General features: G+C 33.1%; 6 protein-coding genes and 1 long non-coding RNA gene across 10 annotated transcripts; 5 read left to right on the plus strand and 2 right to left on the minus strand.

The window, feature by feature from the left end:
* The first annotated feature begins 12,792 nt into the window (after window positions 1-12,792).
* On the plus strand, window positions 12,793-87,842 carry LOC143202557 (uncharacterized). Its single transcript, XR_013007187.1, has 2 exons — window positions 12,793-12,909; window positions 87,797-87,842. It is a non-coding gene; the product is annotated as an uncharacterized LOC143202557 (long non-coding RNA).
* On the plus strand, window positions 14,759-42,413 carry LOC143202555 (uncharacterized). Its single transcript, XM_076414158.1, has 7 exons — window positions 14,759-14,918; window positions 14,973-15,048; window positions 15,110-15,162; window positions 41,920-41,955; window positions 42,018-42,129; window positions 42,187-42,257; window positions 42,316-42,413. The coding sequence occupies exons 1-7, from the start codon at window positions 14,853-14,855 to the stop codon at window positions 42,331-42,333; spliced, it is 432 nt and encodes a 143-aa protein (XP_076270273.1). The 5' UTR covers window positions 14,759-14,852; the 3' UTR covers window positions 42,334-42,413.
* LOC143202553 (glutamate receptor ionotropic, kainate 2) lies at window positions 50,028-61,926 on the plus strand. Of its 2 annotated transcripts, none has more exons than XR_013007185.1 (14): window positions 50,028-50,206; window positions 53,011-53,345; window positions 53,414-53,583; window positions 53,642-53,786; window positions 53,840-54,133; window positions 56,215-56,432; window positions 57,217-57,388; window positions 57,444-57,670; window positions 57,717-57,854; window positions 58,278-58,438; window positions 58,489-58,758; window positions 58,812-58,934; window positions 61,271-61,414; window positions 61,469-61,926. XR_013007185.1 is itself a non-coding variant. In XM_076414156.1 (14 exons), exons 1-14 carry the CDS (start codon window positions 50,122-50,124, stop codon window positions 61,739-61,741), a joined length of 2,751 nt encoding a protein of 916 aa, XP_076270271.1. In that variant the 5' UTR covers window positions 50,031-50,121; the 3' UTR covers window positions 61,742-61,926. The 2 variants fall into 2 exon arrangements, 1 of the variants encoding a protein (XP_076270271.1); XM_076414156.1 differs by having other exon boundaries at window positions 50,031-50,206; window positions 58,812-58,930.
* On the plus strand, window positions 66,569-75,112 carry LOC143202552 (glutamate receptor ionotropic, kainate 2). Of its 2 annotated transcripts, none has more exons than XM_076414154.1 (16): window positions 66,569-66,839; window positions 66,893-67,033; window positions 67,405-67,598; window positions 67,651-67,965; window positions 68,020-68,157; window positions 68,213-68,374; window positions 68,423-68,640; window positions 71,409-71,586; window positions 71,809-71,893; window positions 72,485-72,626; window positions 72,684-72,821; window positions 72,873-73,033; window positions 73,090-73,359; window positions 73,904-74,022; window positions 74,078-74,221; window positions 74,275-75,112. In XM_076414154.1, exons 1-16 carry the CDS (start codon window positions 66,758-66,760, stop codon window positions 74,539-74,541), a joined length of 2,754 nt encoding a protein of 917 aa, XP_076270269.1. In that variant the 5' UTR covers window positions 66,569-66,757; the 3' UTR covers window positions 74,542-75,112. The 2 variants fall into 2 exon arrangements, with proteins under 2 accessions (XP_076270269.1, XP_076270270.1); XM_076414155.1 differs by having other exon boundaries at window positions 66,676-66,835.
* A 1,110-nt stretch (window positions 87,843-88,952) lies between the features above and the next one.
* On the minus strand, window positions 88,953-92,483 carry LOC143203199 (uncharacterized). The gene is made up of 5 exons (XM_076415337.1): window positions 92,324-92,483; window positions 89,880-89,983; window positions 89,622-89,825; window positions 89,524-89,559; window positions 88,953-89,467 (listed from the first exon to the last, which is right to left on the minus strand). Exons 1-5 carry the CDS (start codon window positions 92,406-92,408, stop codon window positions 89,114-89,116), a joined length of 783 nt encoding a protein of 260 aa, XP_076271452.1. The 5' UTR covers window positions 92,409-92,483; the 3' UTR covers window positions 88,953-89,113.
* Window positions 92,484-113,204: 20,721 nt separating this feature from the next.
* LOC143202015 (ras-related protein Rab-33A-like) lies at window positions 113,205-114,783 on the minus strand. Its single transcript, XM_076413284.1, has 4 exons — window positions 114,680-114,783; window positions 113,852-114,010; window positions 113,596-113,791; window positions 113,205-113,538 (listed from the first exon to the last, which is right to left on the minus strand). The coding sequence occupies exons 1-4, from the start codon at window positions 114,763-114,765 to the stop codon at window positions 113,350-113,352; spliced, it is 630 nt and encodes a 209-aa protein (XP_076269399.1). The 5' UTR covers window positions 114,766-114,783; the 3' UTR covers window positions 113,205-113,349.
* Window positions 114,784-117,621: 2,838 nt separating this feature from the next.
* LOC143203262 (putative Ras-related protein Rab-33) lies at window positions 117,622-119,987 on the plus strand. 2 transcript variants are annotated; one of them, XM_076415433.1, is made up of 5 exons: window positions 117,622-117,746; window positions 119,137-119,295; window positions 119,354-119,549; window positions 119,605-119,786; window positions 119,880-119,987. In XM_076415433.1, the coding sequence occupies exons 1-5, from the start codon at window positions 117,661-117,663 to the stop codon at window positions 119,881-119,883; spliced, it is 627 nt and encodes a 208-aa protein (XP_076271548.1). In that variant the 5' UTR covers window positions 117,622-117,660; the 3' UTR covers window positions 119,884-119,987. The 2 variants fall into 2 exon arrangements, with proteins under 2 accessions (XP_076271548.1, XP_076271546.1); XM_076415431.1 differs by having other exon boundaries at window positions 119,847-119,983.
* Window positions 119,988-144,179: the final 24,192 nt, after the last annotated feature.

Below are 144,179 nucleotides of genomic sequence, written 5' to 3' on the forward strand. Positions count from 1 at the left end.
CTTAATAGTAACTTAATTATATCACTCAATGGATGCCCGATTCCTCAAGCAGAATCAGCTAAATACCTTGGAATCCATCTTGACGGTAGACTAAATTGGAAGCATCACGTTAGACAAAAAGCAAAACATATTAAATCCAAAATAAAACAACGATACTGGTTAGTCGGAAGATACTCTCAACTTGATCTAAAATCAAAGAGGTTGATCTATAATACAAATTATAAAGCAAATTTGGACCAATGGGATGCAAATATGGGGTTACATTAAGAATTAAAATCAACTAGTCATACAACGCTGTCAAAACAAGGTTCTTTGATTGATTACCAATACCTATCGCTATGTAACTAATGAAGAACTGCACGATGACCTGTAAATTAAATGGATTTGCGAAGTTATCCAAGATTTCACCTTGAAACACGAAAGATTACTAAACCATACTAACGTTTAAGTAATACAACTGCTAGACAGCGCGCAGGATGTCAGGAGATTGAAGCGAACAAAACCATACGAACTTATATACATTTGGTATAAACTCTAGCTATAATTTAATAATTAATAAATAACTATAATTTTATAATTGGAGAATACATATTGATGTATTTTCTCGCATTCGTCTTGCTTGTTAATTAATCCAAGTACAAAGGAAAAGTAGTAATAAATTAATTGTAAATTAAGATTGTACTAAGCGTATCTAAAATAAGATGTTATAAAAAAATCTATAACTACTACAAATGATAACGTAATAAAATAATCAAGCCTGGAATGAGCGTTAAATAAAATCCGCCACAGTTCGCATTCCGGAGACGTTTACCTGTTGGAATATCCCAACCCGAACAGAAAGGAATACGGACTCTTAATTCCAAAAATTTCGTAATTAGATCATTTCCGTCCGCGGGCGCGCTTTAGAACGCCAAAATAAAGCAATAACGACACAACAGATCCAACAATAACGTTAACGAGAGTCGCTAGCGACCTTCCGGTAATAAAAGCACCAGGCGGCACTCTCCTATTTTTCACCGACTCAGCTCGATGCGGGAACGACACAGTTCGTCGCTTCGGCTCGACAGTCGCGCGTTTCGCAAAAATAAGGCCGGAGAAACACACGGCCGTGTGTCGGTGGCTCTTTCGATAGCACATTAAAATTTATGCTGACAACTTCGAATATATCGAACAGATATTTTGATTTTCCCTTTTTTCGGCTCGCTCCGGTCTTCTCGGGTGGGTCAGCGGCCGAGCGCCTGCATCGACAGCAGGAAAAAATGCCTCGGCTACGTCCCTTGCTAACGGCCGAACAAATTATAATACATTTTATTTTCTCTAAGGGGTTATACCATTTCGATAACTAAAAAACATTTTTTTTCGAAATGTAATGAAATATTGTAACTTAGGTGGAAGATACAGTAATCTTTACTAATTCCATTCACATTTTTGCTGTTGTAGCTGTGATATGACTGCTTCTCTAATAAAAAAAAGAGACACCATGACTGGGTTTTACACTTATACTTTTAATATAATTTTCAGGGCTGTGGCAATTATATTAATTTAAACATATTTTATATGGTCCTTTTCGCATATCGTACTTACTGAAACTACATCATATTGCTCAATGTTTCATAGTATGTACCATTTTTTGTATTAATCTTAAGAACTTTAACATCTGCCCATGGGCAATAATTATTATTATGTAATGTCCGTTATATAATATAACTATCCTGACATGTAGAAGATTGTTTGAGTAAGTGATCTGCTGTATAACTTTTCTAACTGTGATTTAACACATGTAAAAAGTAGGTAAAGAACAATACTCAAAACACTGCCTTGCGGTACGCCTGTTGTTTCTTTCATTTTGGAGTAAGCATCTTCCTGTTTAACTCTAAACATCCTAGCTGAGATGCAGATGTTCAAGAGTTCAACCAATTGCTTCGATAACATTTTAGGGCATTTACACAGTCCCTATGCCAGAATTACAATTCTGTATATCTGATCGTGTTTTGAATATTTGCTCGTAAACCCAATCTGATATACAGTATTACGTTTTTGCCATCTATAACGATATTCAACTTAATAGCTCCAAATCCATCCACGTTAGATTTGTATTGAGGCGAAATAATAAAAACTTAATTATATCACTCAATGGATGCCCGATTCCTCAAGCAGAATCAGCTAAATACCTTGGAATCCATCTTGACGGTAGATTAAATTGGAAGCATCACGTTAGACAAAAAGTAAAACATATTAAATCCAAAATAAAACAACTATCAACTTGATCTAAAATCAAAGAGGTTGATCTATAATACAAATTATAAAGCAAATTTTGACCTATGGGATGCAAATATGGGATTGCACTAAAAATTCAAATCAACTAGTCATATAACGCTGTCAAAACAAGGTTCTTTGATTGATTATCAATACCTATCGGTATGTAACCAACGTAGAACTGCACGATGACCCGGATATCAAATGGATTTGCGAAGTTATCCAAGATTTCGCCTTGAAACACGAAAGAAGATTACTAAATCATACTAACGTGGAAGCAATACAACTGTTGGACAGCGCGCAGGATGTCAGGATATTGAAGCGAACAAAACCATACGAACTTATATAAACTATATACTTTGTAAAGATAAAGATACAGTAATCTTTACTAATTCCATTCACATTTTCGCTGTTGTAGCTGCGATATGACTGCTTCTCTAATAAAAAAGAGACACCATGAATGGGTTTTACACTTATACTTTTAATATAATTTTCAGGGCTGTCGCAATAATATTAATTTAAACATATTTTATATAGTCCTTTTCGCATATCGTACTTACTGAAACTACATCATATTGCTCAATGTTTCATAGTATTTACCATTTTTTGTATTAATCTTAAGAACTTTAACATCTGCCCATGGGAAATATTTATTATTATGTAATGTCCGTTATATAATATAACTATCCTGACATGTAGAAGATTGTTTGAGTAAGTGATGTGCTGTACAACTTATAATCTATATTTTATTCTAGATACTATTCTAACTTATTTTGAAATCTATCCTAACTTATTCTAAAGACCATTACAATTTCTTCTAGAGATTATTAAATCTCACTCCATGTGTCTATTAATCAGTTCGTATGGTAGTTTGCGTTTGAGCCTATGCACTACACTGTCATCGCGCACATTTAACTGTTTGGCTAATGCTTTGGGATGCACTAACAGTATTTCAGAGTACTTCGCACTAACACTTCGAATTACACTCGTTATGGGTTCTAAGAGGATATCGCGCTGAATCAGTTTGTTGGAGACGGAATATGGGCCATCGACGATATCTCGCAATACTTTATTTACTAGAAATTAACTTATACAGCGAAACTTTGTAGATTTACGCCCTAATAGCCAGTTCATGATTGTTCAATTTTACTGAGGGATAAGTTCTTCTACAAAGGGTGAATGTCATATGGGTAGATTTTGTCTCATTTGCTTTGCCACGTTTTTGTAAGGATGGAGTTGGATGTTTCTTGTGGCTGATATTGGATCCTCGTGTGATGATAAAGCCGCTGTATCGTCAGCATATATTGTAGGTAGGCTATTATTTAACATAAATAAACTTTTGTTCCTTAGCAATCTACAAAATTAATCTTACTAAATTATAACATTTCACCTATAATTCATACTTTGCTCGCGTATTGATTACTGCTCATTTTCTCTGTTAAGTAATAAATAATTAAATGAAATAATTCAGCAATAATGTAAACTTAAAATTAATAAAGAAATATCGCCTAACTACTACTCTCATCTCACTAACGCGCTGGTACAGAAATGACAGGCAACATAGTATAGTAAGACAGGAAATTAGGAAATATTTGAGACTGTGCAAGGCTATGGAGTTGGTGAGAATTACTGTATGCTCTTAGATAGTCAGGTTTTTACTACGTAACTTCTCACTCCTTTCGTTTAGAAAACTCGCTAGAAAAAAACTAAATTAACAACACATATAACGCATATGACTTGAAGTAATACATGATACGTGTCTATTATGTTCAATAATTTCAATATTTAGTAATTTTCAATATAGCCTGTCCAATAAAATACCCCGCCCATGTCATATATTGCCAATTTCATTTTATAAAAATGTTAGATTTGCTTTCATCAATGGTATCTCTAGTTGAAAAGACGTATAATGTTGTGCGACGCGTCGTAACTTGTAATCGCATCAGCTTATAGTTCGAATTGGGTCGGAAGGGTTGGACCATGTTGCCGAACGTCTGCGAAATTCTTCAAAACATTGATGATAATAATTAATTGTTACAAACCGGCAAACATTGTAAACCAAAATCCAAACCGATGAAGATTTTGATGACATAATTCGGGTGTGTTATTGGATGGGCTATATTTACAAATGTAAGAGCGAAGTATCTTTTATCATCCATCTTTTATTTATATTTCTTTTATTAATTGTTCAAAAACACAAAAAAACGTACGCTATACAACGAAACCCATAAATCATTCAAGATCATTCATTAACTCATTATTTTAGATTTTTTCTATTCTGGTGCAGTTATGCTTACTGAGAAAATACAAATGATGATGTTCTTCTTATTTTCCTCCCAGCGACACAGGCAGTTATCATGAATGGCAACATTATTGGGCTATATGATTGTACCAATATTACTAGATGCAGGATTTGTTATGTCCAAAGGTCAGAACGGTTTTATAACAGAACAGTTTTGATTTTGAGCTCGGACTTTTCATATTGCGTTAATTTCTACTGCCAAACATATGATTGAACAGCTTTGCTTATTTATTTACTTGAGATTGGTTTATTGTTATTTATTTATTATGTACTTATTTCATTACTGATATCTGACTTTATTAGTATATGTCATGACAATTACCTATTCTTGTCACATATTACATATGTATTGAAAATTTCACTATTGTCTATGAATGTTTATTTGCTCTCATTTACTTATTATGTTTGTAACTATCTGTTATATCATTCATATTAATCGCTGGTTTTTAAGTTGTTTTTAATTGTTGTACAAATATCCCGTTAGACAGAAGCAGGGCAAATTAACTTGAAACTCACAGAAATGTACTGGTTAATCCAAGGTCTTTCAACTTGACCTAAGAATAAAGGACGGGTTTACTAGTCACTTATAAAGCACTAATTAGCTTATAGTGTTCGAATATAGACTTGCTTTAAAATAAACTAGTAACCTTACTGCGCTAAAATAGATTTATTCGATTAACCAACCAATGATTATCGCTACGTAACCAACGAGGAACTAAATCTCTTACTAAATCACAGTGATATGGATGGAATACAGCTAATGGACAAAGCCCAAGAAATCAGAAGATTGAGCAAAACAAACCACACTTATTTAGTATATAACTTTAGCTTAATTAACATAGTTTAGATTTAGTTTAATTTGGAATAAATGTGATGTATTTATTCTGAACTTGCCTCTTGCTTATATATTGATGCAAATCTAACAGAACAATATTTTTTAAATAAATTCGATAAATAAATATGGTAATAAACATATCTAATATTAAGTTTTACCCTATATATGTTTAATGATACCCACAAATATTTTATACTCATTTAAACTTGACGTGTAGAGTATTCACAGTCACAATTATATTTATTCCTTTTGGAACTCGAAAATTCTAATTTATATTACAACTGTCACATCAACCAAACAAATAGCCAACAAAATATATATCGAAACGGCGAAAAACAGACGTCCCTCGCTCACTCAAGCCTCTCCACCTTCTCCCCTGCCCCCCTCACTCCAAACGTCGCCCAAAACCGAATTGACCTATAACTTGGATCTGAACCTCATTACCAAATGAAACTCGATTTTTTGCATATAGTCGTAAATTTCCCGTCGAACAAATAAAATTCCGATCAGTTCCGACCTGCGGCTCCCCTCGGGCCCCCTTTTCCTATAGCTCCCCGCAGCCCCAACGCGCCAATTCTCGCAAGAGAGTGGGAGAGAGGGGGAGAAAGAGACAGGAACGTCGGTTTGCGGGCGATGGCGAGCGAGAAAGCTTCGAGGGGTCGCCGGGTGTGAGGTGAAGGGTGTAGTGAGGTGGTGTCCTCTCTAACCGTCCTAATTCGGTTAGAGTATTTCGATTGTAAAATTGATTGCTTCTTTCGAGAGAGTATGATTAAATCACATCCGGCGCCATTTTAGTTTTAATCGACCTGTTGGCTGGGCAAATAAAAATATCAGTCGATGAAACTAAAATAATCCAATTAGGACTAAACCTAGCTTAAAATTTTCATTTATAAGATACCAGGAAATTGTTAAACACTTTTTTGGTGTAATAATACAGTTGAAACACAATTTAACTATTTTCTCATCTTTGCAACTTGCAATAATATATCATAAAGATACTATAAGATTTCTTCCTTCTCATAGAGCATTATCATAAAAAATTCAACTCATTATACTAAACATAATTCCATTCAATGAATCTAAATAAACCAAACTTTTCATATACAAATAAATATGAATGATATGATTCCATACAGTAAAAATCGACACACAGTTCCGTTGGAAGGAACAGTTCAAAAAGTGAAAGAATTTCAATTATGCGTACCCAATATGTTGCTGTACAAGCACTACTATATGGACCTATAGAATTCAATTAGGTTTTTTTTATTATTTAATTATTACATTGTTACTAGTCGTTTTCGACTAACCTACAATTTGTCTTTATGATAACTTAAATCTATATATATAACCAGGAGGAACCATCGCCCTACCTTAGTCTCTGGTGAAATAATGCTTCTACATGTCACTGCTGTATTTTTTGTTATATGCACCTCACTACACAACACTACACAAGATCAGATGGTTTGATTCTTTTGAGTCAGTGTTCTGTTCTGACGATATCCAAAAGCTGCAATATTTCAATATCATGTGAATGGAGTCTTTCCTCATGCCCCCTTGCAATTCTCTTGATTTCTTGACTGACCTATAGTCCTATACCATATAGGTGCGCCCACAATATCTCTCAGAACTTTGTTCTGAAAAATTTATATTTTCTTTATGTTACTCTTGGCAGAACATCCTCATAATTGAACTCCGCATGTTCATATAGGTTTCAGTATTTCCTTATATAATAGCAATTTATTAGGTACTGTTAATTGTGATTTTCCTCCAATTAGCCAGTACATTTTCCTATATTTTCAATTGCAGTTATTTTCCTTTCTTCTTTATATGTTCCTTCCGGATAAGTTTTGCATCAAGATTCATTCCGAGATATTTAGCGTTGTGTTCAACTATGTGATAGGTAATATGCACACAATATAAGTATTTCAGAATACAGTCATGATAAGTAAAGTGGATGCAGCCAAATGTTATAGCAGCAATCACATAGGGAAACTATTCCTAAGAAGACATAATGAAATACTCTACTCCCATGTTAATATCGAAGTTCTGTAACTCTGGACAACATTAAACTAGGACGCAGACTCAAGAGAACTAAACCGTGCGAAATACACAGTCGTGTAGTTGTGTAGCGACGTACACTAAATAGTAAAATCACTCAAAAGCATTATTAACTTTTATTTTATTAGAGACCAAGTAAGGACCAATGGATTTTCATATATAAGTACCTAGTTTTAAGTCACTGCAGAAACAAATTAAAAGTCTAGTCCATTTTAGTAAATTTAAAATATCTTTCCATGAACACTCTATTCATATTTATTGTTTCCATTGTATCTCTATCAATGCAGACACTCAAAAGAAACGTTTTTCATATTGCTTTAAATTAACTGAATAAATTCTAGAACTATTTTGAGCGCTGGAAAAAATTCTGGCTCAACTGTATTTTATTCAGGAGGACATACTGTGTCATACCTTTTAATAGTTAAGGAACTCATCTAGTTTCATTTTGAAAATACTAAACATTTTTAGATCACAGATGGACATAACATATTTTGAAGCATTTTCATCCAATAAAAAATCGTTCAGAGTTTTGATTTGTAAATAATATAATCGCTTGAACAAAATATTCAAAAGAATTTCTTACGATAAAATAATTGTCATAAACTTTGGACTCTAAACCGGTGTGTAAACCATCGACCCAGCGTGTTGGTGCAGAAGTAGACACTCCCCTCAAGCTCTTATACACTCCACTCTAAAAGAATTTTAATATACGTAATGTCAGTGAAGTGCGTAGACTAAAACGTATACTACCATATGATCTAAATAATAGACACATGGAATAGTTTTTAGAACAAGATAGAATAATGTTCAAAGTAAGAACAAATAGTTATTCAGTTAATTTATAGAAAGCATTATACAAGAGATCAGTTACTTAGTGAAAATCACAAAACCACTTAATGTCCGTTGGATAGACTGTTGAAATTTATTACAATAAAAATAACATTGGAATGAATCCGTAGCTATATTTTCTTCAAATAATATTTAAAAAAATAAAAGAGGAGAAATGTTTTACAGCAATAAACAATTAGAAAACAAGATTTAAAATTAGTACTTGCTGAGTATCAGTATGACATAGAATGCAGTTAACCTTTTGAGAAATATTTACAGTATCAGATAGGGTGAAAGCAAATATGACTTTATTTTACTGAAATATATAAGGTGGGGCAAAAGTCCTGCTACTATTTTGATTGCGCGCTATTTTCGCTTTAACCATTGTATTGTGTAGACGACCAAATTTTATTGTGGATAAATATACGTCACTAGAGCGAGCAGAAATAATGACAATATTTATTGAAAATAATATTTCCATTATTGCTACTCAGCGGAAATTGCGTCAAAAGTATCCTAATAGTCCAGTGCCTCACAAAACCACAATTTATCGTTTACATAGGAATTCCTGACAGTACGGTACGATACCAGACAGGCCTCATTCTGGAAGGAAACAGACGTCTCGTAACGCTGAAAATGTGGCTCTGGTGCGCGATAGTGTTGCAGAGTCGCCAGAAACAACATTTTGGCGACCTGGTTCCCAGTTACACATTTCTGTTCCCGTACAAAATTTAATTAGTCCAAAAATTGCTACCGAGAGATCCAGGTCAATGAGTTGAGTACAGTAATGCAATCCTAAGGCTCTCTGGTGAAACTGAAGATTTTTCGAATAAATTAATAATGAGCGATGAAGCCCATTTTCTTCTTAGTGGCCACGTCAATAAACAGAACAGTCGTTTTGGTCAATTAATTCATGAAACATCATTGCGTTTACTAAAAGTAACTGTATGGTGTGGTATTCATGCTGGAGTCATTAAGAGAAATGCCTTAAAAAGCACCCAAAGTTGCATGAAATGAAACCAAACTTACTCATATTTTCCTTGAGCAAAGTTATAGGCAATCAAAATGGTAGCGGAACTGTTGCCTCACGTTGTATTAACCGACAAAGGCCCTCTACTAATACCCTCTTCAGGAGCAACTGGCGAAAGGCGAAGGCATCACTAAAGTTTTAATCCAATGTTATGGCTCATGCCTAATTAATTAAATATCTAAATCGAAATTCAAAGATTGACTTTTAACGAACGAGGGACAAAGTTGTTTGTTTTTTTATCTATACTTTTTTGAATGATGGCCATTTGTATCTTTGGTGGTACGACTTGAAGAGTGAAGACATGGCAATGGAAACTAAAGTCTGCCCCTATTGAACGCTTTTCTTGTCAATAATTTTGCATGACTTGGTTATTGTTACAGTCCAATGAAACAGACAAAAAATAACCATCTAATAGGACAAATGTGTGTAAATCCCAACAAATACAAAGGAAAACAATTCTGAATGTATACAGCATGGTCTTTGTTTTCTAGAATTGAACCTCCAGCCCAAAAAAAAAGGAAAATATATAAATATAAAGGGATTCTTGTAGAAAATGACGTATAGCATATTTCGACAATTTTTCCTCCCTATATTATTGACCTTTTTATACCATGAAACTTGGAAATATATCAAAGAAATATAAAATACGGATTCGTAAAAATAAAAAACATCCGTACACGGTCCCGTTTTTCTCTATTTCTTCCTCCTGCCTCGCCCGTCCTCTTCCGATGTCCGTATCCTCTATCCTCATCTTCCCCCTCACCGCGTCGTTCCGTCCCCTTCGTTACGACGATAAAGATAAATTCGGGGTTATAAAAAACAAACAGTCGACGTCGTGTAACGTCACGTACGCCATAAAATAACTGCAAATCCTTTCATTTGTCTTTATGAGCTGGACAAAGGACTTAACTAACCTCGGACCTGGCCGACCCCCGGCTCCGGACGCATCTCCTCGATGGACGAGCCGGATAAAGGCGAACGCCGGATAAATTCGGCTCGAGTGACTCATCGACAGCGACGGGGCTCGACCTGCAGGTCCGTAACCGAGAAGAATCCCGTATGAGGGCGCTGACGCAATAATACTCGGACTTTTAACAATAAATATGGAGAGAAGTATCCCGGATCCGAAATATTATTTTCTATGCGATAGAACAAGCCCCTAAATTGATTCCCATGTAGCATATAGACGTACGACGACTGTGAATTAATTTTAAATGTACCACTATTGGGAAAAAACGACCAAAGAGTTACACAAGTTCACAAATTTGGGTCAACTTTTGGACTCTAGCAGATGATAAAGATTATGGAGAGAACAGAAATGTAATTGGCGTAATGTAAAAAGTAGACCAGAATAAACATCCTAAAGAATCGTCAGCGCCAAAGCCAATTCCACGTACAGACAGTGGATCCAATGCCAATTTGTCCAGGTAAGAGCAAAAAATGTTTTAAATATGTCCATAAAGTAGGCCATTAGCTCCCGCTATACCAAATTCATCTTTACATTATAAAATTGACCTCAAAAGAGGCCTGCGAAAAACACTTGTGATACAAAAGTGACATAACACATTTTAGGCGAATGAATATTTAAAATAGAAATATGTTAGCTGTCTTTGAGATTTTAAATGTTTCTAAGTAACAAAATGTAAGACAACAACAGACAATATTTCTAAAATTAGTTGTTACTGGCTGTGAAATATTTGATGGAATAAATTTGTGGTAAATCCTGTAAGAATCACCGAAAACTCTTTCATTTTCTTTCAGAACGTCTTATCAATAAGACTAAGAATAAAAATCGGTACAAAATTCATGTCAATCAAAGCAAAGAAACTAATAACAAAAGCAATATTGAATGTAACGTTGTTCATTTTAATATCACGAACATTTATTTAATAGTCGCAATCGAAAGTCAGTCAAAAGCAAAGAAATCATCCCCCGTCAGATATGACTCCATTCCGTCACGATTCCCCACCCTCATTTCGATGCCTTCGGGTCAGACATGAAAGCCAAATCAAGAATATTTACTTTATTCGCCAAAAATCTTGTTTAATATTGACTCACGTACCATGGAATTGTGTTAGCAATCGACTGTGCGGGTCTTCGATCTGATTACGTCAGAAATTTTGAGGTGCAGACGGTCAGCAGGAACTCACTGATTGTGTGATTTCTAGATTTTTTTCCGTATTTAATAGTAGTAGGAAACTTTCTGCACCGTCATTAAGTGCGTATGTGCCTTTGTTCTTCTTACATTTAATAGTATAAAAGTTAAAAATAAAGATGTCTAAACTTTATGTACTATTAAGTTCAAAATTATTTTCTTATTCGAAAGAGTGTAATATCGAAGTGGTCTTATTGGAACCAAGTTAGGATATAATAGGGGGAAGAGGGAGAAATCGAGGGAAAACTTCAAGTCTCAGAGATATGTACATTGATTTCACATATTTCTTATCTAAAATAATCAAATATTTGAGTATAATGTTAATGCTGAACTAATGTGACGAAAAATCGGAAGTAGTTCAGTGTAAAAGTCATTCAGTTTGCTTTTTAAGCACCACCCATATCATATGAAGTATCGTAGAAACGTCGCAGGCAACTGTTTTAATGGTGTAATGGTTAAAGCTCACACGCGAAGATTGCGGGTTAGATTCCCAACAGGACAGTATTTTTTTGTTCTAGTTTCATTGGAACATTGGTCAAGTCACCTAGACTAACAGGTCAATTGAAAAGTCTACAACCTACCATAATGAAGCACATTTTTTGGCAAAATTAGTTTTTTTCATTCAACATAATTCCCTTCAAGGGTAATACACTGATTATAGCGACCCTCCAACTTTTCGATACTATTTTTATAGTTCGACTTGTCCTTTGCTTCAAAATAGGCCTTCGTTTGGGCGATCACCTCTTCATTCTACGAAACTTTCTTCCCAGCGAGCATTCTTTTAAGATCTGAGAACAAGAGATAGTCGCTGGGGGCCAGATCTGGAGAATATTGTGGATGAGGAAGCATTTCGTAGTCCAATTCATGGATTTTTGCCATCGTTTTCACTGACTTGTGACACGGTACATCGTCTTGGTGAAGCAGCACTTTCTTTTTATTCAAATACGGTCGTTTTTCGGCGATTTCGTCGTCAGACGGTCCAATAACGCTATGTAATAGTCCTTCCTTTTTCAAGGTAGTCAATGAAAATTATTCCATGCGTATCCCAAAATACAGACGCCATAACCTTACCAGCCAACTGTTGCGTTTTTCCACGCTTTGGAGCGGCTTCATCGTGTGCAGTCCACTCGGATAACTGTCGATTGGACTTCGGAGTGAAATAATGGAGCCATGTTTCATCCATTGTCACATATCGACGCAAAATCTCGGGTTTATTACGCTTGATGATCTTCAAATACTGCTCCGAATCATCAACTCGTCGTTGTTTTTGGTCAAAAGTGGTTGGTCAAATACTCGTGAATGATATGATGCACACGTTCATTTGATATCTTTAGAGTGTCTGCTTTTTCATTCAATTTCAATTCACGGTAATTCAAAATCATTTTGTGGATTTTTTTTATGTTTTTGTCGGTAACAACATCTTTTGGGCGTACACTGCGTTCACCGTCTTCGGTGCTCATTTCACCACGCATAGTTAGCATACCAATCGTTGATGGTTGATTTTCCTGGGGCAGTGCACGGAAACTCGGCATCAAGCCAAGTTTTTCTTCAACTGTATTTTCTCCCTTCAAAAAGCAATATTTTATCAACACGCGTCATTCTTTTTATCCATTTCTAACATCTAACATTAAAAAGCGAAAAATAAAATATTATTAACAAATTGAACCAACCTCAAGAAATAAATAAGAAACTCACTAAAAAGTAAAAAATAATCAAACTTAGATTAGAAAATAAAATATGTAGATAAAAAGCATACTAAATAGAAATAAATAAAAAACTTATTTAACCTATCTACTAAATGTATTTTAAATTCAACTATATACACACAATTTAGCTGTACCTACATATACCTATTTATCTGTTTACAATATTATTTTAACTATTACCAAACTATCAGTTTGAAATCGACGCCGAGTCTAGACAATACTAAAAGAATGATATAATTTTGTGACATATACCCAAAATTAAAATACGAACAAAACGAATATAATTTATGGTTCGGAACTGATTAAGATCATAAACATCAATAATCAAATTCTTATTTTATGTTAGTCTCAGTAATGTGAGATATTGGTAAACCTATCAGATATATTTACTTCTACATCTTAAAATTATCTCTATAAAAATTGTCAAAATGTATGTCATGGATACAATTTTGATATGACTTAGAAATTGTGAGAAACTTGACCTCAATAATACTATTCTCACTGATTCTCATTGACAGTCATCTCACACATTCTCTTTTATATTATTTTGTGTTTCAACCTCAATAATCATAGTTATAATTTCAAACTAAAGGTTCATTTAAATATCTCCCTATACTATAACATTATACATTAATATGCTTGTAATTTGTTAGTATTAATGCCCTAAGCCTGCTAAGAGCATTGATACAGCAACAACATTGTATATAGTCTATTCAAAGTTATTTTGTAGATACGTCATCTAAATTTGTGACGTCGAAACGTCGCAATGTTGCCGCATCAGCTCTGAGTTTTAGTTTAGTTTGGCTTTCATATACAACAAAATTCTAATATAAATAAAATAATTGAACAAACATGTTATCAAATATTATCTAGATTAACATTATACTACATCTAAAAACCACAGTTATATAAAGCAACAATAGTTTATAGGTTAGGGTTCTAACCTCTTACCACTATTGCTTTCAAGAATTTTGCACACGTCCGGTAACCGAACGACTTTGACAGGCTCTTTCGTTTACGCGTTCCAACTAATCTGGCAGCATTTTGTATTAAATAGAATCAAATGAGAAGGAAAATATTGTCTATTTCTGTTTATGAGAGGAATTTACACATTGCGGTAGGCAATACATTAAATATTTGGATGAAGTATGTATAAAAAAAATTTGAATATACTATATTACTTGTTGTTCATTGTCGGTTAATACTAGTAAAAACAAAATATTTACATATATATCTTTCAGCAGTCGTAACACTTCAAACCCTAGCAAAACCTCCTGGAGAAACCCTATTCGTGTAATAACACATTTTAATTAAACCAACTGGAGTCTTCCTTTTCTTTTTCGGTAAAAACTAGAAAATGCATAAGCCGGAAGCCGTTCAAAATTAAACAAACAACATTTGCATGTTCCAGTACATAATTATGCAAGGCATTCTCTAGGTAGAGTATTACTTCGGGCCCCATTTTTTATCTAACGCTTTAATTTAACTAAAAACCCGACAATTTACGGCATTCTCGAGGATGTGTACGTGATAATTAACGTTTGTATTAAACCCTTTCCGTTCCCCAATCTCAGTTATTAGATTTTAATCGCTACCTTCTGCGTTATTTATACCCGAACTAATTGAAACTTTTGTCTTTTCTCGTTCTTTTTTTCACCAACGTCGATAGTGCATGCAAAAAAATGAAAAAATGCGGTGTTATTGTCGTTTTGTGTGTGTTAATTTTGATCAATGACGTTGTAGCTCGGGTAAGTGTTTTGTGACAAGTTTCTGTAGATTTGAGTCGATTTTTTTGGGTACAGATGACAGAGAAACAACTACAGGCAGCAGTTAAGTTGGTGAGGAACATGTGTACGGGAAAAACTAAGGCCACAGCTGGTGAGGATTACATTCTTTTGCGAATATCATAATTTTTAAATAATGTTAATTCTCTTTTTAGATGATATTGATAAAATGCATAAAGGCGACTGGGAGGTAGATCACAACGCAATGGTATGCGTTAAAAACCGTCAAATCAAATTTTAATCGTTAAATTTCGAAATATTTAAACGTATCGCAGTTTTTCCATGCAAATGGTCGGAAATTTTGCGATTTTTTGCCATTTTCAATGTATTTCTTAATAAATAATAAATTGTGTACAATGTGTAGATTCTAACATATATTATAAAAAGTATATTTTCAAATAACTGATGGATCTCGGTTTTTCTTACATATCTTTGAAACGAACAGTTCTAAAGCAATTTAACATGTATTTTCGTTTCTCTCGCCCCAGAATACATATATTCTGAGAGTTTAATCTTTATCCGAGATATTTAAAAATATCGCAATTTTTCCATGCAAATGGTCGGAAAATTTGCGATTTTTTGCCATTTTCAATATTTTTATTCCCATTTCTATTCAAATAAACTTAGGTTAATATAAATTACTAGGTTTATGAAGAATTTTACGCTGAATCGAATGGTGGTATAATAAATTGTGCACAATGTTTAGTTTCAAAAAACAGACGGATCTCGGTTTTTCTTACATATCTTTGAAACGGTCAGTTCTAAAGCAATTTAACATGGATTTTCGTTTTCTTCACCCAAAAACACTTATTTTCTGGGAATTTTATATTTATGCGAGATATTTAAAATTATCGCAATTTTTCCATGCAAATGGTCGGAAAATTTGCGATTTTTTGCCATTTTCAATAATTTTATTCCCATTTCTATTCAAATAAACTTAGGTTAATATAAATTACTAGGTTTATGAAGAATTTTACGCTGAATCGAATGGTGGTATAATAAATTGTGCACAATGTTTAGTTTCTAAGATATATGATAAAAAACAGATGGATCTCGGTTTTTCTTACATATCTTTGAAACGGTCAGTTCAAAAGCAATTTAACATGGATTTTCGTTTCTCTCACCCCAAAATACATATATTTTGAAAGTTTTATCTTTATCCGAGATATTTAAAAATATCGCCGTTTTTCCATGCAAATGGTCGGAAATTTTGGGAGTTTTTGCCATTTTCAATGATTTTGTTCCCATTTCTGATCAAGTAATCTCATGTTAATATAAATTACCAGGTTTATAAAGAATTTTACGCTGAATCGAATGGTGGTATAATAAATTGTGCACAATGTTTAGTTTCTAAGATATATGATAAAAAACCGATGGATCTCGGTTTTCCTTACATATCCTTGAAACGGTCAGTTCAAACGCAATTTAACATGGATTTTCGCTTTCTTCACCCAAAAACACATATATTCTGGGAATTTTATCTTTATCCGAGATATTTAAAATTATCGCAATTTTTCCATGCAAATGGTCGGAAAATTTGCGATTTTTTGCCATTTTCAATATTTTTATTCCCATTTCTATTCAAATAAACTTAGGTTAATATAAATTACTAGGTTTATGAAGAATTTTACGCTGAATCGAATGGTGGTATAATAAATTGTGTACAATGTGTAGATTATAACATATATTATAAAAAGTGTATTTTCAAAAAACTAATGGGTCTCGGTTTTTCTTACATATCTTTGAAACGGTCAGTTCTAAAGCAATTTAACATGGATTTTCGTTTTCTTCACCCAAAAATACTTATTTTCTGGGAATTTAATCATTATCCGAGATATTTAAAAATATCGCAATTTTTCCATGCAAATGGTCGGAAAATTTGCGATTTTTTGCCATTTTCAATATTTTTATTCCCATTTCTATTCAAATAAACTTAGGTTAATATAAATTACTAGGTTTATGAAGAATTTTACGCTGAATCGAATGGTGGTATAATAAATTGTGCACAATGTTTAGTTTCTCAGATATATGATAAAAAACAGATGGATCTCGGTTTTTCTTACATATCTTTGAAACGGTCAGTTCTAAGGCAATTTAACATGGATTTTCGTTTTCTTCACCCAAAAACACTTATTTTCTGGGAATTTTATCTTTATTCGAGATATTTAAAAATATCGCAATTTTTCCATGCAAATGGTCGGAAAATTCGCGATTTTTTGCCATTTTCAATATTTTTATTCCCATTTCTATTCAAATAAACTTAGGTTAATATAAATTACTAGGTTTATGAAGAATTTTACGCTGAATCGAATGGTGGTATAATAAATTGTGCACAATGTTTAGTTTCTAAGATATATGATAAAAAACAGATGGATCTCGGTTTTTCTTACATATCTTTGAAACGGTCAGTTCTAAGGCAATTTAACATGGATTTTCGTTTTCTTCACCCAAAAACACTTATTTTCTGGGAATTTTATCTTTATTCGAGATATTTAAAAATATCGCATTTTTTCCATGCAAATCGTCGGAAAATTCGCGATTTTTTGCCATTTTCAATATTTTTATTCCCATTTCTATTCAAATAAACTTAGGTTAATATAAATTACTAGGTTTATGAAGAATTTTACGCTGAATCGAATGGTGGTATAATAAATTGTGCACAATGTTTAGTTTCTAAGATATATGATAAAAAACAGATGGATCTCGGTTTTTCTTACATATCTTTGAAACTGTCAGTTCTAAAGCAATTTAACATGGATTTTCGCTTTCTTCACCCAAAAACACATATTTTCTGGGAATTTTATATTTATCCGAGATATTTAAAAATATGGCAATTTTTCCATGCAAATGGTCGGAAAATTTGCGATTTTTTGCAATTTTCAATATTTTTATTCCTATTTCTATTCAAATAAACTTAGGTTAATATAAATTACTAGGTTTATGAAGAATTTTACGCTGAATCGAGTGGTGATATAATAAATTGTGCACAATGTTTAGTTTCTAAGATATATGATAAAAAAACAGATGGATCTCGGTTTTTCTTACATATCTTTGAAACGGTCAGTTCAAAAGCAATTTAACATGGATTTTCGTTTCTCTCACTCCAAAATACATATATTTTGAAAGTTTTATCTTTATCCGAGATATTAAAAAATATCGCCGTTTTTCCATGCAAATGGTCGGAAATTTTGGGATTTTTTGCCATTTTCAATTATTTTGTTCCCATTTCTGATCAAGTAATCTCACGTTAATATAAATTACCAGATTTATAAAGAATTTTACGATGAATCGAATGGTGATATAATAAGTTGTGCACAATGTTTAGTTTCTAAGATATATGATAAAAAACCGATGGATCTCGGTTTTCCTTACATATCTTTGAAACGGTCAGTTCAAACGCAATTTAACATGGATTTTCGTTTTCTTCACCCAAAAAACACATATCTTCTGGGAATTTTATCTTTATCCGAGATATTTAAAATTATCGCAATTTTTCCATGCAAATGGTCGGAAAATTTGCGATTTTTTACCATTTTCAATATTTTTATTCCCATTTCTATTCAAATAAACTTAGGTTAATATAAATTACTAGGTTTATGAAGAATTTTACGCTGAATCGAATGGTGGTATAATAAATTGTGCACAATGTTTAGTTTCTAAGATATATGATAAAAAACAGATGGATCTCGGTTTTTCTTACATATCTTTGAAACAGTCAGTTCTAAAGCAATTTAACATGGATTTTCGTTTTCTTCACCCAAAAACACTTATTTTCTGGGAATTTTATCTTTATTCGAGATATTTAAAAATATCGCAATTTTTCCATGCAAATGGTCGGAAAATTCTCGATTTTTTGCCATTTTCAATATTTTTATTCCCATTTCTATTCAAATAAACTTAGGTTAATATAAATTACTAGGTTTATGAAGAATTTTACGCTGAATCCAATGGTGGTATAATAAATTGTGCACAATGTTTAGTTTCTAAGATATATGATAAAAAACAGATGGATCTCGGTTTTTCTTACATATCTTTGAAACGGTCAGTTCTAAAGCAATTTAACATGGATTTTCGCTTTCTTCACCCAAAAACACATATTTTCTGGGAATTTTATCTTTATCCGAGATATTTGAAATATGGCAATTTTTCCATGCAAATGGTCGGAAAATTCGCGATTTTTTGCCATTTTCAATATTTTTATTCCCATTTCTATTCAAATAAACTTAGGTTAATATAAATTACTAGGTTTATGAAGAATTTTACGCTGAATCGAATGGTGGTATAATAAATTGTGCACAATGTTTAGTTTCTAAGATATATGATAAAAAACAGATGGATCTCGGTTTTTCTTACATATCTTTGAAACGGTCAGTTCTAAGGCAATTTAACATGGATTTTCGTTTTCTTCACCCAAAAACACTTATTTTCTGGGAATTTTATCTGTATTCGAGATATTTAAAAATATCGCAATTTTTCCATGCAAATGGTCGGAAAATTCGCGATTTTTTGCCATTTTCAATATTTTTATTCCCATTTCTATTCAAATAAACTTAGGTTAATATAAATTACTAGGTTTATGAAGAATTTTACGCTGAATCGAATGGTGGTATAATAAATTGTGCACAATGTTTAGTTTCTAAGATATATGATAAAAAACAGATGGATCTCGGTTTTTCTTACATATCTTTGAAACGGTCAGTTCTAAAGCAATTTAACATGGATTTTCGTTTTCTTCACCCAAAAACACTTATTTTCTGGGAATTTTATCTTTATCCGAGATATTTAAAAATATCGCAATTTTTCCATGCAAATGGTCGGAAAATTTGCGATTTTTTGCCATTTTCAATATTTTTATTCCCATTTCTATTCAAATAAACTTAGGTTAATATAAATTACTAGGTTTATGAAGAATTTTACGCTGAATCGAATGGTGGTATAATAAATTGTGCACAATGTTTAGTTTCTAAGATATATGATAAAAAACAGATGGATCTCGGTTTTTCTTACATATCTTTGAAACGGTCAGTTCAAAAGCAATTTAACATGGATTTTCGTTTCTCTCACTCCAAAATACATATATTTTGAAAGTTTTATCTTTATCCGAGATATTTAAAAATATCGCCGTTTTTCCATGCAAATGGTCGGAAAATTTGCGATTTTTTGCCATTTTCAATTATTTTGTTCCCATTTCTGATCAAGTAATCTCACGTTAATATAAATTACCAGGTTTATAAAGAATTTTACGATGAATCGAATGGTGGTATAATAAATTGTGCACAATGTTTAGTTTCTAAGATATATGATAAAAAACCGATGGATCTCGGTTTTCCTTACATATCTTTGAAACGGTCAGTTCAAACGCAATTTAACATGGATTTTCGTTTTCTTCACCCAAAAAACACATATCTTCTGGGAATTTTATCTTTATCCGAGATATTTAAAATTATCGCAATTTTTCCATGCAAATGGTCGGAAAATTTGCGATTTTTTACCATTTTCAATATTTTTATTCCCATTTCTATTAAAATAAACTTAGGTTAATATAAATTACTAGGTTTATGAAGAATTTTACGCTGAATCGAATGGTGGTATAATAAATTGTGTACAATGTGTAGATTCTAACATATATTATAAAAAGTGTATTTTCAAAAAACTGATGGATCTTGGTTTTTCTTACATATCTTTGAAACGGTCAGTTCTAAAGCAATTTAACATGGATTTTCGTTTTCTTCACCCAAAAATACTTATTTTCTGGGAATTTAATCATTATCCGAGATATTTAAAAATATGGCAATTTTTCCATGCAAATGGTCGGAAAATTTGCGATTTTTTGCCATTTTCAATATTTTTATTCCCATTTCTATTCAAATAAACTTAGGTTAATATAAATTACTAGGTTTATGAAGAATTTTACGCTGAATCGAATGGTGGTATAATAAATTGTGCACAATGTTTAGTTTCTAAGATATATGATAAAAAACAGATGGATCTCGGTTTTTCTTACATATCTTTGAAACGGTCAGTTCAAAAGCAATTTAACATGGATTTTCGCTTTCTTCACCCAAAAACACATATTTTCTGGGAATTTTATCTTTATCCGAGATATTTAAAAATATGGCAATTTTTCCATGCAAATGGTCGGAAAATTTGCGATTTTTTGCCATTTTCAATATTTTTATTCCCATTTCTATTCAAATAAACTTAGGTTAATATAAATTACTAGGTTTATGAAGAATTTTACGCTGAATCGAATGGTGGTATAATAAATTGTGCACAGTGTTTAGTTTCTAAGATATATGATAAAAAACAGATGGATCTCGGTTTTTCTTACATATCTTTGAAACGGTCAGTTCTAAAGCAATTTAACATGGATTTTCGTTTTCTTCACCCAAAAACACTTATTTTCTGGGAATTTTATCTTTATCCGAGATATTTAAAAATATCGCAATTTTTCCATGCAAATGGTCGGAAAATTCGCGATTTTTTGCCATTTTTAATATTTTTATTCCCATTTCTATTCAAATAAACTTAGCTTAATATAAATTACTAGGTTTATGAAGAATTTTACGCTGAATCGAATGGTGGTATAATAAATTGTGCACAATGTTTAGTTTCTAAGATATATGATAAAAAACAGACGGATCTCGGTTTTTCTTACATATCTTTGAAACGGTCAGTTCTAAAGCAATTTAACATGGATTTTCGTTTTCTTCACCCAAAAACACTTATTTTCTGGGAATTTTATCTTTATCCGAGATATTTAAAAATATGGCAATTTTTCCATGCAAATGGTCGGAAAATTCGCGATTTTTTGCCATTTTCAATATTTTTATTCCCATTTCTATTCAAATAAACTTAGGTTAATATAAATTACTAGGTTTATGAAGAATTTTACGCTGAATCTAATGGTGGTATAATAAATTGTGCACAATGTTTAGTTTCTAAGATATATGATAAAAAACAGACGGATCTCGGTTTTTCTTACATATCTTTGAAACGGTCAGTTCTAAAGCAATTTAACATGGATTTTCGTTTTCTTCACCCAAAAACACTTATTTTCTGGGAATTTTATCTTTATCCGAGATATTTAAAAATATGGCAATTTTTCCATGCAAATGGTCGGAAAATTCGCGATTTTTTGCCATTTTCAATATTTTTATTCCCATTTCTATTCAAATAAACTTAGGTTAATATAAATTACTAGGTTTATGAAGAATTTTACGCTGAATCGAATGGTGGTATAATAAATTGTGCACAATGTTTAGTTTCTAAGATATATGATAAAAAACAGATGGATCTCGGTTTTTCTTACATATCTTTGAAACGGTCAGTTCAAAAGCAATTTAACATGGATTTTCGTTTCTCCCACCCCAAAATACATATATTTTGAAAGTTTTATCTTTATCCGAGATATTTAAAAATATCACCGTTTTTCCATGCAAATGGTCGGAAATTTTGGGATTTTTTGCCATTTTCAATGATTTTGTTCCCATTTCTGATCAAGTAATCTCATGTTAATATAAATTACCAGGTTTATAAAGAATTTTACGGTGAATCGAATGGTGGTATAATAAATTGTGCACAATGTTTAGTTTCTAACATATATGATAAAAAACAGATGGATCTCGGTTTTTCTTATATATATTTGAAACGGTCAGTTCAAAAGCAATTTAACATGGATTTTCGCTTTCTTCACCCAAAAACACATATTTTCTGGGAATTTTATCTTTATCCGAGATATTTAAAAATATGGCAATTTTTCCATGCAAATGGTCGGAAAATTTGCGATTTTTTGCCATTTTCAATATTTTTATTCCCATTTCTATTCAAATAAACTTAGGTTAATATAAATTACTAGGTTTATGAAGAATTTTACGCTGAATCGAATGGTGGTATAATAAATTGTGCACAATGTTTAGTTTCTAAGATATATGATAAAAAACAGATGGATCTCGGTTTTTCTTACATATCTTTGAAACGGTCAGTTCAAAAGCAATTTAACATGGATTTTCGTTTCTCTCACCCCAAAATACATATATTTTGAAAGTTTTATCTTTATCCGAGATATTTAAAAATATCGCCGTTTTTCCATGCAAATGGTCGGAAATTTTGGGATTTTTTGCCATTTTCAATGGTTTTGTTCCCATTTCTGATCAAGTAATCTCATGTTAATATAAATTACCAGGTTTATAAAGAATTTTACGGTGAATCGAATGGTGGTATAATAAATTGTGCACAATGTTTAGTTTCTAAGATATATGATAAAAAACCGATGGATCTCGGTTTTTCTTACATATCTTTGAAGCGGCCAGTTCTAGAGCAATTTAACATGGATTTTCGCTTTCTTCACCCAAAAACACATATTTTCTGGGAATTTTATCTTTATCCGAGATATTTAAAAATATGGCAATTTTTCCATGCAAATGGTCGGAAAATTTGCGATTTTTTGCCATTTTCAATATTTTTATTCCTATTTCTATTCAAATAATCTTAGGTTAATATAAATTACTAGGTCTTTGAAGAATTTTACGCCGAATAGAGTGGCGGTATAATAAATTGTGTACAATGTGCAGTTTCTAGGATATATTATAAAAAGCGTATTTTCAAAAAACTGATAGATCTCGGTTTTTCTTACATATCTTTGAAGCGGCCAGTTCTAGAGCAATCTAACATGGATTTTCGTTTTCTTCACCCAAAAACACATATTTTCTGGGAATTTTATCTTTATCCGAGATTTGTAAAAATATATAAATTTTTCCATGCAAATGGTCGGAAAATTTGCGTTTTTTTGCCATTTTCAATGTTTTTGTCCCCATTTCTATTCAAATAATCTTAGGTTAATATAAATTACTAGGTCTTTGAAGAATTTTACGCCGAATCGAATGGTGGTATAATAAATTGTGTACAATGTACAGTTTCTAGGATATATTATAAAAAGTGTATTTTCAAAAAACTGATAGATCTCGGTTTTTCTTACATATCTTTGAAACGGTCAGATCTAAAGCAATTTAACATGGATTTTCGTTTTTTTTCATCCAAAAACACATATTTTCTGGGAATTTTATCTTTATCCGAGATATTTAAAAATATGGCAATTTTTCCATGCAAATGGTCGGAAAATTTGCGATTTTTTGCCATTTTCAATATTTTTATTCCTATTTCTATTCAAATAAACTTAGGTTAATATAAATTACTAGGTTTATGAAGAATTTTACGCTGAATCGAATGGTGGTATAATAAATTGTGTACAATGTACAGTTTCTAGGATATATTATAAAAAGTGTATTTTCTAAAAACTGATAGATCTCGGTTTTTCTTACATATCTTTGAAACGGTCAGATCTAAAGCAATTTAACATGGATTTTCGTTTTTTTCATCCAAAAACACATATTTTCTGGGAATTTTATCTTTATCCGAGATTTTTAAAAATATATCAATTTTTCCATGCAAATGGTCGAAAATTTGCGATTTTTTGCCATTTTCAATATTTTTATTCCTATTTCTATTCAAATGAACTTAGGTTAATATAAATTATTAGGTTTATGAAGAATTTTACGCTGAATCGAATGGTGGTATAATAAATTGTGTACAATATGCAGTTTCTAGGATATATTATAAAAAGTGTATTTTCAAAAAACTGATAGATCTCGGTTTTTTTACATATCTTTGAAACGGTCAGTTCTAAAGCAATTTAACATGGATTTTCGTTTTCTTCGCCCAAAAACACTTATTTTCTGGGAATTTTATCTTTATCCGAGATATTTAAAATTATGGCAATTTTTCCATGCAAATGGTCGGAAAATTTGCGATTTTTTGCCATTTTCAATATTTTTATTCCCATTTCAATTCAAATAAACTTAGGTTAATATAAATTATTAGGTTTATGAAGAATTTTACGCTGAATCGAAAGGTGGTATAATAAATTGTGTACAACGTGCAGTTTCTAGGATATATTATAAAAAGTGTATTTTCAAAAAACTGATAGATCTCGGTTTTTTTTACATATCTTTGAAACGGTCAGTTCTAAAGCAATTTAACATGGATTTTCGTTTTCTTCACCCAAAAACACATATTTTCTGGGAATTTTATATTTATCCGAGATATTTAAAAATATGGCAATTTTTCCATGCAAATGGTCGGAAAATTTGCGATTTTTTGCCATTTTCAATATTTTTATTCCTATTTCTATTCAAATAAACTTAGGTTAATATAAATTACTAGGTTTATGAAGAATTTTACGCTGAATCGAATGGTGGTATAATAAATTGTGCACAATGTTTAGTTTCTAAGATATATGATAAAAAACAGATGGATCTCGGTTTTCTTACATATCTTTGAAACGGTCAGTTCAAAAGCAATTTAACATGGATTTTCGTTTCTCCCACCCCAAAATACATATATTTTGAAAGTTTTATCTTTATCCGAGATATTAAAAAATATCGCCGTTTTTCCATGCAAATGGTCGGAAATTTTGGGATTTTTTGCCATTTTCAATTATTTTGTTCCCATTTCTGATCAAGTAATCTCACGTTAATATAAATTACCAGATTTATAAAGAATTTTACGATGAATCGAATGGTGATATAATAAGTTGTGCACAATGTTTAGTTTCTAAGATATATGATAAAAAACAGATGGATCTCGGTTTTTCTTACATATCTTTGAAACGGTCAGTTCAAAAGCAATTTAACATGGATTTTCGCTTTCTTCACCCAAAAACACATATTTTCTGGGAATTTTATCTTTATCCGAGATATTTAAAAATATGGCAATTTTTCCATGCCAATGGTCGGAAAATTCGCGATTTTTTGCCATTTTCAATATTTTTATTCCCATTTCTATTCAAATAAACTTAGGTTAATATAAATTACTAGGTTTATGAAGAATTTTACGCTGAATCGAATGGTGGTATAATAAATTGTGCACAATGTTTAGTTTCTAAGATATATGATAAAAAACAGATGGATCTCGGTTTTTCTTACATATCTTTGAAACGGTCAGTTCAAAAGCAATTTAACATGGATTTTCGTTTCTCTCACCCCAAAATACATATATTTTGAAAGTTTTATCTTTATCCGAGATATTTAAAAATATCGCCGTTTTTCCATCCATGCATTTTTCCATGCGGTCGGAAAATTCGCGATTTTTTGCCATTTTCAATATTTTTATTCCCATTTCTATTCAAATAAACTTAGGTTAATATAAATTACTAGGTTTATGAAGAATTTTACGCTGAATCGAATGGTGGTATAATAAATTGTGTACAATGTGCAGTTTCTATGATATATTATAAAAAGTGTATTTTCAAAAAACTGATAGATCTCGGTTTTTCTTACATATCTTTGAAACGGTCAGTTCTAGAGCAATTTAACATGGATTTTCGTTTTCTTCACCCAAAAACACATATTTTCTGGGAATTTTATCTTTATCCGAGATATTTAAAATTATCGCAATTTTTCCATGCAAATGGTCGGAAAATTTGCGATTTTTTGCCATTTTCAATATTTTTATTCCCATTTCAATTCAAATATACTTAGGTTAATATAAATTACTAGGTTTATGAAAAATTTTACGCTGAATCGAATGGTGGTATAATAAATTGTGTACATTGTGCAGTTTCTAGGATATATTATAAAAAGTGTATTTTCAAAAAACTGATAGATCTCGGTTTTTCTTACATATCTTTGAAACGGCCAGTTCTAGAGCAATCTAACATGGATTTTCGTTTTCTTCACCCAAAAACACATATTTTCTGGGAATTTTATCTTTATCCGAGATTTTTAAAAATATATCAATTTTTCCATGCAAATGGTCGAAAATTTGCGATTTTTTGCCATTTTCAATATTTTTATTCCTATTTCTATTCAAATGAACTTAGGTTAATATAAATTATTAGGTTTATGAAGAATTTTACGCTGAATCGAATGGTGGTATAATAAATTGTGTACAATATGCAGTTTCTAGGATATATTATAAAAAGTGTATTTTCAAAAAACTGATAGATCTCGGTTTTTTTACATATCTTTGAAACGGTCAGTTCTAAAGCAATTTAACATAGATTTTCGTTTTCTTCGCCCAAAAACACTTATTTTTTGGGAATTTTATCTTTATCCGAGATATTTAAAATTATCGCAATTTTTCCATGCAAATGGTCGGAAAATTTGCGATTTTTTGCCATTTTCAATATTTTTATTCCCATTTCAATTCAAATAAACTTAGGTTAATATAAATTATTAGGTTTATGAAGAATTTTACGCTGAATCGAATGGTCGTATAATAAATTGTGTACAATGTGCAGTTTCTAGGATATATTATAAAAAGTGTATTTTCAAAAAACTGATAGATCTCGGTTTTTCTTACATATCTTTGAAACGGTCAGTTCTAAAGCAATTTAACATGGATTTTCGTTTTTTTCATCCAAAAACACATATTTTCTGGGAATTTTATCTTTATCCGAGATTTTTAAAAATATATCAATTTTTCCATGCAAATGGTCGAAAATTTGCGATTTTTTGCCATTTTCAATATTTTTATTCCTATTTCTATTCAAATGAACTTAGGTTAATATAAATTATTAGGTTTATGAAGAATTTTACGCTGAATCGAATGGTGGTATAATAAATTGTGCACAATGTTTAGTTTCTAAGATATATGATAAAAAACAGATGGATCTCGGTTTTTCTTACATATCTTTGAAACGGTCAGTTCAAAAGCAATTTAACATGGATTTTCGTTTTCTTCACCCAAAAACGCTTATTTTCTGGGAATTTTATCTTAAAATAAAATTTATGGGAATTTATCTTAAAAATATCGCAATTTTTCCATGCAAATGGTCGGAAAATTCGCGATTTTTTGCCATTTTCAATATTTTTATTCCCATTTATATTCAAATAAACTTAGGTTAATATAAATTACTAGGTTTATGAAGAATTTTACGCTGAATCGAATGGTGGTATAATAAATTGTGCACAATGTTTAGTTTCTAAGATATATGATAAAAAACAGATGGATCTCGGTTTTACTTACATATCTTTGAAACGGTCAGTTCTAAAGCAATTTAACATGGATTTTCGTTTTCTTCACCCAAAAACACTTATTTTCTGGGAATTTTATCTTTATTCGAGATATTTAAAAATATAGCAATTTTTCCATGCAAATGGTCGGAAAATTCGCGATTTTTTGCCATTTTCAATATTTTTATTCCCATTTCTATTCAAATAAACTTAGGTTAATATAAATTACTAGGTTTATGAAGAATTTACGCTGAATCGAATGGTGGTATAATAAATTGTGCACAATGTTTAGTTTCTAAGATATATGATAAAAAACAGATGGATCTCGGTTTTTCTTACATATCTTTGAAACGGTCAGTTCAAAAGCAATTTAACATGGATTTTCGTTTCTCCCACCCCAAAATACATATATTTTGAAAGTTTTATCTTTATCCGAGATATTAAAAAATATCGCCGTTTTTCCATGCAAATGGTCGGAAATTTTGGGATTTTTTGCCATTTTCAATTATTTTGTTCCCATTTCTGATCAAGTAATCTCACGTTAATATAAATTACCAGGTTTATAAAGAATTTTACGGTGAATCGAATGGTGGTATAATAAATTGTGCACAATGTTTAGTTTCTAAGATATATGATAAAAAACAGATGGATCTCGGTTTTTCTTACATATCTTTGAAACGGTCAGTTCAAAAGCAATTTAACATGGATTTTCGCTTTCTTCACCCAAAAACACATATTTTCTGGGAATTTTATATTTATCCGAGATATTTAAAAATATGGCAATTTTTCCATGCAAATGGTCGGAAAATTTGCGATTTTTTGCCATTTTCAATATTTTTATTCCCATTTTTATTCAAATAAACTTAGGTTAATATAAATTACTAGGTTTATGAAGAATTTTACGCTGAATCGAATGGTGGTATAATAAATTGTGCACAATGTTTAGTTTCTAAGATATATGATAAAAAACAGATGGATCTCGGTTTTTCTTACATATCTTTGAAACGGTCAGTTCAAAAGCAATTTAACATGGATTTTCGTTTCTCCCACCCCAAAATACATATATTTTGAAAGTTTTATCTTTATCCGAGATATTTAAAAATATCGCCGTTTTTCCATGCAAATGGTCGGAAATTTTGGGATTTTTTGCCATTTTCAATGATTTTGTTCCCATTTCTGATCAAGTAATCTCATGTTAATATAAATTACCAGGTTTATAAAGAATTTTACGGTGAATCGAATGGTGGTATAATAAATTGTGCACAATGTTTAGTTTCTAACATATATGATAAAAAACAGATGGATCTCGGTTTTTCTTACATATCTTTGAAACAGTCAGTTCAAAAGCAATTTAACATGGATTTTCGTTTCTCTCACCCCAAAATACATATATTTTGAAAGTTTTATCTTTATCCGAAATATTTAAAAATATCGCCGTTTTTCCATGCAAATGGTCGGAAAATTCGCGATTTTTTGCCATTTTCAATATTTTTATTCCCATTTCTATTCAAATAAACTTAGGTTAATATAAATTACTAGGTCTTTGAAGAATTTTACGCCGAATAGAGTGGCGGTATAATAAATTGTGTACAATGTGCAGTTTCTAGGATATATTATAAAAAGTGTATTTTCAAAAAACTGATAGATCTCGGTTTTTCTTACATATCTTTGAAGCGGCCAGTTCTAGAGCAATCTAACATGGATTTTCGTTTTTTTCATCCAAAAACACATATTTTCTGGGAATTTTATCTTTATCCGAGATTTTTAAAAATATATCAATTTTTCCACGCAAATGGTCGAAAATTTGCGATTTTTTGCCATTTTCAATATTTTTATTCCAATTTCTATTCAAATAAACTTAGGTTAATATAAATTACTAGGTTTATGAAGAATTTTACGCTGAATCGAATGGTGGTATAATAAATTGTGTACAATGTGCAGTTTCTAGGATATATTATAAAAAGTGTATTTTCAAAAAACTGATAGATCTCGGTTTTTTTACATATCTTTGAAATGGTCAGTTCTAAAGCAATTTAACATGGATTTTCGTTTTCTTCACCCAAAAACACTTATTTTCTGGGAATTTTATATTTATCCGAGATATTTAAAGATATGGCAATTTTTCCATGCAAATGGTCGGAAAATTTGCGATCTTTTGCCATTTTCAATATTTTTATTCCCATTTCAATTCAAATATACTTAGGTTAATATAAATTACTAGGTTTATGAAAAATTTTACGCTGAATCGAATGGTGGTATAATAAATTGTGTACATTGTGCAGTTTCTAGGATATATTATAAAAAGTGTATTTTCAAAAAACTGATAGATCTCGGTTTTTCTTACATATCTTTGAAACGGCCAGTTCTAGAGCAATCTAACATGGATTTTCGTTTTCTTCACCCAAAAACACATATTTTCTGGGAATTTTATCTTTATCCGAGATATTTAAAATTATCGCAATTTTTCCATGCAAATGGTCGGAAAATTTGCGATTTTTTGCCATTTTCAATATTTTTATTCCCATTTCAATTCAAATATACTTAGGTTAATATAAATTACTAGGTTTATGAAAAATTTTACGCTGAATCGAATGGTGGTATAATAAATTGTGTACATTGTGCAGTTTCTAGGATATATTATAAAAAGTGTATTTTCAAAAAACTGATAGATCTCGGTTTTTCTTACATATCTTTGAAACGGCCAGTTCTAGAGCAATCTAACATGGATTTTCGTTTTCTTCACCCAAAAACACATATTTTCTGGGAATTTTATCTTTATCCGAGATTTTTAAAAATATATCAATTTTTCCATGCAAATGGTCGAAAATTTGCGATTTTTTGCCATTTTCAATATTTTTATTCCTATTTCTATTCAAATGAACTTAGGTTAATATAAATTATTAGGTTTATGAAGAATTTTACGCTGAATCGAATGGTGGTATAATAAATTGTGTACAATATGCAGTTTCTAGGATATATTATAAAAAGTGTATTTTCAAAAAACTGATAGATCTCGGTTTTTTTACATATCTTTGAAACGGTCAGTTCTAAAGCAATTTAACATAGATTTTCGTTTTCTTCGCCCAAAAACACTTATTTTTTGGGAATTTTATCTTTATCCGAGATATTTAAAATTATCGCAATTTTTCCATGCAAATGGTCGGAAAATTTGCGATTTTTTGCCATTTTCAATATTTTTATTCCCATTTCAATTCAAATAAACTTAGGTTAATATAAATTATTAGGTTTATGAAGAATTTTACGCTGAATCGAATGGTCGTATAATAAATTGTGTACAATGTGCAGTTTCTAGGATATATTATAAAAAGTGTATTTTCAAAAAACTGATAGATCTCGGTTTTTCTTACATATCTTTGAAACGGTCAGATCTAAAGCAATTTAACATGGATTTTCGTTTTTTTTCATCCAAAAACACATATTTTCTGGGAATTTTATCTTTATCCGAGATTTTTAAAAATATATCAATTTTTCCATGCAAATGGTCGAAAATTTGCGATTTTTTGCCATTTTCAATATTTTTATTCCTATTTCTATTCAAATGAACTTAGGTTAATATAAATTATTAGGTTTATGAAGAATTTTACGCTGAATCGAATGGTGGTATAATAAATTGTGCACAATGTTTAGTTTCTAAGATATATGATAAAAAACAGATGGATCTCGGTTTTTCTTACATATCTTTGAAACGGTCAGTTCTAAAGCAATTTAACATGGATTTTCGTTTTCTTCACCCAAAAACGCTTATTTTCTGGGAATTTTATCTTAAAATAAAATTTATGGGAATTTATCTTAAAAATATCGCAATTTTTCCATGCAAATGGTCGGAAAATTCGCGATTTTTTGCCATTTTCAATATTTTTATTCCCATTTATATTCAAATAAACTTAGGTTAATATAAATTACTAGGTTTATGAAGAATTTTACGCTGAATCGAATGGTGGTATAATAAATTGTGCACAATGATTAGTTTCTAAGATATATGATAAAAAACAGATGGATCTCGGTTTTACTTACATATCTTTGAAACGGTCAGTTCTAAAGCAATTTAACATGGATTTTCGTTTTCTTCACCCAAAAACACTTATTTTCTGGGAATTTTATCTTTATTCGAGATATTTAAAAATATAGCAATTTTTCCATGCAAATGGTCGGAAAATTCGCGATTTTTTGCCATTTTCAATATTTTTATTCCCATTTCTATTCAAATAAACTTAGGTTAATATAAATTACTAGGTTTATGAAGAATTTACGCTGAATCGAATGGTGGTATAATAAATTGTGCACAATGTTTAGTTTCTAAGATATATGATAAAAAACAGATGGATCTCGGTTTTTCTTACATATCTTTGAAACGGTCAGTTCAAAAGCAATTTAACATGGATTTTCGTTTCTCCCACCCCAAAATACATATATTTTGAAAGTTTTATCTTTATCCGAGATATTTAAAAATATCGCCGTTTTTCCATGCAAATGGTCGGAAATTTTGGGATTTTTTGCCATTTTCAATTATTTTGTTCCCATTTCTGATCAAGTAATCTCACGTTAATATAAATTACCAGGTTTATAAAGAATTTTACGGTGAATCGAATGGTGGTATAATAAATTGTGCACAATGTTTAGTTTCTAAGATATATGATAAAAAACAGATGGATCTCGGTTTTTCTTACATATCTTTGAAACGGTCAGTTCAAAAGCAATTTAACATGGATTTTCGCTTTCTTCACCCAAAAACACATATTTTCTGGGAATTTTATCTTTATCCGAGATATTTAAAAATATGGCAATTTTTCCATGCAAATGGTCGGAAAATTTGCGATTTTTTGCCATTTTCAATATTTTTATTCCTATTTCTATTCAAATAAATTTAGGTTAATATAAATTACTAGGTTTATGAAGAATTTTACGCTGAATCGAATGGTGGTATAATAAATTGTGTACAATGTGCAGTTTCTAGGATATATGATAAAAAACAGATGGATCTCGGTTTTTCTTACATATCTTTGAAACGGTCAGTTCAAAAGCAATTTAACATGGATTTTCGTTTCTCCCACCCCAAAATACATATATTTTGAAAGTTTTATCTTTATCCGAGATATTTAAAAATATCGCCGTTTTTCCATGCAAATGGTCGGAAATTTTGGGATTTTTTGCCATTTTCAATGATTTTGTTCCCATTTCTGATCAAGTAATCTCACGTTAATATAAATTACCAGATTTATAAAGAATTTTACGATGAATCGAATGGTGATATAATAAGTTGTGCACAATGTTTAGTTTCTAACATATATGATAAAAAACAGATGGATCTCGGTTTTTCTTACATATCTTTGAAACAGTCAGTTCAAAAGCAATTTAACATGGATTTTCGTTTCTCTCACCCCAAAATACATATATTTTGAAAGTTTTATCTTTATCCGAAATATTTAAAAATATCGCCGTTTTTCCATGCAAATGGTCGGAAAATTCGCGATTTTTTGCCATTTTCAATATTTTTATTCCCATTTCTATTCAAATAAACTTAGGTTAATATAAATTACTAGGTCTTTGAAGAATTTTACGCCGAATAGAGTGGCGGTATAATAAATTGTGTACAATGTGCAGTTTCTAGGATATATTATAAAAAGTGTATTTTCAAAAAACTGATAGATCTCGGTTTTTCTTACATTTCTTTGAAACGGTCAGATCTAAAGCAATTTAACATGGATTTTCGTTTTTTTCATCCAAAAACACATATTTTCTGGGAATTTTAACTTTATCCAAGATATTTAAAAATATGGCAATTTTTCCATGCAAATGGTCGGAAAATTTGCGATTTTTTGCCATTTTCAATATTTTTATTCCTATTTCTATTCAAATAAACTTAGGTTAATATAAATTATTAGGTTTATGAATAATTTTACGCTGAATCGAATGGTGGTATAATAAATTGTGTACAATGTACAGTTTCTAGGATATATTATAAAAAGTGTATTTTCAAAAAACTGATAGATCTCGGTTTTTCTTACATTTCTTTGAAACGGTCAGATCTAAAGCAATTTAACATGGATTTTCGTTTTTTTCATCCAAAAACACATATTTTCTGGGAATTTTATCTTTATCCGAGATTTGTAAAAATATATCAATTTTTCCATGCAAATGGTCGGAAAATTTGCGTTTTTTTGCCATTTTCAATGTTTTTGTCCCCATTTCTATTCAAATAATCATAGGTTAATATAAATTACTAGGTCTTTGAAGAATTTTACGCCGAATCGAATGGTGGTATAATAAATTGTGTACAATGTACAGTTTCTAGGATATATTATAAAAAGTGTATTTTCAAAAAACTGATAGATCTCGGTTTTTCTTACATTTCTTTGAAACGGTCAGATCTAAAGCAATTTAACATGGATTTTCGTTTTTTTCATCCAAAAACACATATTTTCTGGGAATTTTATCTTTATCCGGGATTTTTAAAAATATGGCAATTTTTCCATGCAAATGGTCGGAAAATTTGCGATTTTTTGCCATTTTCAATATTTTTATTCCTATTTCTATTCAAATAAACTTAGGTTAATATAAATTATTAGGTTTATGAATAATTTTACGCTGAATCGAATGGTGGTATAATAAATTGTGTACAATGTACAGTTTCTAGGATATATTATAAAAAGTGTATTTTCAAAAAACTGATAGATCTCGGTTTTTCTTACATTTCTTTGAAACGGTCAGATCTAAAGCAATTTAACATGGATTTTCGTTTTTTTCATCCAAAAACACATATTTTCTGGGAATTTTATCTTTATCCGAGATATTTAAAAATATGGCAATTTTTCCATGCAAATGGTCGGAAAATTTGCGATTTTTTGCCATTTTCAATATTTTTATTCCTATTTCTATTCAAATAAACTTAGGTTAATATAAATTATTAGGTTTATGAAAAATTTTACGCTGAATCGAATGGTGGTATAATAAATTGTGTACAACGTGCAGTTTCCATGATATATTATAAAAAGTGTATTTTCAAAAAACTAATGGCTCTCGGTTTTTCTTACATATCTTTGAAACGGTCAGTTCTAAAGTAATTTAACATGGATTTTCGTTTTTTTCATCCAAAAACACATATTTTCTGGGAATTTTATCTTTATCCGAGATTTTTAAAAATATATCAATTTTTCCACGCAAATGGTCGAAAATTTGCGATTTTTTGCCATTTTCAATATTTTTATTCCTATTTCTATTCAAATAAACTTAGGTTAATATAAATTACTAGGTTTATGAAGAATTTTACGCTGAATCGAATGGTGGTATAATAAATTGTGTACAACGTGCAGTTTCTAGGATATATTATAAAAAGTGTATTTTCAAAAAACTGATAGATCTCGGTTTTTTTTACATATCTTTGAAACGGTCAGTTCTAAAGCAATTTAACATGGATTTTCGTTTTCTTCGCCCAAAAACACTTATTTTCTGGGAATTTTATCTTTATCCGAGATATTTAAAAATATGGCAATTTTTCCATGCAAATGGTCGGAAAATTTGCGATTTTTTGCCATTTTCAATATTTTTATTCCCATTTCAATTCAAATATACTTAGGTTAATATAAATTACTAGGTTTATGAAAAATTTTACGCTGAATCGAATGGTGGTATAATAAATTGTGTACATTGTGCAGTTTCTAGGATATATTATAAAAAGTGTATTTTCAAAAAACTGATAGATCTCGGTTTTTTTTACATATCTTTGAAACGGTCAGTTCTAAAGCAATTTAACATGGATTTTCGTTTTCTTCACCCAAAAACACATATTTTCTGGGAATTTTATCTTTATCCGAGATATTTAAAATTATGGCAATTTTTCCATGCAAATGGTCGGAAAATTTGCGATTTTTTGCCATTTTCAATATTTTTATTCCCATTTCAATTCAAATATACTTAGGTTAATATAAATTATTAGGTTTATGAAAAATTTTACGCTGAATCGAATGGTGGTATAATAAATTGTGTACAATGTGCAGTTTCTATGATATATTATAAAAAGTGTATTTTCAAAAAACTGATAGATCTCGGTTTTTCTTACATATCTTTGAAACGGTCAGTTCTAAAGCAATTTAACATGGATTTTCGTTTTCTTCACCCAAAAACACATATTTTCTGGGAATTTTATCTTTATCCGAGATATTTAAAATTATCGCAATTTTTCCATGCAAATGGTCGGAAAATTTGCGATTTTTTGCCATTTTCAATATTTTTATTCCCATTTCTATTCAAATAAACTTAGGTTAATATAAATTACTAGGTTTATGAAGAATTTTACGCTGAATCCAATGGTGGTATAATAAATTGTGCACAATGTTTAGTTTCTAAGATATATCATAAAAAACAGATGGATCTCGGTTTTTCTTACATATCTTTGAAACGGTCAGTTCAAAAGCAATTTAACATAGATTTTCGTTTCTTCACCCCAAAATACATATTTTCTGGGAATTTTATATTTATCCGAGATATTTAAAAATATGGCAATTTTTCCATGAAAATGGTCGGAAAATTTGCGATTGTTTGCCATTTTCAATATTTTTATTCCCATTTCTATTCAAATAAACTTAGGTTAATATAAATTACTAGGTTTATGAAGAATTTTACGCTGAATCGAATGGTGGTATAATAAATTGTGTACAATGTGCAGTTTCTATGATATATTATAAAAAGTGTATTTTCAAAAAACTGATAGATCTCGGTTTTCCTTACATATCTTTGAAACGGTCAGTTCTAAAGCAATTTAATATGGATTTTCGTTTTTTTCACCCAAAAACACATATTTTCTGGGAGTTTTATCTTTATCCGAGATATTTAAAAATATCACAATTTTTCCATGCAAATGGTCGGAAAATTTGCGTTTTTTTGCCATTTTCAATGTTTTTGTTCCCATTTCTATTCAAATAATCTTAGGTTAATATAAATTACTAGGTTTATGAAGAATTTTACGCTGAATCGAATGGTGGTATAATAAATTGTGTACAATGTGCAGTTTCTAGGATATATTATAAAAAGTGTATTTTCAAAAAACTGATAGATCTCGGTTTTTCTTACATATCTTTGAAACGGTCAGTTCTAAAGCAATTTAACATGGATTTTCGTTTTCTTCACCCAAAAACACTTATTTTCTAGGAATTTTATCTTTATCCAAGATATTTAAAAATATGGCAATTTTTCCATGCAAATGGTCGGAAAATTTGCGATTTTTTGCCATTTTCAATATTTTTATTCCCATTTCTATTCAAATAAACTTAGGTTAATATAAATTACTAGGTTTATGAAGAATTTTACGCTGAATCGAATGGTGGTATAATAAATTGTGCACAATGTTTAGTTTCTAAGATATATGATAAAAAACAGATGGATCTCGGTTTTTCTTACATATCTTTGAAACGGTCAGTTCAAAAGCAATTTAACATGGATTTTCGCTTTCTTCACCCAAAAACACATATTTTCTGGGAATTTTATATTTATCCGAGATATTTAAAAATATGGCAATTTTTCCATGCAAATGGTCGGAAAATTTGCGATTTTTTGCCATTTTCAATATTTTTATTCCTATTTCTATTCAAATAAACTTAGGTTAATATAAATTACTAGGTTTATGAAGAATTTTACGCTGAATCGAATGGTGGTATAATAAATTGTGTACAATGTGCAGTTTCTATGATATATTATAAAAAGTATATAAAAAAAGTGTATTTTCAAAAAACTGATAGATCTCGGTTTTCCTTACATATCTTTGAAACGGTCAGTTCTAAAGCAATTTAATATGGATTTTCGTTTTTTTCACCCAAAAACACATATTTTCTGGGAGTTTTATCTTTATCCGAGATATTTAAAAATATCACAATTTTTCCATGCAAATGGTCGGAAAATTTGCGTTTTTTTGCCATTTTCAATGTTTTTGTTCCCATTTCTATTCAAATAATCTTAGGTTAATATAAATTACTAGGTTTATGAAGAATTTTACGCTGAATCGAATGGTGGTATAATAAATTGCGCACAATGTGTAGTTTCTAAGATATATTATAAAAATTGTATTTTCAAAAAACTGATGGATCTCGGTTTTTCTTACATATCTTTGAAACGGTCAGTTCTAAAGCAATTTAACATGGATTTTCGTTTTTTTCACCCAAAAGCACATATTTTCTGGGAGTATTATCTTTATCCGAGATATTCAAAAATATCGCGATTTTTCCATGCAAATGGTCGGAAAATTTGCAATTTTTGACCATTGTCAATGTTTCTGATCCCATATCTATTCAAATAAACTTAGATTAATATATATTACTAGTTTTATGAAGAATTTTACGCTGAATCGTATGGTGGTATAATAAATTGTGTACAATGTGTAGTTTCTAAGATATATTATAAAAATTGTATTTTCAAAAAACTGATGGATCTCGGTTTTTCTTACATATCTTTGAAACGGTCAGTTCTAAAGCAATTTAACATGGATTTTCGTTTTTTTCACCCAAAAGCACATATTTTCTGGGAGTATTATCTTTATCCGAGATATTCAAAAATATCGCGATTTTTCCATGCAAATGGTCGGAAAATTTGCGATTTTTGGCCATTTTCAATGTTTCTGTTCCCATATCTATTCAAATTATCTTAGGTAAATATAAATTACTAGGTTTATGAAGAATTTTACGCTGAATCGAATGGTGGTATAATAAATTGTGTACAATGTGCAGTTTCTATGATATATTATAAAAAGTGTATTTTCAAAAAACTGATAGATCTCGGTTTTTCTTACATATCTTTGAAACGGTCAGTTCTAAAGCAATTTAACATGGACTTTCGTTTTTTTCACCCAAAAGCACATATTTTCTGGGAGTATTATCTTTATCCGAGATATTCAAAAATATCGCGATTTTTCCATGCAAATGGTCGGAAAATTTGCGATTTTTGGCCATTTTCAATGTTTCTGTTCCCATATCTATTCAAATTATCTTAGGTAAATATAAATTACTAGGTTTATGAAGAATTTTACGCTGAATCGAATGGTGGTATAATAAATTGTGTACAATGTGCAGTTTCTAGGATATATTATAAAAAGTGTATTTTCAAAAAACTGATAGATCTCGGTTTTTCTTACATATCTTTGAAACGGTCAGTTCTAAAGCAATTTAACATGGATTTTCGTTTTCTTCACCCGAAAACACTTATTTTCTAGGAATTTTATCTTTATCAGAGATATTTAAAAATATCGCAATTTTTCCATGCAAATGGTCGGAAAATTTGCGATTTTTTGCCATTTTCAATATTTTTATTCCCATTTCTATTCAAATAAACTTAGGTTAATATAAATTACTAGGTTTATGAAGAATTTTACGCTGAATCGAATGGTGGTATAATAAATTGTGTACAATGTGCAGTTTCTATGATATATTATAAAAAGTATATAAAAAAAAGTGTATTTTCAAAAAACTGATAGATCTCGGTTTTTCTTACATATCTTTGAAACGGTCAGTTCTAAAGCAATTTAACATGGATTTTCGTTTTCTTCACCCAAAAACACATATTTTCTGGGAATTTTATCTTTATCCGAGATATTTAAAATTATCGCAATTTTTCCATGCAAATGGTCGGAAAATTTGCGATTTTTTGCCATTTTCAATATTTTTATTCCTATTTCTATTCAAATAAACTTAGGTTAATATAAATTACTAGGTTTATGAAGAATTTTACGCTGAATCGAATGGTGGTATAATAAATTGTGTACAATGTGCAGTTTCTATGACATATTATAAAAAGTGTATTTTCAAAAAACTGATAGATCTCGGTTTTTCTTACATATCTTTGAAACGGTCAGTTCTAAAGCAATTTAACATGGATTTTCGTTTTTTTTTTCACCCCAAGACACATATTTTCTGGGAGTTTTATCTTTATCCGAGTTATTAAAAATTATAGCCGTTTTTCCATGCAAATGGTCGGAATATTTGCGATTTTTTGACATTTTCAATATTTTTGTTCCCATTTCTGTTAAAAGAATCTCAGGTTAATGTAACTTACTATGCTTTTAAAGAATTTTACGGTGAATCGAATGGTGGTACAGCAAATTTTATACAGTCTTTAGTTTTTAAGATATATTATAAAAAGTGTTCAAAGAAACTGATGGATCTCGGTTTTTCTTATATATATTTTAATTCCTACCATGACTAACATATTGTTGATAAACACCGCCATATTCCAAGATGATAATACTTTCATACACACAGTCAAAAAGATTTAATCTCGGTTTGGTTTGGTACCATCTTCCGTACACATAATACAAAGTTTTGAAACATTCTCGCAATTATTTTGATGGCCTATAATTTTGCTCAAAGAAAAGTAAGTGTGGCTTTCATAAAAAGTGCATTTGGTCTTTATATTTGTTTTCCTTATGATTGAAAAATTATATCGTCTAAATGGTGACCGAGAGTTTCAATGCGAAGAAACTTACGACTCGTTTTAATTCATTTTTCATGACATCCTGCAACATCTGAGGCTAAATTTCTTCAATTTTCTGACGAATATTGTCTTTAAGATGTTGAATCGTTTGGGGCTTATTAACATAAATTTTTTCTTTTAAAAAACGCCATAAGAAAAAGTATGATGCTGTTAAATTCGGAGATCTGGCTGGTTATGCTAAATCGCCACTTTGCGAAACTAGCTATCGTGGAAATAAGTTATTAAATTATTGAATTGTTGAACGAGCAGTGTGTGCTCTGGTCGCATCTTGCTGAAACCACATACACTTTTGTCCTTGCTCTTCCATTTCAGGCACAAGAAAATTTAGAATCATGTCTTGGTACCCTTCAGCAGTAAGAGAAAGTATAAAACCTTGGTTATTTAAAAAAAATTCGGACCAATGTTGTTTTCAGTGTGAATACCTCACCATAGAGTTGTTTTTAGTGGATATAATGATTTTTCATGAATTAATTGCGGATTCTGTTTTCCCCAGAACCGACCGTTCTATTTATTGACGCGCCACTGAGAAGAAAATGGTCTCCAGGCAGACTTAGGATTGCATTACTGTACTCAACTCGTCGATCAGTATCTCTCGGTAGCAATTTTTAGACTAAATGAATTTTGGACGGGAGCATTTTCAAATCAGTTTTCAAAATTCGCCTTAAACTGCGTGCAGAAATGTGTAACTGGGCATCACGTCTCCGAATTGATGTTTCTAGAGACACTATCACGCACCAGAGCCACATTTTCAGCGTTACGAGATGTCCGTTGTCTTCCAGAACGAGGCCTGTCTGCTGTCATACTGTACTGTCGAAAATTTGGATGTAAACGATAAATTGTGGTTTTGTGAGGCACTAGATGTTTAGGATATTCTTGAGGCAATTTCCGCTGAGTAGCGATAATTAAACAATTAGTTTCAATAAATATTGTCACTATATTTGCTCTTTCTTGTGGCGTATATTTATCCATAATAAACCTTGGACGTCTACACAACACAATAGTTAAAGAGAAATTGAGCTAAACATCAAAATGGTAGCGGGAGTTTTGCCCCATCTGTTATATTGTCATAATATAATGTGTGTCATAATATGCTCATATATATAGCCAAAAATGTTCAATCCCTAGTCAGCACCATCGCCAAGTCTCAACATAATTGAACCATTATGTTCTAGAGGTGTCATTGAGGAGTAGATTTCCATCTTTAGCATCAATGAAGCAATTGGTGGATGTTTTGGTACAAGAATAGGAAAATATTCCATTGAAAACTATTCAAACAGTATTCCACAAAGAATTATAAGCTGTTTTATAAGAAGATAGTGGCTCAAAACCTTATTTGAAAATAAATCCCATATTATTTGGTCAATTCCACGTATATAAAATATAATGTTATGGCAAAATTATTAGCTTTCTATATGAAATAGAATTGTTTTCTACAAGTTGTAATTGTTTTGATGTTTCAGTGTTATATGTGGTGTTCTTTAAATATGTACAAATTGGTAAGAAGATAACTTGTGCATATAACTTTCTAAATGAATGATATTTTCATTCTCATTCTCAGATGGATAAAAACAACAGATTTGATCGAAAATCCGCAGACGCACAACTGGCTCAGCTACCAGAAAGTATGCAGAAGTATGTCAATAAATGTATTGGCCAATGTGAAAATGCGGGTATGTGATAATATGTTTTATATTTTAAGTTCAGACTAACATTTTTAACTAATATAGCTACAAATTTTGATGATAAATGCTATGCAGCGTGGGAATACTCAAAATGCATGTACTTTTGTGATCCAGAGGTAAGCTCACCATAAACTCAAAATATCCTGTTCATATTCAGTTTTATCTCAATTTTAGAAATACTTCTTACCATAAGCTAATAGAAGTTATGTCATAAATGAAGATGCAGTGAGACTCGAATTTATCTAAATAAAATAATGTTATTGAAACAATAATGCATTTTTTTTATTTTATCCCAAGTAAATATAAAAACAAACGATCTTGCCCTTTTTACCACATATTAAAGTTTTGGTCATCGGACTGCTCGAAACTTGCGCATATCAACAACAATAGTTGACTACTTTATGTCTAATAACAATTCAGAATAAGCGCCAGAAGAAATGAATCAATGTTGATATGAGAATAAATAACTGTAAAGGAGATAATTTTTTTATTTCGAATATGTTTATAATCTTAGCATACATATTCCTTCATAAAATATTAAAATATGTATTAACCATATATATATATATATATATATATATATATATATATATATATATATATATATATATATATATATATATATATAGCTGTTAAGGGATCAAAGAAACAAGCTCGAGTACACCAAGCTTGCACGCTCCACGGAACAGTCTACAATGGGTAATGGATAGTTGGATGAACACGAGGGACCTAATGGCATTATCTAAATCTGTACAGCTTTGATTTCTGCTTTTAATATTCGCCCGTCCATAATTGGTTCTGTAATTGTTTTTGCGGTCGGGATGGACGGACGGACGGACCAGCGTCGGGACGCCGACGTCGTGTGGACGCTGACGCCCTCCCATCGTAGTGGTTATTAGCTGTCGGCGATAGTCCTTTGAAGCCGATACGGGCCAGAAGGGGGTGAGGTGGTTTTTCGCGTGGAATTTTTCGACATCAAACGTCGACGATGGGTTGATTTCGACAGAGCCGGGGGTGACTAAGTCATCGTCGTTACATTGATGTTTTAAATGAATGAATCGTTCAAATTCTGGTGTTCATCTCAACCCAAACACGTACAAAGAACCACCGTTTTTCTCTATTTGAAGCATTTTATAGACTAATATTAGGCATATAAATCAGTTTTGTTTGACGTTTTATTTCAAAAATTGGTACAATTAGCTTTTATTCAAACTATTGTCCATCGATACTCGTTACTTTTCCCATCTTTCAAGCAACTTACGGATTCCATCTCGAAAGAACATGTATCTTTTTATCACAAGAAGTGAATCGCTGATCTAACAGTAATCAGACGGAGAAAGGTTTGGAGAACAGTATGGCCACGGGAATCAAAGCGAACTTGATGTTAGCTCTATCCGAGATCAAGTATTTGAAATGTATAAAAAATAATGAGTAGTGTTTTCGATATAAACATAATGTAATACAATTATTTCCGAAGGAAATCTTAGTGTGGAGTATCCATAGAAATCTTAGAGATATGCAGCTCTTTGAGGGATGTAGAACATCTCTTCATACACTGTTTGGTAATATAGAATTTAAAGGGTGTAAAGGTAACTAACGAAGAGGTCTAATGAAACTTCCAGATATTGCTTTTAATGGAATACAATCAAGGAAGACTTATTATTTCAATTTGTGTATGTATGGCCACTCATGACAAGGTAATAATAAAAATAATGTTAGGACAACATAACTTAATGGAAAAAGGTAAACGTTGGAATAACAATCGACAATTATTAATAATTCTCATGCTGGAAACAGGAATGGTTAATAACACCTTCGGTTTGCAACTCGGTAAGACGCATTCAAGAAGAAATTGACAAATGATGGAATTGTGAACAAATATTAGACAGATTGAAAATTAAGTTTTCTGAGTATGGGATTATGATTCGATGTCGACAATTTCCAAGACAGGGCGATGAGAGCGAAAACAACTAAGGGTTGATATATATAGTTATATAACTAATACATGATAAATGTAGGAAATCGTACTGTAAAACGTGAAAGATTTATCTGTGCAGATATGTGTGAAATTGTTCAGAATATACATGAGAATTTGCTTAAAATGTGTTCGGAGAGCAAACATAGTAACTGTTTTAAAGATATGGTAAATGCATTAGAGAGAATGCAGTGATTACATCTAGTTTTATCAAGAAAAATGTATACAGATAGTGAGAGAACAAACTAAGGAGAAATACAGTAATATCAAGATGACTTTACAAGGAAACAGTGTACCGAAGGAAACAAGAATTAAGCGTAAAATGTAAATATGCTCTCTAATGAAAGTAAAATATATTTTACTAGCGACCCGCCCCGGCTTCGCACGGGTGCAATGCTGATACTAAATTAAATACACTACAGAAAAAATATGAACGTTGTATATAAAAACATAGCGGCCCGCTCCGACTTTGCACGGGCATAAAATATATATGCCTATGTCACTCAATGAAAACATGATTAAAATCGATCCAGTATTTTTGGTTCATTCATTACTGCCCTTGGCCTGCACGCATTAAATTTGGAGTAAAACAATTCCTCTTCCCCTATACTTACTATGAAGATTTCCTGCTATCTTTGGAATATCTAAATTCATACAATTTTTATTACATTACACATTTTTAAACGCAAATTTTAAATTTGTAATATCTCCGAAAATATTTGTTTAATTTACATGCTGTAAGGAACCATATTGATCTATATTAATTGCACACTGTATTTAAGGTACTTAATTCGATAAGGATTAATGCCGTATTGCTTAAAATAGCTTCGTAAATAAGCCATTTTCTCACGTAAAAAGTAAACAATAAAAATGGTTAATGTGGGTTATCCCTAAAAGATAAACATATACCATCCAGAACTTTTTTGTAGACCTTTTTATGGTGTACAATACTGTAGTACATTAATTTGATCTAACTCGTAGGGTTAGGCAGCGTTTTTGCTAATTGCTAAATAAGCTTAAAAAAGTAGGTTAATTTACGACATCACGTTAGAAACCTCTAAAATTAGCAATGTTGCCTTAGTATATTATGCATGTATTATACATATAAACCTTCCTCTTGAATCACTCTATCTATTGAAAAAAACCGCATCAAAATCCGTTGCGTAGTTTTAAAGATTTAAGCGCACATAGGGATATAGGGACAGAAAAGGCGACTTTGTTTTATACTATGTAGTGATATATACAACTGTTAATTATATGTATTAGCTCTTAAAAAATGAGCCTAGAACTCTACTTATAGGTGGTGTGGAAAAGATTTCAATGAAAATATAACAAAACACAACCCTACTTATATAATTAACTGTAATTTTAAGTCCTTCGATAATATATGCTTTATATGTACCATAATGTCTATGTTATATATTTTGTTCTTTATTGTCGTTCGTATTTGCAATAATTTATTTCGAGCTCTGAAAAAAAAACCGAGGAGGAAAGAAGAAGGCACGGAAAAAAAGCAGAAAACAAATAAATAAATAAACAATCGCTATTTATCATCCGGTATCTACGCCAGTAACGCTAAATAAATACGTAAAATAAAGCCGCTCCCTCCTATGAAGCCATTCCGCAAGAATAAATTATACCCGACCCCAACGAAACCGTAAATAAACAAAAGTATTTTAAAACAAAAGTCCCTAATTCTTTCGGGGGTTCGCGCGCTCGAATCCCCGGACTTGTGCCGGCGACGTGGCTACGTCGGGTGGCCGTACGCATTGCGCTGAGGGTCCGGGTTCGAATACGAATGAAACCTTTCTCCCGCGGCTGTTGTTCCATCAATACGTCCTCTTTTTCCGTTTACCTTCGATCAACTGAAATTCAGATTTTTCCATCGGGCTCTCACCTGTGCCTGTATAAAATTCGATGAATATTTATGGTTTTTAATTTCAGATATTTCATGGATAGCGACAGTGAGGCTATAGTCTATTGAGAACAGTAGTGACGTACGTCATCAAGATGTGCCTGTCGGAAATTGTTAATTCGTTTCACAGTCACGTGCCAAACTTTATCAAATTTTTTCCTTACAATATTTTCCTTCTCATTTTATTCTATTTAAATAGAGATAGAGTGCTGTTTGGTAAGTTCGAACATATAACCAAATGAGCCTACAAAAGTCAAAAGTCGTCGTAAAAAAATATTATATTTACAGGTTATAAACTGGCAAACTTTTTAACGCTTTGTTTTAATAAATTTAAAGTCCCCGCGGTTTTTATCGAAAATAATTTTCGCGTTTTGCAGGTGCACTGAATATTAGTACGGACACGGTCACTAAAATCTCTCAAAAAATAAAAAACCATATTACCTTAAATTCACTAAAAGAAAACCGTCTTTATGCAATAATAATGAAGAATGAAGATCAGCTTGATGTTTGCTGTATCACTGATCAAATATACGAAATGTATAAAAACCGTAAGAATTATTTTACTTTTTTAGAAATAAGCCTAAGAAAATATACATGGTAGATCAGATTGCTGAACGTTATGGCTACAGAGTAGTACGCCTTCCTCCCTATCACTGCATATTTAATCCAATTTAGTTGATATGGGGTATTACAAAGAATTATTAATATAGACATTCAAGTCGAGAAAGATATTCAAGCCAGAACTGTCTGGATTTATGGAAAGAAATATTGTCGACGATAGCACCTTCGGTTTGGATGAGCTTGATTAAAAACATTGAGGAAGGAATTGACAAATGCTGGAATCGTGAGCAAGTTTTTGTTAGATTGGAAATTAGCCGCTTAATTACTCATTTGAGTAGTGATTCTGAAAATTACACTGGTTGAATAAAACTTTATGAATGTTGGTTTATTATTCAATGCTGACAATTCCCAAGACAGGGCAATGAAAAAGGAAACAACTAAAGGACAGTATACAGTAATATCAAAATAACTTTACAAGAAAACATTGCATCGAAGGAAAAAAGAACTAAGCGTAAAAGGTAAATATGCTATCTGTACAATACATTACTCAGATATACAATTATAATAAAACAACTCTAACCTATAAATTATTGTGGCTGTATAATTAATTGTAGTTTTAAATTCTTTGATAATGTATGCATTAGATGTACTATAATTTTAAAATCAATTTTTATTCTTTATTTTATTTGGATTAGAATTTTGTTATATGTCAAAGTCAAAATGGTCTAAAACTCAGACCTGATGCGGCAACATGGCGACGCAAATTCATATCACGTAGGTTTACTGCTGTTTTGCGACAAAGAAATTGATTCAAAATATACAACAGCCAGTTTTTTTGTATTATATCCTCCTCTTCTATGTATACAAACATGAATTGCTCTTTAATAGTCTCACTAAAAATTAGGAACGGCTGTAGCAATTTGTTAATTGACGGTTTAAAATATTTATGGAAGTTCAGGGAAGGTTCATATATCAATGTAAATATTGTTTTTTCAAGTATATTTTGGACAAAATATTTTTTAATTTACAGTGTATTAGTTTATAATAGTTAAGGCAGTAGCAATGTACAATTAGAAAATTAGTCGTCAGTTGTCAAGTTAAATAACGCTTTTTAAAATATAAAATATTTTATGCGAATGTAAAGTAATATTTAAATAATTTATTTTATTAAACTACTAATGTGTCAGCTTGGTTGTCGCAGTAGTAAAGCCGACAGTTGCATAGTCGTAAATTTATGTTTGTGATTGTTTAACGTGTGTGATTGTTAGGCAAGAGTATCAGATCCGACAAGGAAAATGATCCCAGTCACACTAGTAACCAGGCTCGTTAAGACCGGATGTCTTCTGGTATGATTTCTAAGTTGGTCACTCGCCAGTCGGTAAGCTTAATGTTGAGGACCGTCCAGAGTCCATTCCAGATAAACCCTAATTGCTATATTATGATTAAAAAAACTGCTATTTTTTATTTCCTTCTATAATAAGTATTCCCGCTTAGCGCGCCCAAAGAAGTTTTCTTGTGTTACTAATGAGAGATCGCATTCTATATTTTATGAACGACATACTGCATATCATCCGCCGTTAGTGTAGGGGGAGGACAGGACTCGACCTAAAAAACTAAGTAAAATTCAAAACGGCAACACTATTAATTTATTTCTAGTTTAGAATTGGTACGTCAGCGGGAGACCATCAATCTTTCCAGTCGTTTGTTTCCGACTTTGTCACGTCTTACCCGCCGCGTTCGTTTTTTCCCTCAAGCTCGCGTCTCCTTCCGCTTTTAATTTGCATTGGAAAACAAGAACTATTCCGTCGACCGGCAATCGTTCGGCCTTTTTCGCGGGGTAAAAGAAAGCGGAGTCTGTTAAATTAAAGCATTTAGTTCGGAATTTACATTTTGAGAGATAGTCCAATTACGCGAATTGAAAATGGCGAGACACAGACTTCAACAAAGTACGGCGGAGATATGTAGAGTTTCATTAAGTATATAAAATAAATTTCCCTCTATGAACTATTTTGTCTAGAACCTTGATAGTATCTCTAATTATGGCTGAATAGCGTTCCAAGAAAGATTAAGCTGTAAGAATAAGATCAGGAACTATCTAAGATACAATAATGAAGACTAATAATCAAAAACATCAAAACTAACGCGTCTCCGCTGGTATTTGATTGAAATAAAACCCAATAATTTGGAAATAAAATATAGAAATAAAACAAACAAACAAAATAAACATAGAAAGAGATACAGTTGAAATGAAGCTCGAGCTTCCTTATTAATAATTAGTTCATTTTTTAATCTGGTTTCCTCAAAATTTATTTTATGTGCTTTAAGCCATTCCTTAATTGCAACCTTTTGTTGATGCACTTGTTGGGATATTCTCTACCAGTGTATAATGATATGGTACATTGCCCATAACAATAATTGATGGTTCCTCCAAGTTCATTAAAAGCTGATTTTCAAATCAAATGCAAAAACAAGTTACGGTTCATTTCTCCATGGTAGTTACCCTTGAAGTTAGACGACAACACTAATTCTGCACTAGGAATAAAACATTTGCTGTTTTCAGTATGAAGAACTATATGTCTGCAATGAATTATTAATAAATGTTATGATTAACAGAAACTAATCGATAGTTATTCCAACATCTACCTTTTTCCATCAACCTTCATTATCTTTACATTATATACTCATACATTCGTGATTGATATGATGTACACGTTCAGTTGATATCTTTAGAGTGTCTGCTATTTCATTAAATTTCAATTTACGGCCGGTCAAAATCATTTTGTAGATTTTTTTAATGTTTTCGTTGGTAACAACCTCTTTTGTGCGTCCACTGCATTCACCGTCTTCGGCGCTCATTTCACCACGTCTAAACTTAGCATACCAATTCTTGGTGGTTGATTTTCCTGGGGCAGTGTCCGGAAACTCGGCATCAAGCCAAGTTTTTACTTCAACTTATTTTTTCCCTTATAGCAATATTTATCAACACGCAAAATTCCTTTTTATGCAGTTTTTTCACAATAACAAAAGTTGCTTCACTCAAAATGCTATAATTCACAACCTAATGATCCGACAACTGTCAAATGTATACACCCATATTTTGAGGGTTAGGGCTAACTGAAAAACATATGGATTTAATTCTAGTAGCGCCATCTATGTGTCAGGGCGGGAATTTTCAATTTCAATTGATCTGTTACATGTATCTATTTTGCGGTTCCACTTATATATAGTAGTTCCCCTACTATGTTTCCATAATTTGTGGCACGACATTGGCCAGTGCTGGAGAAATCCAGTTATTAAAATTACGTATCAGAATCGATGACTTAACCGCAACAGTTTATTTATTTTTAACAACGACGAATTGGCGCTCTACCAAAACCGCGTTGATAAGCAAAGAAATGCCTACAAAGATAGATCCGTCGCTCCAGTTTTCATCGCCGTTTGGCTAAACCGTGGGAGGTATTTTTTTCCTCGCATTCTGTCTCGCCCCCAAGCTCGAATGTTTTGAATCAATCACGACGCAGTGTTTACGATGAACACGATCATATACATCGGGATTTTGTTGTGTTTAGCCGACGGAAACTATTTCAGTGCGGCCAAAGAGAGTTTCCGAATGGGTAAGTTGGACTACTTTCGGTGCACATCGACGGTAACCTTCCAGGTATTTTCCCGATCTATTTTAAATTTATTTTGAACCGGGAAAAGTATCTATGAAATGCTAGTGGGAATTTCGTTGTGATGCATTTCGCTATTAATAGCCGGTCTGGCGATTTCGAAAAACCGGACACAAAAACGTTCGCATAGTTACGAATTTCTAGGTTGGAATTGTCACAGGACTTATTTTGCAAGCTGGTCCCACAGGCGTTGTCCTATTTGAGCTATGAATATATAATACAAAATGGGATAAATCATTAAAAATATAGTATTTGTTTTAATGCTTTTGGTTCATAGCGTTGTTCGTTTCCTTTTCTGACGCGGCGAATTTTTCAAAAAAATGTATCACATTGTTAGTAGTCGTTGTCTAGTAACCCACAATTTGTCTTTACATTAACTTAAATTTAGATGTTTATCTAGGAGGATATATCAACCCTATATTAGTATAATAGTGTAATAATGTTTGTTCGGACGTAATTACATGTATATAGGTTTAAGAAAGCAGTGTGGTTTTAGAATTAGGAATTCTTATTAGTACTATTACTATATTGAACCTAATGGTTCAAGGCGGGCAGTATGTTGCAATGCAATTTTTTTTTTGTATTATGGGGCAGTCTTGTAAATTTAATTTTACGTTAATTGTACAATTATTTCGGTTGTATAGTTAACTGATGTTCTTATTATTTATGACATAGAAAAAGAATTATGGCTTGATACAAAATATAACATCGCATTCTATTGAACGTCTGGTGAAATTAGCTAACCAGAAAAGGTACCGAGTAAAGAGAACATACGTGTTCAACAAAGAGGAATCCCATCCGCTCGTTGACGAATATTTCGGATAATGGGGGTTCGCATATCGAGGCTAGACGAAACGTGTCAGAAATTATACCACGTAGAAGACTCCCTATGGCGCCATTAACCATAAATATTAAGAAAACCCGAAATCGTGGAACTTTCGGGAATTCCTTAGAGAGCCCGAAACGCATATGTTTTATCAGTTCCTAGTTGCTAGCTGGAATAGCGTTTCCCACCCCCATATTCTCAACGAATCGGGGTAAAGAAAAGGGTTTCTTGGACCGGCCTTGTCCATCACCACCACTCGATGGAGGAGCTCCAACGATAAAACACTGTACACCGACAACGAGAGAAAAGTTTTTTACATTGACAACGAGGGAAAAGGCTGAAATGGGAAGAAGAAAGTATTGTTGAGAGTGTGTTGTTGAGAATGGAGAAGAAGAAAGTATTGAACTGATTGATGAAGGTATTGAGTTGAATTTATTGAAGAAAGTATTGAATTGAATTGATTGAAGAAAGTATTGAGTTAAATTGGTTGAAGAAAATATTGAGGTAAATTGATTGAAGAAAGTATTGAGTTGAATTGATTGAATAATGTATTGAGATGAAGAGAGGAAATAAATTGTATTTAATTTACAACCTTGTTTTCTCTCCGGCATCTCAACAATGTTTATGTTTTTACACTACTGTTTTTCTATTAAATGCATCTTACAACACTGAAATCAAATTATTTGATTCCTTTGAATGTCAGTAGAGTTAGAGGTTGTTACCAACGAAAACATTTAAAAAATCCCCAAATTAATTTTGAATGACCGTAAATTGAAATTGAATGCTATGGCAGAGACTCTAAACATATCAATTGAACGTGTACATTATATAATTCACGAATATTTGGATATGAGGAAGCTCTGTGCTAAGTGGGTGCCGCGCGAGCTCACTTTTGACCAAAAAGAGCGACGAGTTGATGACTCGGAGCAATGTTTGAAGGTAATCAAACGTAATAATCCCGAGAATTTGCATCGATAAGTGACAATGGATGAAATATGGCTCCATCATTTCACTCCGAAGTCCAATCAACAGTCATTCGAGTAGACTGCAGACAATCAATTCCCTCCAAACGCAACAGTCGGCTGGCAAGGTTATGGGATGCGCATGGATTAATTTTAATCGACTACCTTGAAAAAGGAAAGACCATCAATAGCGACTATTACATAGCCTTATTGGACCGTTTGAAGGACGAAATCGCCGAAAATTGGCCACTCTTGAAGAAAAACTAAGTGCTAAGTGCTGCTTCACAAAGACAATTCACCCTGTCACAAGTCAGTGAAAACGAGTACTGGGACTAATGTAAAGCTATGGAATTTAGCTATGATTTTACTCCAGTGACTCCAATGTTTAAGTGAGGATAGGTTACAAAATGAAATACTGAATTATATTGTGAATAGACCTTGATATCTAACAGTTTGTGACTTCCATTACGACGCACAAGTAAAGATTGTTACGGACACTATCAGAAAATTTGCCGATTCCCACCAAAGAAGATTCCACAACTATGTCAACACGAAAATGTATAGGATTTTGAATGTAAATAATAATATTAAACGTCTAAAACAGAAAAAAATTCTTGCAAATGTTTAGATACTTGTGAACGAGTAATTCAACGGAAAACTTATTAGTTGTATTTCTTTTTTAGTAGCTTAAGTCAACCAGTTTCAGATTTAAAAATATAGTAGAATTTAAAACATCACGTAATACTTTTCTGTGTTGGGAATCTAACTTCGGATTTGTTAATATACACCGTAGTACAACTAATTGTCTACCTTCCATTTGAATATCTCTCCACTTCGATATCAATCGTTATCTCTCCATGGTACTTGAATTTAGTGTACCAATTATTTAACACTTAATGCTAACTAAAGTTTTATTTATTTTATTATTAATATAAAGTGATACATTAAAAAATTTTCAGGACTATTTTTTGACGAGAATCAACAAACAATCCCCATCAACTGGAATATCATACGTGACAATATAGATGAGACAATAGAACTGGTTGACACTGAACCAATTTCCGTGTCAGAAGAAACTCTCTTTGAAGCAACAGTGGCGGCATGCGACTTTATAGCAGACGAAGAGCGTATTATGGGCGCTTTCGGCCCCAGCGGTCACATTTCATCCAAAACTCTGGAATCGGTATTTGATTATTTACGTGTTCCCTATTTCATAACCAACTGGCATCCCAAAAGTGACTTATACCCAGAAAATGTATTTAATTTGTATCCTGATGCCGATCTGTTATCACTGGTAATAATAAAATGACTATTTTAGTCTTAAAGGCAAGCAAAAATGTGTTAAGACTGAAACGATTTCAGGGCATGGCGAAAATAGTAGAAAGCTTTGATTGGAAAAATATGGCAATTCTCTACGAAACAGACGACGGTCTTTTGAAGCTTCAGGAAGTTCTGAAACTACACGAGTATGATAAAGGACAAGCCAAAGATAACATATTTATACAGAAACTGAGTAATGATATGGATAACAGGTATTGTTCAATATAGTTTGGTAATAGTACCGTTACAAACTATAAAATATTATTTCAGATCTATACTGAAAAAAATTAGAACCTCCTCAATTTCCAGAATAATTTTAGATTGCCAGGAGCACCATATTATGGATATCCTGGTACAAGCAAAAGAAGTCAAATTATTGTCGGATTTCTCCACCAGTTTTTTCCTGACATCCATGGTAAAACTATAGAAAGTTGTACCAGTATCATGTCTACCTACGCTTTATTATAGAACGCTCATACTTTAGACTATTCAACATTAAACACTCTAGCCAACATCACCACTGTTCGATTATTTGATCCCATGCAACCTGGATTCCAAGCCATCGTGGAGGAATATTATCCGGATATGGACCCAGGCACATTGACGGTTGAAACGGCATTGTTTCATGATGCGTTGATGTTAATCGCTACTACAATAAATAAGTTAAAATCCATTGGGGCAGAGATATCACCAAAGTTTCTACACTGCTTCAGCCCTGATGGTTTCGAGGATGATCTAAATTTAACAAAAATCATTCGAGAGGTATGTAGAATTTTTTACTTATCCGTTTATTTATCCAAGAATAGACAACTCGAATTCTGAGGTTGTATATACAGGCTCTACATATAGGAGTAGGTGCAGGGTAGTGATAACAATAAAGGAACCCATAAACCTCATTATATCACTTAGTAGCCATGCTAAATCATAGCTTATATTGTTTTACTCATGAAAATCGTTTCAAGCTATTCAATAATCTTTTTTTCCTCACATCTGCTAGTGGTGGAGATCCTGAAATTATACGGTCTGGTTATATCTCGAAGAATCAACATCATATTCGTCTAGATACCCAGTCACAAGGGTCTAGCTGGGAATTCATCGGCTGATGACTTCGCCAATGAGGCCATAGAGAGTTTACCTATTTAAAGTTGGTAGGGTAGATAGCGTAGAGCAACTTGAATACCATCTGCTAGAAGAGGAAAACAAACTTTGGCCCATTAAAATTACTTATTTTCCTTTGATATATCTTTAAGGAATAAGGATTTGCAAGTAATATTAAACAGGCTACTGATTGGTCACTACCATTTCATCCATTCATTCCAAATAAATCGAATAGAGCTGTTTCCCAACTATGAGGAACCAATATCAGTCTCCCATGTTTTGGTGAAATGCAGAATTTATTAACTGTTAGAAGAATTGATACCTGACTCATTGAAAGATGTGTCGTCGCCTGAAAATCTGCTCGAATTCTTCGATTTTATGACAGAAATCTGTCCGTTTTCTGAAGTATGATTTTAACCGGTACATAGTCTTATTTTAGGATGATTTCTATCTGCACAACAACAACGACCCTCAAAAGATGCGTGTATAAATTTGACAGCTGTCGGATCATTACTTTGTGAATTATAACAGTTTGAGTGAAACAAATTTTGTTATTGTGAGAAAAATCGATAAAAAGGAATTTCGCGTGTTGATAAAATATTGCTTTTTGGGAAAAGGTTAAGGGAAAGAATACAATTGAAGCAAAAACGGTGGTGAAATGAGCACCGAAGACGGTGAATGCAGTGGACGCCCAAAAGAGTTTGTTAGCGACGAAAACATTTAAAAATCCACAAAATGTTTTCAAATGACCATAAATTGAAAGAAATAGCAGACACTCTAAAGATATATGTGACTATAGATGAAACATGGCTCCATCATTTAACTCCGAAGTCCAATCGAAAGTCATCCGAGTGGACTGCACTCGATGAACCCGCTGCAAAGCGTGGAAACACGCAACAGTCGGCTGGCAAGGTTATGGCGTCTCTATTTTGGGATGCCCATGGAATAATTTTCATTGACAACCTTGAAAAAGGAAGGACCATCAACAGCGACTATTATATAGCGTTAGTGGACCTCTTGGAGGACGAAATCATTTGAAGAAAAAGAAATTGCTGCTTCACCAAGACAATGCACCGTGTAACAAGTCAGTGAAAACGATGCCAAAAATCTATGCTTCCTCATCCACCGTATTCTCCAGATCTGGCCCCCAGCGACTATTTCCTGTTCTCAGATCTCAAAAGACTGCTCGCTGGGAAGAAAATTTTCGGCGAATGAAAAAATTGGAAAAATTGGAGGGTCGCTATAACCAGTGTATATTGGTAGGCCGGGGACCTTTTAATTGACTTGTTATATCCAAGCAGGTAATCCATCAGATGCCAATATTTCGGCAGTTCCTTCAATAATTCTCATTACATTATATTTTATGTAAAATAACTTTTTTTTATTTTATTACTCACTGTATTCACTAGTTCTCATTCTTTATATTACTCACTATTACTTTTCACTATAAAATCACTTTATTTTGAAACCATTTTACTCTTGCTAATAGTACTCCATAATTGAATTCACCATGGCGAAATTATTGTCACATATAACGGTGGCCTCATAACCAAGTCAAACGATATCCTCAGAACTCCAGCATTATACTCTTTAAAAAAGAGACTCAAAGAAATTAGGCTACAAACTGAAAGTTTCTTACATTACCTTTAAAATAAAAAATTATTCGACTTCTAACACTATAAAAAAACCTCTTTCAGTTTATGTTTATTTCGCTTCAACGCCCAGATAATTCGTTTTTCTTGTAGATTGAACTGAAGGAAACGCTAACTGGTCCCGTTTCCCTTGGAGAGGGGAAACGGGACAAGTTTAGCTTGGAGGTGATCGAAATTAATAAGCCGGAAAAACCTATCGCCATATGGAAATCGGAATATCCGGAGTCGATACATCTGACACGGAACGCGACGGAAAGAGAGGCGGAACTGCGAAAAAGAATGAAGAATTACAATTTTATAGTTACGTCCAGGTAGGTTTTGGCATTCACTGCTTTTACTGCGGCTTTTTCACAACGGAATTGTTTTTAAAAAGCAACAATTAAGAACTCTGACAAATCCAATTAATATTTGAGACGAATAACAGACTTATTATAACCTGAATCCTGAATACTGATTACTAATTGAGTGCTCTCATTTTATCCATTCATTTCTCAGAAATCGAATTGAGCAAGATTTTTATTTTGATTGAGAAACGCCATTAGACACCACTAGACTTCAGCATCTAAGAACCTAGTTTTTTTTTATTATTAATCTCTTATGTTAGAATAGAATTACCAGTGTGGTTGGAGCATAGGTCGAGGCGGCAGGACTATCGCAGCAGTTCAGGCCCTACTGCTGCGATAGTCGCCAATTGGAATCATACTGGCGCGTGGTCATAAATTTATGTTTGTGTTGGTTTATAATTGTGATTGTCCTTAAGGTAAGATTGCAAAATCAGGCAACGAAAATCCAGTCTCGGTCATAACAAGGCTGGATAAGACAGGATATATTCCGGGATGGTCTCCAGTAGTATTACCACTTCAGATAAAACCTTTTCTGTTTACCAATTAAAAAGAAGACTCTAAAATATAACAGAAGAATAGAGTAGACTTTTTCCAATATAGATTTTAAACGTTGACTGAAATAATGGAAAAAATAATGGTTAGTGATGAAAAATACTTCATGGAATTAAGCGTACATACAATTTCTCAGTGTAGTTTCTCATTTTACAGCAATTACATCAAAATCTTAGACCTTATTTCATATATGTTTCAGAGAAGGACGACCGTATTTATCCAAACGAGAAGATAGCTATGGAAACAAAATATATTACGGATACTCCGTGGACTTGATCACTGAGATAGCTAAAATCATGAATATAACTTTTGAATTTCGCTTGACTGAAGACAACTCATATGCCAACTTAGTTAATGACTTAATAGAACGAGTAAGCATAACAATCCTGTTGTTTCCAAACATCAATTTCCTTTTCCCGGATACAGAGAGCAGACCTGGGTATCTGCGACTTCACCATAACCCCACAGCGCCGGGAAATCATCGATTTCAGTATGCCATTCATGACCCTGGGCATCGGGATCCTCCATAAGGAAACTGCCTCCGAAGAGGTAGATAATATGTACGCCTTCATGCGTCCGATTTCGTGGACCGTTTGGTTTTATATCTGGACACTGGCTTTGGTGATTTCGATCACCATGTTTTTCGTAGCAAGGTAAAAAGTCGCCTTTGGAATGTTAGATGATAGAAGAGTGTTTCAGGTTAGCACCGCGTGAATGGGAGAACCCGAAACCGTGGGACGATGAATCCAGGGAACTAGAGAACATTTGGACCATAAAAAACTTTTTGTGGTTGACTGTAGGTTCGTTCACAACCCAAGGTTGCGATATTTTACCGAAGTGAGTCTATATTACTTAACATTTTCTGTAATAAGGTCAGGTCTTTTCATCATTAATTCTACTAACTTCTCTTTTATTATTTATTATAGCAATCTGGTAAATTAACAGTAACAAGCAAGTTGTTTTTATCCTAGTTCTAGTTTATGACGCTCTTTCATAAGGTAGTTTTTCTGGTTTGGGAATCGTACTTACTTCAGCTACCTCCCACTGTTTTGGTATATATTGTAGTCTGAATGAAACATTTATTAGGTTCATAACCATTCTTCTTGTTAGAACGTATTTAAAGGACACTATGTTGGCAGTTTCAATTCTATACATTGTATATTTTTAGGTGTAGGTATTTAAACTTACTATTTTCTCTGTGTACTGGATATTTTGTTTCTAACTATTTCTGATTACATCTTCTTTAATAACATCTTTTAGATCAACTCCAACGAGGACTATAACAGGAGCTTGGTGGATCTTCTCTTTGATCATCGTCAGTTCTTATGTAGCCAACTTAGCTGCTTTTTTAACCATGGGTAAAATTGATGTTACAGTTGATAGTGTTGAAGAATTGGCAGCTCAGTCAAAAATCAAATATGGTACGATATAATATAAAATAATAGGTGTTTTCTGATATATATTCTGGCAGGATTACTTGCTAAAGGATCAACAGAATCATTTTTTGCAAATTCAAACGACACTCTATATCAAAAAATGTGGCACAACATGAAGAACGAAAAATCCGTGTTCGAAAAGAACAACGACAAGGGAGTGGAAAGGGTTATGTCCACCAAGAACGGTCTCTACGCCTTCTTCATGGAATCGACCGGGATAGAGTACGAAATGGAGCGCAAATGCGAGTTACGTAGAATTGGGACACTGTTGGATTCAAAATCGTACGGCATAGGAATGCCACTAAGTTAGCATAAATAATTTTGGTTGCTTTTGGTGACTTAATGATGATGTTCTTAGATGCGGACTATCGGCATTCGGTCAATTCGGCTATATTACAACTGCAGGAGACAGGAAAACTGATCGAGCTAAAAGAGAAGTGGTGGAAGAAGGAGAGGGAAGGAGAACCGTGTCCAAGAGTATGTAAGAAGTAAATAATAGATAAATGCTTTTCTGCAATGTCATATTCATTGCATGAATCATTGAAATCATATTAATTTTTTAATATTACTCAATTTATTTATTGAATTGTGTTTTTGCTTTATTCAAGAACTTTTTCTAAGAACAGCCGAAACTATGCTATAAAAAGTTGATCAGTAAGGTTTGTGTTCTATAAGATATGATACTTCTATTTTTACTTTACGGCCGATGAAAGAGACTTTTATTACTCCATTTATTCCATTCTGAATACTTCAATAGCTTTTTCGGGCGATGAAACTCGTTGACCACTTAGTTTATTCTTCACGGATGGGAACAAAAAGAAATCATTGGGTGCCAAATCGGGGCTGTACGGCGGATGATCCACCAATTCGATGTTTTGAGTGCTCAAATAGTCTCTTGTTTGAGACGACGTGTGAGAGCTCGCATTGTCATGATGAAGAACAATCCGGTGTCTCTTGTTTGTTTTCCTTATTTCACCGAAGACTTCTGGCAAACAAATGGTTGTGTACCAATCAGAGTTTACTGTTCCACGATCCTCTAGAGGCACTGTTGCTATATGACCAGGTTTCCTGAAGAAACAGGCCACCATTTTCTTTGAAGTGCTTCATGCGCGCACAAATTTTGTTGGATTTGGTTCATCTTGAAACACTCATATAGTCGAGTGCTGCTTGCTTTCGGGCTCATATGACTATATCCATGATTCGTCACCTGTCATGATTCTATAAAAGTCTTTCGAAGTACCGCAATTGAATTTGTTAAGCGTTTCTTTGCACCAATCGACATGAGCCTTTTTTGAGCCATTGTCAAATTGTGTGGGATCCAACCAGAATATAACTTTCGCACAGCTAAATATTCATGCAAAATCGCATATATGCTGGTAGAACTAATGCCTAGGGATGCCTCAATCTCACAATAGGTGACATGACGATCTGGCTTAATCATTTCAAACACAGCATCGATTGAATTCACTAAATCAGCGATACACGGTGCGACAAAATATTCTGCGTACGTATATCATCAAAAATATCAAACTTTACGATAAAACCGTCAGATGGACTCACATAAAAGCAGTGTTGCCAATTCCCGAATTATAAATAGTGGCCCTGGTATTATTTAGTTTTATTGTTTACTTTCATTTTTTATTTATATTAAATATATTAGTAGTTTTTTTGTTATATAAAAGAAGTTCTGCAATTTGTTATTTACCTACAAGGTGTATATTAAAATGCATGAAAAAAACTAATAATATTACATTGTGATTATAGAATACATTAAATACATAAATTAACGTTTTAGTCTCCTGGCTTGGTTTAACTCTCTAACCACTCTTCTGTGATACATTTTAAACAAAGTCGCCTTTTCTGTCCCTATATCCCTATGTGCGCTTAAATCTTTAAAACTACGCAACGGATTTTGATGCGGTTTTTTTCAATAGATAGAGTGATTCAAGAGGAAGGTTTATATGTATAATACATGCATAATATACTAAGGCAACATTGCTAATTTTAGAGGTTTCTAACGTGATGTCGTAAATTAACCTATTTTTTTAGGCTTATTTAGCAATTAGCAAAAACGCTGCCTAACCCTACGAGTTAGATCAAATTAATGTACTACAGTATTGTACACCATAAAAAGGTCTACAAAAAAGTCCGCGATGGTATATGTTTATCTTTTAGGGATAACCCACATTAACCATTTTTATTGTTTACTTTTTACGTGAGAAAATGGCTTATTTACGAAGCTATTTTAAGCAATACGGCATTAATCCTTATCGAATTAAGTACCTTAAATACAGTGTGCAATTAATATAGATCAATATGGTTCCTTACAGCATGTAAATTAAACAAATATTTTCGGAAATATTACAAATTTAAAATTTGCGTTTAAAAATGTATAATGTAATAAAAATTGTATGAATTTAGATATTCCAAAGATAGCAGGAAATCTTCATAGTAAGTATAGGGGAAGAGGAATTGTTTTACTCCAAATTTAATGCGTGCAGGCCAAGGGCAGTAATGAATGAACCAAAAATACTGGATCGATTTTAATCATGTTTTCATTGAGTGACATAGGCATATATATTTTATGCCCGTGCAAAGTCGGAGCGGGCCGCTATGTTTTTATATACAACATTCATATTTTTTCTGTAGTGTATTTAATTTAGTATCAGCATTGCACCCGTGCGAAGCCGGGGCGGGTCGCTAGTAATATACTAAAATATACATATTATTTGACTTTTATTTATAACTATTTTATTTCTTATCCACTTATTAAAGAACTTAGGTAAGACCTAAATAACGAATTCAAACTCTTTACAGGACACAGGTGACAAATCTGAATCCTTGGCTTTGTCAAATGTGGGCGGCATCTTCATAGTGCTGGGCTTTGGGATTGCCCTAGCCTTTCTTATAGCCATTCTGGAGTTTATCTGGCACACTCGAAGGGTATCGGTGGAGGAACACGTAAGTTTTAACACCGAACACGAACACAACGAAATATCCAAACACTTTTTCCAGCTCTCATACATGGAAGCTTTGAAATGTGAACTGAAATTCGCCTGCAACATATTCCAGAAGAAAAAGCGAGCCAGACCTGTACCCTCAAACTCAACCTCGAGGTCGTCATCGGAATCCATGGGTTTTCATGACAGGCTGAGCATGGCTAAAAGCATGTTCGCAAAATCCGTGTCGCTGTTGCATCTAGACAGCGAGGAAAGGAATGAGATGCGGAACAGGAACCCAATGAGAGTGATTGCAGTTAATGGAAATATCGTCGAAGGCTCTTTGTAACATAAAAGGTGTAACTGAGACAACAAACGTTTCATTTTGTATCAATTATATTTTTAAAAATACAATATTCATATTTCTACTTGCGGAAATTGCTTTTACTATTTTGTTTATTATATGTATTATTATATATCTATCATGGTTTTTACAATTCTTTTGATAAATGTATTTCATATAAAAAATAAATAACTAGGAACTTATGGTAAATATTTATTCTATAACTTTTCCTCATCTTTCCATTAACATACGAATGTTGTAAACAAAACTGTAAACTTAATTACCCATGTAGAGCCGTATTTTAAGGTGTTTATACATCAAGGGGTGCTACATGGACTGGAACAAATGATAATCGAATAGAGCCAAATCTTCTTGGGATAGTTGGGAGCCTAGTAACACGCTTCTGCGATCAATTGTTGACTTAGTTTGCTCAATAATTATTTGTAACCAGTTGTTTTGTTACACAGTTACAGTCTTTCAGAACATTGTAATTAGGCACTATCTTCTTATCCCGCCAGATACAGAGGAAAACTTTCTTTTAGTTTTGGTATCCATATATTGATCTGAATCCTTACAACTTCCAACAAGAGACCTTTGTACCTAGAGCACAGCAAATTCTTGATTTTCCAGTTTCCATTTCATCCAACAGGTTAAATTAACCATGAGACTATTTGTGTTGAATCACAACCAATTAACAGGGTTTCTCCTTCGACATTTCGCGTCCTCGAACTTGTAAATAACCAATTCTAAAACGTTCGTGTGAATACTAATTACATGTTTTATAAAACATAAGGAACAAAAGAAGAAGCATTTGAGAAGTGGCAAATGTTATAGCATCTAATCATTTTAAAATTAGAGTTTACTTACTTAAAGTTTGCGAGAATATTTGATTTTTAAACACAAGGTTAATCTCGGTGAAAAAATTGTAAAGACTAAGTCATACACCTAATATACAGTGGTGTTGTATCGAGCTAGTAATGTGGCTTTTAACCGATGTAGCTGCCGATTTATTTACGTTATAATTTCTTTACGTTATACTTCTTCATTTTGATAATGCGAATATGTAACTTTTGACTGGTCCAAGGCATTTTTATTGTTATTAAATCTAATCAAATAGAATATTGGCATAATTGATACAGTAAAATAACAACTCATTTATCTTATCGTCCATAGTTGACCCTTATTATCTTAAATATCAGGAATAGCTTTCTGAACTTTAACATACATGTTCTGAGGCAAAAAATCCTTAATGGATCCAGAGATTCTATTTACAAAACTTTATAGATTATATTTGAAAAATTAATAGCCACAGAACAGATTGTATAACAACATATATACAAGGTATAAACAAAATAATATCTTGTAAATATCATCTTGTTGCATACTGGCAACACCACTCCTGTGTAAGTAAAGCGAGTCGTATGTAAGTAAGTATTGTAGGTTATAATTCACATGGCCGCTTTTCGGCGATTTCGTCCTTCGAACGGTCCAATAACGCTATGTAATAGTCGGTGTTGATGGTCCTTCCTTTTTCAAGGTAGTCAATGAAAATGATTCAATGCCTATCCTAAAATACAGACGCCATAATATTGCCAGCCGACTGTTGCGTTTTCCCACGCTTTGAAGAGGGTTCATCGTGTGCAGTCCACTCGGATGACTGTCGATTGGACTTCGGAATGAAATGATGGAGCCATGTTTTATTCATTGTCACATACCGCAAAAACTCGGGGTTTATTACGCTTGATCATCTTCAAACACTGCTCCGAATCATCAACTCGTAGTTGTTTTTGGTCAAAAGTGAGCTAGCGCGGCACCTGCTTTGCAGAGAGCTTTCTCATACCCAAATATTCTTGAAATATATGATGTACACGTTCAGTTGATATCTTTAGAGTAACTCACTCAATTTCAATTTACTGTCATTCAAAATCATTTTGTGGAATGTTGTGTCGTTTTCGTCGGTTCACAACCTCTTTTGCTCGTCCACTGCGTTCACCGTCTTCGGTGCTCATTGCACCATGTCTAAACTTAGCATAACAATCCTTGATGGTTGATTTTTCTGGGATAATACCCGGAAACTTGCCATCAAACCAAGTTTTTGCATCAACTGTATTTTTTCCTTCAAAAAGCAATATTTTATCAACACGCGAAATTCCGTTTTATCCATTTTTATTCACAATAACAAAAGTTGCTTCACTCAAAATGGTGTAATTTACAAAAAATCAGTTGTCAAATTTGTACACGCATCTTTTGAAGGTTAGAGCTAACTAAAAAACATATGGATTTAAATCTACTAGCGCCATCTATATGTCAGGCCGAGGAATTTTCAATTGACCTGTTAACTAAACCGTTATGGGGGGTTTTATAAAAGAAAGCAAGAAGTGGATTTCCCTTTCCAACATCACAGAAGCGATTGGCAGACATTTTATTACAAGAGAGGGACAAATTATATCGGAAACTATTAATATAACACTACAAGTATATTTCGCGAGGAATTGCAACTATTTTAAATTCTAATAGCCATTCAAAATCATATTAATAAACGAATATCGTGTATATGTCAGGAGTTCGTATTATTTTGTATCCATTTCACATTCAAAATCGTAAATCTCGAAATATAAAATGCAACCCTCATAGTAATATCGCATCCCATCGATATCGAGGCCATCGATATCGCATCCCAAATCATTCAAAAATATACGAGAATATATGCTAATAAAACATATTTGTGCACATATATACAAAAACTTAAAAATATGTCGCGGTAATTAAGGAGCGCGATTTATTTTGGGATTATAAGTAGGCCGGAGACAAATTACCTGCCGTAAACATATTTACACTCTGCCAAAATATCCAGACTAGACGAGACGGGTCGACGAAGCGAGGAAGAAGGAGAGAGCGAGACGAAAAAACTATATCGATAAATACATTATTCTAATTTAAAATCGATTTGGCGATATATTCCCTACGCAAATATTGCGAGTCGAGCGGGATATGTGGAATAAGATGAAACGTAAATTTATTTCGTAATATATATCTGTTTGGTTATTTGGATTGAAATTTCGTGAACATTGAAAATATGTAGGATTTTCGTCTGGAAGGTTATAAGTTAAATGAATATAATATAAAGTATGTTTTTATGAAAATATTGCTTTCTCACGTAAAATATCGACCGGATGATATTTGTTTTCGTTGGTAAATTGTGGTAAAAGATTCTCATTTAAAGAAAGTGTCTACTATAGTCAATAAATAGATCATCGGTCATGTAAGTCTCATAATAAACCCAAGGTATCCCAAATATATATATATATATATATATATATATATATATATATATATATATATATATATATATATATATATATATGCAGTTCCCGTCTATAAGAGACCACCACGATGACGTCTCGCTCTCTTTTCTTTTCTCTACCCCCTTGTATCTGTGCACTTCTACAGCGCTTGTAACTTATCGTACTTCCTTTACCTGACCTCCGGCTACAATAGACCATCACGACGTCTCGCTTTCTTTTTTTGTCCATTCTATCGTCGGCCACATGTACCAATTCAATATCGAAATAAACAAGTATTTATTCAATCAGTGTTTTCAGTTCTCGTGCGAATTCCTTCCAGAATATAGTAGTGAATATTCGGACAAACAATCGACAGGCCCGACAAACAAGTCCTACAATTGGTAACCTCGACATCGATCGAAGTATTTAACAGATAAACCGACTCAACATAAACCACTCGACAGGTGCTAGACACGTACATGGAAGGATAGCACGAAGAATGGAATCCCACGACATTAGCCTGATGGACTAAAACCACAGAAGGCCATCGTGCATAACATCAACACATGAACACCCTTGCCTCACCAAACGAGACACGTAAGGCACTACACTTATAGGTACCCTCAAACAAATCGGAACGCCCCAAGATGAACGACCTCCTGCTACAACTTCGATGGTAGCTGATCCCGTAAGACCCCTCGCTCAGGTTGCATAAGCAGTCTGTAGGCGATTCATTGCGTAATTGCGGGTGCACTCCGGAACCTGAATCACATGGAGGTACGTTCCTCGACAGCTCCATTAGGAAGGGTATGATATAGCGACCGCTACAAGCCTTTAAACCACCACGCATTCACCTACATCTAAGTCATAGCTTAGCAACGCTGGTAGGTTGATACTATGCAGTTCCCGGCTATAGGAGACCACCACAACGACGTCTCTTTTCTTTTCTCTACCCCCTTGTAACTTTACACTTCCACAGCGCTATCATACTTCCTTTACCTAACCTAATATCCTGTCCATTCTCCCGTCGACCACATGTATTGTAAACAAGTATTTATATAATCAGTGTTTTCAGTTCTCATGCGAATTCCTTCCACAAAATAGTAGTGAGTGTTCGGACAAACAATCGCATCGACAGCCACACATTCCGACCGACCAGACGAACATTCCTACGACGCTATTGTGGTGAATCGTATTGGATCTTAAACGCATTGCAAAGAACCCCGGCGTCCTGGAACATTTTCCATATTATTTTCATTTACAACATACCAAACTAAATAGAAATCTGTTGAAAATACGTTCAACCACTTTTTGGGTTGCAGACTTGTGTTTTTACAGTAAAAACATAAAACTGTTTAATAATATGTTTTGTTTTTATTTATTGTTACTTGACGACGCTCAAACGCAACATTAGTGGTGTAGGGTCATTTAAAATCGATTCCATAGATTCTAAACTCGCGACATTATATTTATAGACGAAACAACGCCGGTCTTTCTAATGACATATTTTGAAAATCATACCCTATGCTAATTGATTTTCGCGCTGCTCATTAAACGTCCAAACTACGTCAGACAGTCTGGATACTCTGACCGCCATGGGATAATTATTGGCTATGCACCAGGAACTAGGAACCAAAAATATTCCGTATTTTTATCAGGTTTCGCGCGTAGTAAACTACGACGAGCGGATTCGGGCTACAGGTCTCCGCACAATCCGATCGAGTAAACCGCGAGGACGATGCTGTTTTGTTTTATATTGTGGACGGCGTGCTTGTTCTTTTGTTTTCACTATACGTCATGTAACAATGTGATCAATGTCGGTGAGTATCAGCGACGGTTTGCTCACGGATGAAGGACAGGTGGGCTATTTCAGGAGTGATCTTCGATCCCGATCAGTTCGAGGGAGGCGCGAATTGGAACGTGATATCGGATAACCTCGACAAGGATTTCCAGTTCACCACACCGGAGATTAAATATATTGATAAGCCCGACAGTTTCGAGGCCACGAATATGCGTAAGTACGATTCGGGAAGAATAACGCACGTAATACATCGTCAACAGCTTCAAACTCGTAAGGATTTGAAGGAACTCGTATTGGCAACATTCTAACCGTTATAGTATTTCACTAACCTTTAGACATTTCCCTTTTATATAAAAAAATCTCTTCTTGCATACAACAAACACGATTTCCTCCAAGATTGTTAGAAACCAAGTTCAATGATGTCCGATCGGCTTACATCCCTTCCTCCAAAATACATCACAATTCTCACTGTTGAACTTTCGGAATTGACTTGACTAACTTAAAAGTATCAAATAAATAAAAATTTGTGGAGAAAAATAAAAATACATTCACCTTTAAAATCATGCACATCTCTTTTTTTATAGTATGTCAAATGTCAGACACAGAAACTGGCTTGGCCGCCGTTTTCGGACCCAGAAACTCACTGACATCGAATTCACTGGAGTCGGCTTGTTCTTTTTTGAACATCCCGTACATGTTGTCCAGTTGGAGGCCTCGAACCGCCACAGAATCAGACGTCACGTTCAACCTATACCCAGAGGCCACGTTACTATCTCAAGTATGTATACACTTTCATGTAAACACGACCACACAACCGACAACACTTTTAGGCTTATGCCACAGTCGTTCAGTCGTTGGACTGGGATACTTTCGTCATAATTTATGATGATGAAGAAGGGCTGATAAAGCTACAGGACGTTTTGAAGCTGCAGGAACACGACGAGAATGCTGTCAAAAACACCATGATGCTCACTAAACTGGATCCGTCCGGAGACAGCAGACATATACTGAAAAAAATCCGAAATACTTCCATGTCGCGAATAGTTCTCGATTGTCCGCTTGAAAAAATCCTAAACGTATTAGAACAAGCTAAAGAAGTGAAACTTTTAGCTGATTTCACTACCAGTTTCTTTTTAACATCTTTGGTGAGCTAACCATGGTAAATATAACAAGAAACTTGTTATACTCCCAGTTTTTAGGATGCCCATACCTTAGATTTTTCACCACTGAACACCAAATCGAATATAACGACCGTAAGACTGTTCGATCCTTCAAATGAGAACTTTCAGAAAAATGTGCAACAATATTATCCAGAAACAGAGCCCAGTGAAATAACCGTAAGTTAATATTACTGATACTTCAAAGGATTTACCTGTTTTCTTCTGCATTTAGGTCGAACAAGCTTTAATGCATGACGCTATGCTTTTATTAACATATTCCTTGAACAACGCCAAGAAAACTAAGGAGGAAGAAGTCCTGGAATACGAGGGAAAGTCGTGTAGTTCTCTGGAGAAATATGAAGACACTCTTGGAGTCATAGCAGCTCTTAAAGAGGTTGTTCCGATGAAATACGGTTCTAAAATCTATCAAATCTTATTTTAGGTTGAATTAAGTGACGGTCTCACTGGCCCCGTTCATTTGATGAACGGAAAGAGGGAGGATTTTCGATTAGAAGTCATAGAAATCGATAAACAGGACAAACCTATAGGAATTTGGGAATCGGAAAGACCTGACGCCATATATTTAACGCGAAACGCCACGGAACGTGAGGCGGAGATAAAGAACAGATTACAGAATCACAAATTCATCGTTACGTCAAGGTTTGTAGCTGTTTCCGGATAATAAATGATTCCGCTCGGTATATTCGATATCAGGGATCAATCAATCATTAATTCAATAGTTGTTTTGGGGGTTAGGGTACGTATAACAATTGAATAAAGCGTATAGATGAGAACATCCAGTTGGCACTACATTTGTCATATCCATTCATTACTGGTCAACGGTGAACGTAACATAAGAAATTAGTTAACGTGATGTTGCAGTATTGCATCCCGTATATTCGGTCATCAGATGAACTTGCATTGTCATCACTTTTCAGCATTTTTGTACTTTAAATCGCCATGCCTGGGAAGCAAAATTGATCGAATAAAAAAAGAAGATGATCTGCTTTATTATTTAAGATTTATTTAATTTATGATAAGAAAATCAATAATGTTGTTCCTGTGATAAAAATGTATACAAAGATTAGTCTCCGGCCTACCATAGTAATACACATTTTTTTGGCAAAACTAGTTCGATTTATTGAACATAATTCCCTTCAAGGGTGATCTACTGATTATAGAGACTCTCCAAAATTTCGATACCATTTTTGTAGTACGATTTGTCCTTTGCTTCAAAATAGGTCTCATTTTCGGCGATGATCTCTTCATTAGACGAAAATTTCTTCCCAATGAGCATTCTTTTGAGATCTGAAGACAGGAAATATTCGTGAATGATATGATATACACCTTCAGTTGACAGCTTTAGAGTGTCTGCTATTTCAGTTATTAATTTCAATTTACAGTCATTCAAAATCTTTTTACAAATTTTTTAAATGTTTTCGTCGGTAACAAGCTCTTTTGCGCGTCCACTGCGTTCACCGTCTTCGGTGCTCATTTCACCACGTCTAAACTTAGCATACCAATCCTTGATGGTTGATTTTTCTGGAGCAGTGTCCGGAAACTCGGCCAAGTTTTCGCCTCAACTGTATTTTCCCCCTTCAAATAGCAATATTTTATCAACACGCAAAATTCCTTTTTATCCATTTTTTACAAAAAGAAAAGCTGCTTCACTCAAAATGCTATAATTCACAAACTAATGATCCGACAGTTGTCAAATTTATACACGCATTTTTTGAGAGTTAGGGCTAACTAAAAAACATTTAATTCTAGTAGTTTCTGTCAGTTCGAGCAAACTATGAAGTGGAACGAATATCTTATATAAACTTAGAAACGATGAAAACTATCATGAATAGAAAAAAGCGTAAACGAACAAAGTCGTTTTAGAAAAAAAACAGAACCCAATAGCTAAAGATTGTGATAAAAGTGTTATAACAAATTTATCTGTTTTAAACAATCATATATGACACATAATTGAATTTATCTTGGTTGTTTCTGAGATATGGTCCAAGTCTGACGTCCAAAGATAAAGTTTTGATAATTCAGAGTGATTTTTGGACCACAAAAATATCAATTTCTATAACACGACAATTGACGAATTATTTATTTATCTCTATATGTTAGAATCAGCTCAGTGGTGAGACAAAATAATGATTATAATCTATCAAGTTTTGTAACATCAAATATCTAAAATAACCAATGCATATCATCAAAAAGAAAAACGTTAGCACGTCGCAATGTTGCAATTTCATGGCAACTTTGGTCTACAACGTTTGCCGGTTTATAACTTCTAATTATTATCACTAATGTTTTAAATAATTTTATAGACAACAGCGTCATCAGACAACACTCTGTCTCTTTTTTACCGACTTCAAAAAAGGAGGATGTTTTATGTTCGACTGTATATTTTTTAATGTATATTCACACATTTTTTCCGTCAATTATGGACCGACATTCAAAATTATTTTTTTATTTGAAAGGGTGCTCTTCCGAGTTGGTTCCATTGGAACCAAGTCAGGATCTGATGGCGGAATCCGAGGCAATCGAGGGAAAATCTAAAATTTCAAAGACACAAAATTTTCACATATTTTTTAATCTCCAATTATCTGAACAGATGTGGCCGAAAATCGAAAGTCGTTCATTGCAAAAACCATTCAGCTGGCTTTTAAGCACTAACCGTATCATATGAGAAGTCGTAGAAATATTGCAGATGGTTACTTTTATAGTGTCTTGGTTAGAAATCTCTTCTTTCTCAAATTCTTGTTTCTTGCTGTATTTCCTTATCAAGTCATTTCGGTATGACTGTATTACTCTTTAGTTTCTTTTCTTACTATCTGTATACTATTCTTGATAAAATTAGATATAATCACTGCATGTTCCCTACTGCATTTACCATATCTACAAAACAGTTATTATTCATCATCTCCTCATACATTTTAACCTAAAGCTCATGAATAATTTTGAGCAATTCCACACGAAGAAGAATTTTTCGCTGTTTACCAAATAATTTTCTACAATTATCCTCTATTAATTATCTACAGAGCTTTAGTTGGTTCCACTCTCATCACTCTGTTATAGTAATTGTCAGCATTGGGTCACTGTCACTTTCTCAGGCACTGTTCAAGTCAATCACTAAGCTATTAATTTTCAATCTAACCAAAAATTTTTCATGATTAATATCATGAAGGTGTTATTGTAGACAATACCTGTTTCCACATATCCAAACGGTTCATTCTTGTATACCAATGTATAACATTTGTTTATTATTGAAATAATTTAGTCCATCTAAACAAATAGTCAACATTCGCGCATAATAAAGTCTGTAGGGACCAGTAGTGTGCACACAATATATAAAAATATTATTTTGATTACATATCATGCCTTCGTTAATTATGCAGACATGTTTTTTAACGTCAACGTACAATTTCCAGAATAGGTCCGCCGTATTTGTTCGAGGATCGTGACAAGGAAGTGGCGGGTAACGCGCGCTATTACGGCTATTCCATGGATCTGATAGGGGAGATTGCCAAGCTGTTGAATATAACATTTGAATTTCAAATAACGAAGGACAACTCGCCCAGAAATTTGGCCATCGATCTTATAGAAAGAGTAGGTTTTGGTGACGCGCACCATATGTTCCAGAAGTTTTCAAAACTGATTTAAAACACGCCCGAAAAAAGGGAAAAAAACGGGACGCCGCGGCGAGAGATAAATTTCGATGATTTAGTTTTATCCGTTTAATATAAAAAGCGTGTTCGTTTTAAGTAGATTTGGAGACTTTTGGGTCGTCTAGCTTTCGTTTATTGCCTCATTTGAAAGATAGTTGTTTAGAACGCTGACTTGGCCATCTGCGACTTCACCATCACGCCGGAAAGAAGGGAAATCATAGATTTTAGTATGCCTTTTATGACTTTAGGTGAGTTTGTGTTCCTTGACTATGTAAAGAGAGTAGCTTATATTTTAAGCCCAATAATGAAAAAAAGCAGTAATATATTAACGAAAATGGCTTTATTGTTGTTCATATTATTTTCCATGATAATCAATATACTTTTACATGCACTTTAACCAGTCTTTGTAACACTTTTTCCTTTGATTGAGCTCCTTCCAAACCTGCTTTTTGACTGATTTAATAACTTCTTCTGATGCCAATAAACATTGGTATCGCAATTTGTTCTTCATAAGAGAGAAATTAAATAACATTAAGCGCTAAATCACATGGATCAATTGGACCTATTGGCCTGTCAAGTAGATGGTTGCAATATCATTTCGCGCAATGTTACCACCAAAATATTCACGAGTAAATCCATTTTTTCACTGACATAAAATATTCAAGTCCCTGTAAACCTCACAAGTTGTTAAAAAACAAAACGTGGAAGAAGTTTCAGGTTACAAATGGAAATTATTATAATAAGGAAATATCAGATGAAGCTTAACAATACTGCCAAGGCTCAAGATTTAGATAGCAACCCTTGTAATACCTATGAAATAAACAACATACTTTCTCCAGGTATAGGGATATTGCATAAGAAAGCTGAAACTGATGAGGAAGCCAACATGTATGGTTTTCTCGGACCCCTATCCACAGTGGTATGGCTCTATATAGGTGCTCTGTACCTGCTGATGTCCTTTTTGCTGGTTTTCATATCTAGGTTAGTCCAAATTTCATTCAACTTGTAGATGAATGACCCAAAATTATTTTTATACAGGATGTCAACGGAAGACTGGGAAAATCCACACCCCTGTGACCAAAATCCCTCAGAATTGGAGAACATATGGGATTTAAAAAATTGTTGTTGGTTAACTTTAGGTTCGATCACCACCCAGGGTTGTGATATATTACCCAAGTAAGTTACTCACAACTAACGAAGAAAATGTCCACTCTCTGTTATTTTTAGAGGAGTTTGTAGCCGATTAGCCACCGCTAGCTGGTGGTTCTTTTCGTTGATCATCACCAGCTCCTACACGGCCAATTTAGCCGCGTTCCTCACCATGTCTCGAAAAGATGACTCCATCGATTCCGTCGAGGAACTGGCCACACAATCCAAAGTTAAATACGGTATCCCCGTCACCACCTCGTCGGTATCTTCATTATAATAGTCTCGGTTATTCCAGGTTGTTTGAAAGGTGGTTCCACAGCCTCGTTCTTCGAGAAATCCAACAACTCTCTTTACCAGAGGATGTGGAACAACATGGCCATGGACAAGGCCGTGTTCGAGGATAGTAACGCGAAAGGAGTCGAGAGGATTCAGTCTACGAAAAATGCTTTGTACGCTTTCTTCATGGAGTCGACCGGTATTGAGTATGAGCTTGAAAGAAAATGTGACTTACGAAGGATTGGGAATTTACTAGATTCAAAATCATATGGAATTGGAATGCCCATGAGTATGTATATTAAGTGGTTGCATGTGTTTTGATCAAAGACATTTATTGATGAAAATACGTAGTATCAATATAATAAACCGTTAAATAACCTAAACTAACTCTAAAATTTGATGATTTTAATATTTATTTGTACAAAATAACGGTTTTCGGTCTATATATTGCATATCATGGAAAGATCAAAGTTGTATTTTCGATATTATTTCCTTTCATTGTTTGATTTGAAGGATTCGGTTGCCGAAACCCGTCATACACTTATTGCATTTCTAATTACAAGTTTTACTTTTGACGATTTAAAAGCACTGATTTTGATGTCAGAGGCAAGGAATGGCCTGGAGGCCCGGAGACAGGAGGAAAGACAATTAATTTCCTTCTGATTACCACTTGTTCGGATCGATACAGCACAGTGTTTCAAAATGCTGAAGACGTCTTAGAAGAAGTGATATCCTAGCAATTTTTCTCTATAAATCCTATATTAAATTTGAAAAATTATTAAAAAACGCGCGTAAAAAGCATTTTTCCCCTATATTATAAAATTTGTTATCAGATGCAGATTATCGTCACTCTATAAACTCCGCTGTGCTGAAACTGCAGGAAACCGGAAAACTCATCGAGCTAAAAGAGAAATGGTGGAAAAAAGAGCGAGAAGGGGAACCATGCCCATCGGTAACAACAACAAAACATCCTCATTGTTGATTGATTTGAACTCTGTCTCCTTTAGGATGCTCCCGAAAACACTGACGCCCTGGCTTTGGAGAACGTCGGTGGCGTGTTCCTTGTACTGGGCGTTTGTATCGGTCTAGCCTTTGTCATCGCTATATTGGAGTTCTTGTGGAACGTCCACAACGTATCAGTGGAAGAGCATGTACGTCCAAAGAACCGGGATCTTCTACGACATAATACAACTTCGTGTTTCAGATCAGTTACTTGGAAGCATTAAAAGTTGAGTTGAAATTCGCATGTAACATATTCATCACGAAGAAACGGGTCAAACCCCTCTTGTCCGAATCATCGTCCACCAAATCGGACGACAGCTCGAAGCCAAACGTAGGAATTCTGAATGGAGCTGCTTCCTTCCTCAATATCAACACCAGCATCATTCATAAACTAGGTTCCACCGAAGAACTGAACAAGAGGTGCTCAACACGCACAAGAAAATCCAGTTCCACGATGAGAGGTAGTTAGGCATTCGGATGATGCCTCGGAAATAGTGACTATTGTTATTATTTATTGTAGAATAGTAGTAGTGTCTAGTATAAACTACGTTAAAGAATAATAGCGTAAAAATGAAAAATTCTTGTCTAATATCTTGAGAGTCACCATCATTAGTGTATTTCAGTGTATGTATAACTAATAACATATCATAAATTATATTTTAGTAATATTCAAGCCCCCAAACATTATAGGAATATTAGTTTTAGTTTTAGAGAGTCTTTAGTCACTTTTATATTTTCTCTATTCGGATATTGTTGACATTTAAATCGGTATGTTTGCCACCAATTCGATGTTTTCTTCATTTATTTGTAATGGAAATCTGCAATCACCATAGGAACTGGACATATAGGTAAGATGAATTGGAAGTAGAACTGAATTTTTCAATTTAATTTCTAAATAGTTCGAATAGAGATATGAAAAAGGCTGAAAAGTTTGGAATATCGTTGATAAATTTGCAATAGGTATCCAAAACTTGAAACTACATTAGGGACCCTTTCATGAAATTGTAGTAATTTAGTGTTGAAATATATTGTTGAGTAAACGTAAGGTGTTTTATTTATATATAACTAATTATCAGTTAATATTTACATACATCTATGTATATGATAGCCAGAAATAGTACGGGAGCTAGTAACGTCGAAGAAAAAAGAATTTCAGGTAGGCTAATCTTTTGACATTTGATCTCTTTCACTCGGTCAGCCCGAGATCAATCTGGCTGGCGTCAAGAGTTGCGTTTACTAGTACACATCGTGTCTGTACAGGAAGAAATACTCAATTTTTTAATTAATTAAGTATGGATACTTTTTTAATGACTTTTGATAGGGTGTCTATATATGGCTCAATATGTTAAAGTATGTCTAGACACAGATGACGCTTGACTGACTATTGCAGTTGCACTTACTTATAAGTTTGTACGGCTATCATTAAAATAAACGTCTATATATAAACATTATACCCAAAATATTATTGTTTTATAAAACACATTACAATATATTACAATTCTATAAAAGTTTTTTTAATTCTTTTTTTTCCGTTGGTAGCGCAAAACCAATTTTTAAATAAATGTTCAAATGTTGGAGTGCGGAAAGGATGGTTAGGAAACTGTAAGTGACGTCATTGTTTCGTAACACTTCTGATAGGTGTTTTCCTATAAATCAATACTGTTGTTATATATTTATTAGTCATTTAGATTATTGCTGTTCTTGAATTGTGAAGCTCTTTTAAAACAGTGATGCTCTAACAACAACAAATTCGATAGTTTACCAAGCCAATAAAAAGAAAATAGACTACTCTCGAATAAGATCAAGTAATTCTTGAACAGATGCTCAAAAACAATACAAATAACTCTTCCTAACACAGTTTATTGGTACGTAATTTGAACGGAGCCGATCGACAATGTGACTCGATGTCTTAGAATAATGAGAAGACCTTCATCTCGTAGAGGATAAGGAAAATATATTTGAACGAACAAGAATATCCCCCGGCTTAACTATTTCTAAGAACGACATCGGACAAACCTAAAGATTATGTCGCCCCGAGAGCGACAAAAGGATATCGAACATCCCCGAGACCGTCGAACCCCTGTCCTAATACCCGTAATTTGTTAATCTGTAGGAGACTAGCGTTCGTTATTAAATCACAAAACACGAAGGACTTCATTAGGTATGGTATTTTGATTTTAAGGTACTTTAAAATAGCTTTTGTTTTGCAGTAATTCTGCATTAGAAGAATTAACATTTTGGTAACAAAATCTTAGATAGACAAAAATAAATATTAGTCGCTGGGGAATGGCCTTGTTTAAATCATATTTCCAATGAAAATGGAGCTTTCTATGTTACACTTATAATTTTTGACGAATTCCTAAAAGTAATGATTATCTTACTTTAGTTGTTTTCGTGACTTTTTATGTTCTTGAGGTTTTTAGATTCACTACATTTATATAAATACGCGAAAAAACTTTAACACACTGCATATTTTTCAATACAAACCTGTTAATAAAAGAAAATGTTTAATTTTCGACTAAAGACGTGTATATTCATGATATTTATATAAAAAAATATAAAGAGAAAATTTCAGGGCTTAGTGATATATTTCACGAAAATCGCGTCTCCTGCACTACGGGATAAAACTATAGCACAGTTAGGTAAAAAAAACTTTTTTTATTATTTAATTATTACATTGTGACTAGTCATTATTTTATTATATTATTGTCATATTATTTTTGTTTCTGACTAATCTACAATTTGTCTTTATGATAACTTAAATCTAGGTATATTACTAGGAGGACCCATCGACACTATCCCAGTCTCTGGTGAATAATGTTTATACATTTCACTGCTATATTTTTTATTAACTGCACCTCATTACACAACACTTCAAAAGATCAGATGATCTGATTCTTTTGACTCTTTATTCTGCTCTGCGGTATCAAAATATGCAATACTTCAATATTCTCATGAGAATGGAGTCTTTCCTCTTGCCCCCTTACAATTCTCTTAATTTCTTGACTGACTGTGAGTATCTGAAGGTCTCAATGTAGGTAGCCAGTCTATAGTATTTAGGTGCGCCCACAATACTCAGGAGTTTGTTCTGAAAAATTTGTATTTGGTTTATGTTGCTCTTTCAGAACATCCCCATAATTGAACTCCGTATGTCTATATAGTTTTCAGTATTTGCTTATATAACAGCAATTTATTACGTACTGATAATTGTGATTGTATTCCAATTAGCCAATATATTTTCCTATATTACAATTCCAGTTCTCTTCTTTTCTTCTAATATTTTATTATCTAATGATAGTATTACTTAATGTATTTGGTGCTTGTACGGTCTGATTGTAGGGGAACTGCACATGCACAGATTTACTTTCGTTAATTTATATATTCCAAGCTTGTGTCCAATTATTTATATTGTCACTTGGCTATTGTAATTTTCTGTCTAGCTTCTTCACTATTGTCTTCGACAGCTATAATAGCAGTATCATCAGGAAATGATGCCATCGTAATATTCTCCATTTGTGGTATATCACAAGTGTAGAGTAGATAAAGCATTGGCCACAATACACTTCCTTGTGGAACACCTGTTTGGCTTCTTTTATTGTAGAGTAAGCTGCTTCTTGTTCAGCTCTAAACATTCTGGCTGTAATGTACGATTTTAGTAGTTCGGTGTGTTCTCTTGGTAACATTTTCGGTAGTTATGAATATGGCCTTCATGCCAAACCTTATCGGTTCAGTAAAGTAGATGCTCCTCTATATTTCACGACTTCCATGAGTATCTTCAGCAGCGTTTCATATAGGTTTTTAACACATTCTTAATCAAGCTTTTTCTACACATCTTCGGTGGCATTTTTTATTTGTACAACATTATTTACATTTATATATTCATAATTACTCAATGACTAATTAATAGTTAAAGCTAATTACACTTGTGTTTGACATCTTTGTCTAAGTTGCTAACATTCTCTAAAATCGATCAGTATATATTTGATCATCACCCTTAGAAGAAAACCAAACTCACCCGGTCTGATCAATATTCAAGTAGATGATGACGGAACGTGGCTTATATATTTCCCCTATATAAGCCTTTTCAATAACAGTATCTTGATCTGGTAATAAAGATTTAATAGAGTTATTCTCTATATAGAATCTGACATTCCATATATACCAGAATGGCAAGTAATTGACATAAGAGCCACTGACTTACGCTTAAAGGCTGAATCAGAATTTATCTCCCATCTTGTCCGTCTTTCTTATATACACAACTCTTCTAAGGTGTGATTTTTCTTTGACAATATGCACATTTCTAAACCGACAGTTAAGTTTGTTCTGTAAATTGCTTTGTACACTATACAATGGTACAATGGTCTACCCAATTCTTGCGTTCCTTTCCATCTCTTGGCTTCCAGTACTTTCTATATACCAAGATAGTTGAATGTAAATGCATTCATTTCTATTTTGACTATTATTCTTTTATCTCCTTATTATTTATTATTTTTTTGGTTCGTCCATTAATATTATAGACAGTATTGGAGATTGGACTTGACTCGTCTTGTCGTAGTTCTGTTTCAGTTTGGAAGGTTTGGTTATCTAAAATGATGGTATCGATATTTATCCAGTATATTTACTGAATTATCCTTACAAATTTATTACTTACACCTCTTTAATCTAATATATCTCATGACGTTTCTCTTCTTACTCTGTTAAAAGTATTTTCCAAAACAATGATAACTAGATATATCTGTTTATTCTTCAGTTAAAGATACTTAGTTTCTAACTTAAATCTGTTAAGTATAACTTACTCATCGGATTTCATCTCAGGTTTGCAATAAAACTACAGATTTTGAAAAAATGGCTGCATATTGCATTCCCTGATCATACGTACAACTATGATAGCGCCATCTATTTAAGAGCACGGGAGAAATTATTCAATACCGAGAAAAATATAAAGTCCGTCTTATATCTCGGGAAATAGGAACTCGAAAATGAGGCGAACCAAACCGGAAATAGAAAACGTCTACCTGTAAAGGAAAATCTACTATTCCCGAGCGCGAAACAAAGATTTAATCGCCATAACTGGGACCAGTCTAATACTCGCCGAGCATCCGGCGGAAAGAATGGAAACTTCGCCGAATAATAAGCAACTTTCGCGATGTTCTTAAAGTTTTCCTTCGCCGCGGCGAAAGGAACCACATTATTCATGACCACTGTTCGGACAGACGAAACAATAGACGCAATTTTTTTGTCTTGTCTTGTTTTCCGGCTTATTTACAATCTGCAAGCGATTATATGATGCGGTAAGTAATTGTGTTGATGATATTGTCCGTATAAAATAATCTCTTTGATATATTGTACATATTTCTAGCATTTATCACCGATATTTGAAAAATTCTGAAAGATATTTAGTCAAGAAGTACCGGGCGACTATAATGGATGATCTATGTACCTTGATAGCACTAATTAACACTATAGATGTATTCTATAACGTAGCGCAAAAGTCCTCCTACCATCTTGAATCGTTTGGGGTTTATTCACATAAGCTTTTGATTAAAAAAAACCCCAATAAGAAAAAGTATGGTGCTTTTAAATCCTTCGTTAAATACTTCCCGTAAGTAGTCGTTAAAATAGAATAATGGATTTGTTAAACGAGCAGTGTCTGCTATGGCCCCATCTTGTTGAAACCACATGACCTCTAGTCCTTGCTCTTCCATTTCAGGCAAAATTTCGAACCATATCTTGGTACCATTTAGTAGTAACATTAACTTCAATACCTTGGTAATTTTCAAAAAAATAGGAGCCAAGAAAAATCTCCAATTTCACCAGACAGCCTTAGGATTGCATTACTGTACTCGACTCGTTGATCAGGATCACTCGGTAGCAGTTTTTGGAGTAACTGAATTTTGTACGGAAAGATTTTCAAATTAATTTTCAAAATTGGAATTAAACTGCGTGCAGAAATGTATAATTGGGAACCACGTCCCCGAATTGATATTTCTGGAGACTCTTTTTACGAGACGTCCGTTGTCTTCCAGAGCAAGACCTGTCTGCAATCGTACCGTACTGTCGAAAATTTGCATGTAAACGATAAACGTGGTTCTGTGAGGCACTTTACGATTAGGATGCAATTTCCGATGAATTCCCATGATGGAACGATTATTTTCATTAAATATTGCCCCTATTTCTGCTCCTTCTTGTGGCGTATATTGATTTGGACATTTATATGACACAATGGTTGAAGCTAGTGTTATACTTAATTTAATTACCATTATACGTTATTCTAAAAACTGTTTTGCGTGTCTATCAATAAGGTCGGATGATAGTAAATATTTTAACCTACGCATTTCACTGACATAGCGCACATTTAATTATTTGGCGAGTGCATTCGGGCGCCTCCTTCACAGTACTTCACACTCATCACACTCATGATTCTTCCCAGGGTAATATCGCGCTGAATTAAGTTGTCACTGACATATATGAGGCGTCAAAGAAGGCACGTATCACTTTATTTTGGAATCTGTGAAGCATGACTATGTTGGATATGGTAGTAGTACCCCACAGTTCGATACCATAATATCATATGAGCCTAAGAATTGACTTATACAAAGATATCTTATTCTCCAAATATAATTTGGATGTACACCCTACGAGTATATTTGGTTCAGTTTAAGCCAAAGTTGTTTACGCTTTATTAGTACATGTTTATTACAATTTAATTAAATGTTTTAGTTCGTCCAGTTCTTTCTTGAATTGTCTCGTCCTGCGACTATTGTTGTTTTAATCTCGATTCTCTTAGCGTTGAGGGAATACGTGAACCTTCGAGATACCCCAAAGAAAGGACAGCGATAAATCCCGCATTGGCAGCTGCCCGTTCGTGATCTTAATTAGTCCGGTTCCCGGTTCATTATTCACGGGCGTCGCGACGTCCGACCACGTCGCTTTATCCGCGGCGCCCCGTCGAGGTCCTGAAATATTTATGGCCCCAACATAGGGCCGGACATGGGCTGAAGAATGGCAGACCGTTCCAGGACCCTGTCCCACATTCAGTTTGTCGATCGATGGCTGTTGCACTTTGTTTTTATGGTAAAGGGTATTTGCAATTGTTTTAAAAACCTTTATATTATATTTATTTATATATATATATATATATATATATATATATATATATATATATATATATATGAGAAGGAAATTATTGTCTGGTATTAAAACGAATTTACAATAGGCAATACATTGTACATGTTGATGGCGTAAGATCCTTGGAGTACTTCATAGTTCTGCTACTTTGGATATACTATATGTTGCATTTTAACAAGCAAAACTCAACATCTAAAGTGTTTAGAGTACACATTTCAAGCTCGGGGCAGTTCAGCAACCTTCCAATGTTCACAGCCGACAGTATAATATACTATAACTATATCGAAGCTTCCAGACCGTCCTCAGCACCACATCGGTATAATGAATCAATCAAATATCAAATATCACCCCCTCTCCCGCGTCACTGCCGGTCGCGTATCCTCTCCATAACCCGTAGCACTCGAGCCGTCGGTTTATTAAAACAATATTTGTTCTCCCGTCAAAATATTTGACGGTAATCGGGGGGGATCGGGCGTCCAGCACAAATAAAATCCGGGATTAGGGGACGTATCGCAGGGCGAGAGACGCGCTCAGGAGTGGACACGCGTACAGCCCGGTCAAATAGCCGATCCCTATGCACAGAGGTCAACGGCGATATCCAGAGGTTAATTGGGTGGCAGGGCGCGACCGGTAACGGCAGTAACGGCGGGACGAGTGGGGACGGAGACACCGGGTTGATACGAGGACGGTGCGGCGCGGTAGCGGGGGAGATGGAAACAGATAATGAGGTGTAAATTAGGTTAATTATGTTGTTAATTGAGTTTGGCAAAACAGTTTTGATGTGGGAAGGTAGGGGTTGTATTTTTAATGTACAGGGCGAGAGTTTATTTTTATCCCGTTAACTTTTTTTAAACTAATTTCATCTTATATTAGACATGCTTAGTACAATTTTATTTTACAAATTAATACTTTAGTATTCTTCTGTTGTACTTGAAAATTAAAATAAAACTAATCTACTTAAGCTTAATCTTCTTAGCTACTGATACTACTATTACTATTACTACTACTACTACTACTACTACTACTACTACTACTGCTGCTGCTGCTGCTGCTGCTACTACTATTACTAACACTACTACTATTACTAACACTACTACTACTACTAACACTTAAATCTTAAATACAGAACCTATCAATTTACTATAAAACTATTTTTTAAGAGGTAGGAAATATTGTTGTAAATTATACATAAAATTTTCAAAAACTAAAAACGATGTAAAATGAAATTTTATTGGACAGGTCAGGTGTCCCTATGAGTAAACTCTTGTGAGATTTTCCAAGTTAAACCTATTGATGCTTTGACGAATATTTCGACCGATTCGCACTTCTCACCCTGCCCCACTTCCCACTCAACGAAATAAAAATAAACCAAATTAAAAAACCGTGATTGGTCAAATAACCGGCGGCTGATTTCTAATTTCCCCGCCGTCATCTCTAACGGGCGCTGCCGCCTCGCCGCCGAGAAGATGGAAAAATTCCCGGTCCGTTATCTTCGCAAATCCGAAATTGACTTTTTTCCGGGCCATCCGCGGCCGACTGCGATTCGCAATTAACGTTTGTTTGAACTTTTACGCGTCCCGAAACTGAAAAGAATTAATATGCAAATAAAGGCAAATGAAGCGTCGGCAACGATGAGAATATTTCCGAACCAATTTCCGAAACATTTGGCCATCGTAGGGCATCGTGATGGCGAACAGTGGCGGCACGGAGGGTGGGGAAACGACGTCAAACGAAATTCGATTCGAAAGTATTTTTTGTCGTTATCAATATATTCAATTGTAATGCAGAGATATATAGTAAATTATTTTAGCATACTAATACATATTTTTTTTAATACTTCTTCAAACAAACATAAAAACAAATGGGGTTCGAGGAAATTTGGATTAGTTATTAAAAACTTTACAGTATCTATAATATAAGGAAAATATCTTAACCACGACGACGTCTCGCTCTCTTTTCATTTCTCTATCCCTTTGTAACAGCACCACTTCCACAGCGCTACTGTACTTCCTTAACCTAATATTCTGTCAATTCTCTCGTCGACCACATGTATCAATTTCAATAGTAATAAGTAAGTATTTCTTCAATCAGTGTTTTCAGTTCTCGTGCGAATTCCTTTCACAAAATAGCAGTGAATGTTCGGGCAAACAATCGTATCGACAGCCACACATTCCGACTGACCGACAAGACGAACTTTCCTACAAGAATAACTGTGCATCGTACATATAAAACTATTGGACTAGCTGTATAAGCTTTAACAATAATTACCGATCGATATATTCGACTTTGTTCCACCTTACACGCCACTGATTCACTTCCGATGATGTATCTGCTTTGTTCTCCCCCCACCAATTGATTTCGACTAATCGACAGCTAGCGAACAAAAGAATATTCATTGGGCATTAACCGGCAAGTTGATGAAGTGAACCGTTAGGGTGTGGAGAGACGATACATTCATTAAAAAGTCATCTCGTCAGCAGAAATGGAAAAAACAGCGACCGGATGAAAAATGATGCCGAATTGTTTTCCTTATGTAAATTTTGGGCGTTTCGTCATGTGGTCAAACCGATAGTCATCCGGGCGTCCATATTTCAGTACGAAACAGATCGTATCTTGGGCAATAGTGGTGGTCATCGCAGCCATCTATTTAAATTATATTTGTTCTTATAACATAAATTGATTTTTGTCATTTTTGCGTGTTTAATTACTAATTATAAAGACTAGTACTAATTAATTTCTTTCATAACTATTTTAACAATTCTTCAAACTGTTGTTAATCTGGCAAATACTATCCTCTCATATTTTGTTCTGGTCTATAAATTCATTTCAAAGTGTTCACAACAGGTGGTGTTCATTGATCAGTAGTACATTGAAAATGTCTGTATTTATACCGAGTAAATAGCATTTGCCGGAAATTTTACTTTTCAGTTCAATTTGAAAAAAATGGGGCGGCTGAAGATCATCGAATGTCGCGTGAAACTTACGGAAACCATGTTCCATCGTTTTCAACATATGAATACTGATTTCGTCGTTTTAAAAGCGGTATACTGCACGAAAAACTCACCGTACTCTCCAGACCTTGCTCTTTCTGATTACTACTACTAGTTCCGATATATAAGACATATAAAAACATAGAAATGTGTCGATTCGTGGATAACCTCAAAAGATACGTCGTCCTTTCGAGATCGAATCCGTATATTGTCTGAGAGATGGGAAAAGGTGGCAGCTATCGACAGATTTTTGAAAATAAAGCTTCAAATTTATAAAAATAAATAATGTGTAAGCCAATAGGTGCTTGTGAAGATTGGGGAAAATCCAATAAACTAAAAGATCACTGTAACAACTATTAATCAAGCTAATCTAACTGTTTTATTCTAATTTAATTCAATGATTTTGACACTTCTCTATCTAAAATAATTGCTTTCAATTTAGAATTATTTAATTACATTCATCATACCAATCAAATATTTTCAGAGATCAATATTTTTAGAGAGTTTGAAACAATGGTGATGCCACTCTGTCATATCTCAATTATTAGTTTTAGCTTAAACAATTTAAAAGTGATGTTTTTTAATGTCAATGGAGAAGGGCGACCTGAATGAACGAGGCGCAAAAAAGGTCAAAGGGTAAAGAGTTGCAAGACTTAGTTAGATAGTTTAGCAGTTAATGATTCAACTATTTCCGGACTTTTACATGACCATAAAAAGAAATATTCAAAAGAAATTCGAGTTGAGTAAACATACTGTTTTGAATCAATTCAATATACAACATTACGGTTTTTATTGTTTGCCAAGAACAAAAATAGGAGTTGTCTATCACTTATTCTAACTGGAAACGAAAACAGGATCAATTATTATAATTACAAGCTCCAAAGATCATATGGACTAGTCCAGGGTAGCCGTTAAGATCGTCATTGAAGCGAAATATTCATAGTCATAAAATCCAGCTGTGTAAATTTATTACAGGCTGCCAAAACTATAATAAACTATCACTCATATTGATTTATTAAGTATTTATATGGGTAGACCAAGTAAATGAGCAGCCTGTATGAGAAAAAATAAAAATAAAGAAACAATGATTGAAATTAAAGAACGATTCAGGCCCTGGGGCCACTACCTAACCTAGGTAATTTGACAAATGTTTTAATCAAACCTTATATTATGAATACTCTAACGACTATTCCATAGAGGCATATGCCTGCAAAATTTCTACGAGTTCCCATATGTTATTGTTCAACCTAAAAAGCAAACTGAATGGCTTTTCCACTGAAAGATTTTGGTAAGTAAACCCTTACTAAATTCTCCTTAAAATCCTCTGAAGGGTGTAGCGCTCCGGCCTCTGCTTTCATCATCGACATACTTAAATAACTTCAAACTATACAATTAATTGTCTGCACATAATATTTCCCCATAATATTTAAAAGTATATATTCTAACTCCTAACCATTTAGGAGTTGTGCCTTCCGTCAGATCAGCTCGGTAATAAACATTATACACAAATATCTGATTATTATAGATAAAAATATATGTAAAAACATTGTAGGTGTCTTTGAGGTTTTTTGAGGACTTCCCTCGATTTTCCCGGATTCCACCATCAGATTATAACTTGGTTCCAATGGGATTATGTCGGAAGTCCACTCTTTCGAATACGAAAAGAATTTTGAAAATCGGTCCACAATTGGCGAAGAAATTAATGAACATCCTCCTCCTTTTTTTTGAAGTCGGTTAAAAAGATACTAAATAATGTAAGAGTAATTTATATATTATTAATACAGAAATAATGACTTCAATATGAAAATTCAAAAGGAAGCTATATTAAAATTAAAAATATACGAGAAACTTTTCAAACGTTTCGAAAACTATGCATTTCCTTTCATAGAACGAATGTTTTTAATTAGTTCTAGTTGCATCTTTCGGCTATGTAATACAATTTGCATTTTTCATCAGACGCGGCAAACGTTTCCGTTGATAAAGGCGGGCGAGGTCTTAAAATTTACATTAAAATATAAATTGCCCACCCAACAAAAACATCTTCACTGCTTTCACAGTTTCTAATACCCCGCGGGGTCCGTTCCATAATATATCAAAAGCGCTGCCCCGGAATGTATGCATGGAAAGTTAAAAAGAAAAGCTCTTATTATCAATAAAACTGCCGGGTACCGTAAAGGAACTACTTAAAATTATTTATAGGCTCTCGTATAAGTCGGTTCGAAGTTGAAAATGGCTCGAAGTCGATTTGGTTTATTTTAAACTGCCATAATCCTTTCTGGCAGTACAATGGCTGTGTTTCTGTCGCTAAAATGTACTATAGATGTACAGTGACTGGTTCTCCCACTGGTTAGATTTCCTGAGTTAAATATACGTTCGATAAAATGATATTCTTGGTTTTTACATTATTAAATAATCGTAATATTTTATATATTTTAAGATAGACGTTACCCTGTCGAGCATTTCCACAACTAAATCAAACATATCTAATTAATGATTTTGTTGCGTTATGAAAAAATCCTGAAATCCTACCGCAGCGAATCCTCCTACCGGCATCAATTGTGAATCTAAACTATTCTCGAATACCCTTGAATATATTAACAAAGATGTATAATCAATTCAAAGTTATTTTGTACCTACGTCATTTAAATTTGTGACGCCAGGCCGTCACAATGTTGCCGCATCAACCCTGTTTAAATTCAGTTTAATTTTGATAAAATAATTGAACAAAAATGTTATCAAATATAATTTATTTCAACATAATAGTAACAGGTCAATTGAAAAGACCCCCGCCTACCATAGTAAAATACATTGCTTTGGCAAAATTAGTTTTTTTTATTCAACATGATAATAGCGAACATTTTAATACTATTGTTGTAGTACGATTTGTCCTTTGCTTCAAAATAAGCCTCAATTTCAATCACCGAGTATTCTTTTATTGCTGCTGGAGATCAGGTCTGGAGAATACGGTGGATGAAGAAGCATTTCGAATCACAATTCATGGATTTTTGCCATCGTTTTCACTGATTTGTGTGAAGGTGTATTGTCTTGATAAAACAGCACATTCTTTTTCTTAAAATGCGGCCGTTTTCGGCGATTTCGTCCTTAAAACGGTCCAATAACGTTATGTAATAGTCGCTGTTGATTGTTTTCAAGGTAGTCAATGGAAAGTATTCCATGCACGTCCCAAAATACAGACGCCATAACCTTGTCAGCCGACTGTTACGTTTTTCCATGGAGCGGGTTCACCGTGTGTAGTCCACTCAGATGACTGTCGATTGGATTTCGAAGTGAAATAATGGAGCCATGTTTCATCCCTTATCACATCTCGATGCAAAAACTCGGGTTTATTACTCTTGATAATTTTCAAACACTGCTCCGAATCATCAATTCGTCTTTGTTTTTGGTCAAAAGTAAACTCGCGCGGCACCCACTTTGCACAGATCTTTCTCATACCCAAATATTCGTGAATGATATGATGTACACGTTCAGTTGATATATTTAGGGCGTCTGCTATTTCATTCAATATATGGTCATTCAAAATCATTTTGTGGATTTTTCAAATGATTTCGACGGTTACAATCTCTTTTGGGCATCCACTGCATTCAGCGTCTTCGGTGCTCATTTCACCACGTATAAACTTCGCATACCAATCGTGGATGGTTGATTTTTCTGGGGCGGTGTCCGGAAACTTGGCATCAAGCCAAAGTTTTGTTTCAACTGTATTTTTTCTATTCAATATGCAATATTTTATCAACATACAAAATTCCTTTTTCTCCATTTTTTTCACAACAGCAAAAGTTCATTCAAAATGCTATAATTCAGAAACTAACGATCCTACAGCTCTCAAATTTATACACGCATCTTTAGAGGGTTAGCGCTAATTAAAAAGCATATGGATTTAATTCTAGTAGCGCCATCTATATGTCAGGCCGAGCACCTTTCAATTGACCTGTTTTATCATATACTTAAACATACAGTTACTTATACAGCCACAATAATTTATAGGTTAGAGTTATAACCTCTTATCACTAATACTTTCAAGAACTTTGCATACGTTTGACAACCGACCAATTTTGACAGGCTCATTCGTTTACGTGTTCAAACTAATCAGACAGTACTGTATCTCTTTTAAACTAGAGTAAAATGAGAAGAAAAATATAGTCTGATTCTAAAACGTATTTACAGAATGCGGCAGGCAATACACTAAACATCTTGATAAAGTATGTACAAAAAACTTTGAATAGACCATATACTATAAATCTCCCTATGCTCGTAATTCGACCACATTTTGTTAAATTAACTCGTAACAGAATAATGGGAATAATTTTAAAAATATATTTTACTAAACTTGTTTTCAAAGTATGTTCAATATAAGATCAGATATATATTTGATATATAACATTAATTAATGCATATTGAAAAATCTGCCTGAAGAACCAACACTCACTAATTTCTTTTAAATTTTATTTAATTAAATCTAATTTCCATTAATTAAAAATGATCGACACAGTAATGATAATTTTAAATTACTACACTACTGAACGTTATAACAAAATATCATAAGTATGATTATTTTCAGAACTATAACAACTTCAGAGCAAAAAAATATAAGTATACGTGAGCTTTCTTTATTTTTATGTTATAAATATCTCGTATATCTCTACATCGATACAAGTATTTTTAAAAATATATGTATATATGTTTTTTTTATATCCTCGTGTCTTCCAATGTTAAGAGAACCAAAATAATTCAATCACTGACGTAATTTCATAATCATTTATTAAAAAAAAACATTTTATTTGTCTATATCATTTTATTATATTTTATATAAACTAAGATTGTTGTTAAATAATAAGTCACTATACCCTATATCTATCTTAATTAGTACCGTGCTTAATACTTGAATAGTTTAACGCAAATAATTTAGTACTCTCTGGAACCATCAAACGGTGGTGGCGGTGGTGGTTCCACGTCATCCAAACCCTTCTTGATTCTATCCTGGAATTTGTCACACGCCTTTTGGTCCTTGATCTGATCAGCTGGACAGCTGAGCTGAATTTCTCTGAACAGGCAATGTTTTATTGTGATTCCCGATGGGTTACATTGTTTTATATTGTCGGAAGTTGGTTTGACTTGATACTGTGTAGCATTCTCGGCTTCCTTCAGGCAGGTGGCGACGATTTTATCCGCCACGCCATCGAACCAACTTTCTTTAGCGAAAGCTTCCTTTATAGCCTTGGTTATGGCTTCCGGTTTGGGTTGACCTTGATCGTCGAGCTGTAAAATCATTATTTTATCGAAAATGTGGTTCAGTTTGTTGTACAGGTACTTACCAAACCTTTCTTTTGACCACAACATGCAGCAACACACTAAAGAATAACCAATGTACTGTTATATAATATTTCTCAGGAAATCAAATGAAGAAACTTACGGTCATGTCATTACGTCGTTTCTCGGTTTCCTTGCAGCTGAAAGGATCACCCCTGCGATGGTGACTGGATTTTTCAACACCCAACACTTCTCTGAAGCACGATCTGAATATATCGCGATCTTTTTCATGTTCTTGCTCGAAGATATCATCCGCGCAGCACAGCGATGGCTTCCTTCGTTTCTTTTTGCATTTCTCATCACTGTTCTAGAGAGAGTTAAGTGTATAGATCGTCATTACTATTTAAAAATGTAATCGAACCTGAGGTGATGGGTTGGTGTCTTCGGCACGCCTAACCCTATGATGGACAAAAGTAGAATCCAACGTATCTAAGCCATCGTCTAACTCATCCGCTAAAATCTGATCTAAATAAATAGAAAGCAATTAGTGTCAAGTAGTATAAGTGAACGGTTCGATAGATACGGCGTAAGGACTGCCATGACCATGACCTTAATCTTAGCCGCGGTCAATAACATTTGCTTATGTATCAATGAAGTCGATGAACTGGCACAAGAACAAGTATCGTAATGTTGATAATTGAGTTTAAGGTCAATATACCGTAAGTTTTGGCGAAATTAAATACTCAATTGACAGCTGAATGTGCTGTATCGATGGATAGAAAAATTATAAATGTGTTGATAAATAAATTTGCATATATTCGAAAAAAAAAAAATTCATACAGTAAGTTCGGAAAGAAAAATGTTATATGCTAAACATTATTGTGATAAGAGAAACAGAGTTCAGCTTCATTGTTTTAACCTTCTCGTTGGCGAGATTGGTATTTTTAATTCATCTAGTAATTTTTTCTATTTTTATGGCTTTACTGTGAGGCATATATTATAGGTTTTTTAAAAGAACTACCCATCTCGAGTTCGTATATTTTTATATCAATCATTTTCTCAATCAATATCAATGTTTTCATTTGATCGTTCAACACTTAACATAACACAATAGTTAACAGGTAACAATATATTATGCCCGGAACTATTTTCGAACGTACTAGTACAACTAATTTAATTGCTATAATTAATTAGGTTCGTCATAGCAATATTTAAAATGTATTGTTTCAATAAATATCGTTGTTAACCATAACAAAATCATCTTATATGTATATTCACTTGATTTAATTCTTATGTTCGTTCAATAAAACTCGATTTCCTTATTTTTTTATCCAGGCCATATTCTGAATGGGCCTTGAATATTTCTGCTCTTTTAACTTCACAAAATATATACTTACATATACCATATAGTACATACTATATAATGAATACTATATGTGTAAGAAAAATCATAAAATAATATGAGTGTAGAGTTTTTGAACTTAAGCCCTGTTTATCTGGAGTTGGCCTTGAAAATTTCTACTATATTAGCGTCACATCAAAACGTATACTCATATCTGTAATAAACGTCACAAAACAACAGGACTGTCGAGTTTCAAAATTTAAAGATCACTTAACAATAGACTTTTTTATAATTACACATGACAGAAACCCCACAATTAAAGTTTTGTTGATTAATAATTCAACAAAATATAACCAAAAGTAAATAGCATTGTTTTTATACAAATTCAACAAAAAAATAAATGTAGATAAGGTCTATAAGTATACAATTTGGAAATATTAAAATTTGATATTCAAATTTTAATATTTCAAGGTCAAGTTTCAATCCAAAGGTCACAGCAAAATGATGAGGGTTTCCAAATATATTAAATATAAGACACATTATTTGAAACAAGAGAGATTAATTTACTATAAATAGTTATAATATTTCTGATATTTATATTCAATATAACGGTCAGTATTGTGTAAAAAATAATTGTTAAAAATGGAAAATGGATGAAACTTCAGCTATGTCTGCGAAAAGCATTATAAATTTAGATTGTTTTATTTTATTGACCAATAACCCAATTTCAAGAAAACGAACCGTTCGCTATACATTTAAGGCACTCTTTAAATTTATTCCTTAAGAAGTATTCTAATTTAAAAGATCAACACAGCGTATTTCAAAATTTAAATAATTTCCAGAGATATAGCTAAAATTTGGACGCGTTTTTCCTCAACTTACTTAAGTAAGACTTATCTATATATTCTTCTAATATATCAAAATAAAACTATAACAAAATTTGGATCTTTATTATTTTTAAAAAGTCTGAAATATTAACAAAATGATAGAAAGACGCGAGTGATCTTTTTTCGAACAGCTATAATTTGGCAAAAAAAATAGATTACAATACAATACGATAATATATAAAGAAGGTTCACACTAAATTTCAAGTATATACACTTAATCGCGTCTCTAAAACAGCTCCGAAAATAATTTCAATTTTGTAAAATTGTCTTAAGGGTTTAAAAGTTTCACTATAACAATAGGAGAAAATTCGATTTTTTTCAAATTTCGAAACTAGAATAGCCCCTTAAATAGAAGAAGGGCTTCAACTTATTGCTATATTCATTGAATATATATGTTATTAAATAATTTTCAGTGAATTTAAATCAATTAACATCTACACCGACTGAAGCAAGCACAAACAACCCGATCATGTTTCATTCATCTGATATAATACTGAACTGACTTCATTATTACCCATATTGCATACTTGAGAAACAAAAACAATAAAATATACTAATTTCAATATCAACGAATAATTAATTCAACAAAACAACCCATTACCAGGTCGAAAACAAAATAACATCGAACACACTTACTGAATTCTGCATCCTCGAAGTCATATGCCGTCGTAACGACACAAGCCGAGGCCAAGATGGCACACAAAGGAAGCAGAGTATTCATGATGATGGCTAAAAGGTATTAGCACTGAAGATTAACGGTCCAAAACCGTTTATATATGAGATTGGTCGGTAAATTGCCGAGTGCCTAGTCTGGGACCGGACTAGGCTAACTTGTAAACACCATTTGCGACTATACCGTTCGGCCTCAGTAGCATTGAATAGGTAATAATATTTCGTTGAAAACAAGGCGAAAACGTTAGATGTTAGTTAAAGGAACTCGCACTCTAATACAATTATTTTGAATTTGGAAGTGAGTGAGACTGCTTTGTGTTGGTGGAAAATGATTTTCGATGAATTCTGATAACCAGTTGGTCCAATATGCTAAAATAAAAATTTGAACACATTGTTTTACCAGTTTAGAAGCAATCATCCAAGATTACTGGATCTTGACAAATATCTTCGGAGCTGAAATATGGAATAAAGTATAGAATCTCAATATTAGCCACTATTATCTTGAAAGATCTACTAGGATCTGAACACCATTCACTTCACAATAAAATTGTGAACTTTCGGAGTTTATAACCAGAATTGGCCTTGAGCATTTCTTGAAATAACTTTTACAGGCGTCAAATGAGTATTTTATCAGATTGGTTTGATTTAAAATACCATATTATAACATAAAATACATTCAAAACAATATAATCTTCAAGTGTTAACAATTTTGTAACAGAATTGCACTTTTTTGCTTCATTTAAGGCTTTTCAGTTCGGTCCGAACCTTCATAGTCAAGACATATTTTTTCCTTTCCGAAGACGAATCTCTGTAAATATCAAATAAAAATACATGTGTATTTTTTGACGGTCAACTTCAGTTAAAGATTTCAAAGAACTCCTAGGTACGGGGTACGGTGAAACGGCCTACCCAAAGTAAAATAAATACGTGCTCCCACACAAAAGACGGCCCCCTGAACCAACAACTGTTGCAATTAACTAAGGATAAGATACACCAAAAAGAATGCAGAAGACTACTACACCGATGAAGACGAACTAGCATTAAAGGTAGAAGAACAGTCTGACTGGACCGAAGTAACAAACAAGAAGGATAAAGAAAGGAAGAAGTCAGAGATGACGCCTTCAGCAATCGCAAAAAGTGGTATAAACATTTAAAAAAATGTAAGGCTCTTGGACTGCTTGGCATCATTACATGATTGATCATTATCTTGCACTCCTAAGTCTATAAGAATTTGTATAAACTACTTCATTTATACAGATTATCCGTTCATATACAACTTTGTGGTACTTTTCATCAACTCATTGACATTTCTGAGCTTAATATTTGTTTATAATGAATTATTTTTGAATATTTCCGTTATCTTAGGTTACCAACAATATTTCGTAACTTAAGAAAACTCTGGAGTTTTAGTTTAAATTAAAAATTTGCATATTCTGAGTTGACCTTGAAGTTGAAAACAATAGAAAAGCGTCGCGCTCATTCTTTTGACGATGGACACCTTAGTCAATTAAACAATTCCAAACATGAGGAATTAGAAGGCCAAACAGAAGAAACGACAATGGCAAATAACGAAAAATACATTTGTTTCTATTTAGTATATATTAGTTCAGTTCAACGACTTTATATTTGTTAAATACCATATTTGATCAACATTGTCCCATCCAATTATCATTTCCTCCAATCGATGTCACAGTTTGATTAAAGAATTTAGAGAAATTAGCGAAAAAAGTCTTGCTACCAAGAAATGGGGAAACATAATAACAAGACTTTCAAATCTAATTATATATAACACTCACAACACCGTCTCTCAGAACGAATTCACACTGACAATCACTGAACATTCCTCACCAAATCACTAATAACAAAGAGACACAAATGGTTTCCGCCAATTCACCGGTGATTTTTTCTGAAGACGGATCTGTTTATGTTCGAAGAACAGTGCAACAACTTTTTTCCCATTTTTTTTTAAATGGGTTCCATTACGACTGTAAACTTTCAATACGCTTTAACTTTGCTTAGCAGGTTAAGCAAACTGGGGATTTCTAAGATAATTTTTATTTTCGTCTTTAACAAACACAAAGTAGGTTATTCCTGTGTAATAACGAACAAAATCTGCGTAGTATTACTATTGGTTATTGTTTTTTTATTAATAGTTACTATTTTGGTAACAATATTTAATAAGCATTCACGAAAATAATAATGCAGTATTATGATGTTATAAGTATTAGAAGATTTCTTAACAATTATGTTGTTTCTGTATCATTAACAACTAGAGTTTTATTCTCATAGGTATCAGTAGAGACCTCAAGGTTATAAGACGTGAAAAGACACTGGTACATATTAGGCTACTATTGATTAGGTTCCAAATATAGGTATAATGTAGGAACAGGTGGGGCAAAAGTCTCGCTACTATTTTTATTGCACGCCATCTTAGTCATATGACTTTTAGCTCGGTTTCACTTTAACCAGTGTGTTGTATAGACGTCCACTTTTTATTATGGATAAATATACTCTGTTAGTAGTTCCACAATATGCCCAGGGGGCAATAAATATTTTTTATGTTTATACTATACTAGCGACCCGCCCCGGCTTTGCACGGGTGCAATGCTGATACTAAATTAAATACACTACAGAAAAAATATGAACGTTGTATATAAAAACATAGCGTCCCGCTCCGACTTTGCACGGGCATAAAATATATATGCCTATGTCACTCAATGAAAACATGATTAAAATCGATCCAGTATTTTTGGTTCATTCATTACTGCCCTTGGCCTGCACGCATTAAATTTGGAGTAAAACAATTCCTCTTCCCCTATACTTACTATGAAGATTTCCTGCTATCTTTGGAATATCTAAATTCATACAATTTTCATTACATTACACATTTTTAAACGCAAATTTTAAATTTGTAATATCTCCGAAAATATTTGTTTAATTTACATGCTGTAAGGAACCATATTGATCTATATTAATTGCACACTGTATTTAAGGTACTTAATTCGATAAGGATTAATGCCGTATCGCTTAAAATAGCTTCGTAAATAAGCCATTTTCTCACCTAAAAATTAAACAATAAAAATGGTTAATGTGGGTTATCCCTAAAAGATAAACATATACCATCGCGGACTTTTTTGTAGACCTTTTTATGGTGTACAATACTGTAGTACATTAATTTGATCTAACTCGTAGAGTTAGGCAGCGTTTTTGCTAACTGCTAAATAAGCCTAAAAAATAGGTTAATTTACGACATCACGTTAGAAACCTCTAAAATTAGCAGTGTTGCCTTAGTATATTATGCATGTATTATACATATAAACCTTCCTCTTGAATCACTCTATCTATTGAAAAAAAACCGCATCAAAATCCGTTGCGTAGTTTTAAAGATTTAAGCGCACATAGGGATATAGGGACAAAAAAGGCGACTTTGTTTTATACTATGTAGTGATATATACGGCATGTAGAAAATCACTTCATCAAGTGATCTCCTGTACAAAATACTACTTTAAATAATTAGTCTTATTCTAAAGCTTTTTGTAAAGTCTATATATGAACAGTAATCAGATCGGATGGTGTTGGATTTGCGCCCGATAAGCCAATACATTTGGTAGAGTTCAAGTCCTAGTTGTTTCCGTTTGGCGGGTAACATATCAGCTTCTTCCAAGTTAGTCATCGACCTAGGTGCATACCAAGATATTTAGCATCCTCTACTTGCGGGAGTTGACAATTACTGATATAGATTGCTGGACATATTCTTCTTCGTAGCGTAAAAGTTATATTACTGGATTTTGTTTCTTTGGCTTTTATACGCCATCTCTTCAGCCACATTTGTATATGATTTAGGTGTGTTTGTAAGTTCATTGCTATAGCTGGATCTTCATGAGAGGCTAAGACTGCCGCGTCGTCTGCGTATATTGCCACAGTGGTTATTTTTATTATAGGTTAATCAGCTGTATACAGAAGATATAGAACTATATGCAGTACACTAACCTGCAAAACTCTTGAATATACTGCATGTAATTTGGTATGTTTATCGCCTTGTTTTACAGTAAAAGGAGGACCGATGAGGTAAGGTTATAGTAGCTCGTAATCTGGAATGAGATGTGACTAAAAACGCAGCAGAATAATATCTTTTATCGTTTAAGTCCTTATTTATTTTGTTAGTGAGTTTATGCACTTGTTCAGTTGTTCCATGCTTATTGCGAAACCTAAATTGGTCTTCGGGAAAGATCTTTCTTGTTTCTATTATACAATTGAGCTTCTTTATGTACACCTTTGGAGATTATCACCAAATAAAGTGATATAAAATAGGTAGAGAAAAGAAATGTAAATACAAATAAAAATAAGACATAAAGCGAGGTAAAAGAGTGGGGATAGTAAAACTGTACTGTAAACAACACAGAAATGTAAAAATAGAGCACAGAAAAATCATTCAAAAACCAATTGCTGAGGGTAAATTACGTACGCTTCAAACATAGGGCTTTTTGTTTACTATTTGTACTACGCCAGACACGGTACAGCCAGAGATATTGAGAAATATTACAGAAAATTATGAATGCTCTTTTAACTAATGTATATTATTCTTATATTTCTTTATAAAGGCCCTTTTAAAATGAAAAACTGATGAGATTACACTTTTTATGTGCGAGTACAAATAAGAAGCGAGTTTTAAAGGTGTATAAGGAAAGATTTAAAAATAACATCTTCCCATTATTTCGGTAAAACGTTTATCGTTATTTTATTATTAAGAAAGGAGCCGGCTCCGATACGGGCGAAGAAAACAGTCCGGGAAAACAACCCTTTCCCCCTTTTTGATTCCGACCGTAAACACTGAGGATCTTTTAGGGTTCGTTCCACAACGGAACGCCATAACTTACCTGTCAGGTAGACTTTAGCACTTTCCTTTCCAGATAATATAAGTAAGGATCCGGACCGGGGACTGCGGCTTTTTTGCGGCGCCCAAGAGACCACACCCTATTGTATTATTCGTATTTATAGAGACGACCCTCCACAGGTCCTTTCAATTTTAATAAACGATGCTCTTCCTTGAAATGAAAAAAGTGTAAGGTCGCTAATAGCATAATTTCGCTCGGGGATACCGGCATATCTTTTCGGTTTTCTATTTTCAAAAACTACAATCTCGTAATATTGTGGAAAAGTAACTGTGACGGGTAGGAGTAGCTTGTGACACTTTATCTGATTAATTTAAAATCATCATATTGTAACACAAAATATAGAGGCATCGAAAGAGACATTATATATAAGTAACTGTAATCATATTTTTATTTTATTATTTTGTATTATTTAATTATTATATTGTTACTAGTCGTTTCCGACTAACCTACGATTTGTCTTTATGATAACTTAAATCTAGGTATATAACTAGGAGGACTCATCGGCCGTATCTCAGTCCCTGGTAAAATAATGTTTTTACGTATGACTCCTGTATTTTTTATTAAATGCAAGTCACTACACAACACTACACAAAATCAGATGGTATGATTCTTTTGAGTCTGTGTCTTGTTTTAGTGGTATCCAAAAACTGGAATACTTGAATATTCTCATGCCTCCTTGTAATTCTCTTGATTTCTTGACTGACTGTGGTTATCTGAAGGTCTCAATGTAGGTAGTCAGTCCTGTAGTATTATATATTTATATATATATATATATATATATATATATATATATATATATACTAGCGACCCGCCCCGGCTTCGCACGGGTGCAATGCTGATACTAAATTAAATACACTACAGAAAAAATATGAACGTTGTATATAAAAACATAGCGGCCCGCTCCGACTTTGCACGGGCATAAAATATATATGCCTATGTCACTCAATGAAAACATGATTAAAATCGATCCAGTATTTTTGGTTCATTCATTACTGCCCTTGGCCTGCACGCATTAAATTTGGAGTAAAACAATTCCTCTTCCCCTATACTTACTATGAAGATTTCCTGCTATCTTTGGAATATCTAAATTCATACAATTTTTATTACATTACACATTTTTAAACGCAAATTTTAAATTTGTAATATCTCCGAAAATATTTGTTTAGTTTACATGCTGTAAGGAACCATATTGATCTATATTAATTGCACACTGTATTTAAGGTACTTAATTCGATAAGGATTAATGCCGTATTGCTTAAAATAGCTTCGTAAATAAGCCATTTTCTCACGTAAAAAGTAAACAATAAAAATGGTTAATGTGGGTTATCCCTAAAAGATAAACATATACCATCGCGGACTTTTTTGTAGACCTTTTTATGGTGTACAATACTGTAGTACATTAATTTGATCCAACTCGTAGGGTTAGGCAGCGTTTTTGCTAATTGCTAAATAAGCCAAAAAAAATTGGTTAATTTACGACATCACGTTAGAAACCTCTAAAATTAGCAATGTTGCCTTAGTATATTATGCAGGTATTATACATATAAACCTTCCTCTTGAATCACTCTATCTATTGAAAAAAACCGCATCAAAATCCGTTGCGCAGTTTTAAAGATTTAAGCGCACATAGGGACATAGGGACAAAAAAGGCGACTTTGTTTTATACTATGTAGTGATATATATAAATATATATATATATATATATATATATATATATATATATATATATATATATATATCAAATTATTTCTATAGGAAGTATGTAATTACCAAAAAGTCCGAAATATCCAGTACTTTTTTTCTTCTTTCAATCAAATATAAACACACGTACTCTTCTTGACTGATGATTTCTTAACTTCTGGAACAGTCTTCTGAAAGCTGAATATGTTAAATTTAAGGTCAAGCCAGCTAGCCGCAAATAAACAACCTAAAATACTGTTTCGCATTTAATATACCCTTTTGAATTCTCAATATTTTCTGTTCTATAGCTCTTGAGTTGTCAAAAGACGTGCTTGATTTCTAAGGTTGATTCCACATGCTGCAAGGAAGATATTAAAAAAATATATAAGGCCCTCTATAACGGCGATATTTTTTGGCCGATATATCGATATTTTTTAGCCGATATTTTTTCGATATTTTTTCATAATAAATTAAATACAATTTTTAACAAACCTTTAAAATTTATACATAGTTTTAAAGGTTCATCAAAAATTTCGCTATGTTTAAGAGATTTTGAAAATATGTAGATTTTTTAGGCAAATATTTCACTATTTCTATTTTTTTTTAAATATTAATATATATTTTTTTGTAAATTATCGATATTTTTTAAACCTATTGCAAAAAAATATCGATATAACGACATTTTTGAAAAAATATCGAAAACTATATATCGATATTTTTTTAAATATCAAAAATTTTTTCGTAGCCAGCACCCCTACACCACACGGGCCAAATGTTGAAACCTCGGCCCTGCACGTCATGATTCACTTTCGGTTTCGAAAATTGAATTTTCGGCCCTTGTGGTGTAATATACTATTTCAATATAATACATTGAAATTGCAAATAAAAACTGTTGTTTATTAAGGAAATATTCATATTTTATATTCTATTGAAGATAACCTCTACATATTCTAAACCGTATTCCATTTTTTTATTATCGTTTTATTTTCGAATATCAATCGACAACCGCCCCGACTAGCGATAGTTTTGATCAGATTGTTTTGTCCGCCGACCGACTGACAACCTCGACAAAAAAAATGTTCCGTTTTGTTGGGTTTTGAAGGGCTTGTCACTGACTGTGCCTCGTAGAGTCAAATGATGTTCCGGATCACCATTTTTTCTCTGTTTTTTATTGGTTTTTTGTTGTTGTTTGACGCGATCTGTTTTGTACGGTACGCGTTTCAGTATTTTTTCGTTTTTCGTGTTGGAACCTAATCAGGTTTCGATGTTTGTTCACGGAGATTTTATTTGCACGTATATAGAGACCGATGTTTTTGTTAATTTTAAATTTTCATAAAGAGACAGGATTTTTTTGCGTTAGATTTAAATATATTTCGATTTTTCTGTTTTGATCAAGCGTCGGCCGAAATATTTTTATTGAAAATTTAATTATTCAGGTACCACTCAATTTCCTTCGAGAAATAGTATAACATTTATATATATACATATATATATATATATATATATATATATATATATATATATATATATATATATTTTTGTACATAACGTTATCAAAATGTTTAATGTATTGCCTGTTGCAATTTGTAAATTCATTTTAGAATTGGACAATATTTTCCTTCTCATTTCATATTAGTTAAAAAGAGGCACAGTGCTATCTGATTAGTTCGAAGACTTAAACGAATGAGCCTGTCAAAGCCATAGCGACGTTTTGACATCATAAATTTAGATGACATATATACAAAATATCTTATATGACTATATATCACCAATATTATTTAAAAGCATATACACACTTTAGAGAAATGTAAAATTGCCATAGGTATTAAAAATATTTACGAAATTGAAAGGACTGACTTGTCAAATAGAATTAGAAAATAATGATTTTATAGCAGTAAATGTTAATACGAAAAATATATATGTTAGTCTATACAAAATTATTTTGTACATACATCATCAAAATGTTTAATGTATTACGTGTAGCAATTTGTAAATTCGTTTTAGAATCAGACAATGTTATCCTTCTCATTTCATTCTAGTTAAAAAGAAACACAGTGCTATCTGATTAGTTCGAAGACTTCAACGAATGAGCCTGTCAAAGCCATAGCGACGTTTTGACATCATAAATTTAGATGACATATATACAAAATATCTTATATAACTATATATAACCAATATTATTTAAAAGCATATACACACTTTAGAGAAATGCAAAATTGCCATAGGTATTAAAAATATTTACGAAATTGAAAGGACTGACTTGTCAAATAGAATTAGAAAATAATGATTTTATAGAAGTAAAAGTTAATACGAAAAATATATATGTTAGTCTATACAAAATTATTTTGTACATACATCATCAAAATGTATGTACAAAATTATTTTGTACATACATCATCAAATTGTTTAATGTATCGCCTGTAGCAATTTGTAAATTCGTTTTAGAATCAGACAATGTTATCCTTTTCATTCCATTCTAGTTAAAAAGAGACACAGTGCTATCCGATTAGTTCGAAGACTTAAACGAATGAGCCTGTCAAGGCCATAGCGACGTTTTAACATCATAAATTTAAATGATATATATACAAAATATCTTATATGACTATATATCACCAATATTATTTAAAAGCATATACACACTTTAGAAAAACGCAAAACTGCCATAGGTATTAAAAATATTTACGAAATTGAAAGGACTGACTTGTCAAATAGAATTAGAAAATAATGATTTTATAGAAGTAAACGTTAATACGAAAAATATATATGTTAGTCTATACAAAATTATTTTGTACATACATCATCAAAATGTTTAATGTAATGCCTGTCGCAATTTGTAAATTCGTTTTAGAATCAGACAATGTTATCCTTTTCATTTTATTCTAGTTAAAAAGAGACACGATGCTGTCTGATAAGCACGAACGTGTAACCAAACCAATCTGCCAAATTCCTACGGCTGTCCAATGTATGTACAGTTCTTCGAAACGATAGTGATAAGAAGTTATAAACTGGCAAAGGTTTTTTTAATGCTTTACTTGTTTTAATAAATTTCAAATCGCTGCGTACTATTATCTGATAGAAAATTCCGAAGCCAGATAGAACTTATAGCCTCTCTAATCGGTAAGTTTAAACAGGGACGAGATAATGGCCCGTCTTGGCAGTAAAATTCGTTAGAATGGTAAGCATTTTTACTGTTAAATATTAATTTGCTGCGATTTTTATCAAAAATATTTTTAGCTTGTTGCAGCTGCGCTGTGTTGCCGTGGCCATCATTATTTTCTTGTGTTTTTTTAATAGCCAAAAAAATAAATTGTTGAATATTAAAGGAGAGTTTTCCTATCAGAAAATGTATTTATTAGAAAACTTTAGTATAAATATTCTATCAAAAAATTCATAAAACGCTATATATTACCTATAAATCTATGTAAGCCTAAATTCGGTACATTTTCGACAGAGCCAGAATGTTAAAAATAAGTCGAATGAAACTAGTAGAACCGTAGAAAATAGTAACTAAAAGTATATGACTGAAACGGTCGATAGTAAATAGTAATAAAATTAGTCGGGCTGAAAATAGCGACTGAAACAGTCACTAGTAAAATGTAGCAAAATCAGTCGACCCAAAAATAGCGACTGAAATAGCCGATTACTAAGCAGTCGATAGTCAAATTCAGTCGAAAAGTTCCCAACGCTACTAAAAATTTATATACACCCCACAAATACTGAACGGAAACCAAATAACATACTGTCGAATGAGTTTGAACACGATAAGACCATATATAGTTCCCAACAATTATAACTTCAGAGTTAAAAACTAGAACACTTTTTAATTTTAAAACTTGTTTACAATTCAACTGTTGATATATAGTGTCTTCAAATTCAAACCAATTGATAATAATATGTATATTAGACACTGCAAATAAAATTTCGTTCTGAAATGTTAAGGAACTCTTGAGGACTTTAACCCTCAAATTTATTAAAGCTTCTCTTAAGATATTGAACATGTCTTATGTGATTCAAATTATTCTGGTGTTAAAATTACGTTGAAATTATTAGTTTAAATATGTCTTTACAGGATTTCGAGAGAATTTCGTCTGCTATCGTATTCGTATCACCCTTATACTCTTATTGTCTAATACAATATATAAAAAATGCACTCAAAATATTTCCTAGTAATTAACAGAATGGTCCATAGGATAAGTTCCACAGGTTATATTAGTCAGAAATTATATATATATATATATATATATATATATATATATTCAATTAATTTGATGACCCATGATCGTTAAAGTGAAATATGAAAGATGCGGCGTGTAGATTAGTCCGCAAAATCACGTTTGTACAACGACGGCTTTGGAAAATGGGCAGGAGAGCAGCTCATGCGAGAGCGCCACGCTTTTTTCCTGCGGGCGAATGGAATTTAACGTGCTATAACGCTTCGTTACATTCCCGTATCAAACACAAACATTTTAGGGTTGTACAGTGGTCGGGAACGTTTATAGCTGCAACGCCAAAACCACCAATTTACCCATTATAGACTGATGGATATATTGAATACCTTTTCAAATGCTCAAAATTATTATAATCAAAAATCTAAATTCTTCTTATTATATAGCTTAACGCTCAGTACATATGTTACATATATTAGTACTACAAAAATGCTTTTAATCCAACAAATTACAAAAAATTAGTTGTTTTGAAATTTTATATCAATAGTAGTTGTGCCAGTTGAAATTCGGTAAACTTAGGGAGTATCTGCCTGATTTTGCGATGCCATTTACAAGCAACCGAGAGCTAGGATTGACACTAGTAAGAGCTGTAGTAGCTCTTGGATGTTTACATCTGTTTATTGATGTTATATCTTTCATATTTTTGATTTTTGTGAATATCGTCACAAAAACGTTCGCAACAGTTCTAATGTGAAGAGACAAATGACGAAATTCTATCCAGGTGCGTATCTATTCAATTTTTCTTCCAATTTTCCAAATTGGATTCAATGTTCTATTAAATTTGTTACATTTAGACACAATTGTCCCTGAGGCATTATAAACTCAGATAAATATGACTTGATATCTATTATGCGAGCATGTTTCACCAAAATCACAACTCATTGATCATATATAATCAATCCAGAATATTAAACCTGAGCAAGAAACATTGAAATTTCACTCGATTGAAAAAAGATAACATTGAAGAGCAACTAAATCCCAAATTCGAATGTCAATCAATAGTCTACAATAGTATATCAAAGGGTGAGAGGTATTCAACATTCCATGGCAAGACTTTTCCCTCTAAAAAATAAACCTTTTAATAAACAATAATTTAATATAAATAAATTTATATAAAAATAATTAATTGTATTTATAATATTTTCTTCAAATATACGTATAAATTGCAAGAGGTGGCAACGTCGCATGCCAGTCTTTTCAAGAATGATACACAATGTAAGTAGGTTCAGGAGGCAAATAAAAATTGTAAAATTTTGGAAATAACACATTTCATTTAAAAAATATTAAATAAAACGAAATAATAAAAATATAATTAATATATTCTATTTTTATAAAAATATCGTAATACACATCATTATTTTTTTTTTAATAAATATACACAAATTTGATAAATAATTGATTTAATATTGAAACTATATATAAGGAGGGAAATAAACATTGAATATTTTTTGAAATAACACATTTTAATTTAAAAATTAATGAATAAAATGAGATAAAAAAAATAATATCTACATGCTGTCTAATTTCTTCTTCTCTGAATTTCACATTCTTCGACATTTACTCTCAACAAATTCTAGCTACACATTATCTATGAAATACAATTTTAATCATTATTGATATATATTATATTTAAAATAAATATCTAATTATTACCAGTTACTACAATTTTTGCTACTAAGCTTGATGGACAAACCTCATTAATGACTATTTCCAACACAACAAGATACCTACGATATGTCAAGATACGACTAGAGTAGCAAACCAAATAACACGATCCCAAATTAATATAAGATATAGTCCTGGTATTTGCATCGAAAAACTACATATTCCATTTAAAATCCTAAACGAATTTGTCGCGATATTTGTCCCGATATACCCTAGCTCCAATCCCGTAAGTGATCCCCGGTATTATGCATATATGAACAGGAGAGTAACAAAAATGTAACAAAGTTGCGAAAGACGGTTGTTCTCGGAATATTAAGGATCCCGACCCAAGAGTTTTATCCAATAATAAAATTTTACTTTCGACTAGCAGACTTGTCTCGGCCTTTTGATATATCTCCTTACGGAATCACAATACGTCTGAAACAATAGAAAAATATGTATTTTTATAAATACGTACACGATAACGATGTTCTGATGTTATTTATACAGATCTTATAAGGTGTAATAATTATTATAATAACGGTTTTACATGTATGTAGTCGTGAAAATTTCCGCTGTTTTATCATTGACATGTTCTTTGTACTTTAGTTTGTGTTATAATAACTTTTATACAACCGTTAGTTCCTTTAAAACGTGTAGTTTCAAAAATTAACTGGATGTCAGCTCATATCATCAATTTTAAAATGTATTCATTCTACAGCACTTTAACATGCATTTTCAATAACCGAAAATGCATGTATTTTGACGGTTTTACCTTTCTACGAGATACTAAAAATCAAGCCACTTTTTCCATGTATATAGTCGTGAAGATTTTCAATTTTTGGCTGTTTTCGTTTTTTTTTGCTGCAATTTCCATTCAAATTAGATGTATCTGTGTCTAAGGTTGTAGGGACGGTACGTGTAGCGGTCAACAAGATTTATAAATTGACTAGAGACTGGAAAATATAGCACAATACCAAATGCAGAAACAAATCTGTCCATGTTAATTTTGCGTTGTGGTGAAATGACAAAAACCTATTTATATCTCTTGACGGATGCTCAATTCCTCAAGCAGAATCAGCCAAATACTTCGGAATACATCTCGATGGTAGGTTAAACTGGAAATATCCTGTTAGACAAAAAGCTGAGCAGATTAGACTTAAAGTCAAGCAACTGTACTGGCTATCGTCCAATCGACAGTCATCCGAGTAGACTGCACACGATGAACCCGCTCCAAAGCGTGGGAAAACGCAACAGTTGGCTGGCAAGGTTATGGCGTCTATGTTTTGGGATGCGCATGGAATAATTTACATTGACTACCCTGAAAAAGGAAGGACCATCAACAGCGACTATTACATAGCGTTATTGGACCGTTTGAAAGACGAAATCGCCGAAAAACGGCCGCATTTGAAGAAAATGAAAGTGCTGCTTCACCAAGACAATGCCCCGTGTCACAAGCCAGTGAAGACGATGCCAAAACCCATGAATTGGGCTTCGAATTGCTTCCTCATCTACCGTATTCTCCAGATCTGGCCCCCCTGATCTGGTTTTCCTGTTCTCAGATCTTCAAAGAATGCTCGCTGGGAAAAAATTTTCGTCGAATGAAGAGCTGATCGCCGAAACTGAAGCCTATTTTGAAACAAAGGACAAATCGTACTACAAAAATGGCATTGAAGAGTTGAAGGGTCGCTACAATCAGTGTATCACTCTTGAAGGGAATTATGTTGAATAAAAAGAACTAATTTTGCCAAAAAAATGTGTTTTATTATGGTAGGCCGGGAACTTTTCAATTGGCCTTATTCATTACTTGCGACAACAAAAATTCCGTTCAAGATTCTTCTCCAATTTTGTCGTTTTAATAATGGATTTATTATGTTCCAATTTATTTTAGAATTTTGTGGCCCTAAATCACCTTCACCGTTGTCATACGAAGTCAATTATAAAATTAGAAATACCATTAATTCGTAAAAAACCTATAAGACAGGGCACGATTTCAAACCCAAGGGTTATAGCAATTTCTTCCATTATTTCACCTTTCTAATTACCTTTATTTAATTACCTCCCAAGAAAAGAAATGAAATTTCTATTGGAACGCCTTTAATTGAAAAACTAATCCGAAATATCGCCGTTACTCGTCTGAGCTGCGCGACACTCTCCCCCTGGGAGGGACAAAGAACGGAAAAAGGACACCCTTTAAATCGAAAACCCTAAAGGCCATTTAATGCCTGTTCTGTTTCCAATTATTTTTTTAAATAATGTTTCGAATCATTCGGGATGTTGAATAAAAAATGCCACACCTTACACAGTCATTGAGATTTTTAAAGAATTCTGTTGAAATTAAAATTATATATGGAAACTAGCGACCCGCCCCGGCTTCGCACGGGTGCAATGCTGATACTAAATTAAATACATTACAGAAAAAATATGAACGTTGTATATAAAAACATAGCGGCCCGCTCCGACTTTGCACGGGCATAAAATATATATGCTTATGTCACTCAATGAAAACATGATTAAAATCGATCCAGTATTTTTGGTTCATTCATTACTGCCCTTGGCCTGCACGCATTAAATTTGGAGTAAAACAATTCCTCTTCCCCTATACTTACTATGAAGATTTCCTGCTATCTTTGGAATATCTAAATTCATACAATTTTTATTACATTACACATTTTTAAACGCAAATTTTAAATTTGTAATATCTCCGAAAATATTTGTTTAATTTACATGCTGTAAGGAACCATATTGATCTATATTAATTGCACACTGTATTTAAGGTACTTAATTCGATAAGGATTAATGCAGTATTGCTTAAAATAGCTTCGTAAATAAGCTATTTTCTCACGTAAAAAGTAAACAATAAAAATGGTTAATGTGGGTTATCCCTAAAAGATAAACATATACCATCGCGGACTTTTTTGTAGACCTTTTTATGGTGTACAATACTGTAATACATTAATTTGATCTAACTCGTAGGGTTAGGCAGCGTTTTTGCTAATTGCTAAATAAGCCTAAAAAAATAGGTTAATTTACGACATCACGTTAGAAACCTCTAAAATTAGCAATGTTGCCTTAGTATATTATGCAGGTATTATACATATAAACCTTCCTCTTGAATCACTCTATCTATTGAAAAAAACCGCATCAAAATCCGTTGCGTAGTTTTAAAGATTTAAGCGCACATAGGGATATAGGGACAGAAAAGGCGACTTTGTTTTATACTATGTAGTGATAGTGAAGTATTTATCAAATATTCAAAAACAAATGATATTGGTACTTTTTTAATACAAATAAAAATCGTGAAAATTTACCATTTTTGACAATTTTAGGTTAAGTTTTTTAAGAATTTTACTTGGAATCAAATGGTGGTATAACAATTTTTATAGAGCGATTCTAAGTTACGACTGTTATACAATGAAAAATGTATAGTGTATATTCAAAAAAGTCACCTTCTGTTTATGTCTATCTTAAAATGTATACATTATAAAGCAATAAATTTTAATTTGTTTTCAACCCAAAATAGATATATTTTTATCCCTGATTAAAAAATGTTGCCACATTTTGTGGTGGAAATGTGCAATTTGTTGGTCATATTCAAGGTTTTCTTTATTTTAGCACAGGTTGATGGAAATTACTTAAAAGTTAAGGAAATTAAGGAGTTATAAAAAAAATTACGTTGACAGTGCTATAATTATTTTCATACAGCCTTTCATTTCTACAGTATTGATACAGTCAAAAATGTATTCGCAAAAAAATTAGATTCTCTTGTGTCTTTGTTTATATCACTGTTTATCTCAATAGTATACATGCTAAAGTAATTTAATAGGGATGGTAATTTTTTCACCCCAAAAACACTTATTCCCAATTAAACATTTTTTCCCACTTTTTCCAAATATATAAACGTGAGAATTTGCGATTTTGGTCATTTTCAAGGTTTTTGTTGCCATTTTCTTCAATATAAGCGGAGGATAATGAAAATTACAGGAATTATAAAGAATTTTACCGTGAATCAAAGAGTAGTCGAATAATTTTCGTACAGCATTTCGTTTCCAAGTTATACAATGAACAGTGTATTTTCAAAAAAATTAGATGGTTTCTGTTTATGTCACCCCTCTTAAAAATTATCCATTTTAAAACAGTTTAACGTAAATTTTGTTTTCTTTCACACCAAAATATATTTTTGGCTTTTAGAGCAGGATGTGCTAAATAAAAAATGACACCCCTTACATAATGACTTAGTCTCTATTATAATTCTGTTCAAGTAAAAATTATATGTTTTAATAATGCTTATTCAGTTCTAATTAATTGAGTTTAACAACCAAGTGAAGTATATAATTAACATAAAATAACTGTAGAAAATGATATTTTATAGTCCGAGAAATGTATGTACATAGATATTTGTGAAACTGTTTAGAATATACATGAACATTACGTTAGAATGTATGAGATAAGCAATACTAACTGTTTTACAGATATAGCAATATGCTTTATGTAGAATTAAGTGATTAATTCGAATTTTAGAACGCAAAATGTACACAGTCAGTAACAAAAGAAACTCAGCAGAAATTCAAAGTTATCAAAATAACAATTAAAAAGAAACAAAGGAACGAAGGAAAGAAGAACCAAACGTAAAAAGGTGAAAATTCTCTCTAATGAAAGCAAAATACATTATTTGGATATACAATTGTCAACTAGGCAGGTTAGGCCTCTAAAAAATACCACTATATATAAAAATGTGTAGAGAACTCTACTTCATAGGTGGTGTGAAAAAGAGTTCATTGTAAATGTAGTAAAACAACTTTAACCTAAAAATTATTGTGATTGTTTAATTAACTGTAGTTCAAGTCTTTCGGAAATAAATGCATTAGATGTACTACAAAATAAATTATATTTGGTAACGTTATTTTTATTTATTCTTTTATTTACATTAGTATTTTGTTATGTCAGATTCACAACAAAGAAAAATTTGAATTGGATGCGGCTACGTTGCGTTTATTTTATTGGAAGATTGGATACAAAGTTTTTTGTACATACGTTATCAAGAAATTGAATGTATTGCCTGCCAAATTCGTTTTAGAATCAGACAATATTTTCTTTATCATGTTATTCGAGTTAAAAAGAGACACAATGCTGTCTGATTCGATAGTTCGAGCACGTAAACTAATGAGCCTGTCAAAATCGAGTGGTTGTCAGACGTGTGCAAAATTCTTGAAAACAATAGTGATAAGAGGTTATAACTCTAACCTATAAACTATTGTGGCTGTATAATTAAGTGTAGTTTTTAGATATACTATAATGTTAAAATAAAATATATTTAATAACATTTTTGTTCAATTATTTCATATAGATTGGTATTTTGATGGATGTCAAAGACAAACTGAACTAAAACTGAGATTTGATGCGGCAACATTGCGACGTTTTCGCGTCTGACATTTAGATGGCGTAGGTATAAAATAACTTTGAATAATCCATAGATACCAAACTCTAATCTCCTGAAATGTCTGAAATCGTAACGCGTAGAGTACTTTTTCTGTTGGTTTTATTAGAGCTGTAGAACAGATTAATTAGAGATCCTCGAAAAGCTCCACACGTTTCGTACATCTGGCCGATACATAAACCAGATTTCTTTTTGCTCGTTAAAACGGCATCAGCGGCAAATAAAACCGCCTCGCGTCTTTATCTTTCGGTCGTTGTGGTAGCCGTTGAATTATCTCGTATATTAGAATTTCTTTCCAGTTTCCTACGGTACTCATAGATCATTGCCATGTCAAGAAACAGCTATAGCGCTCGTTAGACCTTGATAATAAATCATCATGAAAACCACAGGTGTTTCGCGTCGGCTAGATGCTACTTGTTTATCGTTCCCTCTCTCTCTCCTTCTCTCTCACGCCTCTCTTTTTGCACCGGCCCTCATTCCGCTTGAATTATATCCTCGACGACAAAACATGAAAAAATCTTCGGTTCCTTTTGGCTTAGCAATTAACGGAAAAATGAAAGATATTTCGCGTTAATGAAAATACATTATTTATAAGGCTTCCTAAATTTCTTTTCTCTTTTTTTCTCTGGTGTTAAACCCAAGACGTTTTTTGATATATTAAAACGGATTTCTTTTTTATAGTCGTTCATTTGGCGATAACTGTTTTCTTTTTAAATTCAAATCATTAAGATTTTTGTGGAAACTAAGTTCAGAACTGAGTTTTGATTTTAAATATTTGAATAGCTTTATTTAATCTAATATAAGAATAACCTTTGTTATTTATATATTCTTATAAGTTGGTGTCTCATCAGCCTCACTATTGTTTAGCATAGAGTTGTTACCCTGTAATAAACACCTGTAAAGGTAACAATCTATTAGGAAGATATTTCATTGGTTGAGGATTTCATAAGCATCACGTGACGAATAAAGATAACCCCTGACGTCACATTCTATTGACCAATTAAATTTGAAATAAAACGCAAAAGCCTAAACCTTAAACAAAATTGTTACAGAAATTTTATATAATTCTACATAGCTAAAACACTTACTGCAATTTATATATGTTTATAAACTAAATAATATAATAATTTCAGAACTATATATAAAAAATGAAGTATATAGCAAATAATAAAAAGTAAACAATAAAGTAACTAATACAAATGCTGAAAAGAGTATAAATACATACAGACACATAAATAAATATATAACATCTATAGATACAAAACAATATTTATAACTACAATAATTACAAATATAACACAGATATATAATATAAACAATAATTTAATCTATACATCAGTACAAATATAAATATTTATTAAAAAAGCGTGTGTAATTTGGAGAACCAAAACTAAAATTTAAGTTAAGTTATCCCCCGAGTTTGAGAAAAATATTTCTAAAACACTTTAAAATAGGAATGCAGAAAAATATCGATATATAGTTTTATCGATATTTTCTGAAAAAAAATCGATATTTTTGGCCGATATATCGATATTTTTAGTCGATATTCTTCGATATTTTTATATATATAAAAATTTTGATATATATAGAAACTAGCGACCCGCCCTGGCTTCGCACGGGTGCAATGCTGATACTAAATTAAATACACTACAGAAAAAATATTGTACGTTGTATATAAAAACATAGCGGCCCGCTCCGACTTTGCACGGGCATAAAATATATATGCCTATGTCAATGAAAACATGATTTAAATCGATCCAGTATTTTTGGTTCATTCATTACTGCCCTTGGCCTACACGCATTAAATTTGGAGTAAAACAATTCCTCTTCCCCTATACTTACTATGAAGATTTCCTGCTATCTTTGGAATATCTAAATTCATACAATTTTTATTACATTACACATTTTTAAACGCAAATTTTAAATTTGTAATATCTCCGAAAATATTTGTTTAATTTACATGCTGTAAGGAACCATATTGATCTATATTAATTGCACACTGTATTTAAGGTACTTAATTCGATAAGGATTAATGCAGTATTGCTTAAAATAGCTTCGTAAATAAGCTATTTTCTCACGTAAAAAGTAAACAATAAAAATGGTTAATGTGGGTTATCCCTAAAAGATAAACATATACCATCGCGGACTTTTTTGTAGACCTTTTTATGGTGTACAATACTGTAGTACATTAATTTGATCTAACTCGTAGGGTTAGGCAGCGTTTTTGCTAATTGCTAAATAAGCCTAAAAAAATAGGTTAATTTACGACATCACGTTAGAAACCTCTAAAATTAGCAATGTTGCCTTAGTATATTATGCATGTATTATACATATAAACCTTCCTCTTGAATCACTCTATCTATTGAAAAAAACCGCATCAAAATCCGTTGCGTAGTTTTAAAGATTTAAGCGCACATAGGGATATAGGGACAGAAAAGGCGACTTTGTTTTATACTATGTAGTGATATTGATATAATTTTTGTAAAATATCAATATTTCTTATACTTGTTGCAAAAGATATATCATTTTTTCTCCGATATGTCAAAATGTTAATTTTTTTTCGGTGGTCAACACAATAAGCGCACAATGCTAATCAAACCTGTCACAGAAAATATAAATACAAATAAAGGATGGCGTCAATTGATCTATAGTAATGTAAGCGCTGCTTCTTTGTTATAAGATAATGTCGTATATTATAATTGTTATAAAATATGTTATATGGCGGTATTAATAAAAAATAATGTGATTTAGTTCATGATACTTAATTGGTGTTTACTAAAACTATCAAAATATTAAAAAATCGAAGTAAAAAGCGCTCGTTATTCTGTTAGAAATAGAATTAACGCCTACCACCGGTATATAATCGGTTGAAGCTAGTCATTGAGAAAAGAGTCTGTCCCTAATTAAATGGTTCTTGGTCCATGAGAATGTTTTCTTGTACTTTATTATGCAAATATATGATGTACTTAGTGAGATCAAAAACTTTCTAAATGCAAATTTCACTCATATATAAAACATTCACTTCATTTTGATATTATATTCATTATCTGAAGCCAACAAGTTTACAAGATGGCAACGCTGATGCACAGTCCTGAAGTTAAACTTTGATCAACAACACTTTTTAGACCACCTGTCCTTTCTACTTCGTTTGTTATTCTCTTCTTTGTCCAGTGTGATTTTGATGGTGCCGAAGCCCGTCTTGGGTGTATTTTGCATACTCAATACATTAGCTATATATAAAAATACGGAATCCACTTTATCACCAAGGAGATGACATTTGGCTGACGTTTCAAATAGCTAGAAACACAAGTAATTATTTACATAATATTATAGTACCACCAGAAGTCGTTTTACCATCATGTCATGCGCCCTAGCAAATTTTTCTGCTTCCCTCTTACGGACTGTCGCGATTTTGTCGCATTTATTTCCAACAAGGACCTTTATGGCATCGGGCATGCAGTACAGACGGGCTTCATTCAACCATCGTATTATGGAATCGTACGACCTCGAATTGCTCACGTCATACACGAACACAATGGCATCAGCGCCCCTGATTTTAGTGGAAATAATAAGGAAAAAAATCGACGATAAAACTTCACTTACTGCTTACCTGTAGAAATGCTTGACGAGACATCTCCTGTATTTTTCCTGCCCTGCTGTATCCCAGAACTGCAACGTTATTTTTTGGTTGTTTATGGTCAGGGTTTTGGTTTGAATATCTACGCCAATCGTTGTAATGGCGTCCCTTAGAAATGTACCCAGTGTGTATCTACAATCATCGTTAAGGAGATACATCGTTTGGTTAAAATATGTAATGAGAGAAAGAATACTATAGTAACTTTTAGTCCTTATATAACGCTAAAATAAATTATATTTCATAGCATTTGCGCTTAATTAAGTCAGAGTTAATGCGACATTTTGAAGTCATCAATTAATATAGCATCAGTTCACTCACTCAGTTTTATTGAACGGGCAATATATATAGTCCATTTAAAATTATTTTGTACATACGTTATTTAAATTTGTGACATCAAAACGTTGCAATGTTGCTGCATCAACTCTGAGTTTTAGTTCAGTTTGGCTTTGACATACAAGAAAATTCTAATCTAAATAAAAAATGGAGCAAAAATGTTATCAAATATAATTTACTTTAACATTATAGTACATCTAAAAACTACAGTTAATTATACAGTGACAATGGTTTATAAGTTAGTATTATAACCTCTTATCACCATTGCTTTCAAGAATTTTGAATCAGACACCATTGTATCTCTTTTTAACTAGAATAACATGTGAAGGAAAATATTGTCTGATTCTGAAACGATTTTACAAATTACGACAGGCAATACATTAAACAATTTGATGACGTGTGTACAAAAAAACTTTGAAAAGACTATACTACTAGTCGTTAATAAAATAATACTTTATATGAACTCACCTAACAAGTAATGAAGTTTTTCCGCATTCCGGATCTCCAATCACGATAATTTTAAACTTTTTGCTGTCTTCACACGAATCACACATTTTGCCAACCTCTTTCACATCAAGAACAACGCGGAATAAAAGTTCAGAAATTTAATGAGTGTTTTATTATATGATTAATTACGATATGGTCGATGTGACGATATTTGTTTAAATAAATGTTGTGGTTTTATTATATTCATGCACAGTGATAACAGTTATTTGTCAACTTCATCGGTATCACCATCGAATCGTTTTCAATCACATTACTGAAAAATTGGCACGAGGACAAGATGAAGAGCCTTCTCGCCATGAGAAGCAGTGATTTTATATATCACTTATATATTCAGCCTTACCACATTGTGGAGCCTCATATCTATCTCAAGAAGATATCAAGAAATTATCAAAAAAAAATGTTTGAGCGTTATCATTATTAAAATTTTTATCACTCTAAATCCGCTGTACTTTCCCCAAGTATATAACATATAGATGAGAAATGAAATACCAGATAACCATCAAATCCGTCAATTGTCAATTAGTCAATTCAAAAAAACACTAGATACTTCGCCAATGAAAGTGGTAGATATAAAAATGTAATGTTTTAACTAGTTCCATTGTTCCAATATATTCAGGTGTTCCGCAGGGTAGTGTTCTTGACCCATTGTTATACCTATTATATACAGCTGACCTACCGACCACTAGAAACACTACTGTTGCAACACATGCTAACGATACAACGGTTTACCAGCTATAAGAAACCTCCAACTTCTTAACAAAGTCGAATTGTGGTTGAAAACGTGACGTTCATTCACCCTTTGTAGAAGAACATGTACATCAGTAAAATTGAAAAATCATGAAATTCCGCCAGCAGACCACGTTAAATATCTGCGAATACATTTTGATCGACGTTTGACATGGAAAAAACATATAGTGACAAAACGCAAACAGCTTGGGTTTAAACTAAAATATTGGCTGATAGGGCGTAAATTCAAATTATCACTAGATAACAAGATTTTGTTGCATAAGTCAATACTTAAGCCCATTTGGACCTATGGTATTGAACTATGGAGTACTACTAGTAAATCTAACATAGCTATCCTTCAGAGCTACCGGAATAAAGTATCGCAAGTCATCGTCGATGCGCCATATTACGTGTCCAACAAACTGATTTAGCACGATATCCCCATAGATCCCATAATGAATGTGATTCTGAGTGTTAGTGCGAAGTATTCTGAAAGACTATTAGTGCATCAAAATGCACTCGCCAAATAATTAAATGTGCGCGATGTCAATGTAGTGCATAGGCTCAAACGCAAACTACCATACGAACTGATTAATAGACACATAGAATAACATTTAATCATTCTTAAGATAAGTTAGAATAGTATCTAGAATAAGATTTAAATTATAAGTCGTACAGCAGATCACTTACTGAAGCGATTTTCTACATGTTAGGATAATTCATTAAAAAGTTCACGTCTTAAACCCAATTAAATTTATTTACTTTTTCGTCAACATATTTTTATCTAATTTAGGATTAACTAAATATAGATAATAGTAAATATAACTCTATTTATATACTTCCTGGGTAAAACCACGTCCGTTTAATCAAGACTTCAGGAAGATATATTAAATATTTGCGATTATTATTGTAATCCACTGGACTTAAATATATAATTGGATAAAAAAAATAATAAAATTCATTGTGAAAAATGAATCAACAGATATTCCTGAAAAATTAAAATTGTTGATATCGACATCCGCCAATATTTTGGCATCACCAATAATAAAAATTAATTTTATTTCTTAATTGAACACTTTGCTATTGATGCTAATACATTTTCTTAACCAAAAATCTTGATTTCATCTCTAGAATATTGTCAAAACTTAATCATAATAAAAAGACGAAACCTTAAAAAATATGATTTTTCTAGTTATACCGACTAATACCGACTGGCAAGTGACTAACTTAGAAAACATCCCAGAAGACATCCGGTCTTACCTGGTTACCGGCGTGACCGGGATCATTTTCCTTGTCAGGTTTTGCACTCTTGCCTAAGAATAACCACAAATGTTAAACATAAATTTACGGCCATGCCCCAGTAGGATTCGAATGCGCGACTATCGCATCAGTAGGAGGACCGTCCGGTTGCCCTTACGACTGCGCCAACCAAGCTTGAAAGCTTTGAAATTATGCTTGTTAATATAGCCATTTTTTTTTCAAAATTTGTCTGGATCATAAAAATTATTTTTCCCTAAAATTATATCATTTAGACCAGCTGTTCAATCGTGCAAATTGTCATAATGATTCGACAGCAATAACTAAAAAATAAAGAAGAAAACAATCCAATTAGATAGTGCTTTGGAACGAATAAACCGATTCTGACACTAGCGTTTATTTAAGCTCTCATCACCATAAGTACAACACTATTCTCGATATACCTGAACTATATTGACCTCTATTTGGAAACAAAGAACAAAATATGACCTCCCGGAATCTTCATATCCAAAGGGCAATAACTTTTGAATGAAGCGCGAGAATATCTATAATATTCTATGGACGGTTAATCCTCGACCACTTTATAGTATGGCTTTAGTGAATAAGTATTACTACCGAATGCATTTTTCAAGGAAAAACACAATTTAGTTTCTTCTCAATCTTATATATTCTGACCACAAATGTTAAATACGATATTTTCACTCCTTCCTTTGATGATTATTTTATCGAACAAATGTTACTTTTATCGAAAAAAGCTGTATATCTGAATCCCAGAGATAATAAAAAATTGTACCAATCTTGTCAATATAAAATAAACCACAATCCTTTGTAACAACGCGCTCTATCGAAACTATATAAATATAACAAACACTACGTCATCGTCAAACTCATCATAAATATATTGTTAAATTATTCACACTCTCATTAATGTGCATGCAAGAGGAAAAATTGGTTTTAAAATGTGGGAATCGAAAAAAGACAGAAAAGTGTTCAAAATTATTGTTGCTGGAGACTCTTGCTGTGGGAAATCCTCATTATTACTAGGGTAAATTAATTTATTCTTGACTTGAAATGTTTGATAAAATAAACAAAGATAATTTGGATTCACATCCAATGAACTAATACATCTCGTTCAGTTTAAGTTGTTTACGCTTTATTAGCACATTTTTCTTGCAATTTAACGGTCGATCCAGATACATTCCCAAATATTTAACTGCTTACCGTTGTTCATAATTTTTAAGATATACCGGAGAAGTCTTTCTTCGCAGGGTGAAGGTTTTAACCACAAATGAATTTGGAGGTTCTTTGTAGCCGTTATTAGATTTTTGTCAGATAAAATTGCCTTACAGTAGTAGTATTTGAGGTCGGTATATCAGCTGTATACTGAGGTATACAGAACAATGGGCCAAAGACATTTTCCTGTGGAACATGAAATGTCTGCCTGTGAGATATGACTTTAGACAAGTTGACTGTGAGATAAGTTTTTATTTGTAATAGTGTGCGAAAAATTAAACTGTTTTCTAGGTGTTTCATTTTTTTGGTTTTTTAGAAAAAAACATCCGTTTACTTTGTTATTCCTGGCCCAGGTATCATCACTATACTATGCTTAATCGGTGGCTTAGTGGATTGTCTTGTTGGGACTGTTTGATCTCTCTTGCCATTTTCCAGGGAGAATATTCCGTTGCATCAGTTAGCGGTTTTCTAAATATTTTTATGTATCTTAGTTTTGTTCATTATTAACTAAACCTTTCAGTTCTTTTGTTGCCTTGTTGTTTTTTCTTGTTATCTTCTGTCCTTGCTTGTTGTCAGATTTTTCGCACTGTCCTTTTTTTCTGCGATTTTTTGTTTAATTGTGGATCATGTGAAGTTAACTTTTTGATTAGGAGTTGATTGGTACTAGGAGTTGCATACATATGCGTCTTGTATGATTTTGTTATAGTTATTGCTGCTATTTCTGTATCTATCTCAGTTTTGAAGGGCAAATATTATACTACCCAGTTATTCTCTGAACAATGTCCAGTTAGTTTTTGTATTACACAGATAAGGCGGTTTAGTTTTGTTGATAATATTTAAATTAACAATCAAGATTATTGACCTGTACACATTTAAGTATCCATATTTTTTATGACACAGAAATCTGTGGCATTTTTTTGGGAATTTTGTTTGTATCTTTTGGTGTTATCAATCTTGAGCTCCACTTTAGATGTTAAACATTTTAATTTCCCCCGGCAATAAATTTATTAACTAATGTATTAAAGAAACCGGGGAAATGTTCGACTTTGTTGTTATACTTAACATAGGTAATCCTAAGTACCCTAACACATAAGCTTCTTCAATAAATACACTGGGGTCTTGTAAGTATATTAGTCCTCGCTGAAATTTTCTCTTTCATGTTTTGTTTGTGTTTTATATTCTCACGAATGATTGTATTACAGGTTCAGCCTTAACAAATTCTTAAGGAACATACAGTCAACGATAGGGTTAGATATTCAAAACAAGGACGTAGTCATTGAGGGACAACAAATAACTCTACAATTTTGGGACTCAGCCGGGCAAGAAAAATACAGGAGAAGCCTTCGTAAAATCTATTACATGTCAGCATATCAACCGTATTCTGAGTAATTTGTCCTAATGGTTTTTGTTAAATTTTAGGAAGGCTGATGCTATTGTGTTTGTTTATGATGTGAATAATCCAACGTCATTCAATTCAATAACTCACTGGCTTAATGAAGCCAATCAGTACTGTAAGTCAGATCCCATCAAAATTCTAGTTGGGACTAAATGTGATTATGAAATCGAAGTATCCAAAAAGAAGGCAAATAAATTCGCTAAAGCTAATAAAATAACGGTAGGAAAGGTGCTGTTAGAAAGCACGATCACTTATATTCAATATTTCATTTTAGCTCTTTCAAACATCAGCAAGATGTCCTAGTGACCATGATAATATTGAGATGATATTTTTGTATTTAGCAAAAGTACTACAAGATGGTAAAAGAACTTTGTCTAGGAACGGCTACAAAAACTTCAAGAACACTATAGAAAAATCCAGAAAAAATATCTCTAGAGCACCTAAATCAATTTGTTGGTAAAAATTGTTTGCAAATACTTTTGTTTATACTATAACTGATCTGAAATTCTATTTTAGTTTTATATAGTATACCTTCTACATCGTTTTTAGGTAAAACAAATTATACAGAAAGGATGGGATAGAATACATTTGTCAGAACTATATATCAGAACGAAGATTATTGAGAGATGTCACACTTCACAAAATAAAGTATGCAACAATAGAAAAAATTGTAAAATTATGTTTATACAGAAATATTCCATGGACAGGAAAAGCTTATTAAATATAAACATTATTAAAACAGTTACTTGATTTATTAAGATTTTCTACATCAACATTTTCAAGTATTGAAAATATGTCCAAAAAAATATAACTCACAGAAATGTTGCGGAAAATAATTAATTCATCGTCTTCACAAAAATTACTTGCTTCATTCAGTTTATAAACAAACTTATACGTACTTAATTCAACACAAATTAAATTAATTTTCGCCCAAAATAAGAACAAAATTAATTAAGAAAGTGACATAAAAATGTAGCTTTGTGAACCTCTATTTTGTCGATACAAATTAGTTAGAATAAAGAATTTTTCAGTCTCTTTATTACATCAAAATGAGTGTAAAAGTGCAAAATCAGCAGAAAAAAGGAAAATAAAATATTATCAGCTCCTCAGGGAATTGTAAACTGATGAATTGAAACGCTTTTTCATAATTTCTATATGATTTATTTCAAATTTTAAATTTCGGTTCATGTTGTTAAGATTTGCGATGACCTAAATAATAAATAAAATTAGGTGCTTAAAAGAAACAGTTACGTAAGTTATGGATTTAATATAAAATAGGTCAGAGAATAAATAAATAACATGTACATGAAGACACATACGTCAAAGCTTCAAATTCACTTAAAATTTTATATTTTGCGAGAATAAAAACCACATCATAATTATCTACATATTAAAAACAAAATAAGCCGGCTTGGTGGCGCAGTAGTAAAGGCGATGGGACGGTCCTCCTACTGTTGCGATAGCCGCGGGTTCGAATCCTGCTGGGGCGTGGTCGGTAAATTTATGTTTGTGATTGTTTAAAATTTGTGAATGCTCTAGGCAAGAGTGTAAAATCACAAGGAAAATGATTCCAGTCACGTCAGTAACCAGGCTGGGTTCTTTTAGATACGAATATAAATCAAATATTTCAGAATTATGAATGGACTTTTTACAATTTATTAGCGGTTTAGAGAGCCACTATGAATTTAAATATTAGTAAAGCAATCAGCACTTACTGTTTCACCACATTAATAGTCTATGTCATAACCACCATCCATATCATCAATTACATCTCCAGAAATTAATTTTCTTTGGTAGCACGCTTATATCACTCTTCCCCAAAACCAATTAAGTCACTCAGTTCAATAAAAAATAAATTATCGGCAGAGTAATCCTTCACACCTTCATGGGCGCCATAAAAACAGAGACAATAATCCAAGACGTTACCAAAATTATTGATTATTTCATCATTCATCAAATTGATAATGAAGTAAAATCATGGTGATGTTCCTGGGGTTAAACAGTTGTAGAGCTTTCAGAATATGATTTTGAAGAGGATTTTGAAAGTCTCATACCATATCACAAACATAAACAATAAATTATTCATAAAAAACACATATGCTCGTGCCATATAATTCAGAAATTCCCATAGAGGCCAATAAAATACGACCATGCTGATAAGGAAATGATTAAAATGATTTCATTTCCTATGAATGTCTTTAGCACTAAATTTGAGTTATATCACCGTTGTGGTTGTGCTTTGTTAGTAATATTGCGATAATACATCGTTGATAATTTTTGATATTGTTTATAAAATGATTAAGAGTTATTTTATTGCTTAAAAATAACGATGAATAGAAATTATTATTTTTCCATAGTTCTAATAAATAATATTTCAGATTAATACAAAGTTAAGTAATTATTGGCAATTGACAATATTGGAAATTTGTAATGGGTGAACTAACATATTGACCAGACAGTTCTTTCCAACAACTACTTGTTAATATCTTAGTTGATAACAAACGAATGAATAATTAATTGTTAAGAAAAAGAAATAAATCAACATAATTTTGAAAATGCCGATATATAAGACAAACTCTTTGTCATTTTCTTTACATTAGATTTAAACGTATTTCTTCAGAATTGTCTATATTTAGTTTATATTAGACAGTGGATGTCGCTAAAAAAGAACTTTTAAAAGTTAACAGGGTTTTTGCTTAATAGCGACAGCGATAGCAATTCCATTTCGAACCTGGTTCAATTTAGTGAATCTATAACTATAATCAACTATAACCCGCCCAATAGAACAGCTATTACATGTCATAGATGACGCCAAATATATGTCCAATTGCAGTGTGTAGAGATGTAAAATTCTATTTAAACTAGGGACGTTTTTTCTCATATTATGCTGGACCATGTTGCCAAATGACTGCAAAATTCTTCAAAGCTCTTTTATCAAAAATAAGTCTTAAATACTGGGCATCAAGCAGGCCAATTACTTAAACTATCTATTATAATGGTGCGAAGAAAAATTACTTAAATATTTTCAACTGAATTTAGTCATTTTATTTTCAATCAATCAACCATTAAGCCAATTTGTATCTATAGGGGTAAATATGGGTTTTCATTAAAACATCAAACCAACTAGTATGACAGGGCTGGATGACTAGTTGATTTGAATTTTTAGTGCAACCCCATATTTTCACCCCATAGGTCCAAATTGGCTTTATGACTCTCTGATAAATCAATCTTTTTGATTTTACATCAAGTTGAGAATATCAAATATAGTTGTTTTATTTTGGTTAAAATGTGCTTTGCTTTTTGCCTAACATGATGTTTCCAATTTAATCTACCGTCAACATGAATGCCGAGGTATTTAGCTGATTCTGCTTGAGAAATCGGACATCCATTGAGTAATATAATTAAGATTTTATTATTTCACCGTAATGCAAAATTAACATGAACAGATTTGGAGCTATTAAGTTGAATTTTCCAATCTTTCGTCCATTTGTAGATTTTTTTGACTGCCACTTGTGCTTTTTCTACTACCCTAGGCAGAGACATGTCCTTTGCCATAATAATTGTGTCGTCAGCAAAGGTTCCTAGTGGTGTTTCTTTTGTTGTTGGGATGTCAGCAGTGTAAAGCGGATACACGAGTGGTCCTAAGAGGCTTCCTGGATGCTAAGAACTCCAGCCAAAATAGTTTTAAATGTCGATAACGCCATTTCGTGCAAGTGACAGAATTTTCTTCGAAAAGATATGACTCAATCACTTGACAATAGTTACTAAGTATAGTAGTTACGCGGTAGCAATTCGCTCATCTTACAGATTAATCCCAAATGCCAAACCCGATCAAAAGCTTATGAGACATCCAGGAATATTGCAGGACAGTATTTTTTTACTCTCTCTGTACGCTTGATCGATTGTTGAGTGGTGATTTCGAAAACCAAACTGGAAATCTGGAATTATTACAACATTTTTAACACGTTTAAATATTAGTCAGATAATTTTAATATTGCAGGCAAAAGCGAAATATGCCTGTAAGTTTCGACTTGTTTTGCTGGTTTGTCAGGTTTTTTGAGCATAATTATTTAACAGACATTAAATATATATGTCAACATGATGATTGCTTTTCGTGGTAGTTCTTTCATTAATCCAGGTGAAATGTAAGCTATTCCAGGTGCCTTTTTAGGATTGAGGATATCAATTTCAGTGACAACTACCGATGGAGAAATTATATTTAGATCTACATCGGGTTGATAAACAGGAGATGTATCCATTGTAGATTCTATATCATTAGGTTGAAATATGTTAGTTAAGTATTGTGCGAGCAATTCAGGTTTTTCTTCGTTGCGTGTGTAAAAAAATGATACCGACTTATTTCAAGAATATTCCATGAATTTTATGGCTAGCCAGAAGAATATTACTAGAAATATGCGTAAAAATAATATTTTTCAAAAAGCACAGAAGGTTGCAAATTGTTCAGAAGTTCAATACCGTCTCCTCGCCACTCCACTTTCGCAAAATTCGATTGCCGTCAATGCAAACGCAAGAACTTGAAATAAAGCAAAAATTCCTCAGCAAACCTTTAAATTATCGGTCCTTTGTAATTGTAAATGCAAAATTTAATTCCGCCCGTCTCGTCCCGTTTAACCATCCACCCCCACTCCTTTTCCGCCTCTCCCGTCTCCTCGAGAACTTTCTAATTAGGTTGACAGAGCAGAGTATTTTCTCTTGTGTTTGAGGAAAACTTTAATCCCTTCTTATTAAAAAACTTTGTCGTTGTTTTTAATTCCGAACACTTTGAAACTGCGACCGTTTCGAATAAGAGGGATTTTGATTATTGTTTCATTGTTTTCTTTTTTGTCCGTTTCGCTCTCGAACGTCTCCCTCGTCCCCCACCTCACGTCCCCCTCCCTGTCACAAACTGGGATTTTTTTCCGTTTCGTAAATTCGGTTTGAATTTAGCATGTTATGAAAAGTTCCTAGTTAGAAAAGGTCCTTCGGTATAGCTAATAAAAAAAAAGAGTTTTTTGTGGATAAATATCAATGTTTTTGTTCCACTTTTAGAGGTTAATACACTATCATTGTCATCCAAGTGTTTCTGCTATGATACCTCGTTGATTTTATCCAGGGTGGGGTTTCCAATATTCATGCAAGATTTAGCTTCAAAAATTTAAATTATTGAGTAAACATAACAAACTAAAGCAAGTGCCACAAGGGATTATATTCTATATTCAAAGATTTCGTTGTTTTCTTTTTTCTTCGTTTCGTTCTCGAACGTCTCCCTCGTCCCCCTTCCTGTCACAAACTGGGATTTTTTTTCCGTTTCGTAATTCGGTTTAAATTTAGCGTGTTATGAAAAGGTTCCTAGGTTGGTCAAATGATCGGTATTTCGGCATAGATAATAAAAAAGAGTTTTTTTGCGAACCAATATCAATGATTTTGTTCCACTTTTAGAGGTTATCGTTGTTATCAAAATGTTTCATGTGCTGTGATGTCTGAGTATGAGTATTTTTTGGTCAAAAGGAATTTCTATCTGGCTATCACTTCCAAGAATCATTTCGGAGTTTTCATACATTTTTAGACGGTACGTGTAGTGATAATTTAGCTAATATAATATGTACCGTCTAAGCGTTTTTAAAATAGTATATAATTATTGTAAGTAGGACCGGTAACATAATTATGACAAGCAAGGCAATACGAATAATATTGAAATTCAACTCGTTTGAATATTATGGTAAGAATATGTCACAAAACTCCTATGTTTCTACGACTTTAGTATTCTATTTATAGATAGCTGAAGAGATTTCAAATATTTACAAATCTATAATGACTACAAAATAATCAGAAGGTATATTCAGACCCAAGAGAAAAATGTATACGTGGAAATTACAATTACAAAAAATCATTAGTTTGTGATTTATACCATTTTGAGCAACTTTTATTATTGTGAAAACAACGTATAAAAATGATTGAATGACAGTAAATTAAAATTGAAAGAAATAGCAGACACTCTAAAGATATCAACTGAACGTGTACATCATATCATTCACGAATATTTGGGTATGAGAAAGCTCTGTGCAAAGTGGGTACCGCACGAGCTCACTTCTGACAAAAATAACGAGGAGTTAATGATTCGGAGCAGTGTTTGAAGATGATTAATCGTAATAAACCGGAGTTTTTACGTCGATATGCGACAATGGATGAAATAAGGCTCCATAATTTCACTCCGAAGTCCAATCGACAATCATCCGAGTGGACTGCACACGACGAACCCGCTCCAAAGCGTGGGAAAACGCAGCAAGAGTCGGCTGGCAAGGTTATAGCGTCTGTATTTTGGGATGCGCATGGAATAATTTTGCGGTCCAATTTGAAGGAAGAAATTGCCGAAAAATGTTAGTATTTAAAAAAAAAAGAAAGTGCTGCATCACCAAGACAATGAATCATGCACAAGTCAGTGAAAACGATGACAAAAATCTATGAATTGGACTTCGAATAGCTTCCTCATCCCCCGTATTCTCCTAATCTGGCCCACAGCAACTATTTCCTGTTCTCAGATCTCAAAAGAATGCTCGCTGGGAAGAAATGATCGTCTAGTGAAGAAGTGATCGCCGAAACAGAAAAAGAAAAATGATATCGAAAAGTTGGAGGGTCGCTATAATCAGTGTACCACCTTCGAAGAGAATTTTGTTGAATAAAAAAAACTAATTTTGCCAAAAAAAATGTGTTTTACTATGGTAGGCCGGGGACTCTTCAATTGACGTTTTGAATTGACCAGTTTTATGAAATTCAGACGGAATAAAATTTGATTGCCGATTGATTTCATTATTACCCAGCCTGCAATAGCTGATAGCAAATTAAAGGTCTCCGCCTAAACCCAAGCGATATCGCTTCTCGTTCAGCGGCATACTGATATTCCACAATAATTCCCGATTAAGATCATAAACTGTAGCCGACACAAAGCCCACTTAATAGAGAACATTGTCTAACGTTCGGTAAATATGGGGAATTATGATGGGGCGGCGGTGGGTCTGAGGGGAGGGAGAGAGGACGTCGGATTGTAACTATACACTGCGAATATTCCGAGCTCATGCATATTGATGCCCATTCCGCCGCAATAACATTTCTCATTTCGACGAAACTTGAACTCAAACTTATTTCCATGCATATTCGCTGTGTCTAACTTAATTGCCATTGTTGTACATTTGTTTTGGAGGAGGCCGCGAATTATCTGGCGAAAGAAGGGACGCAGAGGGAGACGGAGATGGTGGGGAAGACGAGAGCGTGAGCGAGAACGACCTAATTGATAAGATAACGAGAGGAGTGTTTACATTATGTATACGTACGGCTTCTTCGGGATGAATATATAATTTAATGGAAAATTGCCAACTTAGATCACAAAACAACTTTTAAAACTCATAAAATAGTTTAGAATCTCACAATATGATTTACAGTGTCTTAAATTACATATTTACCGGTAGGTGGAGCAATAAAATTGTTTAATAGTAGCGTTGGGAACTATCGACTAAAAACGACTATCGACTGTTTAGTAATTGACGACTTTTTAGTGTGGATTGTCGCGTAGTTTAGTTACTATTTTTAGTTCTACTAGTTTCATTCGACTGATACTTAACGTTCAGGCTCTGTCGTCCTAGCCGCGACCTTGACAAAAATGTACCCAATTTATGTTTATATAGATTTAGATGTAATATATATAGTTTTATGATTTTTTTGGTCGTTTGCTTGTAAATAACAATATATTGTATATTAATATAGCAGCCTTTTGGAACAATATTTTTCAAGATTGTTAATGTAATAGGGTAAAAAGATTAATTTTGTGAATGATATAGTAAAATATAGTAAAATACTTTTGACTATTTTTATGGCAATAATAGGTAATATTTCGATTACTCTCTCGATTTTTGTTAAAAAATATTTCCCTTCAAAAATAAATAAAGCATTTACTTTATTTAAAAATGTTCCAGTAATTATTGTGCGACCATTTTTAATTATGTCATCCATTAGTTTTCTTTTTCATGATTTGATATATGTTTAATCTTTATTTAGTATTTAGGGTTATTGTACATATTTAGTTTTTAGGTTTTGTTCTATTGTATTGTCTATATTTATTATCGCATATTATATTAAAATACGCTAAAATATTTGTGGGGTACAGTTCCACAGAACGTAAAATTATTAAAGTAATTATACTTCTTTTAAAATAAAATAATTAATTGCATGTTGACAGTATAATTTTTTTCCTTTTCTTTTTTAAAGTTAGTACGTGAAGTAATATGTACATATCCGCCTTGCTTATACTACCGTTGCAAAATATAAGCACATATAAAATTAACTGCTCGAAACAACTATCTCCCTCCTTTACCCTCTCACAATTTATACAGGAAAGGGTTCGTACACCTTCGTCTGACATCAAGAATTGAAAAAAACAATCGAAACGTGCATTTGACTAAAAATAGTAATTACTATTTGATAGTAACTAATATTATGAGTGATTTTGAGTAATTACTATTTTCAGTCGCTAGTTTTTTGACTATCTACTGTTTCGACTGTTTCAACTATTTTTCGACTATCGACTGCTTCGACTGTTTTCAGTCGATAGTTCTCAACGCTATTTAATAGGGACTTAATAGAGCCGTTTAGGAAGTTTCAATAGATGGCGCCACTGTGTATTAACCTCACTTTTCACTACGTGTCATTTCGAGAAGTGGCTATTTTGGGACAATCCTAACTGGTATTCGGTACATTTCGTTAGCTTCCACTTGATTTTGGGACGTTGCCACTAACAAGAAATCGAGAATTAGAATCAAACGAACTACAATAACCCTCGCGCTCACCACTCGTCCGTCCATCAGGCTACCTGTCTGGCCGCACACATCCATCATGCTCTTGACCAACGCAAAAAGCTTGGAGCAGTTCTTCTGGACCTAACCAAAGCCTTCGACAAGGTCTGGCACGACGGATTGATCACAAAGTGCGTGCGGTTAGGCCTCCCAGAAGACCTAACCGCTCTCATCAAGTCCTATCTCTCGGACAGATCTTTCCAGGTCAAGATCAGGGTATCACTTTCCAGTCGTAAACAAATCGCTGGCGTACCTCAAGGTTCCACGCTGACCCCAGCCTTATTTAACCTCTTTATTTCAGATCTGCCGAGAAAAGAGCACATTGACGTCGCGTTTTACACTGACGACACTGCTTTCTTCACGGCCGCTAGGTTCGAAGTTACAATTCATGAACGTTTACAGAAGCAGCTCGATCATGCGGTCAAGTGGTTCAAATTCTGGAGGTTGCAAATCAACCCCCTGAAAACCCAGGCCATCATTTTCCATAAGAAGCGTTACGCACTGCGCGTCTCGCAACTTAAGATCGACACCGCAATAATTCCATGGCTCGATAACGTCACATACCTATGTCTTCACTTCGACCGGCGGTTCGGTTGGCATTCTCAAATCCAGAAAGCAATGCAAAAAGGTTCGCGGATAGCAAACCTGCAATCTTCTCTGATCTGCCCTTCTAGCAGACTTCCCATCTCCATCAAATGCTTATTTTACAAGATGTTAATTCGGTCCGTACTCCTCTACGGATCTAATGTCTACTTCAAGTTTGTTACACCCAACCAGGTCAAACGGCTTCAAGTTTTCCAAAATAAGCTCCTCAGGAGAATATTAAACGCTCCATGGTTTGTCAGAAATAATCAAATTCATAGGGAAACTGACACTCCAGAAATCAAGCACTTAATATCTCAATCATTCCACAAACAACAACTCAGCTTAAGTTCTTCTGAAAACGCGCTTGTTCGCGAGCTGGTCGACATGCTGGGAGCTTAGCACCGCGTCACCGCCAAGCTCCCGCCTTTTCCAAACTGAAACGACCTCATCCGTCGCTACAGTCATAACTTTTGCCCCCGTACAACAGCACCCAGTTGTGTGTTAACTCAGGTTCGCGAATCAATAGAATCGCCGGGCCCTCATGCCCAATAACGGCTGCCCGATTAGCGGGTGCCATATCCCAAATTTAATGCAGTAGCAGTAGTGATCCACAGGGGTCAACTGTGAGGCGATTTCGGTTTAGTGTATTTGTAAGCCCAGAGGCAGTCCCACATAACCCGGTCCAACTTGTCACTGCAGGGCAAGTCTCCGCGACCAGGTATGCGTCATGCATTCCACCGCCTGGTTTTTAGGCCAGATCAAAAAAAAACTACAATAACCATTTTGGATTTGACGCTGGTACTGGCAGGAGCTCTGTTTGTAAGGTTAAAAATTTTGTTATTGATAATTTATTTGTTCTTGTACTGTATATTGTCAAAAAATCTATAAAAACACTTTTAAATCCACTTGCGCATCCATTAAATTTTTATTTTAATTTTACAAATTCCATTCAATTCTATACCGAATTCTTCATATTTTAGGCATAGTGACAATAAGAAATTAAAAGCTCAGAAACATATGGCTCGATGTCCCTTATGTGAGTATATCTCATCAGAATCGCAGCTCTTGATCACATAGCGTTAAAATTGAACCAGGAACATTGAGGTTTAACTAGCTTGAATATTTGTAAGGCTGCCATCCAATACTCTTAATAAAAATGAATTAAAAAAACGTCAACCTCTTGAATTTTTTAGTGACTGGGTCTACACAGCTTAATGTGGGCTCCGAACCTAGTGAGTGACCAACTTAGAAATCATCCCAGAAGACATCCGGTCTTACTCAGCCTGGTTACTAGCGTGACTGCGGTCATTTTCCTTGTCGGTTTTTCCACACTTGCCTAGAACAATCAGGAATATTAAATAATCACAAACATAAATTCACGACCATGCCCCAGTAGGATTCGAATCTGAGACTATCGCAACAATAGGGGGACCATCCTGTTTCTTTTACCACTGCGCCACAAACCCGGCTAAATTAAACGTAACAAAACCTATAAAACGTGTCGAACAAAAATTCCAATTCTAGTTTCGCATAATCCTAGCGTTTTTATTAATACCCAACCCGTATCTAATTTCATTCATCGTCGAGCCATTACCCAAAGTGGAAAATTAAAAAATTGAATTATAGTATACCATAAATTGGACGGGCTGATATACGACGCTTAACAGTTTAAATTAATATCGCAGGAATTTGCGTATTACCTTCCCGCAGGATAGCCGAGAGATGTGAAGGGAGACCCTGATGTATGGGCTGTAAAACTATAAATTATTCAATTTTTCCTCGTGAATAAAAGAAGAGGTAAAAACTGTCGCGGTCCTAGTTTCCGCAATCAAGTATTAATTTATTCCGGAGCTCGGTTCCATGCAAAACTTTCGGTTGTTACTTTTTTTTTGGGGAAACTTTAGACGTCCGCGCTACGACATGTACCCTGAAAAATTAACGCCCCACGCGGTTTAATATATAATAAGCTGATTTGATCTGATTCTGGATATTCAGTACCCGTTTTTTTATGCTTTATTTTTTCTTAAATGATTGTGGCATTTATTTGAATATAATTCTCCAACAATAATACCATTACACATGGAATGCAAGGTACCGGGCCTAACATAGATGGCTTAACATAATTGGTACTAACCTTCTGAAGAAAGCTGCCAAAATTTCACGATATTATACTGATCAATTTGGGAGTTATTGTGCTAAGAGTGACATTACTTTTGTTATTTTCAAAAAATGGATCAAAAACAATTTCGTGTTTTAATATGAAAGTCTTTCTGGATGGTAAATAATAACTCTCGAGCGAAGCAATGACTCGAGAAGTGTTATAAGGACTCCGCTCCATCAGAAACAATAACAACACGTTGGTTTACTGACTTCAATCTTGGTCGTAGAGACACCGATGATGCAGAACGCAATGGATTTCCAAATGAGGTGGTAACAACAGAAAATATCAAACAAATTCCCAGAAGCATTTTGAAAGATTGAAAAGTAAAGTGAGAAAGCTCTGTGCAAAGTGGGTGACGCATTTACTCACTGTTGAGCATAAACAACAACGCGCTGATGATTTTGATAAACATAATTCCCTTCAAGGGTGATACACTGATTATAGCGACTCTCCAACTTTTTGATGCCATTTTTGTAGTACAGTTTGTCCTTTACTTCAAAATAGGCCTCAGATTCGGCGATCACCTCTTCATTCGACGAAAATTTCTTCCTAGCAACCAATCTTTTGAGATTTGAGAACAGCAAATAGTCGCCGGGGGCCAGATCTGGAGAATTCGGTAGATGAGGAAGCAATTCAGAGCCCCATTCATTGGTTTTTGCCACCGATTTCACGGACGCAAAAACTCGGGTTTATTACGCTTGATCATCTTCAAACATCATCTCCGAATCATCAACTCGTCGTTGTTTTTGGTCAAAAGTGAGCTTGGGCGGCACCCACTTTGCACAGAGCTTCCTCGTACCCAAATATTCGTGAATGATATGATGTACATGTTAAATTGATATCTTTAGAGCGTCTGCTATTTCATTTAATTTCGATTTACGGCCATTCAAAATCATTTTGCGGATTTTTTTAATGTTTTCGTCGATAACAACCTCTTTTGGGCGACCACTGCGTTCACCTTCTTCGGTGCTCATTTCACGACGTCTAAACTTAGCATACCAATCCTAGATGGTTGTTTTTCCTGTGACAGTGTCCGGAAACTTGTCATCAAGCCAAGTTTTTGCTTTAACTGTATTTTTTTCCTTCAAAAAGCAATATTTTATTAACAGACGAAATTCCTTATCCTTCCTTATTCCTTTATCTATTTTTTTCACAATAACAAAAGTTGCTATAATTCACAAACTAATGATCCGACAACTATCAAATTTGTACACGCATCTTTTGAGGGTTATGGTTAACTAAAAACATATGGATTTAATTCTAGTAGCGTCATCTATGCGTCAGGCCATGGACTTTTCAATTAACTTTTCAACAAAACTCTAAAGAAACAACCAAAAATATGTTTCATTAAGATAATGTACCGTCTCACAAATCAATGAATACAATGGCAAAACTACATATATATTGAACTTCGGATTGCTTCCACATCCACCCTATTGGCCAGATTTGGCTTCCAGCGACTACTGACTGTTCGCAGGTCTCAAAAAATTGCTCACCGGTAAGAAATTTCGCTCAAATGAAGAGGTTATCGCTAAAATTGACGCTAATTATAAATTGTTCGACAAAAGTGGCAAATATATTGAAATGTTAGATCGGCGCTTGAATGATTTTGTGGTTCTTGATGACTAAAGCCGCTTGTAATAAAGCAAGAACGAAAAAACGCATTTTTGTTACGGCCGGGACTTTTCAGTCCATCTGTTATTTAAGTAAAAAGTTTATCCTCTTATTAGAAAAGGCGCTATTCTTCAGGTCTCGAAATATTGCATTTTCACAAAACATACGAGCAGAACCATTAATTTCAGGTAATATTCCCGGGATTAATCCTAAAAGATTTCAGCCAGACGTCGTGCCGTCTTGTTTGCAGTAAAAATGCGCCATGTCCCCTAACGCCATTGAAATATGCAGCACTACATCGTATGCATCACGCTTCCACGACCATTATTCACGTTCAAATACCTGTTTATATAATAAATTGCTGTTTACGTAAGCCGAATGATAATCCCCTGGCAGCTTTTCGCAGGTTCGGTCCGTACCGTGCGATGGCTGAAGATTGTTTTAAAATGTTTTAAAAGGAGCTCACGCCGTACAATAAGCTCATCGGACCAGTCTACGGCTAAACGTTTTATGTGCACGTTAAATTTATTTTAAACAGTTTGCTTTTCGCTATTCTCCGCGTCGTGTATACCTATGCAGCTATAACGGTGAAAATCTTACTTTATATATTGCGATTACCTGCCGTAAACAGTTGTTCCGATGTTTGGGTATATGTTACACGATCAAGAATAAAATACTGGATCTTGGTCTTCAAAACTTTTAGAGGTTGAATAACAAAAAAGCTTTTGAAAGATAGTCTCGAAAAAAACTACGATAAACGGTTCCTATAGCCCATTCAATCTTTATTTGTATATGCGCCATCGAAATTTCTGACGTCAAAACGTCGCAATGTTGCCGCATTATCTCTGAGTTTTAGTTCAGTTTGGTTTTGATATACAACATTCTATTTTAAATAAAATAAATGAACAAATATGTTATTATAATTATCGAAGGACTTTTTTACGTTTAGTTCTTGTGTCCTTCGATGGTGTGTTTACTTCTTAAGTCATCTTGATATCACTGTATTTTTTATTTCTCCTGCTACTACCTGTGTACACCATTCTTCATAAAGTTAATCACTGAATTATGTCTAATACATTTACCATATCTACAAAACAGGTTGTATTCATTCTCCCTAATACATTCTAACCTAATGGTCATGTTTAATTCTGAACAAATACAATCATATCTGTACACACAAATCTATCACGCTCTACAATACTATTTGCTCCAGTTATATTCTGACCACCCTTGGACTTAGAGGAAAGTAATAATTCCGCACCAAGAATAAAAATATTTAATTTATATTTCTATTTCAAGCATGAAGAATGAATTAATAAGCATTATAACTAACAATTAATATAATTTAAAAGAGGAACAAACTATACATTTTCGTCAAAAACCTCTCCTCTTTCGGGCTATTCTAAATTATTTATGATCCCTAGACTACAGGAGTCTTTTTTCCATTCTGGAAACGATCTGGGGGGCAATTTTCTTATCCGACTTGTTATTACATATAAACTGTTTAAATTGTATTGTACGCAGCGGCACACTTGTGATGTCTCCAAGCCCCCAGAGGTCATGTTGGTCGTTCTCTTTAAGCAATTCCAGCCTGCGACTTCCAAACAAATATTTCCATAAATTTTTACGTATAATTGTAGCGCTTTTTTTTGTCGGTTGTTTAGAAAAGACATTCGGTTTAGAATAACTGGATTGTAGAATATTTGTTACTAATATGCTTGTCCCAATAGTTGACATTTAAAAAATCACCGTCATCACAGTTAAAACGTAATCAACCTTTTAGGTTATAGGTTTCTTATATATGTATTACGTGGTTGCATATATTCTGATCCCATTTACATTATAATAAGGCACTTATTGAGAAAAATATGTACAACTGAGATATTTTTATCATTTTTCGGCAACTTTTTTCGCAGTTTGTCCTAAACAAGTGGTAATCAGAAGGCCTAAGCCAAGCTATGTCTTGTGAGTACGCTGAGAGTCACAGAAATTCCCATCTGGACAGCAACCGAGTATACTTCACAACTCTTGCAAAGTGTGACTTAAACTTTCTTATACAGGAGGATAAATTTGCGCCTATTACGCGTTATTACTTGTCTTTTTTGTTTTCAAGTTTTAGTTTATTATAGGAGCGTCGTTAAATTTCTGTAGTACAACTGAAACTACTGGTTTCTTTCAAAATTAGCAGCTCATAACACACTACCTCCTGCTGATCTCATTAAATGCACAACAATTCTTTATAGCAAACAATAAAACAACAATGTTATATACATTTGCGGTTCATACGTTTTCAATTAATTCGTCGAATAGTTATTTTCCATAGTTGTGTGTTCCATAAATATAATTAAGCGCTGCTCAGACAGGTCACCCAGGAAAAGTGAAGCCTGTCAGTGAGGGTTCAACATGAATATGATTACATAATGATTATGTAATCATGAATATGATTAAAATATACCCGATTCAATATGCAATTCATTACTTCAAGTTTAACCATTGACATCAGCTAGTACAATGTTCTTTAACGCTATAGCACGAATATGAAATATTTATTAAACATTGACCTGATAGAAAATTACCAATAATTACGACGTAATCTTCACCGCCCGATCGGTCCAATTCAGCCATCCAAAGGGCAACGGCGTAACGGCAATTTTTTCTCCGGGTATTAATGGATCGCCACCAGATGGCTCCCCGGCCCCTCATAAAGGATTCCCGGATGCGAGAAGTTGAGCCGGGGGGACGGTCTCGTGAGGTCGACTCGCAAAGCCCCCGTAATTGCTTCACGAAACTTCATTATTTTCCTTCCTTAGCGTTTGTCAACGAAAGGCTGCCATTCCGCCGAGGTAATTTACATTTTTTACCTGGGCGTCGTCTAGTTTATGGCCCCGCGGAACTTCCAAATAGTGTCGGAGGACCGATCCGGACCGGGAGGATGACGTAGCCCGAGCGAGAAAGTGTGAATGCGGTCCTCGAGGACATTAACTCGGTTATAAATCATATGGAGAGTGTGGAGGTAAGAAATATTGTATAGAACTCAAAAAGCACTGTAGGATATAGGAGAGAGCGGATTAATCGAGGCGGACGTGGTATCGTGACCGGGGGATGGGAATACTAAGATGCACAATTTTTGGACACAAAGGCCGACGCCTTGACTAGAAATCATATAGTTTATTAGAGTCACTCGAAGAAGAACTTGTTAAGGTTATTTAGAGAGGACTGTTATTATAATCACCGTTGTAATACTTTGTATATTGTCAAAATAATGCCCATTATAAGTTTTTGTTGAATATTTGTATTTTATTTAATAATAAATATAAGTATTTCTTATAGTACAGAGGAAAAAATCCCACAAGATAATTACAATATTATTCCGATACAAACAAGAGATAAAATACTGTAGCAATTATATATATATGCACAGAGAGGGGGAGGGAGAGAGAGGGAGACAGAATCGAATAGAGAATACAATTTTTTAACCCATTACCATTCTATTTTACTATAGTTTGTTCTTCTTGGTTAGTAAGCATGCAAAAACAATTCGTAGATTACTTCCAAACTGATAAAACTATAAACTGAAAATATTATGGTGACTTTTACATATCTTTGAAGTAAAAATTCCTAAAAATTAATTTATAGAAGAAGAAAATAAGTTTCTACGAAGATAACGTGAATTTTCTTAGCACCCGGCTTATTCACCAGATTTAGCATCCTCTGACTTTCTGTAATTTTTTGTTACAATGATGTAACATGTGTTAATGATGTCAAAAATGTGTTTAAATAACAAAATACAATCTAAAAGACTAGGTTTTACTTGTCAGTGAGCTGAATGAGAGGGCATTCATACTCTCCCTTCAGTCTGAACATTAATACTACATCAGAGCGGGACCTGATGCGGCCAACGATGACAATATATCACCACACCCCGTCCCCGCAACGTTAATGGCATCGAAGCGTGATTTGGTACGCGAAACGGCATCAGTTATCATACACAAACGCAATTATCACGTTATTGTAACAGTGGCGCCCTGAATCCTAAACGTGCCCGTCCAGTCTACATAATCCCTTTTATCCGTTCCGGAGTGGGCGCGGCTAGCTGCGAATGGTCCTCCAACAAGACCGCGGCCACTTTTATACGATTTTATTATATTTTAATTAAAATTTGATACAAAAACAACGGCCCTTGTGCTTTAATTAATTTTTACCTCTTCGAAACGACCCGGTATCATAAATATTTATGAAACTTGGTTTGGGTAGAGGAGCTGGAGCGGGCATCATAGTTTTATGGAATTTGTAATTTAAAACAAGGGTATGGAGAGCGACAAAGTTATTCAGAAATTTATGGTCTGCTTGGATTTTGCGGTGTAATACCAAAATTCAAACAACAACAGACATCTGTCTAGTATTCCGTTTCATTTATTGGTGATGTTATCAACAAATTATGATTTTTTTTTGTTAAATAAACGATGTTTATAATGAATTCCTTCAGTAGTACATCCTATTAATATTGTTTTTGTGTATTGGATTCCTAAATGATTGAGAATGAAGTAGGTTTCAGTTTTCTTCTTGCATATTAATCTCTTGCCATTATTACTACTTTTATTTACTAATACTTACTGAAACCTTTACTATTACTATATATTTTTTTATTTACTCTATGTTCTGTTTTGTGTGATTGTGTTTTCTTTGTTTTTTATTCGCAGATCTTTATTTTCTTCCGTTTTTATCTACTTTACCACATCTTTCAGTCCTTCCTTCTTCTTACATACTTTTTTGTTCCTCTTTATCTTCCCTATCCATTTCTTTAAGATCCATTGTTTCTCTATTTCTTCCAGTTTCATTCTTTCTTTCTTCATGGTTTTATGTATATTGGTAATATCTATATTTTTTCAATTCCTTTTTTAGTATCTTTATTTGAGTCAAATATACACTACTTAAACTTATAAGTAAATACAGAGTATCCAGTATCCCACTCTGTATTGTCAAATGATACAGACAGCAAATCTGAAAAATCTCTGACAGGATCTTTGTAAGAGTTGACCATTTCGTTTTCACAATATATAATTCAATGTACAAATTCAAAATACAATATTTTTTCAATGTAATGGCCATCGTGCCATACCTTATCAAAGGCTTGTTGTACAAAACATAAACTTACCATTTTACATTCATAAACTTTTTCAGATACATATGTAATTATATGTTCCTTATATGTTATTATATGTTATTATATATTAAATGTGTTCCTGTTAACACGTTTCAGACCTGAATGAAATAAAAAACAGTCAAAATCGGTCTCAGTTGGTAGCTGGTGAATATAATATCCATAAATTGCGTGTTGCTATTAAAAATTTACGATCAACCCGCGGACAATGAGGAATTATGGCGAGGATGCAAAATGTATTACAACTTTCGGAGACTACGGAAGAGGAAGCGGAACCCCAAAAGGCGAGGGTGAGCCCGAGGAATAAAACTCGGCGGATGCTTTAACAAAGCTGTCATAAGTTTTCTGTTGATAAATCATCCAGTTGTTTTCGATTTATGTCGATTTATATTGCGTACTTTGAATTATACTTGATTAATGTGCAGTACAAGTTTAAAAACATTGAAAACTAGTCGAGTGACTTTTTAATGTTTTCTCAATTTCCGTAAACCGTGGTTATTATTTTGAAGCTTACTATTAAGCTATACATTTTTATGATAATTAATTAGAGTCTGTTTAGACTTGGACAGCATTCAAACAAAGAGTTAGTCACATATAGAGTTGCCTTAAGAAATAACATAATATTTCATTCATAGTCATTTCTCATAGTTTTTGCAACCTTCTATATCTTTTTATGCATATATTTCAGGAACATCATTCCATCATTGATCAGGTTCATACAATCACCTTCATCATGGAAAAATCACTAGGCCAAAAGGCATGAAAATATTTTTGTTACATTTGCAGATGATACTACAATACTCGCCATTGGGGAAAACAGCATTGAATAAACCGAAAAATTACAAACAACTATTGCCAAAATATAATGCTGCACAGAAAAATGACGTATTAAAATGAGTCAAAATTAATCAGTGCATATTGATTTCAACGCCAAAAGAATCAAGTACAAACCAGTATATATAAATCAACAAGTAGTTACAAATGGAAATACAGCCTAATATCTTGATATGACCCTTGATGTTAAACCCAGGTAGAAGAAGGCCTGGTTAAGTACTCAAGTTGAAATACAAAAACATACAGTGGATATTAGATTGAACAACTTTCACTTTACCATCAAGTCTCGAAACCACTGTGAACTTATGATGTTCAACTGTAAGGTTGTACCAGCCAAAGCAATAGAAATATATAATGATTCTGAAACAGGTTACTGTGAGATATTGTTGATGCTCCATAGTATATTCGTCAAAACAATTTGTATAATGAACTGAAGTGAGAAACTCTCGATAACGTTTTCAAGGATTATATTGAAAAACATTCAGACAAAGCACATAAATGATGAAGTTGTCCAGCTCCTAGGTAATGATGGCTTAGGCAGAAGATTCAAGAGAGTAAAAGCATTTTTCTAGTTTCGTGAAGTTATTAGTAAAATCTAATACACCTGGAGAACAGTGACATATAGTCTTTTCAAAACAGCAGTGATCCCACATGATGTCACTACATTATAGTACATCAAATGCAGGTATTATCGAAGAACTACAATTAATTATACAGCCACAATAATTTATAGGTTAGAGTTGTTTTATTATATTTATTCTGAACTTTTTTCCACAGTAGCATGGATAGAGTTTTCAGCGCATTTTTTTATGCAGTGGTATCCACCGAAGGCCTAATCCACCTAATTAACAATTATCTAATAATTATATATATCTGAGTAATGTATTGTACATTCATTAGACAGCATATTTACCTTTAACGTTTAGTTCTTGCTTGTTTCTATGCAATGTTTCCTTGCAAAGTCATTTAGATATTACAGTATTTCTCTTTAAAAGCTGATTTTTAAACCACTGCATAAACAAGTTATGGTTTATACTGCTCTATGGCAGGCACCCTTGGACTTAGAGGATAACACTAATTCTTCACCACGAATAAAACCATTCCTGTTACCGCCATGTTTTTCAAATCAGTTTTTGACTCTGACTGCGTAACGGTTTTACAACTTTCGACAGCCAGATATTGATGACGTGAGTCACTACTCTTTTAAATAGACTATAGATGCTAAGCCTGTAGACTAAGACTGTAGATGTAAGTATCTATCATAAAATGAGTACTTTTTAATTTTAGAACCCTTATAAATTAGGATAAAAACAAATAGCTTATTAGTGTTAATTTACTTGATTGTTATAATAAAGTATAAATAGAGTATTCAACAATTTCTTTATATTACTGGTTAAATAAATCCTTTAGGTGAAACTGAACGAAAATTCGTTCCAAGAGTCATATTAAATATAATAACTAACGCGACATGGACGGCGTACAAGAACGACACTAATTCAACGGTGGAGGAACAACAGCGTCCCGACAACTGAAAGAATGGCCGCTCGTTAATCCATTAACAAATATTTTCCAGCAAGTTTTCAACGACTGCCTGCTCGGGGCGCTAAGTCCCTTTTATTTCCGCGTTCCACATGGTTGCTGCTCGGTCGTAATAGCAGCCACCATTAAGGGAACTCGTGGAAATCAGAGAACTAAAACCTGTCGTTCTAGCTTTGTAGTTATAAGACGAAATCTCGTTTATTTTCGTTTTCAGAAACAAATTGCAGGTTTGGTTATGCCTGGTGTGAACGTATTATAAATAACAGGATAATTAGTGCCGACTTGGCAGTTACGGTGGTCAAGGTGATCATAATTGTCAATGTCTTTCAGACAGTTCAGTCAGAGTATTCTCCGTAGAAAAATAAAGATTTCATTTTATAGGAAATTTTTCGCGACGTCCAACATCTAGACGTCGCTAATTTTAATTTACTTGTTTTAGTCGCAACGCTGTAAGCCGCGACAGGATCTGATTGACTCTCGTCGTTTCTAAGGTACGTTTCTTGTTTATTTATTTTGAGCGCCGTTTTCAGTATGGCTGAGATAAGGAATAGTGCGTTTAGAGAGTAAATTATTAGTTCATTAGTATATATAAGAAGGTAGTACAGAAAGTAAAGTGAATTATCGATTTAGGAAGTGTTGTGTACCCGGATACACAGACAGTAAAGAAATGCAGAATGGTTTTCGCTCGAAGAAGTATCTAGCTGTCATTAAAAAATGGTTGATAACGTTAAAAATCCCAAACCGATTGGATTAAGTAATCAAAGAGATTTATGATCGGTAAAACATGTTTTGTTGTTGTAAGTTGTGGTAAGTTTATTGATATATACAAATATCAATTTTAGAAATTAATCCTCTTCCCAAAGAAGCTATGTAAACGACCGTATACTTTTCTTCTTGGATCAATAGTTACAGCTCCAATAAAATAATAGCTCTTGAATGCTAATATATTAAGAGAGGATTATTAATTTTTGTGTAAAATGCATTACCCATGCAAGAACAAATTAAAGTGTCATCAATTTAATAACTACATTGAGGGGTTCATTTCGTTAAAGAAAAAAAGTGTACAATTTAACCAAGATTAATTTTTTTTTTTGGATATAGCTCATGGATTCGGGAATATACATCCTCGGCTAGTATGTTTTAGAAATCATTTGAAACGCTCAACATAATTTAATTTTTTCATCTCATTGGCCTTTAAGAAATTGTGAAGAGGATAAATATGAGGGTTTCTTAAATAATTTATATTCGACACTTACGTAGGATGACTCTTAAATTCCAGATGTTCCTATATGAACAAATGAGTCAAGGCATAGTTGAGTTTTACGTTCAATAAAATTATAAGCTATTAATTTTTATACACCTTTAGATTTCAAAGTATAAAATGCAAAAGATTTCTGTTGATCGCATATATTAAATGTTATAGATTTAACTTACAATGTTGATGAAATATATATAATGATTCTTTGTATCCGTTACTCAAAATTTTGAAAATTCTGACAGATCTGACAAAATATGTCTCATTATTTTTGTCATTGTAGTTCCATCAAACACTGTTTCGTATATCTATCAAAGCAAAGTATACAATTTCGGATAAACAAAACTAGTAGGATATAATTTTGCTGCAGCCGCTATTCTAAGAACTAATGAATACGGACATAATATAATTAATAGTGTTGGGAACTATCGACTGTTTAGCAATTGACTACTTTTTACTATCGACTGTTTCACTCGCTATTTTCGATCCGATTAATTTTGTTACTATTTACTATCGACTGTCTCAGTCGTGTACTTTTAGTTACTATTTTTGGTTGTATTAGTTTGATTCGAATAATTTTAACGTTCTGGCTCTGTTGTCCTAGCCACGACCTTGACAAAAATTTTCCCAATTTATGCTTACATAGATTTATATGTAGTGTATAGAGTTCTATGATTTTTTTGATAGTTTGCTTGTAATTAACAATATATTGTATATTAATATAGCAGCATTTTGGAACGATATTTTTCAAGATTGTGATGTTGTTGTTAAAAAATACTACCGTTGGAAAATATAAGCACATATAAAATTAATTGCTCCAAGTAATTATCTCCTCTCTTCACAATTTATATAGTAATTACTATTTTTCAGTCGCTAGTTTTTGACTATCGACTGTTTTGACTATTTTCAGTCGATAGTTCCCAACGATATTAAACATTAGGCAGTTGCATAGAACATGTCCTCTTGGGAGTCATCAGAAATACCACCAAAAAGGCATCAGTTTTGTAACTCTACATATTCATTTCATCCATTATATATAATCGGAGGTTTGTAATGATCTCGTTTTAAATTTTAAAAAAATATATAAGGTCAACACTAAGGTTAATCAACACTAGGGTAATAGTGATGCATTTATGTAATGTTAATGGAATGTAAAGAGTAAATGTTTAATGAAATTGTCAACAGTCAACATTGTATGAAAACCACTGTAAAAATTTAAATAACACACTCCTCACTAATTTCTAATACTATACAATCAGTATAGGACTTCTTCCCTAATCACCCACCACCCCCTCCAAACACTCGGACACCGAAATAAATATAATGGTTAAACCGCCAAAGAATCGAGAGCTAAACACACACCAATCAAAACCCACTCGACCTGCTCTCCAACCTGCCCTTTCCGCCCGCGAGCCGATACTCCACCACCGCCGCATCCCCCTTCTAGCTTCGGTCCCCCTCCCCCGCACCGTCTCGATCAAAGGGAACTTCGCCACACTACGAGTCCGCGGCCGACTCTCCCAAATCCTCTGTAATTAAAACAAGTTTGCCTGGAATTAGACGGCAGTCCGGATTTTCGTTCGGTAAGTTTATTGAATTCTCGAAACTTTTCTTTCGTTCGTCGACGCCGCTCCGTGAAAGTGTTCCGGGAATCGTTCGATTCGGACGGGCGGTATCGACGAGGAACAAGCCCGGTACGGAATATGAACGAGTCTGGTTGCATTTCTCCTAGTCGAACCATATTTTCTCATTATAAAATACGGCCCCAACAATTAAATCTCAATTAAATGGACAAAATATAAAGATATACAACTGGAACTTGAATGGGCGCTACCGTAACAATGTTTTTTTTTAAATTTTAGGTCTCCTTTTTGCCAACTAGGGTTTATCTGGACTGAATCTACAGTTTAACGTGGACTCTGAGCCACGGTCCACCGTGTATTCTTTCGAATAAAAAAAGAATTTTGAAAATCGGCCCAAAATTGACAAAGAAATCGGCGAACGTGCGGTGTGTTGTTTAATACAATCAACTGTATTAAGCGTTCTTAAGGAGATATGATTAGAAAGATAATAGGTCAATTGAAATCGGATCATTAGTTTTTGAATTATAGCATTTTGAGTGAAGCAACTTTTGTTATTGTGAAAAAATGGAGAAAAAGGAATTTCGCGTGTTGATAAAAAATTGTTTTTGAAGCGAAAAAATAGAGTTGAAGCAAAAATTTGGCTTGATGCCGAGTTTCCGGACACTGTCCCAGGAAAATCAACCATCAAGTATTGGTATGCTAAGTTTAGACGTGGTGAAATGAGCGCCGAAGAAGGTGAATTCATTTAAAAAATCCAAAAAATGATTTTGAATGACCCTAATTTGAAATTGAATGAAAGAGCAGACACTCTAAAGATATCATCTGAACATATGTGTACAACATATTATTCACGAATATTTGGATATGAGAAAGCTCTGTGCAAAGTGGGTGCCTCTCAACCAAGCTGACCAAAAACAACGACGAGTTGATGATTCGGAGCAGTGTTTGAAGATGATCAAGAGATGCGTCGATATGTGACAATGGATGAAACATGGCTCCATCATTTCACTCCCAAGTCCAATCGACCGAGTCATCCGAGTGGACTGCACACGATGAACCCGCTCCAAAACGAGGGAAAACGTAACAGTCGGCTGGCAAGGTTATGGCGTCTGTATTTTGGGATGCGCATGGAATAATTTTCATTAACAACCGTGAAAAAGGTAGGACCTTCAACAGCGGCTATTACATAGCATTATTGGATCGTTTAAAGGACGAAATCGTCGAAAAACGGCCCTATTTGAAGAAGAAGAAAGTGCTGTTTCACCAAGACAATG

The sequence above is a fragment of the Rhynchophorus ferrugineus genome, unplaced genomic scaffold (assembly GCF_030347505.1).
Source record: "Rhynchophorus ferrugineus isolate W39M unplaced genomic scaffold, kcgeb_rfMv2 rfM9, whole genome shotgun sequence".
Lineage (NCBI taxonomy): Eukaryota > Metazoa > Arthropoda > Insecta > Coleoptera > Curculionidae > Rhynchophorus > Rhynchophorus ferrugineus.

Coding starts and splice junctions, on each gene's coding strand:
- LOC143202553 (XM_076414156.1), top strand. CDS start 50,122: ATGAACACGATCATATACATCGGGATTTTGTTGTGTTTAGCCGACGGA. Junction 53,787..53,839: donor GTTTTTTCCTGACATCCATG/GTAAAACTATAG, acceptor GCTTTATTATAG/AACGCTCATACTTTAGACTA. Junction 57,855..58,277: donor GGTTGCGATATTTTACCGAA/GTGAGTCTATAT, acceptor AACATCTTTTAG/ATCAACTCCAACGAGGACTA.
- LOC143202015 (XM_076413284.1), bottom strand. CDS start 114,765: ATGTGTGATTCGTGTGAAGACAGCAAAAAGTTTAAAATTATCGTGATT. Junction 114,011..114,679: donor AAAACTTCATTACTTGTTAG/GTGAGTTCATAT, acceptor CGATGATTGTAG/ATACACACTGGGTACATTTC. Junction 113,792..113,851: donor CTCGTCAAGCATTTCTACAG/GTAAGCAGTAAG, acceptor CACTAAAATCAG/GGGCGCTGATGCCATTGTGT.
- LOC143202555 (XM_076414158.1), top strand. CDS start 14,853: ATGAAAAAATGCGGTGTTATTGTCGTTTTGTGTGTGTTAATTTTGATC. Junction 14,919..14,972: donor TCAATGACGTTGTAGCTCGG/GTAAGTGTTTTG, acceptor TTTTGGGTACAG/ATGACAGAGAAACAACTACA. Junction 15,163..41,919: donor AGGTAGATCACAACGCAATG/GTATGCGTTAAA, acceptor TTGATGTTTCAG/TGTTATATGTGGTGTTCTTT.
- LOC143202552 (XM_076414154.1), top strand. CDS start 66,758: ATGCTGTTTTGTTTTATATTGTGGACGGCGTGCTTGTTCTTTTGTTTT. Junction 71,587..71,808: donor CCATCGATCTTATAGAAAGA/GTAGGTTTTGGT, acceptor ATAGTTGTTTAG/AACGCTGACTTGGCCATCTG. Junction 74,023..74,077: donor AAGGGGAACCATGCCCATCG/GTAACAACAACA, acceptor TGTCTCCTTTAG/GATGCTCCCGAAAACACTGA.
- LOC143203262 (XM_076415431.1), top strand. CDS start 117,661: ATGTGGGAATCGAAAAAAGACAGAAAAGTGTTCAAAATTATTGTTGCT. Junction 119,296..119,353: donor CTTCGTAAAATCTATTACAT/GTCAGCATATCA, acceptor GTTAAATTTTAG/GAAGGCTGATGCTATTGTGT. Junction 119,550..119,604: donor CTAAAGCTAATAAAATAACG/GTAGGAAAGGTG, acceptor ATTTCATTTTAG/CTCTTTCAAACATCAGCAAG.
- LOC143203199 (XM_076415337.1), bottom strand. CDS start 92,408: ATGAATACTCTGCTTCCTTTGTGTGCCATCTTGGCCTCGGCTTGTGTC. Junction 89,984..92,323: donor CTTCGAGGATGCAGAATTCA/GTAAGTGTGTTC, acceptor CTATTTATTTAG/ATCAGATTTTAGCGGATGAG. Junction 89,560..89,621: donor AACGACGTAATGACATGACC/GTAAGTTTCTTC, acceptor GTTATTCTTTAG/TGTGTTGCTGCATGTTGTGG.